The 143,321-nt window shown below is 49.9% G+C and overlaps 1 protein-coding gene across 1 annotated transcript; it reads left to right on the top strand.

Moving 5' to 3' along the window:
• Positions 1-72,427: 72,427 nt before the first annotated feature.
• COL6A1 (collagen type VI alpha 1 chain) lies at positions 72,428-141,813 on the top strand. The gene is made up of 35 exons (XM_074968228.1): positions 72,428-72,772; positions 73,832-73,961; positions 81,741-81,941; positions 87,172-87,331; positions 88,325-88,444; positions 88,585-88,605; positions 89,467-89,487; positions 89,589-89,633; positions 90,906-90,959; positions 93,295-93,339; positions 93,472-93,498; positions 94,473-94,499; positions 94,600-94,644; positions 95,541-95,594; positions 98,261-98,323; positions 100,468-100,530; positions 101,272-101,325; positions 101,410-101,445; positions 102,417-102,479; positions 109,506-109,568; positions 119,805-119,867; positions 120,629-120,691; positions 123,504-123,554; positions 123,641-123,676; positions 124,250-124,312; positions 126,967-127,032; positions 129,386-129,421; positions 130,227-130,263; positions 132,187-132,195; positions 133,097-133,230; positions 135,503-135,612; positions 136,397-136,583; positions 137,028-137,202; positions 138,930-138,959; positions 139,900-141,813. The coding sequence occupies exons 1-35, from the start codon at positions 72,664-72,666 to the stop codon at positions 140,508-140,510; spliced, it is 3,072 nt and encodes a 1,023-aa protein (XP_074824329.1). The 5' UTR covers positions 72,428-72,663; the 3' UTR covers positions 140,511-141,813.
• Positions 141,814-143,321: the final 1,508 nt, after the last annotated feature.

Raw genomic sequence — 143,321 nt, 5'->3', positions numbered from 1 at the left:
GAAGTGTTCTCCGACTGGTTTATGAATGTTATAATTTTTGACATCTGATTTGTGTCCATTTATTCTTTTACGTAGAGACTGTCCAGTTTGCCCAATATACATGGCAGAGGGGCATTGCTGGCACATGATGGCATATATCACATTGGTGGATGTGCAGGTGAACGAGCCTCTGATAGTGTGGCTGATGTTATTAGGCCCTGTGATGGTGTCCCCTGAATAGATATGTGGGCACAGTTGGCAACGGGCTTTGTTGCAAGGATAGGTTCCTGGGTTAGCGGTTCTGTTGTGTGGTATGTGGTTGTTGGTGAGTATTTGCTTCAGGTTGGGGGGCGCGAGAGCAGGAAGGAGAGAGGCGAATGAACGGGAAAAGTAGTCCCTAGCCTTGCAGCCGTCCTTGGCGTTTATTGGTGGGGACCTAAAATTGGAGGCAGATACCATAGGCTGCGGGAGGCTGTGCCTCCCCAAATAGCCAGGTGTGGCCCGCCCATGCTCCACCCCCAGGCTTCCCCCTTCCTGCCTGCACTGCCTGCAGCAGTGTGTGGCTCCAGTCAACCTGTGTGGTGGCCCCGGCTCAGGCTGGAGCCAAGCCACCTGCCCTCCCAGTGCCCTGGGGGTTGGACAGGCTGGGGCCGCTCTGAAGCTGCGTGGGGGGGCTACCCTGAGGCAGGGGCCGGTGGCTGTGGTGGGGAGGGGCTCGGGGCTCCAGCAGAGGGGTGGTGCATGGAAGGGGCAGGGCCCCGAGCAGAAGGGGTGGGGCTGGGGGCTTTGCTCACAGGCTAGCCGGGTACAGTTAAAGAAAAGGGACATAGTGACTCGTGATCCATCTGCAGGGTGGAGCTCAGTGTGTGCAAGGCATTGGCAGGGGCCGCCCTCCCAGAGCTGTACCTCTCATGGAGGCCTGCGGCCAGAGCACCTTTACCGAGCTGCTCCAGCTGGGAAGACCGGCGTGGGCCAGCATTTTCTGGGGCAAGTAATCCAGCTCGGCCATGAGGGGGGAAGGTGCCTGGACGGTCTCCGCACAATGCATGGGTCAGCGTCAGTCAGGATCGGCCAGGCACGGGGCCCGACTGGGGAGAAGGCCATGGTGCAGAAAGCAGTGGCTGGCACTGCACGAGGGGTAGCTAAGGCACCTGAGCCGACTCCCTGCAGCACCTCAGCACCCCCTGCTGGAGAGCACCCGACCACACTGTGACTCAGATCTGCCCACCCCCCTGGCAAACACTGAGGCAGGCAGTGGCAGTGACCCAAGGGGGCAGTAGGGTTGCCAGATGTCCAGTTTTGGACCAGAACACCCGGTTGAAAAGGGAACCTGGCAGCTCCGGTCAGCACTGCTGACTGGGCCATTAAAAATCTGGTGGGGCACAGCAGGGCTAAGGCAGGCTCCCTGGGTCTGCACGGCTCCCCGGGAGCAGCCAGCATGTCCCTGTGGCCCTTAGGCACAGGGGTGATCAGGGAAGCTTGGTGCGCTGCCCCCACCCCCAGCCCTGGCTCCACAGTTCCCATTGGCCAGGAACTGCAGCCAATGGGAGTTCTGGGGGCGGCATCTGTGGGCATCAGCAGCGTGCACCTCACAGAGCTACCTGCCTCTGCCTAGGGCCTGGACGTAGCGCCACTTCAGGGAGCAGCGCGGTGCCAGGGCAGGCAGGGAGCCTGCCTTAGCCCCGCTGCACCGCGGACCGGGAGCTGCCTGAGGTAAGTGCCGTCCAGCCAGAGCCTGCACTGCAACCCCCTTTCCCCAAGGTCGGAACCCCCTCCCACACCCAGTGCGGGAGGGTGTGTGGGCTCTGGCTGAGGGTGTGGGCTCTCAGGTGGGGCCGGGGATGAGGGGTTTGGGGTGAAGGAGGGGGATCCGGGCTGGGGCAGGGGGTTGGGGTGCAGGAGGGTGAGGGCTCCAGCTGAGGGTGTGGGCTCTGGGGTGGGGCCTGGGATGAGGGGTATGGGGTGCAGGAGGCGGCTTAGGGCTGAGGCAGGGCATTGGGGTGTTGGGGGGGTGTGGGGTGCGGGCTCTAGGAGGGAGTTTGGGAGTGGGAGGGGACTCTGGGCTGGGGCAGGGGGTTGGGGTGTGGAAGAGGGATCGAGATGCGGGGTTTGGGCAGTGCTTATCGTGGCTCGCAGGAAGTGGCCGCCAGGTCCCCACAGCGCAGCCCCTAGGCGCATGGGCAGCCAGGGAGGCTTGTGTGCTGCCCTCATGCCCACAGGAACCACTCCCGCAGCTCCCATCGGTCACAGTTTCAGGCCATTGGTCATGGGCCATTGGTCACAGTTCCGGGCCAATGGGAGCTGCAGAGCCGGCATTAGGAGCAGTGCGCAGAGCCTCCCTGGGTGCCCATATGCCTAGGGGCCGCAAGGACCTGGCAGCCGCTTCCAGGATCCACGCGGAGCTAGGGCAGGCAGGGAGCCTGCCTTAGCCCCGGGCCCCCGCTGCGCCGCCGACCTGCCTTTCAATGGCTTGGTTGGCGGTGCTGACCGGAGCCACCAGGGTCCCTTTTCGACCCGGCTTTCCAGTAGAAAACTGGACATCTGGCAACCCTACCCAGAGCCCGCACCCCCAGCCAGAGCCTGCATCCCCTCCCACACCTCAACCCCCTGCCCCAGCCCACACCCCTCTCCCACACCCTGAACTCCTCATTTCTGGACCTACCCCAGAGCCCACACCCCCAGCTGGACCCCCTTCCGCACCCCAAACCTCTGCCCAGACCAGTGAAAGTGAGCAAGCGTGGGGGAGAGCGAGCAATGGAGGGAGGGGGGATGGAGTGAGTGGAGTTGGGGCCTCAGAGAAGGGGTGGAGCTTCAAGGGAAGGGGCGGAGCAAGGGTATTCGGTTTTGTGCAATTAATAAGTTAGCAACCCTAGGGGACAGGCTGGGGAGTGGAGGGGTCAGTTACCGCAGCGTGGCTGAGTCCTGCCCCCAGTGCGCGTACCTGTGCTGTCTGCGTGTATCCATGCCCCTCCTGTGACAGCCATGCAGGAGGAGCAGCCTGTCCCTAACGAGCTCATCAGCACCATCCACAGCTTTGTTGCCTACCCCAGAGTCACCTGGAGATGCCCTGCTGGTCCCCCCGCACCCCACCATTGTAAAACCAGAGCCAGTCAGGGTTCTGCCCTGCTCTCTAGGTCCCCCCCTCCATGACTGCAGAGCTGACTGTGCTCCCCGGGCTGGCAGCAGGCCTCGGGACCCTCCCAGGGGCCTGAGGGTTTCCTAATGTACCCACCATTTCACACCAGCCCCCATCCAGGTGGGCCATTTCCAGCACTTTACAAGAACAGTAGGAGGGGAAATAAACATGGGGAAATAGTTTTACTTCGTGTAATGACCCATCCACTCCCAGTCTCTATTCAAGCCTAAGTTAATTGTATCCAGTTTGCAAATTAATTCCAATTCAGCAGTCTCTCCTTGGAGTCTGTGTTTGAAGTTTTTTTGTTGAAGAATTGCCACCTTTAGGTCTGTAATCGAGTGACCAGAGAGATGGAAGTGTTCTCCGACTGGTTTTTGAATGTTATAGTTCTTGACGTCTGATTTGTGTCCACTTATTCTTTTACGTCGAGACTGTCCAGTTGTGGCTTTGGCATTTCACTGGCACCACATCAGGGGTGCCAAAAGAGGGGGGGCAAGAGGGGCAACCCCCCCCCTTTTACTGGCTGAAAGGATGAGTGACGGGGGAGGGCGGGGGTCTTGGGCAGAAGGGGTGGTGTGGGGGCGGGACCTCGAGGGAAACGTACAGCACGGGGAGTGCGGCCACGGTTCGGGCACCGGTGAGTCCCCCCTCACTTTGCGGGACCTTCCGCTGCTCCTGCACCTCGTCACTCACTCTCCCAAAGCGCAGTACGGGAAAGCAGCGGCGAACGCACTCCCAGCTCGTGCAGTCTGCTGCCAGTCGCCAGCTGCAGCCGGGGATGCACAGCTGATCGGAGAGCAAAGGGGCTGGCCTGCAGGTCTGGAGAGGAGAATGGAGCGGCCAAGGCCACAGCCCGGATCCCAGAGGGGATTCACCCCCAGCCCAGCCTGCGGCAGGGCGAGGCACATTGCAAGCTGCTTTCCAAAGAAGTCAGCGCGTCATATGGCTGCTGCGTGGTCAGATTCTCCTCGGGCCAGCCGAGCAGGGGAGCCAAGAGGAAATGGTGAAACCAGCTGGCAAACAGCAGCCACGGCTGCATGTGTAAACTCCTCGGCAGTGGGGACTGAGAACGCAGTGTGCTGAGTCGATCAAAGGAGTCATTGCAAGACCCACTCTGTCACGTTGCCGGTTGGTAGCTCTTGTTCATATGCTGGCAATGCCCAGGGGCCACAGGCAGGGCGCCTGACCGCATTGTGCAGGGCACTGTACAAACCTGTCGCCCGGCACCAGTCAGCCCAGCCTAGGGTGAGATCATCACCTCTGCTCCGATCGCTGTCCCAGGTGAGGGGGCGAGAGTGACAGACGGGGGCCCTGCAAGCCCTCATCCAGCCGGGGGAGGATTCCCTGAGTGTCGGCACTGCAGAGACAGCCGTAAGCCTGCCCTCCAAGGACCCCCTGCAAGTCGCAGCCTCAGGGACATGCTGGGGCGGGGCTGCAGAGATTCCAGGGGGCAGCCAGGAGAGGCTGCTCAAACTAAGACACCCCTGGGGGCCAGCCTAAGTTACACTGGGGGCCCATCCACCCCCCGGAGCTTCCCAGGATTGGGAGCATGGAACTGTGGCTTAAAGTCACCATAGCTCCCTGCCCCTGGCCTGCGGCACCTCCTCCAGGCGCTGCATGGGATCTCAGCCCAGGCCTAGAAGGTACAACAGGGTGTGAAGCAGACCAAGGAGGTACCTGGAGGAAAAGGTAAAAGAAACACAAGCCTGTTTTGCATACTGGACTGGGAGATAAGACAAGGTGGCCTCTTCCTGGATCTCGGTGGCAGGTTGCCCATGACATTTCTTGGAGAGGCCCAGGATACAAATACCTTTGCTGTCATTGACAGGACAACAGACATTGTCCTCACAGTCTGTCTGCGTCTCCTGTTGCTCCTCTCTTTTTCATTCTTTGTTCCGGACTGTGATGACTGCAAGGACCCCATGGTTCTGGGATGGGACCCCATATATGCCCTATAAGGAGAGATCACAGCACTGTGGGGGGTCATCCAGGACAGACAGCAGATCTGTGCCAGCATCTATGATTGTGGGGGGGAGAAATTCACCATGCCAGAAGGAGGAGGAAGCCATGCTCACTGCAGTACCCAGCTGGGACAGCTGCTTAGTGGCTTAGTATCACACTGGCCACCAAGGGACAGGCATTTGGTGTCACCATATTGTGCTCCAGGAACTCTTTGCACCGGCAGTAAAAGGCTGTTATGAAATATATCCCAAGACTTCTTAGGGGTCCTGGAGCTACCCTGGTGTGCGGGGCTGCTTGGCTGCCATCACTTCTTACACAGCTGGGCTCTGACACACAAGCAGCTGCTGCCATGCCACCCCTGTTCCCTGGAACGCCGGTCTAAGAAACATCATAGAACGGCAGTAAGTTCCGAGGGGAGCGGGAGACGGGGCCTCATGTGCAAGGAGAAGCAGGAATATATTCTCCAGTGCTTTCCCCAGCCATATTGAGCGAGACTGGCCCATGGCCAGCGTAGGCAGAGAGGGGTTTATGGGAAGGCTTGGATCCTACATGGGGATTTGCAGCTCTTCTGCTGCGCCACCCTGGTTGGTCTGTCTAAATACTGCATTGCTGCAGGATCTGACTGCCTCCCAACTGTGTAATAATAACAGCTAGTCCCTCTCCTCCTTCCCAGCCATAGGAGCACGGTCACAGCCTCCCAGGGCGTTTGCTGTTGGGCACCTGTGGGAAAACTAAGCCCCAGCGCCAAGAGGTGTTTTCACATGTCCAGAGCGGGCCGAGGTTAATGCCCTGGGTGGGTGCTTGGGCTCTGGAGATGCAGAGTTTCTCCCATGAGTTGCTCTGAGGTTAGCTCAGATGTGTCCGGCACACCCACGCTAGTGCAGACAGGTCCTCTGGTAGTTTAGAGCTGGCACAGCCCTGCACAGCGCTGCCCCTGGCAGCTCTGTATCTATCCCCCGTGAGCATCCTGGCAACAAAGAGGCCCCTCCAGGAGGTCACAGCATCACCTCACAGCAGCGTGGGCCACCCTGAGGAAGGATTTCTGGCAAGTGCACCAGTAAACCACTTATATACCTAAGATACATCAACGATATTTTCGTCCTCAGGACAGGCGGCTTAAATCCCCTCAGATTTCCACCACCACCCATCCATCAAACTCTCTGGAAAACTCCCAGACCAGCATTAGCTTCCTGGACACCACGCTCAGCTTCAACAAGGGAACCCTACAAACCACCGTACACAAGAAACCCCCAGTATTCAGGGCCAGTGCCCTACATGCAATGGGTTCATGCAACGGATCGATTCCCTCCTCGTTTTCCTCACCCCTGGCGTGCAAGACTCACCACAGCTGGCACTCCAGAGCAGACGTGGCAATCAGCCGGTCTTGTTTAACACTCTGGGGGAGCAAGGGAAGGGGGGAGTTTTGAATCTTAACTTTCACTCTCTGCTGTGACTAGGCTGCCTGTGGTACCTCCGTGGATTTCATCTGTCGTTGTTGCCTTTGCAGCCTTGAGGGGTTCCCTCTCCCCACCCGCGGAACACCTGAGCCAGGTAAGGAAGAGGAAGAAGAGGACTTGGGATGACATGGGCAGCGAGATCCTACAAGCCAGCGCTGTGTCAGACCGTGAACAGAAGGCCTGGAGGGTGAATAGTTCAGACTGTAGGGAGAAGGAAAGAGCGGACAGGAGAAGGGTGCAGGAAAAGGAGACGGAGATCATAGAATCATAGAATATCACGGATGGAAGGGACCTCAGGAAGTCATCTAGTCCTACCCCCTGCTCAAAGCAGGACCGATCCCCAGTTAAATCATCCCAGCCAGGGCTTTGTCAAGCCTGACCTTAAAAACTTCTAAGGAAGGAGATTCCACCACCTCCCTAGGTAACGCATTCCAGTGTTTCACCACCCTCCTAGTGAAAAAGTTTTTCCTAATATCCAACCTAATTCTCCCCCACTGCAACTTGAGACCATTACTCCTTATTCTGTCATCTGCTACCACTGAGAACAGTCTAGAGCCATCCTCTTTGGAACCCACCTTCAGGTAGTTGAAAGCAGCTATCAAATCCCCCCTCATTCTTCTCTTCCGTAGACTAAACATCCCCAGTTCCCTCAGCCTCTCCTCATAAGTCATGTGTTCCAGTCCCCTAATCATTTTTGTTGCCCTCCGCTGGACTCTTTCCAATTTTTCCACATCCTTCTTGTTGTGTGGGGCCCAAAACTGGGCACAGTACTCCAGATGAGGCCTCACCAGTGTCGAATAGAGGGGAACGATCACATCCCACAATCTGCTGGCAATGCCCCTACTTATACATCCCAAAATGCCATTGGCCTTCTTGGCAACAAGGGCACACTGTCCTATCCAGCTTCTCGTCCACTGTCCACCCCTAGTCCTTTTCTGCAGAACTGCTGAGTGCCATTCGGTCCCTAGTCTGTAGCGGTGCATTGGATTCTTCCGTCCTAAGTGCAGGACTCTGCACTTGTCCTTGTTGAACCTCATCAGATTTCTTTTGGCCCAATCCTCCAATTTGTCTAGGTCCTTCTGTATCCTATCCCTACCCTCCAGCGTATCTACCTCTCCTCCCAGTTTAGTGTCATCTGCAAACTTGCTGAGGGTGCAATCCACACCATCTTCCAGATCATTTATGAAGATATTGAACAAAATCGGCCCCAGGACAGACCCTTGGGGCACTCCACTTGATACCGGCTGCCAACCAGACATGGAGCCATTGATCACTACCCGTTGAGCCCGACAATCTAGCCAGCTTTCTATCCACCTTATAGTCCATTCGTCCAGCCCATTGTTCTTTAACTTGCTGGCAAGAATACTGTGGGACACCGTGTCAAAAGCTTTGCTAAAGTCAAGGAACAACACGTCCACTGCTTTCCCTTCATCCACAGAACCAGTTATCTCATCCTAGAAGGCAATTAGATCAGTCAGGCATGACTTGCCCTTGGTGAATCCATGCTGACTGTTCCTGATCACTTTCGTCTCATCTAAGTGCTTCAGAATTGATTCCTTGAGGACCTGCTCCATGATTTTTCCAGGGACTGAGGTGAGGCTGACTGGCCTGTAGGTCCCAGGATCCTCCTTCTTCCCTTTTTTAAAGATGGGCACTACATTAGCCTTTTTCCAGTCGTCCGGGACTTCCCCCGTTCGCCATGAGTTTTCAAAGATAATGGCCAATGGCTCTGTAATCACATCCGCCTCCAGTGTAGCACCTCCCTACATGCCCCCTTGACATTCCAGACCACATCCCTACCCCTCTGACTCCACCCTGGGGATGTCATGGACGACCACAGCTTCATATACCCTGTGAGAGCCACGGTCGACTCATGTGTAGCTAAAATGGACATGACTATTCCATCCCCTTCATTAAGAGCTAGCCCAGTAATTTATTAAGGTTTTAATATATTTGCTTTTAATTTGCAGAGTATTTATTGTAAGTGTTTTTGTTACTCAATAAAACTCTATTGTCTGGATAATAATTCCACTTTATTACTCCCCAGCCTATGCTGCAGACTGGCTGGTGGTACGGAAAGCGCCCGCTTACGGTTGTTGTGCCCTGTGACACAACTCGCAGGGTCAGCGACAAACCGTGGAACACCCCCAAAGGTACTACAAGCAGCACAAAAGCCATGGGTGTGTTGTCAGTGTTGTAGTCAGACACGTGCAGCCGGCACCCCACGTTCCTGACCGGCCCCCAAACGGCAGCGCCGGGCACCTCAGCACGTTCCCGTGGCTCGCCTAGGCCTTAGCGCCTCCCTGAGCTTGTCTGACAGCCCTTGTGTCTGGCTGTTCCAACGCAGCGGACAGCCGCCCCACCTCCGTCCTCTACCCCGCGGCAAGTTCTCCCCCTTTGCTTCCCCGATATCACGCAGGGCACAACAGGAGCTAGAACCGTTGGGATATTTGTCACCCGGAGATCCAATCTGGCGAGTCAACAAGGCCAGCGCCCTTTCAATCTACCAAGAGCACATTCACCCGCCATGCTGCCCTGCTGCGCCTGCAGCTGAATCTCTCCGTGGGGCTGTCGAGGCGGCCAGCGTCTGGCTTCACGAGCCCGGGGAGGAACTTGCATTTCAGCATTGCCCATGGTAATCCACTGGTTGAGAAAGCAAGTCCCGGCTTGTAGCTTTCTGAACAGTCCTGTGTTCTTAAAGATGTGAACATCATGCAGGTTCCCCGACCAGCCCACACTGGTGTCGGTGAGGCAGCCCCGGTGATCTACCAGCACTTGCATAACCATGGAAAAGTAGCCCTTCCTGTTGGTGCACTCGGTGGCAAGGTGCTCTGGGGCCAAAATAGAGCTATGGGTGCTGTCTATAGCTCCACCACAATTGGGAGCCTCATAGCTGAAAGCCATCCCTTGTGTCCTGCACATTGCCGAGAGTCACAGTCCTGCGCTGCAGGAGGCAATTAACGGCCCTTCACACTTGCATGGCAACAGCCCCACAGTGGGGTTTTTTTTTTCAACTCCAAAATGATTTCCCCCGACCCATGGCAACCTGGTGTTGCAAGTTTCCACAGTGCGATCATCACTCGTTTCTCCACTGTCAGTGCAGCTCTCATTCTGATGTCCTGGAAGTGGGAGGGATGTTCAAAATAGGCGTGAAAATGATAGGCTCGAGATGGCATTGTAGGAATGGAGAAAGTTGCATGATGGGAACTTGACACCTTGCTCGCAGTTACCCCTGCGGGATTCATTTCTGCCCCGCCATGCCCTGCCAAAACTTCCCAAAAGACAGTGAGCGGGTCGGTGGTAGGTTTCACGCTGGGATACCTACCCATGGTGCACCACCCCGTGCATCGACTCAAGCACTCCTGGTGAGCACACACAGCGCCGACACAAGGCGCCAAGTGATGTACTAACTGTGGCGGCTGTATATTGACACAACCTGTGTGGGCAAGACTGTAGTGTAGACACAGGCTGACTCAACTTCTAGACTCCAGGTAGTCTGGCACTCTGTGGCAGACATGCCGTTCCAGTTGCTCCTCTATCCACATGCTCTAAGCACCCGTGATACCCCAGAAAAGTCCATCTGCAGGGCAGGAGAGCAATCTATCTGTGAGCCAGGCAACCACTCAAATTCCTCTGCCCCTCTAGTGACCCCCCTGACAGTGCCCCTTTTCTTACCTCCCCCCATTTCCAAATACCTGGGGAAAGATGAGCCTTGCACCAACCCCTGCAGGTTGCTAGTAATGTAAATAACTCAGGTGGGGGCTAAGGTCTGACTTTTTGCTACAAGAGGAGCTCTACAGGAAATGGGGAGCCTCCCTTTAAAGAGCCGGTGAGCCCTCCGGTGGCACTCACTGTGTTCTGTGGTTCAGAAGCCAGCCTGAGCAGCCCTGTGTGGAGCTAGGCGTTCTGTATTGGGCATAGTCAGCTAACACGGCTATTTAAACCCCGCTGCTCCCATGGGGCTCCTTCAGGTCTGATGGTTGTGTACACAGCAACCCTGCATGCGAGAACGCATTGGGTAAAACCAGGGCACTTGCAGCAGAACTGTGCCATTCCCCCTAGCCCATTCCCTGGTGAGATATCTCCAACCGGGATATATCTGGTGACAGCTCCTAAGAAATGTCCCTCTGGCCCGAGGATCCTGCCTGGCTCCTATAGAATAGCAGCGGGTTCCGACCAAAGTCCTGCAGGGGGCTGCGCTTTCCTGGGCTAGCCTAAGGCAGGCACTGATCCATCGCATCTGCCCAGCAGCCTCGCTAGTGCCGCGGGACACGCGCAGCTCAACAAGCCAAACCCGGTCGTCTCAGACGAGAAGAGCCCGGTTGGTCTGGCCATGGTGGAGTGTGGCTTTGTAAGGGTAACGGGCGTGAGCGAGTGCGGACAGGGCAGAATGCCCGAAACCCTGCACCAGCAGGCTTCCCTCCCCACTGTTTCCTGCCCTCTCCCCTGCAACCCACCCATGGAGCCAGATGATCCCTTCCTTTCTGTGTGACACATGGAAAGGGCCAAGAATTTCTCATCCCATGTTGCACAGTGCTTGGCATTGCCTCTGCCCCCTGCGGTCTAGCTATGTGGGAGCCAGGCTACCAGAGTCTGTCCCTGGCCAAGCCCCTTGTAAAAGACAGAACTGTTACCTTTCCCAGAGAATCTCCATAGAGCTCCCCGCTCCGGTCCCCAGCCTGCTAGGCTCCACCCCTCCCTCAGCACCAAGCCCAGGTACAGGGAATGCCCTGGGTGGGGTCTGACGGGAAGGGGAACAATCCTGCCCCCCCAGCCCTTTCATCCAGAAGCAGGGAGAAATCAGTGCATGGAAGGTCCCATCGGTGCCTGGATTGCAGGGGTCTGAGCCAGGAACTCATCTAACATCAGACAGTGACTCTTGTGTCTCGGGATCCCCTGCTGCTCGATGGGCATTTCGAGGACACTGACAGAAAGTAACGCTACTGCTGTCCTCAGCAGGATCCCAGCCCTCCTTGGCCAGCTCTGTGCTACTCCTCTTGCTTTGAATCGAGCCTCAGAAAGACACTGGTGGGAGCAGTCTGTGCTTAAACCAGGCCTAAAAATTCCCAGGGCCCTGCTGGAGAGAGTGGGTCAAGGGGGGGGGGGGCACAGTTTGGTGACAAATTCAGGGCAATTCTCGTTCTGAAAGGGCACAGATAAAACCAATCAGAACTGAGATTTCACCATTTGAAATTTCATTTTTTTTCGGTTCTCCTCTTTCGTCACAAAAAGCACTAGAATGAATGAGGCTTGGCGGTTGGCTTTGGTGTTTTCCACTTTTTCATTTGGGGATTTTTCCCAATTATCCCTTTGTCACTCTGTCCTTTTCCCAATGCTGAGACAGTTTGGAAAAGTTGCAGAGTAGCAAAGGAAACACTGAAAAAAAGGAAGAAGAATGAATAAATGAAAGAACCCCCTTCCTGCCCCAGACAACACTAATTCGATTGCACTGTGGCAGAAATTGACATTTTAACTAGTCTGGTTTGAAGTCCCAGGCTTTGTCCAAAACAAAACAAACAAACAGAAAAAAGAGGTTTGAACAAAAAACGTCTTCTGGCCGTAGTGCTCATCTGCAGAGGTGTGCAATATTGTCCTGCAGCGTGGCGCTACTTAGCTTTACGGACAAGAGCAGATTGCGATATTCATACAATGCGATCTGTGTGTGAGAGCTGGCTCTGTGGGACATATACAAATGAAATGCACCGTGCTTGGCTCTCAGAGAGATCACGGTCAGAGCTCTTCACTGCTTTGCATACAGGAAACAACACGAAGGCAATTTTTTTGTTGGGTTTAGTTGGGGTTCTAAGCTCTTCCCTTGAACAGCGTGGGCGTTTGGACACATGCCAACACACTGTTGATTTAGCGTCAGCAGGGATTTTAATATTCCGACCCACTCTTTCTGTGGTGCTGTAAATGTGATGCATTCACCCCCAAAAGAACAACACAAGGAGCTCAGGGAACACAGACACAGCCCCTGCCCCCAAACAGCTGCTAGTCCAACTAATCAAACGCAAGCTGCAGGGGTGGTTATTTATGACGGGAAGAGGGAAGGACGAAGGGCTTGAAGTGGTGGCTGTAAGAAAGGGCTTGAGGGCAGAGGCCTGTTGATGGCAGCTGGAGCCCTGCTTTATGAGGCTGTCTTATACAACTTGCAATGCCATAGGGCCACCACTAGGAGGAGCTCTTGTGCTAACACAAGAGAGGGTCACTCTGTGCCAATCCGGAGTTCTTGCCCCATTTCCGCTGTTATTTATAGCGCCCCCGAACTGCAAGAATGTGATCTTGTTGCTCACTTAGACAACGAGGCCATGGCCAGGGAGGCGAGCCAAGCTTCTAAACGGTTTCAAGAACAAACGATATCTCTCTGCATGGAGCCAGAGGTGCTGGAACGAGGGGTGCAGGGGGGAGGATTGCTGCATCCCCTAGCTAGAAGTGGTTTCCCCCATATCCAGGGTTTACAGTTTGGTTCAGTGTTTCTCAACCCCCACGTTGTACAAATTGTTCCAGCACCTCTGCATGGAGAGCCCTTGTGCTGGCAGGCGTCTGATGGACACTGGCCACAGAAACGAGCCTTCAGGTGAACGCGGCTGCCTACACACAGTTAAGCATCTCAGTAGCAGCCCACAGTGCTGGACGTGCTGCCGGCTTACCTCACGCTCCACTTGCTGCTGCTTTTTCCAAAAGCATACCAACTCCGGGGGCGACCGCTCTGCCGGCCACACTGCCGGGTTTTCCAGCAGCAGGGCAGTGGCATGGAAGAACTTACCCCCGCTGCTCTCTGGGGTCTGTCCCAGAGCCAAAGACAAGCATTGCTCAGAATGGGTTGGGAATGTCCTACTTCCAGAGAGGGGTGTTAACCCACTTACCACTCCTAGGAACACGCTAAAGAATGGAATGAATCACAGATCAGCTGCAAACAGTGTGTATTCCTGGGAACACGCACACACAGAGGCTAGTTACAGAAAGGCTGTGACACAAATAGAAAAGTGACAGAAAGGTAAATGTAAGGCATATAAAGTACAGGAAAACAGATTGTTATTTATTATTATTATTTGCATTACTGTAGCATCTAAGAGCCTAAGTCACGAACCAGGACCCCACTCCACTGGGCGGTATACAGACAGGTCCCCTATTCTTCATAGACCATGTGAAACCCACTGGTCAGCATGTTCCATGTCCCCCCTCCTGTGCTCAATCCACAGGGGATGTGAGTCTGGTGCAGAGCCTGGCTCCTTTAGCTCAAGCTGTACAGACTCATGCTTCTGGCTCAAGTGGGCCCTGCTGGTGGCCAAGATGGCGGCGGTCTCCCACACAACCCAGCTCCCTTGGACAAAGCTGGGGCAGGAGACACGGACTGTAAATGAAAGATCACTGCCAAACTGTTTTCAGCGGGTGCTCAAACTGGACAGCCAGCCAGCAGGAAAGCCTATGGACAAGGATTGGGATTTCTTATATGACTGGGCCAGCAGAAGGACAATGACATTCAATAGAGAAGAAAGTAAGCTATTCCAGAGGCCAGGTAGGGGCACATAATGGAAATATTATTGAACGCATCCACCCAGTGAGCAGCTGCACTAAAGCAGTTGGAATCAGGCCGTACTCATACAGAGACAGCACCTAGAACAACTGAGCCAATATTGTCACTTCAAAGGGAATTTTTCCTTTGCATCTATAACAGTGTGTGTGGACAGGCCATTGGCAGGGAGGCACGTATTGTCTAATACGGTACAGCAAGTCTCAGGCACCTACTTTGGGAAAGTGGTTCCCCTGGGCTCGTTCTCATGAGCAACATGGGGGCTGTGAGGTGACAAACGTTTTCGGAGTGATGAAAGAGGTTGACGGAGGAAAGTTGATAGAGGGTGAAAAATCTAGGGGTGTGACAGACTGGTTAGAAGAGCAGAGCTGACAGGGACATCAGGCTTCAGGACTGTAGGCGGGGTAAACGGTGCTTCCCCACTTCTCAGGTGGGGAACAGACAGGTGAGGTTAGTTCACCCACTTCTTTTTTAACTACTACACTGCAGAGCCTGAGCTGCTTTTCATACAGGATAAGTATGGATCCCCAGATAGACACACCTAACAGGTTTCAGAGTAGCAGCCAGGTTAGTCTGTATCTGCAAAAAGAAAAGGAGGACTTGTGGCACCTTAGAGACAAACAAATTTATTTGAGCATAAGCTTTCGTGAGCTACAGCTCACTTCATCGGATGCATTCAGTGGAAAATACAGTGGGGAGATTTTATATACAGAGACACCATGAAACAATGGGTGTTACCATAAACACTGTAACGAGAGTGATCAGGTAACGTGAGCTATTACCAGCAGGAGAGAAAAAAAATCCTTTTGTAGTGATAATCAAGGTGGGCCATTTCCAGCAGTTGACAAGAACGTGTGAGGAACAGTGGGGGGAGGGGGGGAATAAACATGGGGAAATAGTTTTACTTCGTGTAATGACACATCCACTCCCAGTCTTTATTCAAGCCTAATGTAATGGTGTCCAGTTTGTAAATTAATTCCAATTCAGCAGTCTCTCGTTGGAGTCTGTTTTTGAAGTTTTTTTGTTGAAGAATTGCCACTTTTAGGTCTGTAATCGAGTGACCAGAGAGGTTGAAGTGTTCTTCAACCCATTGTTTCATGTTCTCTGTGTATATAAAATCTCCTTACTGTATTTTCCACTGAATGCATCCGATGAAGTGAGCTGTAGCTCATGAAAGCTTATGGTCAAATAAATTTGTTCGTCTCTAAGGTGCCACAAGTACTCCACTCCTAACAGGGTGAGTGATACAATGAATTCCCAAGTCCCCATGGAACTAGAGTGAGTCACAAGTGGCTGCCACCCTCTCACCCTTCAGAGCACCTCCAGCCCTGGAGCTGACCTTGACCTTGCTGCCTGAGGGCACCAAAGGGCATCCGTCTGACTTACCAGGGCCCTTTCCAGGACCACCTGGGAGGTTTGTTTCACACATGTGTTGGGAGAGGCTGCCAGCAGCACCCACAGGCGGAGGGAATAAGCCAGATGGTTCCATGGTGGATGGACAGTTGGGAAACAGGGGCAGGAAAGCGTACGGAGTGTGGGGGGAGAGGGGAACAAATATGAACTCTCACCTCTCAGTCAGTGGCCACCAAACAGAGATTGGTCACCAGGGAACGAGAGTTGATGGAGCTGTTGGGGGCTGGCAGGGTTTATATGGATTGATAGTGGCAGGAGAATCTAGGTCCTGGCTGTATATATCTCAGCCTGGCTGGACTGTGTGGTCTCACCGTTACGGCCCTGGACTGAGACTCAAGAGATTAGTTCTGTTCTTAGTTCAATACCTGGACTCTACCACTGAATTTTCATGTGACTTTGGGCAAGTCACTGGTCTCTCTGTGCCACAGTTCCCTGCTACTCCACCACACGGGGCGAGGAGAGAGGATAAACTCTTTAATGTTTGTCAGTGTTCTGGTGCTGTGGACCATAGATGCAGCAGGAGACTAGAAACCTGGATTGGGGCAAATACACAGACTTCTACAAACAGCAGATCAAATAACTTTTTTTTAAATTGCAGCCCAACTGTGCAGGCTGAGCTGGTTTCCACAAACTGAAACCAACTGGGGGATCATGGCCCATCACACAAACCCAGGGGGACCTGCAGTGACTTCCTGAGAGCCAGCAGAATTATATGGGGTCAGCAGGCTGTCAGGACTAACAGAGATCTCTGCTGCTCTGCCCGATTGCAGATCTCTAGTACAATGAGAAACACTGTCCACTCAGAGTCACCACGGTGCTGCCCTTTCATTTGTAACCCCAAGTTCTCATTGTTCTTCCAAATTCCCACACCGATGGGTTTGTGTGTCCAAGATCCAACACAGGAGGAAATTGTCCTTTCTTGGAGCATCCGTTCACAGAACAGAGAGAATCTGGCACCTTTCCGAAGCCGGGCTCCAGCACTGAGAGCCACGCTGGCCCAGGAGGAGAGTTCTCGGGGCAGACAGCTGCGCTGATTTTCAGAGGAGCGCGGATGGAGGAGCTGTATTGTAAAGGGTGATATTGGGGATGGATGGCCTTTCCCTGCTCCTAGAATGTCTCATTATTCTCTCCCCGACCCTCCCGCCCAGGGAAGGCGTGCCTGCCTGCCGCAAGGGAGCACACACCACTGGATGGGAATCGCCCACGCTTCAACTCTTATTGTAGAGACCTGGGAAATTGTCTCTATCCAACTGCTCAAGGGTTTAAAGTTAATTTTTCCAAGCAGTTTTCATCCTGTGACTGCTGGAAAGCCCCCAAGAGAGGCCAGCCACATGGTAGAACGCCCAGGCTTACGGTGTGATTATGGCATCAAGGAAACTATTAGAAACTCCACCTCCCAGCAGTGATGGCTACAGCCCCAGAGCCTGCATTCCCCATGCATTCAATACACCAAGTTCTTTGGTTCTTGGGGTACAAAAAATGGACTCAGGGTTCCTACAGAGGGCAAGCAGCTGGCATCAGCGTTTGAAAATGAGCTGTCCACTTGTAGCCTTCGACAGCCTGCTGGACTGCCATGGTGCAGATTAGTTTTTCAGCCATGCAAAGCAGGTTTCACATCGTTACCCAACAAGGATACAGATCAAATGTAGAGAATGCTTTGATCCTGCTGGGAAACCAGGGTGGCTACAAACACGCTGAACGAGCAGGGGTCTGTCTGACTGTGAAACCTACTCTGAGAACCTCAGTGTGCTCCCATTTGAAATGACACCACCCCCGCATGCATCGTCCCTGCGATCATCGCCAGGGCCCTGCAGGAAATACAGCTCCTGAAAACGTGACTGCAGAGGGGCACAGCCACTGTGCTGAACAAATGCCCAAACTGTATCAAGCTCTGGGGGGACTTGGCAGGGGGGATGGGAGGATTCGCTAGCTTGGAGCTTGCTGCCATGTTAGGTTGTGAACCCCAGAGCGGGCAGCTCTCCACTTACCAAGTCAACGGTGGGGTCACCAGTGTTAGAGCTGCGGAGTGGTGCTCGCACTGCAGAGTTGTCAGTGTTGCCGTTCTCGGTGCTCCTGTGTTCTCCGCACTAGCAGGGAGTGCAGGTTGCTGATTCTGCAGACCTCAGCGCTCTTCGTAAAGAGAGGCCACAGGGTTGGTTTGGGGGCGAAGGCGCTCGGGCGGGGTTATTGTCGATGAAGACAGTACGAGCGCCTCTGTTCAATGGTAACAGGTACACTAACACACGTATGTTATGCCAGCGACAATGGCACCAGCTCAGCCAGCACAGCAGGATCCCGTCCCCACAACCAGCACAAAGGCACCCCGCCTAGGACTTTTCTTTGATATCTTGCCAAAAAGAAGTTAGCATTACACTCCAGATGCTGTTAGTTACCACGCTTTACCTTGTAGCTGCTAGTCCGAACAAAGCATCCTCCTCGGTTATCCTGTCATCCCATCCTGATCCTACGAGGGTCGGTGTGTTCCCGTACCGTGTCTTAGGAATGCGTTTCCGGGATTACTGGAGACAGCTGTGTGGTTTTGTGCCATCCTCTCTGGTCAGGAATGTGCTTAGGTGGTGAGCTGGCACCAGGTGTGTTACTATTCTGCCCAGGCCAGGCCTGCTCTGGTTCACCCTGTCAGCTATGCCTAGGGCTCCAGCCAGGCCTACAGTGGGATGCCATTACTCCTGGGAGTACCGTTGCCTGGGCTGGTGCTTTCCACAGAGACACCACTGGAGATGGTGCCCCAAGGGCAGGTGGGTTGTGTAGCTGTGGCCACAGGAAGCAGGAGCTGAGTTCTGCAGGAGCCCTTTCGAAAAGAGAAGATGAAAGGGCATGGTCTGAAGGAGAGGGTCCTTTCTGCCATGAAGGGCTTGACTGTCCCATCAGGCCCGGGGGGATCTCACTGCTTTGCTGGGAAAAATCGCGGCTGGTCATCGAAGCTGAAGACACCCTGGGTAAGTCTGAGGTTGAGAAACATGTTAGTTATTCACACAGGCCTTCCCCTAAAGGGCAGCTCAGCTTTTCCCCAGGTCCCACAATCCTGAGACATGCCCCACTGCTTCCGCCCCACCGAGGCCTCGGACTTGGTGCCATATTGAAGGAACAGCCTGACCCTATCTGTCCAGTTGTAACAGCAGCCAATGGAGTCAGTGGAGCGGACACCTGCCATGCGGTGGGGTGCAACACAGACCCAAGTCACGCAGATGCAAGTCATGTGGCTGGGGCCAGGAAACAAAGGCTAGTCCCTGGTCAGCTCTTCTGTGCCACTGAATACATGGAGTGAGAAGGTCACTCAGGCCTAGATTGTGGCTTTGGGCACAGCCCTGAGCCAGGGTATACACAGATGCTGCACTGCCCTGAGAACAACCCTGGGAGACACTGTCACTCCGACACCCCTCTGAGTCCCAGTCCCTCCCAGCTTCCTCCAGTGGGGGCTGTTGGCCTACACTACCGCTCTCCCTCCATGCTGGCCCAGACAAGAGAAGCCAAGACTCCACCCACTCCCCACCTACCCTCTCTGGGCAAGGAGTAAATGGGGGCACAGTGACCTCCTACACCAACCCACACCCAGGGGTATTTTGACTCTCCTTGCTCCCACGCATAGGCATTTAGTCCAAGTCACAATCCCACCCCAATTCTTTGGCAAAATTGTGTTCCTGTTTACTGGTAAGTGCAATCAAATGAATGACATCTGGGGCTCTCCCCTCCCCCACTCCCTTTTTTTACTTTTTCCACTAGTAACTTTTCAAATCTTCTCCAACTTTGGCAAAGTTACCAAGTTTTCTTCCTCCTTTTGCCACTCTGTAACTTTTCCAAAGTTGAGGACATTTGGAAAAGTGACCAAGTGGCAGAAAAGGAAAAATGGGGGGGCAGGAAAAAAGCACAATGCAAAGGAGGGACTGTGAAGGAGTCCCCTGAGGCTTTTCTCCCAGATGGTGGGAGAACCTGACCACACCAGTTGTTGTCAGCTCCTTACAACGTTGCAGACCTTCTTAAGTCTCTCTGGCTTACCCTGGAAGTCCACTGCACTCACCGTAGAGTCGAGATGAAGGTCTCCTGGCTGAGAGCTCCCGCTGGCTACAGGAATCACTCCAACCATCTCCTACTTAGGACATTCCCACCCAGCTGACTGCAGTTTCCTTCCTTATAAAGGCCTCCTCCCTATCATAAATGATTGACAGGGCCAGAGGGGCAGGGTCCTACCCCTGGGGCCTCTCTGGCTCCTTCCTCCTCAATGGGGAAGGTCGGGGGGGGGGGGTGCTGTACACCCTATCAGAGGGACAAAGAGGGGATATGGGGATATGGACATTTAAATTACAGAAATTGTATTTCATGAACAAATTTAAAAGAAAAGAATAATTATCTTAAACTTTAAAATTTGAAATTTTTCATGAAATAGTTTTTTCCACTTTCCAACCAGCTCTGCTTTAGAATATCTGAAATAAACATCTGGTTTAAGTTGTTGATAGAGATGGTAAACATTTTCCATCACTATTTTTACTAATGGAAGTTTTGGGTTTCAACTCAACTAACATTTTTGCAAAGTGTTTGGTTTCCTTGAATATCACAGATTTTTTTTTTCAGAAAACCAAAACCCTCAAGTCAAAAATTCTTTAGCCCCAAACCAAAAAACATTCAGTTGTTAAAAACAACAACACCATTTTTGCTCAGAAAAAAACCCCCAAAAAGTTTTCAGACAAAAATTGAAATTTTCTTTTTTTCATGTTTTCATTATTTTGATTAAAAGTCTGAATTTTCCACTGAAAATTGCAATGAAAATTAATTTTAAAATTGTTCCTCAAAAATGTTCAGTGGGAAAAAATCCCATTACCCAACCAGAAATCTATTGACAGATTATTTAAATTAGTTGGATCCTGACTTCTCAAATTATGTGCAGCTGAGAGAAACGTCTTGTCATCACCCCATAGACTGTCCAGGAAGGGGTAGCATGGACCCAGAACCCAGTGGGCCCAAGACAAGCCCTCTGTTACACATTCAGTTACTTTTGTTATTATTCTTTGATTATTTATTATTCTTTGTATTGCTGTTGCACTTAGGAGGCAGGACCCCACGCAGAGCAGAACACAGAACATGGATCTGGCTATTTAAACTTCAGTTCATTTTGAAAGAATTATAAAAAGTGGTATGACGAGTAGCAAGGGGTAGTCCTGCCTGGTCTACTGGGAAATGCTTACTTACCTGTAATGGAACTGCTATCTTCCTAGATTCATAGATCCCAAGGCCAGACGGGACCATTGTGATTGTCAAGTCTGACCTCCTGTATAGCCCAGGCCAGAGACCTGCCCCACAATCATTCCTAGAGCAGAGCTTCTAGAAGAACATCCAACCTTGATTTTGAAAATTGCCAGTGATGGAGAATCCACCCCTGGTAAATTGTTCCAGTGGATAGCTCAATGACTGATTGATTCCAGCTGGGTTGTGGAGCCACTTTTACCGAAAAGCAGCAAAGTGATGTGATGTGAGTGATGTGACCAGCTGCTGGTGATGTTCAGTGAAACCATTCTGAGGCTGGTGGGGGAATTCAAGCTGTTGTTAAGAAACCCAAAAGAAAAGAGACTTTATGGCGTGGCGTTTACGGCAGTGACACACAGGAACTCTACCTGCTGCTGGGCCGCAGCACAATGCATGCCGCGGATCTGACCACAGTACGACAACCACAATAGCCTCAACGGGAGTGAGGAGGGAGAACAGGCACCCTGGGCCCTGTCCAGCATTCTGACAGAATAGAAGGACGTATCCCAAGGAGATGGGCCCCTAGGAGCAAGCTGAAGTTGCAAACGCAGCCCATGAAACAATCAAAACGCAGAGTTCCATTAGCCCTGGTGGAGTTCCTGAAGAAGGAACAGGGAAGACTGCAAAGAAGCAGCATCGTTACACCCCCTGAAACCAGCAGAGAGTGCATCGGCAGCCTAAGAGTGGTGAGAAAATCTCTAGGTAAACTGAGGATCTGCACCAATCTGAAACCACTGAACCCCTACCGAGCTTACCGCGGGCAAAAGTGTTCACAGCCTGTGATGTCAAGAATGGGTTGGGCACCAGGTGGATTAAACCTTGTTGTTCTGGGTTGGGTGTAACTGTCGCCTTTCATTCAGGGTAAACATACAGAAGCGGCTGAAACAATAGTCCTCGCATCCAAAACACAGGCACATGGAAAAGCCAAGTAGAAACCGAAACACGCGGCCCAAGGAGTTTCAAATGCAGGGGCTAGGACTTGGGTTGGTGGAACTGTTTCTGTCCATGTGTGGGAGAGAGGAGGGGCTGAGAGACAGAAGCGGCCAGAAAGCCAAGCAAGCAGTAACAGAAGCACTGGTGATGGGGCCTTGAGGAAATGCTAAGAGAGATTTTGGGCAGCATGCTGGCTGAAAAGGCAGGTGTGAAACAGTGAGCAAAGGAAACGTCTCCTGCTGGTTGATTCCTACTGTGTTCGGGGAAACAGGACTTTATGTACTGTCTTCATAAATGAACAAGATTGCACCAGAGAAAATACCTGACTCTAGCATCAATTTCTTCTTCTAGTAGAAACAAACAGAAAATTTCTGTGTTTGTTTCTACTATCTTCTGCTATCTTCTCAGGTCAAAAGGGGAAACAACATAACGAGACAGCGTGGGAATGGTCAGAGACCCAAGAGCAGTCACTGGAAAGAGTAAAGGAAGTGATAAGCGAGGGACCAGTCCTAACTTTGTACACCCCTGCAGAGCAGCTAGAACTACAGGGGATGTCCCAGAAGAAGCCTAGGAGCAGCACTGATGCACAGCCAGCTGCCCAGAGCATTTGCTAACAGAGCCCTGACAGACACAGGCAGGGGGAGTGCTCAGAACAGGAGCTCCTGGCTCTGCTCCATGGGATGGATTGGTTCCATCCAGCCCCTTTGGGCACCAGGTGGACGTGCACTCTGGGCACAAGCCATTAGGAAGCAGCATGAAGAAGCCACTGCTGAGTGCACCCAAGCGACTGCAACAGGTCATTGAGACTCCACCACTAATGGGTGAGGAGAAGGTACTTCCCAGCAATGTCACTGCTGGTGGCAGATATGCTGAACAGCATGATGGGGCATCTGCCTCATACTGGTCAGTAAGGGGTTAATAGAGCCCTAGGGAGGCTGTGTGAAAAGCAGCCAATAAGAGGGGGTTGTGAGGAGCAGCCAACCAGGGCCCAGCAGGACCATATAAAAAGAGCCTGAGGGCAGAGCAATCAGTAGCTGCCTGGAGCTTGAGTGGGGAGTACTGTGTCTGGAGTAGGCTGCAACCCTGTAGCACCTTGGTCAGAGCAGTGCAGGCAGGAACCCGGGAAGAAGAGAATGAGCTCTGTCTGAGCAGCTGAGACTGAGCAGGGTGCTGTGGCTGAGGGGAATTGGCCCAGGGAAATGCAGCAATGGTAGAGGCAAAGGAATGCAGTAAGTGACAGTAGTTCGGAGGGTCTCTGGGCTGGGACCTGGAGTAGTGGGCAGGCCTGGGTCCCCCACACTTGCCACTGAGGAAATGGCAGGACAATTGTCTGCAGTTGCCAGTGGGGAAGTGGCCAGACTATTGAGGAGCTAAACCTGCCCCGGAAGGGAGAACACAGACAGTGTATGGCCGCAGGGCTGAGCCACAAAGAGAACGCTGCGGCTCCTGAGGCTGTGAGAGGGGCTGTGGGCAGACTGTGCAGACGGAGTGATGGATTGCAGACTGTGGATGGGGGTGTCAGCCTCGAGTGAATCCCCAGAGTGACCAGGAGGAGGAGCTATAGAATCATAGAAGAAGATTAGGGTTGGAAAAGACTCAGGAGGTCATCTAGTCCAACCCCCTGCTCATGGCAGGGCCAACCCCAACTAAATCATCCCAGCCAGGGCTTTGTCAACCTGCGCCTCAAAAACCTCTAAGGAAGGAGATTCCACCACCTCCCTAGGTAATGCATTCCAGTGCTTCACCACCCTCCTAGTGAAATAGTTTTTCCTAATATCCAACCTAGATCTCCCCCACTGCAACTTGAGACCATTGCTCCTTGTTCTGTCATCTGCCACCACTGAGAACAGCCGAGCTCCATCCTCTTTGGATCCCCCTTCAGGTAGTTGAAGGCTGCTATCAAATCCCCCCTCACTCTTCTCTTCTGCAGACTAAACAAGCCCAGTTCCCTCAGCCTCTCCTCATACGTCATGTGCCCCAGCTCCCTAATCATTTTTATTGCCCTCTGCTGGACTCTCTCCAATTTGTCCACATCCTTTCTGTAGTGGGGGTCCCAAAACTGGACGCAATACTCCAGGTGTGGCCTCACCGGTGCCGAATAGAGGGGAATAATCACTTCCCTCAATCTGCTGGCAATGCTCCTACTAATGCAGCCCAATATGCCATTAGCCGTCTTGGCAACAAGGGCACACAGCTGACTCATATCCAGCTTTTCGTCCACTGTAATCCACAGGTCCTTTTCTGCAGAACTGCTGATTAGCCAGTTGGTCCCCAGCCTGTAGCTCCTCGCCCCGCCCCTCCCGCCGGGTCTCGGGCTGGTGCAAGGAGCCCCTCTGCCCCGGCTTTCAGGGCGGCGGGAGGAGCCCCCAGACTCTGCGGGCACCTGGCTACTCTGTTTCGTTTCGGAAAATGGAATGGGAATGTTTTGATTTTTTCCTAAATGAAAAGTCCTGGGAATCTCCTTTCCTTGGAAATTCTGAAATTTCTCATTTTGATTCGGCATTGGAATGAAAACGCTTGCAAAATGTGGGCAGTTCCCATGGGATGGAAGTTGCAAGTTCCGTCCAGGCCGTGTGGGGAGCAGCACGCACCCTGCTCTGCTGCTGAAGGATTGTCAGCGGGAGGGGTTCAATCGGTAATCCAGCCTGGAGCTTCCTCCCAGCATGGGGCTGGCACATGTCTGCTCCACCAGGCCGTGCATGGGGTATGCGTGTGTGTGTGTGTGGGGGGAAGGTAGGGACATAGAGCCACACTCCCACTCCTCCCCCAAACACACACACAGATTTGCCCCTGCCAAGGGACTAGCGGCAATGACAGCCCTTGGCCTCCGCAGTGCTAGCCTCCCTAAGGGAGTGGGCCGAGACAAGGAGGGGCCAAGGCTTCTCCCAGCTAGGAGCTCAGGGAGACGGATTTGGGAGGCCCGGGACAGAGGGGTTGTGGGGATCACCCTACAAGGAGTAGGTAGGCGGGGGAAGACCAGGGTTGAGAGCTTTGTGCTGGTGGGCTGGCTGCCGGGCTCAGAGCTCTGGCAGCGCCGCTTTGAGGCGCCCAAGGTTACAAGGCAGGTGGGGAGAGAACCCCCTGCTGGTCTGGGTGACCCCCAAACTGTCACCTCTCCCTCTCCACATTGGCTAATGGAGGGTGCACCCTGGCACTCCCCGAGCTGGGCATAGGGCCTCTGGGCGCTCCCCTCAGATAGTGCCTCTCAGCTGCGCCATTACAGCCAGTCTAGTCCCTAGGGGAGCTCCCAGGACCCCCTGGATCCCTACGTCTCCTGGAGCTCTTAGTCCAGTTAGAACCAGGGCGGGTGCTTCTCCCCTGTATGGGCACGCAGCTCTTTGCCCTCTCCGAATACCCCCCCACAGCACACAGCGGCCTGAGCTGCAGGGGTTTCGTCTGTGTGAGGGGATGCCGGCCGGCTGATGGCAGAGAAGATTTGGAGTGTGGGTCTCTTCCCCTAGTTGAGCGTAACTGCCGAAGAGGGCCTGCAGCCCTGGCCATCCCCCCGCTGGAGATCTGCTGCCTAGAGCCAGGTTGGGGCTTCACCTCACTTCAGCTTCAGGGAGTGGATTTTAAACCTCTCCTGCTGTACTACACGTTGGTGGCTTCTGAGTGAAGATCAGGCGGATCTGCAACGAGCGGTGAGCCCCCCAGCTGCACTCCAACACGTGGCCTAACCTGGGATTTGAACCCAGGGCTCCCTGGAGGACACTTGCCCCCCCTTCCCCACACTAAAGGTTTTTCAAGTAGGTCTGAGTCTAAACGGGCTGAACCACGGTACAGCTGATGCACCACGTGTCTGTGCACAGGCCCCCTTAGTGTGGAGACAGAGCAGGGCCCCCTGGAGAGCTGCAGAGAAAGGAGCCTGCCTGAGTTTTGTGGTCCTTGCCCTTTAAGAACAAATCGAGAAGAAGGAATATCGAGATCATTACATCTGCGACCCTCCCGCTCCTCGCTACAACACTCCCTGGATTCGGAGCCTCCTGCCCTGCCTCTAACACGCCTTTTCAAATGAAATCTGTTCGTTTTTTTTTTTTAAAACTTAAGCCAAACTTTCCCACAGACTCAGACGGCTATTAAAGAAATATTAGTACCAGATGGTTTGTTTTTCCATAGAACCAGGGGCCAACATGAGGTAACTGGAAAAATATTAACCCGTCCAAAACCAATAGTGTGTCAGAGCTCACCCGCAGCCCACTGCTTAGTCAGATGGATGCGCTGGCTGCACGGCGTGTCCTGGCCTCCCTGCTGCATGGACGCTCTGTACCGAATGGGAAAGTGAGGGAGTGAAACAGTCATGTCTTCCTACCACTGCGCCCGCTGGGCCAGCGTGTCTGCAAACCAGGACTGCCTTGCAGCAGATGAGAGCCCCCTGCTGCAGCATGATTGACAGGCCACTCCCGATGACCCTGGTAGGAGGAAACAAGGATTGCTGGGATTTATCTAAAATTTTTGAGCCATCCAAACTCCCCCTGAGCCCTTGAACTTGCATTGCTCATGGAGGGCTGCTAATCTAATTTTCAAAAGCTCCCAAAGATGGCTGCTTATCGACACAGCTCTCTCTTCGCTGATACACTCCTTCCGAGTTATCTCTGTCTGCTTGGTTACACCCTTTTGGAACAGTCCCCTTCCTCCTACAGTCACGCGCTGGTGCCAAAGGCCCTGGGTATGGCTATTGCCTTGCAAAGAGGAAGGCCCCTCAGTTATTAGGAAAATACTGACACAAACTCTCCATCCTCTCCCTCCTGCATTCTGTTCAGCTGCAAACCACTTTCTCTGTTCTGCTACTCTTAGAACATGCTAGCAAGCAACCCACAAAAAACACGGCCATCTCCGCACCAGAGACCTCAGTACCTCCCCCCTGCTTTCCTCCTCTCTTGCGGAAAGCATAGCTCCCTTCGCCTTTTCCCCACACTAACAATGTTCATTTACCATTGTTATAAATAAAAGGGCACACAATGTCTGGATGGGAAGGATGTCAGCACTTGAGGTGGCCCATATGGCTGGGGAGTTCTGAGGGCTGAAGCACAAGGGAGGTGTTTACAGTAGCCTGTCAGATTTGGGTGATCTCTGCCTGGTTAGTTTTCCTCTTTATTTATGTCTCAGTAGCACCAAAATCACAGCCCGGTTATGGTAGGTGCCGTACAAAGACGGCACTTCATAGCAGTCTCATAGTCTGCTTCCTTTGACCTCAGCTCTATAAACCTTCTGTAAAAGCATACCTTCTTCTGCAGATGGGGCATGACCCCACCACTGCAGGTGTCTTATTCTCACCTGATGCAAGACTGCAAATTGCCAGGGTCATCCAAATATCTCCTTTTTTGTGATGAAATCAAATCAATGGAGATTAAAAATACACAGTGACTTTTGACGCTGAAAACTGTTTAGTTTCCTCTCTCAGCTCCTCGGCCATGTTTCTGCTTCATATCACAGAGTTGTAAGAGTTGCAGGCCAGAAGGTACCACCACATCTCTGCATATCACAGGCCACAAACACCACCCAGCACCCGCACACCAAATCCAACAATCGAAATTAAACCAAAGTATTACAGCCTCCAGGAGACTAGACTGTCACGTGCCACAGGCAGAGAATAGGTGGGACCGAGTGTGACAGATTTCCCCAGGGTGCAACCTGGAACTGGGGTACCGCTGAGCCCTCTGTCTCACCAGCCTGGGCTCCCTTACTCACTGTGATGTTGTGACAAGCTGCAGACCTCTTCTGGTTCTGCACTCACACAAACATTTACACAGGCAGAGACACACCCAGCTGCAGTTACCTGAATACTTCTTCTCAGCCATTCATTAACTAACAATAGAGAGGCTTCAGCCAGTCTCTTTGTCCTGCCCTGGTCAAAGCCTCACCAATGTAAGTATATTTCCCAGTCCTCCCCCTCTCCCTGGGAGAGAACAATGCACCAGCCTCTGTGCCTGAGTAGATTTCCCTTTGCACTTCAAACACCACACTGTTTTAGGTTAAAAAAAATATAAAACAGATTTATTAACTACAGAAAAATTGATCGGTACACTATTACTTATAATCACTTAAAATTAGGGCTGTCTAGCAATAAATACTATTTACTTTAAATATTTTTGGATGTTTACTACATTTTCAAATATATTAATTTCAATTACAGTACAGAATACAAAGTGTACAGTGCTCAGTTTGTATTTATTTTTTATTACAAATATTTGCACTGTAAAAAGCAAAAAAAATATTTTTCAATTTATCTGATACAAGTACTCTAGTGCAATCTCTTTATCATGAAAATTGAATTTACAAATGTAGAATTAGGTAAAAAACAACAACCCTGCATTCAAAAATAAAACAATGTAAAACTTTAGAGCCTACAAGTCCACTCAGTCCTACTTCTTGGTTAGCCAATGACTCAGACAAACAAGGTTGGTTACAATTTGCAGGAGATAATGCTGTCTGCTTCTTGTTTACAATGTCACCTGAAAATGAGAATAGGCATCCGCATGGCACTGTTGTAGCTGACGTTGCAAGATATTTACATGCCAGATGCGCTAAAGATTCATATGTCATGCTTCAACCACCATTCCAGAGGACTTGCTTCCATGCCGATGATGGGTTCTGCTTGATAATGATCCAAAGCAGCGCGGATCGACGCATGTTCATTTTCATCATCTGAGTCAGATGCCACCAGCGAAAGGTTGATTTTCTTTTTTGGTGGTTTGGGTTCTGTGGTTTCCGCATCAGATTGTTTCTCTTTTAAAACTTCTGAAAGCATGCTCCACACCTCGTCCCTCTCGGATTTTGGAAGGCACTTCAGATTCTTAAACCTGTAAGCTGTAGCTATTTTTAGAAATCTCACATGCATTTTGTCAAATCTGCTGTGAAAGTGTTCTTAAAATGAACATGTGCTGGGTCATCATCTGAAACTGCCATAACATGAAATATATGCAGAATGCAGGTAAAACAGAGCAGGAGTCATGCAATTCTCACCCCCAAGGAGTACAGTCACAAATTCAATTAATGCATTCTTTTTTTAATGAACATCATCAGCATGGAAGCATGTCCTCTGGAATGGTGGCCGAAGCATGAAGGGCATACAAATGTTTAGCATATCTGGCATGTAAATACCTTGCAACACCGGCTACAAAAGTGCCATGCAAATGCCTGTTCTCACTTTCAGGTGACATTGTAAATAAGAAGCAGGCCAGCAGTATCTCCCATCAATGTAAACAAACTTTTTTGTCTTAGCGATTGACAGAATAAGAAGTAGGACTGAGTGGACTTGTAGGCTCTACAGTTTTACACTATTTTGTTTTTGAGTGCAGCTATGTAAACAAAAAAAATCTGCATTTGTAAGTTACACTTTCACAATAAAGAGATTGCTCTTCAGTACTTGTATGAAGTGAATTGAAAAATACTATTTCTTTTATTTATCATTTTTACAGGGCATATATTTGTAATGAAAAATATAAAGTGAGCACTATGCACTTTGTATTCTGTGTTGTAATTGAAATCAATATTGAAAATGTAGAAAAACATCCAAAAATATTTAATAAATTTCATTTGCAATTCCATTCTTATAAGTGTGATCGCGATTAATTTTTTTAATCATGATTAATTTTGTTTAAGTTAATCGCGTGAGTTAACTGGGATTAATTGACAGCCCTACTTAAAATCTAAGTTGGTTACCTAAGAAATAAACAAAATCACAATCTAAATTCTATACACTAGACAGGATTTGAATCAAGCAGTGTCTCACCCTGATGGTACGAGCAGTTTGCAGATCTTTCATACACACGCTGGGATTCCTTCTTTCCTGCCTGGGATCACCTTCCTCAGTTCAGTCTTTTTTCTAAGGTGTTTCCAGGTGTTGTGTTGTAGGGAGAGTGAGGCCCATTGGTGATATCACTTCCCCCTTTTATAGTTTCTTCCATGTGGAGGGAACTTTTGTGTCAAGCAAAGCCCCCAGCACAGTTTGTGGAAAAGTACAGGCACAAGGTTGTTACCTCAAGGGGAATAAAGCAACGCTTTGGAAAGAAAACTTAGAAATGGTAGAGGGGAGATCAAAGGAAAGCCCCTTTTCTCAGAAGGACAGACTCGACTCCCTTCCGTATCTGTGGCCGGTGGATTTAGCTTACAATAAGGGTGTCCCTCCCTCCCTGTGTGATGTAATAAAAATGAAGAAAAGACAAGGTAATATGGTGCAAACAAAGGTAAGTGGGTAAAGGTACAGAAACTTACAGGGGGTTGGACTAGATGACCTCCTGAGGTCCCTTCCAACCCTGATATTCTATGATTCTGATATTCTATGAAACCTGGGGAAATGGGGAGGGGGAAGAAACACAAACTTAACCGTACAGTGATTCAGTGACTGGCTCTAGGAGCTTGAAGCTCAGACCCACAAAACCTCCCTTGGCCTTCAGAAAAACAATAAATGAAACCCCAGTACCGAAACCTTTCCTACGATTTAGGCGCAGGGGATGCTACGCACGGACGCGAGGCCCAGGACCTTCTCCTCTCCGGCTAATTGGAAGCCTTTGAGGAGGACCGCTGGGGGGGGTCTCGACGACTGCCGGATTTCGTCGCAGGCGGGGAGACCCCCTGGGATGATGGACACCAGGAAAGCAGGACCTTCCACAGGTAAAATGGATTCGGTTCGCTGAGGCGGGGATAGTGTGGACAGGCCTCTGCTTTCTCAACCTTGCTGCGGGCTAGATGGTACTCGTCTCTCGAGCTTTGGAGAGCTGGGCAGACCCGACCGTGCGCGCGCTGAGCAAGATCTTATATATTCTCTAAGGCGGGAAAAGTTTTGAGGGAATGGAATGTTGGGGGTTGGCTCTGGCGGGAAAAGCTGGTTCAGCCCGGTTCGAGCCAGAGGACTCCAGTGTCCAAGTTGTAAATATGTTTGCTTACAAAGATGGAGTCCAAGTTCACATACTCCAGATTAAATTCTATTGAAGCCAGTGGTTTAGTTAACATTATTTCAAGAATACGTTATTAAAATACCGAATTAAACATATTAAACAACACCCACATTTTGTTACTTTTTATACCTAACAAGCTGGAGTCTAGTATCACGTGATCTAGTCACATGCCCTTGCATGCTTTGATGAGTCATAGAAGCCATCACTTATATACTGGCTGAATCGGCCGCTGGAGAGCCCATCAGGTGAGGATGAGCTTTTCCCATGGCCCATTGTTTTCGTTGATGGGCCATAACCTTGAATAGTCCCTTCACAGTGTGCTGGCTAGACTGGATGTAAATTAACTTGTGCGAGTTACCCAGGAGCAAGCACATTTGAAATACAGATGCAAAGTCTATTAATAACTTCAGATACAAAAATGATACACACCTACAAATAGGATAATCATATTCAGCAAACCACAACATTTCTAATGCCATCTCACATGACATATTTTGTACAAATCATATCATCCTATCACTATGGTGAATATGGGATGCAGAGTGTTACCTTGGGGCACAGATTGTCACACTGAGGTGCACCAATTCCAGAAGCCCCTGCAATGGCAGGGAAATGATTAAGTGAGATAACCCTGAGAAGTGACCCGCACTCACACGCTGCAGAGGAAGGCATCTCCCTGTCCCCGAGGCCACTTGCCAATCTGATCTTGGGGAAAATTCCTTCCCAATCCCACCTATGCTCAAGGTCTCACTTATCAGAGGGGTAGCCATGTTAGTCTGTATCCACAAAAACAACAAGGAGTCTGGTGGCACCTTAAAGACTAACAGATTTATTTGGGCATAAGCTTTCTTGGGTAAAAAACACTCCATGCATCTGAAGAAGTGGGAAAATTAAAGATACAGGCATAAAAATATATTGGCACATGAAGAGAAGGAAGTTACCTTACAAGGGGAGAACCAGTGCTGAAAACCTATTCAGTCAGGGTGGATATGATCCACTCCCAATACTTGATGAGGAGGTGTCAATACCAAGAGAGGGAAAATTGCTTTTGTAGTGACCTAGCCACTCCCAGTCCCTATTCAAGCCCAAATTGATGATGTTAAGTTTGCAAATGAATTGTAGCTCTGAAGTTTCTCTTTGAAGTCTGTTTTTGAAGTTTTTTTGTTGAAGGATGCCTACTGTTAAATCTGTTATAGAATGTCCAGGGAGATTGAAGTGTTCTCCCACTGGCTTTTGTATGTTACCGTTCCTGATCTCTGATTTGTGTCCATTTATCCTTTTACGTAGAGACTGTGTTCACACCCTACACACTATTTTAATAATCTTTGTACATGGTATGGCTTGTGAGGTATCATTTGAAAATTCATAGCTTGCTGATCAGCAATATGGTAAAATGTGTGTAGTGGTGTTATGCATGAAGTTATAAATTCCCCCTGTACGGTGTTAAAAATACCATGTTCAGACTCATGTAGCACCAAACTGGTCAAACAGCCCTGTAGCATATGCTTTTCTTATTTGCATTTAAGCTACAGAGTCATCAAGCAGAAAGGGGGAAGGGAAAAACAAAGGAAGTTCACACCGGTGAAAGAACTCAGCAGGGATGATCCTTCCACACAGACTCTTTGTCTCCTGGTTCACAGCTGGAAATGCTTTTCAAGAAGGGGACTGAAACTATAAAAAGGAGAGGCAGACACCCCCCTCGCTCTCCCTGTCAGTCTCTGAGAGACAAAGGAAAACAGCCATTGGACTCTGGGGGAGGTCCTGACCTGAAGAGTTTGGTCAGTAATGCTGTTGGAAGCATGTGTTGAGAAACTGTGCTTTGAATCCAATATAGTTTGTTAAGATAGGCACTAGAAAGCATATTTCTCTTTATTTTCTTATAACCATTTCTGACTTTTATACCTCATTGCTTGTACTCACTTAATGGCTTTCTTTGTAGTTAATAAACTTGTTTTATTGTTTTATCTCCTCCAGTATGTTTAAGTTAGTGTCTGGGTAACTCTATTTGAGATCACAAGCCGGTGTATATCCTTCCCTTGAAGGAATAACGGACTTAATATATTTGGACTGTCTAGGAGAGGGTGGGCTGTGCAGGACATACATTTCTGCGGGGAAATACGGGACTGGGAATGTGTTGGGGTCACCCTGAAGTATAACCCAGGCTGGTGAGAGCTAGGGTGTGACTGGTAGGCTGCAGTTACATACAGACACATCTGGGAGTGACCTGAATGCTGGCAAGCTGTTTATGAGCGGCCCATGTTGGGCGTTAAAACAGTCAGGCATTGCAAGGCACCCCAGGTTACAGGCCAAGGGTGACACAGCCTCCCACTGGTCTAGACTGCACCCAGATATGTCAAGGTGAGGGTGGGTGGGAAATCCCTTCCTGACCCCTATTGGAGGCCAGCTGAAACCCTGAACCATGAAGTTTTAGGAACATAAGACAAAAACCAGACATGAGCCCCACGGCTGCTGAGCCCTGCCCCCAACCATCACAAACAATCTTGTCATACAATCACATTCTTAAATTTGTCCAGCTTGCTCTTAAAATTAACTAAGTTATTTGCCCTGACAAAGCCAATCAAGAGGCTGTTCTAGAACTTCACCTCACTGATGGTTATGTCTATTTGTTCTTGTGCCAACACTGTCCTTTAGCTTAAATAACTCACTTTTCTCCCTAAAGTATTTACAGAGAGCGATCATATCCTCTCAGACTTCTGTTTGCTAGGCTAAGCAAGCCAAGCTCCTCCAGTCTCATAAGATAGGCCCTTCAGTCCCCTGATCATCCTAGTAGCTCTTCTCTGCCGTCGCTACCGCACCATCACTGCCACATTGCACACGCGTTTCTTAATTGTCACACAAACGTCCCATCACGCAAACAGATGACTTTGAAAATGCTGAAATGTCAGACACACAAGATCCATCCAACATGTGATTTCACATACAGAATCATCTGCTGTCAACTGACTACACAGACTGATAAAACTATTCACCCATGCAATATCATTGCCATGGAAAAACAGCATCAGCAGGTCACTCATTTCTGTTTTATAAGAGGTGTGCATTGCTTTGGTTTTTTTAACAATTGATCTTAAGTCCTATAGAGTCTGCAAATATTCTATATTGGAGTCAGCTGTCTACTGTGGAAGAAGAGTGGACTTTATTTTAGGATTCTATAACAGAGTTTGCTGGAGGAAAAACTGGGATTTAAGAGAATAAAAAAACGGTGTTGGATTACAGATGATACCATCAAATTACAGGAGAGAAAGAAAGGCCTGGTGCAGAATGGATCCACTAGAAGGTCAGAGTTGAGTCCATGAAGAGAGGAGAAAACGTGCAACAGAGAAAAAGAAACGTCTTGAATGACCAGTAAAGAGGCCTGTTGGAATGATCATCATCAATGGTGGAATAGTATGGCACAGTGCTTTGAGGAAGCCTCAGAAAGACATGACCTGAAATGTAAATTTGAGATTTTTGAAGGATTTTGGACATCCTAACTGGATGTCCATTCTTACGGCTTCTGCCAGTGAAAGAGAAAAATCTAGAAAAGGTATAACAAGAGACAATGGCTGGAAGTTGAGGCTAGATAAATCCAGAGAGGAAATAAGGTGTAAATTTCAAAAGTGAGGGTAATTAACCATTGGCACAATTTATCAAAGGTCATGCTGGATTCTCCATCGCTGGCAAATTTTAAATCGAGATTAAGTGTTTTTTCTACAAACTCTGCTCTAGGAATGATTGTGGGACAGGTCTCTGGCCTGTGCTACGCAGGAGGTCAGACTGGATGATCACAATGGTCCCTGCTGGCCTTGGAGTTCGTGACTTATCCCCATGTAGAGATGGAGGTCTGAAATACAGGAAAGAGTGGTTTGCTCAATATCACATGGACTTGGGCTAATCAAAGCCTTGAACCCACATTTTAGGAAGCCAAGGATAATGTTTGATCCACCGATCCATCCTCCCTTCCTCCTAAACAGTACCCTGAGGTATGACTCACACCTTTCTCTCAGAAGCTGCTCTGTCTCAGAAGAGAGGAAATCCACTTGGAGATTATGACTGACTCTCTTTAAGGCATAGGAAATTACTAATGTAAACTGTGCTTAAAGAAACCTGTCACCACCCATTTTGCATCTAGTCCTATGGTTTTAGTTTTTATTGCACAGCCATGTGGATGCCCATTACAGTATGCCTAGGGTTTGCTTCTTTACCGGTGCCACTTGCTATTATTTTGGCTGGCTTTGAGAAACGTGTGTGTCTTTGTGCCAAGAAGATGCTCATTTGGGGCACGGGGTGAAGGGTCTTATTGAACAGCAAAAGCTAACACTCTCACATTGATCCAAAGCATACCCATGTGGCTTTCCAATGGTTAATTTGACATTAAGATGTTACTGGCCATATAGCACCCCCCCCGCCCCCGCCATTGTTTGCTTCTTTGCTAGATGGATTAATTTCTCCATCACATCCTTCTGTGGAGAGAACCATTGCTGAGATAATGTCAAGGGAAGTTTAACTATCATCTTTGCAGAGACCACAAAACCACACTGTTTTCGATGGGGCTTTTGGTTGGCATAGCTGAAACCATAAATAAATATTCAGTCAAAAGCCACAGCTGTTCCCACGCTGTAGATTGTAGGTCCTGGTGCGCAACTGTAGGATCAGTTCAGCTAGAGTCAGCCAACTGCACAGACAAGACAGTACAGTTACAGGAACATCTGGGAACACCCGAGGAATTCCACTGACTGGTGGAGAAAATGATGATTTGTGTCGTTCTGCAATTCCAGGGGTAATGTGTGTGCATTGAACAGGTGGATGCCAGAAAATAACACTGCTTCTTCCACCTACAAGTTAGTCACTCTGAACACTTCGTGAGCCTTGGCTGTGTATTTCACCAGGAAAAGAAGTGTGACTCAGATGGGTTAGGCTAACGGACACAGATTTCTGTTTTGTATAGTGGTGACCAAGGAAATTCAGGTACCTGCAAAACTCTGGTGTCTCCAAGGAAAGTACACACACGGCGGCCAGCGCTGGCTTCAGAAATGCAGCAGTGGAAATCTGTGCAGCTCCAGTGAAAGGAACAGGCCAGACTGAGTCACTCTGACTCACTCTTGCTTTCAGTGAGGCTCATCAGGAGTAAGATGGTCTTTTATGCGGTTTGGCTTGGGGAGTAAAGAAGTGACTCTTTTGGGAGCATATATCCAGAACTAGCTTGTGGCTTGGGCACAGCCCTGAACAAGCGGTGGTGCATTTGCTGCACTGGCCCAGAAGCAGCCCCAGGAGGCGCTGGCACTCAGGCACCCCATCACAGGATATACTCACTGCTGGGGCACCTGCTTGTGGCCACATCTGGGGATTAGCTCCACTTAGGTCTGACACCCCTTTCCTCACCCTGTGGTCTCTCTTTCTCTCTCTCTCTCTCTGGGACTCAGGGTACTCCTTCTTCGTGACTCAGCCCTCCAGCCAGGTCACTATCGTCCTGCCCTTCCGGGGTAGCAAAGTCCCACTGGACGACTTTCCTAGGCAGTCTTCTGCCCCACTGACTAGTCTGTGCCACTTCCCTCAGTGGCTGGTAGGGGAACCCAGGCCTACCCACCACTCTGGGGTCCAGCCGAGGGACCCTATGACCAGCAGCCAAGGTCTGCACAGTCCCAAACCTTGCTACTGTTTCCCTGGGCTGCTCCTACTTCACCTCCATCAGGCTCTTTGCTTCCACCAGGCTCTTTCTCCACCCTCATATAGGTACACCCTTCCCTCAGGGCTGGGTCTCTAGAGCTTCTGTTCTCCCCATGGTTTCCTCCTTTCCCTCACCAAGGCTGGAGAATGACTGCAGAGCTCCACACTGCATCCCCTGTCTGCTGCAACCTGCCTGGCTTTAGCATACCCCACCTGTTCCTTCTCAGCTGGACTGTATTCCCAGGCAGGGGTTGCTTATCCAGCCCAGTTCCCCTCAGGTGTAGCCTATCAAGTTAATTGGACCCCTTTTCAGCCTCATTAACCCTTTCAAGGCTGGTCAGGGTTGAACACCCCGCTACACACCCCTCTGAGTCACAATCCCTCCCTGCTTCCTCCTTAGGCTGCTGGGGGGTGGAACATGGCTACTGCCCTACACCAGAATCAATTGCACCTCTTGGGCACCAGACAATAGGATGGGCTGTCAGGAGTCACGACTCCGCCCACTGTACCCTGACTCCAAGGCCTGGCTATTCTATGCAGGGGTGGGGGTGTTCTTATCCTCCTGCCCCCCGGGCAGGGACACTATCTACGTCAGACTCTAGTCCCTGATTGGTCACGTCGGTCCGATGACCCCTGGATCCGATGCTCACTGGCTGGGACTGCAGGCTCGGTCCCGGGGGCTTTGCTACCTGCCACAGTGGAGGAGCTCGTGAGCACATCCCTGGGGATGGTCAGTGGCCCTCAGCCTGTCTAAAATACCAATATTTGCCAAACAGAAAAGGACAAAATGGGGGGAGAGGCACCGTGCGGGACTGGGGGTGTGTGAAAAGTGCCTGAACGAGAGCCAGCGTGTGCGGTGCTGGATGGCAAGGGGTAGTATGTGTGTGTCAACAGACATAGGGTTGGAGACAATTCCAGTAGGACACTACAGGCGCTGGGCCTCCATCCCATACTGAAGGGGCTTGGAACAACATAAGAATTCAGGGCTCAATTGTAAGCCACCCTGGGCCATGCACAAGGGATAAATGGGCATTGCTGCTACTCCTACGCCTGGGCAGGGAGTGGGCAGGGAGCCTGCAGTGCCTTGGCACCTCCCGCCCCCTGTGTCCTGGACGTTGCAGCGGAGCTGGCACAGCGAGGGAAGTGACCTCTGCTAGGTAGAGGGCTGGCACCACTCATTCCCAGGGAGCCAGGAACCAGGCTGTCCCACGGAGAGTCAAGCTCTAGTTCCAGTCTGCTCTGGGGGCAGCACTCAGACATGCTGCCCCGCACAACATGCTTGTGCCAAATCCACCAGTTAGCCCTGAGGCAGCAGCTCGCATGGTAACATCGTGCCAACCCTTCTCTGGCATGGGCACAGGGGCTGGTAGCTGTCCTAAGGTAGTGAGCCTGCACCCACTCCTCTCCGGGTCAGGCATTTGCCCCCTTTGCTTACGTGGATCCGGCAGCCCCTGAGCCAAAGACCCAGTTGCACGCAGAGAAGTTCTGCGACCGTCCATATGAAAGGATTTTAGGCCAGGGAATGGACCAACAGGCTGACGGGATGGGAACTGAAAGGAATTCAACAGCAACGGTGAAAAAACAATAGCACAATCCCTTCCCCCACCTCCAGCGGTGCTGAAAACCCTCCGCTCCCCACCCCTCTGGCCTTGAGGCCTCTAACCCATCCAGTGGTGCGTGCACAGCTGAGATGCACTAGCTAGGTGAGGTGGCTGCTCGGTCTGGACCTCCGGCCTGGTGGGGTGCTGCTCCTCGGCCTCCACCTTCCCTTGGGACTCGCTCAGAGTGCTCACCCCCAGCCCCAGCCGAGCCGTGCCAACCACAGCCCATCCCCCAGGCTCACGCACACCCGCACCCAGGCCAGCACAGTCCTCCCCTGCCCTCCACTGAGATCCAAGTGTCCAAATGGGGGTCAAATCCTTCGCTCACAGATCAGATCAAAGTCTCTTCCTCATTTTTTGTCTGAGAAGCTGTTGATGGCCTCTGGGCAACCCCTTCCCCTTTCCTCCCGCAAGACAATGCTTCCCAGAGAGGGATTCTCCAGTCCCTAGGGCTGAGGTTTTTCCATTCAGGCCCTCCCCTGAGTCAGGGCTCCTCCACTCCCAGCTATGAGGCTCCATCACCAGGCCGGATTCCAGGATTTCCTGGCTTCCCAAGGGTCCAAGTGCCACAGGCCTTGCTCAGCTGTCTCCCAACATAGCTCCTAGGTCTAGTCTCAGCCCCAGTAATTTGATGGTCTATGAGACAGTGATATCATCTCCTGGTGGCCTCATACTGCCAGTACTAAAACATCCTTGGGATTTCTAAATAGTATCGATGACAACTTCTTAATTCAAAAGTGTTGCATCCAACACAGGGCAATTCTATATTAGACCTCCCCTTAACAGATAAAGAGGAACTGATCACCGAAATAATAACTAATGGTAACTTAGATACAAGTGATTATGACTTGGTCGTACTTATAATGTGCAAAGAGAATAGAGTCCAGGTCAGTGGAACCATATACACTTGGTGGTTTAAAAGGACCAATTTCACAAAGCTGAAAACAATTATGAGCTAAACCAGCTGGGTGGAAGAATGTAATCAGAAAAAATGTGAATGATAATTGGAAATTGTTTAATAATGTTTTACTAGATGCCTAAAGAGCCACAATTGAGGAAGAAGGCCGTTGTGGTTAAAAAAAACTGACCTGCGTTAGAGGGGAAGTGAAAAAAAATATAAAATTGATAAAGGAAGCAAAGGGATGCAAGGAGAAATCTGTGGTCAACAGAGTTAAGGACAATAAGAAGGAGGTTTTTTGAATATTAGCAGCAAAAAGAATCTTAGCAATAGTACTGGTCAACCACTAGATGGAAATTGTAGAATTATTACTAATAATGCAGAAAAGGCAGACTTGTTCAATAAATATTTCTGATGTATATTTGGGGGGGAAAAGATAATGTAGTCATATCATATGACAGCACTTTTTCTATTCCACTAGTATCTCAGGCAGATGTTAAAAAGCATCTGCTAAAGTTAGAGATTTCTAAATCAGCAGGTCCAGATAACTTGCTTCCAAGAGCTTTAAAAGAGCTGGCTGAGGAGCAAGCTGAACCATTAATGTTGCATTTCAATAAGTCTTGGAGCACAGGGGTAGTTCCAGAAGACTGAAGAAACCTTATATTGTGCCAATATTTAAAAAAGGTAAATGGGATGATCCAGATAATTACAGGCCTGTCAGTCTGATATCAACCCCAGGCAAGATAATGGAGTGGCTGATACAACACTTGATTAATAAAGAATTAAAGGAGGTTAATATAATTCATGCCAATCAAGATGGGTTTATGGAAAATGGATCCTGTCAGACTAACTTGATATCTTTTTTGATGGGATTGCAAGTTTCTCTGATAAAAGTAATAGTGTTGATGTAATACTTAGACTTCTGTCAGGCATTTGACTTGAGACTGCGTGACGTTTTGATTAAAAACTAGAAAGATATAAAATTAACATGGACTTGTTAAATGGATTAAAAACTGGCTAACTGAAAAGTCTCAAAATGTAATTGTAAACTGGGAATCTTCATCAAACAGGTCTGTTTCTAGAGGGGTCCTGCTGGGATCGATTCATGGCCCTGCGCTATTTAACATTTTTATCAATGACGCAGAAGAAAACATAAAATCATCACTGATAAAGTTTGCAAATGACACAAGAATTGGGGGAGTGGTAAAAAATTAAAAGGACAGGTCAGTGATACAGAGCGGTCAGGGTCACTTGGTAAGCTGGGCTCAAGCAAACAACGTGCGTTTTACTATGGCTAAATGTATCCATCTAGGAATAGAGAATGCAGGCCGTACTTACAGGATGGGGGACTCTGTGCTGGGAAGCAGTGACTCTGAGGAAGATTTGGGGGTTGTGGTGGCTAATAAGTTGAACGTAAGCCAGGCGGCCTGGAAGGGTTGGGTGGGGGATGCTGACCCCCCAGCCCCGTCCCTTCCGCCCAAGGCACCACTCCTTCCGGGGGCCGGAACCACCCCGGCCCCGTACCGGTAAGTGTCCTGACTTACTTTCACCCCTGGCCACCGGCATCTGAATTGTGGCCCCACCCCTGTGCCGCCCCTTCCCCCGAGGCCCTGTCCCTGCACTGCCCCTTTCCCAATGCCCCCACCCCACGCTGCCCCTTCCCCCATAAAACCCTACCTCCACCCCGTTCCTTTCCCCGATGCCCTGCCCTTGCGCCAACTCTTCCTCCCAAGACCCCGCCCCTGCTCATTTCTCTCCACCTCCTTACCCCCATTTTTGCCCATATGGCATAGCCTTCCCACTTTTAAAAGTGATGGGGCCGTGGCCCCCTGGCCAAAAGGGCTAATGAAATCCTTGAATGTATAAACAGGGGAATCTTGAGTAGGAGTAGAGAGCTCACTTTACCTCTGTATTTGGCACTAGTGTGACCTCTGCTGGAATCCTGTGTCCAGTTCTGGTGCCCACAATTCAAGAAGGATGTTGATATTTTGGAGAGGATTTAGAGAAGAGCCATGGGAATTATTAAAGGATTAGAAAACATGATTTAAAGTGATAGACTCAAGGAGCTCCATCTTAACAAAGAGAAGGCTAATGGGTGACTTGGTTCCCGTCTATAAGCATCTACATGGGGAACAAATATACGAATATAAAAATATAAGAATGGCCATATTGAGTCCACCTAACCCAGTATCCTGTCTCCTGACAGTGGCCAATGGCAAGTGCTTCAGAGGGAGTGAACAGAACAAGGCAATCCTCGCCAACCCCAGTCATCCAGTCCCAGCTTTTGGCAGACAGAACTTTAGGGACACGTCCCTGCCCATCCTGGCTAATAGCCATTGATGGACCTGTCCTCCATGAACTTATCTAATTCTTTTCTGAGCCCTGTTATAGTTCTGGCCTTCACAACATCCCTTGGCAACAAATTCCACAGGTTGACTGCCTTGTGTGAAGAGGTATTTCCTTCTCTTAGTTTTAAACCTCCTGCCTATTAATTTCATCGGGTGACCCCTGGTTCTTGTGTTACGTGAAGGGGTAAATTATACTTCCGTATTCACCTTCTCCACACCATTTGTGATTTTATATCATATCTCTGGTTAGTCATCTCTTTTCTAAGATGACAGTCCAAGACTTTTTAATTTCTCCCCATATGGAATCTGTTCCACACCATCATATTTGTTGCCCCCTTCCCCCCTGTACTTTGTGAAATTCTGATGTATCTTCTCTGAGATGGGGCGACCACATCTGCACGCAGTGTTCAAGATGTGGGCATACCATGGATTTATATGGGGCAATATAATATTTTCTGTCTTATTATTTATCACTTTCCTAATGGTTCCTAACATTCTATTCATTTTTTTGTCTTCCACTGCACATGGAGTGGATGTTTTCAGAAAACTATCCAGAATGACTCCAGGATCTCTCTCATGAGTGGTAACAGCTAATTTAGAGCCCATCATTGTATATGTATAGTTGGGATTATGCTTTCCAATGTACATTACTTTGCATTTATCAACACTGAATTTCATCATTTTGTCACCCAGTTTTGTGAGATCCCTGTGTAATTCTTCACAGTCAGCTTTGGTCTTAACTATCTTGACTGTCACAACCCACAGGCCTTGCACCCAGGTCCGTGGGGTCATGGGAGCAGCCACACTCCAGCCCTCCACCTGGCAGCCAGTTTGGAATAGCTTAACTGGGACCCACGAAGCCCAGTCCCAGTGCGAGGCTCCACCCCTGAGGTCTGACTGTCAGAGCCCTGGATCCGCTGATTGGCCCATTGGCTGTACTTAAGCCAGCAGCAGGAACAGGGAGCTGTCTGAACAGCTGGGCTCCACCCTGCTCTGCACTGGGTGCCTTGTGCTTCCTGCTCCTGCTCCTTGATTTCCTGACATCCCGACCCAGCGGGACTCCTGGCATCTGACTGGTGATTCCTGACTTCCACTTTGTCTCATGCCTTTGACCTCCTGGTATCCTGACCCAGCTGACTCTTGATTCGTGTCTTGTGACTGTGGAGTCTGGCTCTGACTACTAGGTCTGGCTGCCCACGACTCGGCCATGACAGCTTGTTCGAACCACAGTAACCCTACAGGGCTGAGCCCAGCTCGAGAAGGATGGACCCAGCTGCACTACCACAGCCACCAGAAGCATCAGACTCACCCGAATGGGGCCTCATCTCCTGGTAGATTATCAAGCTCTGCAGGCCCAAGCTGTGACCAGGGACAGCCAGCAGCTGCAGGAGTGAGCGAGGCAGCTCAGCGCTGAGAATACCATGCTGCGAACACGGCCTGCAGCGTCTGGCCCTGAACGGGGGCCTGCGATACCCTTGCCCAAACGGTTCGAAGGGAACCAGGGCTTCATGAACCAATGCCGTCTTCCATTTCTGAGGTGTCCCAAAATTCATGCCTCTGATCTGGCCCAGGTGGCCTTGGTAATTAGCCTGCTGACAGGAGACGCATTACACTGGGCCTCCCCCGATGGAAGGCCAGAGCCCGGAGCTGTCGAACTGGGACACCTTTCTCCCATCAACGTCAACCATCACCAGTGACCCACACCAAGCTCAGACGGGCGAGGCCGCCCTGAGGAGACTCCATCAGGGGTCAGGCACAGCAGCCTCCCAGGTGGCACACTTCTGCCGCTGCCTCACAGCAGATACGGAGTGGAACAAAGCAGCAGAGCTGTACCTTTGCGGTGGGGCCTGCAGGAAGAAATTAAAGATGAACTGGCCTGCGAAGAGATGCCTATGGCCTAGATGCCCTTGTGGACCTTGCCATCGGCAGAGATGATCGGGGGCGAGAATGAAGAGAGTCCCTCTGTCTCCATACTGTGACCTCACCTCCTGTGTCGCCCCTGAACCAGTGCAAGCCAATCTGGCTCATCCACGGCTCGCTCCTGAAGAAACAGGAACAGCGCCATCAGCAGCACTTGAGCTTCTACTGCGGCCAACCTGGCCACGCCATCTCGGTCTGCCCAGCACGAACGCCGAGGAACTCAGAGAGACAAGTCAGTCCAGGCACAGTGGGGAGAACCGGCCTGGGCCTTGGGAGAAGAGAATTTCCACGCACTCTAGTCCTCACAGAGATGCACCCCAAGCCCCATCCAGGAGCTTCCCATTTGCAGGTGATTAATACCAGCTGTGCATTCCAGGGGATCCCTGACAGATTCCTCTCCAACAGCCCCATCAATGTGGGAGAGGTGGATAATTTTATGGATGCAGCTACGGCTAAGGCCCTACAGATTCCCCTGCTATGCAAGGCCACACTGGACAGGACTGAAACTATTGATGGCTCCCTGCTGTCTTCAGGTCCAGTTGTGGAGAAGACTGTCCCCTTGCAGGCCATTATTCGGGGCCATAGAGAAATAAAACAATTTGGCATGACTCATTCCCCGCATTTTCCCCTAGTCCTTGGCATCTCCTGGTTAACACTTCATAATCCCCTCAATTCACTGCCAAGAACAGAAGGTCACTTTCCTGACAGAATGCTGTGGCCAGCATGGCCAGGGACCAGAGAACAATTCACCCAGGCTCAAGAAGTCACCCGAATTGAAACACCTCTGAGAGAACTATGGCACTTCCCCCCAAAGTACACTGATGTCTCTGAGAAACAGAATGCAGAAAGCCTCCCCCCACATCAGGACTACGATTACCCCATAGAACTCCAGCCAGGGGTGAAGATATTGTGTGGGCAAATATACACAATGTCAGAGCCTGAACTAGTTGCATTGTGAGAATAATTCCAGGAGAACCTGACTCGGGGGAACATCCATAGGTCAACTTCACTGGCCAGTGCCCCAGTCCTTTTCATAAAAAAGAAGGATGGCAGCCGCCACTTCTTTGTCAGTTACTGAGCCCTAAATCAGATAATAATCCAGAACCATTACCCCTAATCCCTGAGTAGTTGGACTGAATGGGCCCCCCCTGCATATCCACTGAACTGGATCTCCAGGGAGCTTACAATCTCTTCTGTATCTGAGAGGGGGACGAATGGAGTCTTTTGGACCCGCTTTGGCCACTTTGAATATTTAGTCATGACTTTCAGACTGACTAATGACCCAGCAATGTTCCAGCATTTCATTAATGATATGATAGGAGATCTACTGGACCAGTTCGTCGTGATATACTTAGATGATATATTGATCTTCTCAGATGGTCTGGACCAACACACCTCTCACAGCTGCATAGTTCCGAAGAGACTAAAGTTGAGAAGCTAAACTTGAGAAGTGTGCATTCAATCAGACCTCAGCCAAGTCCCTGAGTTTCATCCTGTCCCCAGAAGGGATCAAGATGGATCCGTGGAAGGTCCAGGCTGTCCGTGACTGGGCAACCCCCTGTAATGTGTGTGACCTACAATGTTTTTTCTTTAGGCTTTGTGAACTTTTACCGGCCGTTCAGCTCGAATTTTTCAAAGCAAGCCAAAACACCGACTCCAGAAAAACACCCAGGTGCACTGGTTGCCCAAGAGTCAGCACATGTCCAAGCAGCTAAAGCTTGCCTTCATGGTTGCTCCAGTATTGACCCACCTAGACATGATCCAAGTTCTCATTGTGGAAGCTGACACCTCTAGCACAGTGATCAGGACAGTCTTCTCCCAGAGGCATGGACCGAAGCAAATACTGCACCCCATCACCTGTTACTCAAGGAAACTTACCCCTGCTGAACAAAACTATGAGATCTTGGACAAAGAGCTCTTGGCAGTTAAGACCCCCTTTGAAGAGTGGCAACACTACCTGGAAGGGGCCCATCATCCAGTCCACGTGTTTACGGATCACAAGAGCCTGGAGGATCTGCGCAGGGCCAAGGCCCTAAACCAACTACAGCACTGGTGGGCCCTATCCTTTTCCCATTTCAACTTTACCACAACATGCAACCCAAGAACTAGAAATGGCAAGGCTCATTCCTTGTCCCAAAGATATGGTTCTGACCCACAAGGGCCCAGTCCAGAACCAACCCACATACTCCAATCCCATAATTTCCTCAGTGTGACTCATCGCCAGGATGTGCTCATGCTCATCCGCTCTGCCTCTGTCTCTGGAATTCCACCCAACAAGATGGCCATTATCAATGGAGAACCATGTGACACTTGTAGTCCATCTTCATGTTCTCACGGATCATGTCACCTCTGACAACTATGACTACCTCCCCCGATTTCACCCACAACTATCCACATCCTCCACCAACCCATTGGTCTTGGACATAGTACAATACATCCATCACATCCAAGAGGCAGTGAAGGGACACCTTCAAATGAGAACTACGAAGAGCATGCAGACAAGCATAGACAACAAGGTTCCATCTACTCTGTAGGACAAAAGGTATGGCTTTCTATGGAACAACTTCACATGGACAGACCAGATTTGGAGATGGATCAACCAGGTCATCTTCAAACTCCAGCTCCCTCGATCCCATTGAGTCCACCCCATATTACACATCTCACTTTTAAGGCCCTACACTGAGAACACATTTCCCCATATAGCCCAGTCACTGCCCCCACCAGTACAAAGAAAGGGTCGGGGGAATATGTTGTACATGAAGTCCTTGACTCTAAGATCAAGCAGGGCAAATCAGGGCACCTGACTGATTGAGAAGGTTACAGCCCAGAGGAACATACTTGGGAGCCAGCTGAAGAAAGCTTTGTGCTCTCCTGCTGGTTCAGACTTTCCATATGAACCGGCCTGAGAAACCTAGACCCATGTTGACTGTAGAGTACCCCTAGGGGAGGGAGGCAATGTCTTAAGCCAGGGATCTTGAACCCACCTGAGGGCACTCTAACCCTATACCTGGCAGCCAGCTAGCAAGTGCTTACCTGGGATCCATGAAGCCCAGCCCCAGTGCGAGGCTCAGCCCTGAGACCCGATTGGTGGAGTCCCCGAGCAGCTGATTGGCCTAGTGACCCTACTTAAGCCAACAGGAGGCACAGGAAGCTGTCTGAGCAACTGGGGTCCCCCTGCCCTGGACGGTGTGCCTTGTGCTTCCTGCTCATTGATTTCCAGGCATCTGCCCTGTGGTTCTGATCTCCCGTTTGTCTCCTGCCTCTGACCCCTAGTATCCTGACCAAGCCAACTCCTGTCTTGTAACTGTGGGCTCTGGCTCTGATCACTAGGTGCAGCTGCCCACAACCCTGCTGTGACAGCAAGTAATTTTGTATCTTCTGCAAATTTGGCCACCTCACTATTTACCCCTTTTCCCAGATCAATTATGAATATGTTGAACAGCACCGGTCCCAGTACAGACCCCTGGGGGACACCACTACTTACCTCTTTCCATTCTAAAAACTGACCATTTATTCCTGCCCTGTGTTTCCTGTCTTTTTAAACAATTGCTGATCCAGAAGAGGACCTTCCCTCTTATCCCATGACAGCTTACTTTACTTAAGAGCCATTGGGATGGGACCTTGTCAAAGGCTTTCTGAAAGTCCAAGTACACTCTATCCACTGGCTCACCCTTATGTACATGTTTGTTTGACCGCCTCAAAGAATTCTAATAGATTGGTTGAAACTAAGAACAGAATTATCAGACACATAGATTACCACAATTTGTTGGGGAAGAGTCAACATGGCTTTTATAAAGGGAAATCATGCCTTACCAATTTGCCTAGTACTGAAGTTAGCCTTACTGGCCTGTAATTCCCAGGATCACCTCTGAAGACTTTCTGAAAAATTTGGGTCACATTAGCTATCCTCCAGTCATCTGGTACAGAAGCTGATTTAAGCGAAAGGTTACATACCAGTTAGTAGTTCTGCAATTCCATATCTGAGTTCCTTCAGAACTCTTGGGTGAATCCCATCTGGTTCTGGTGGCTTATTACTGTTTAATTTACCAGTTAGTTCCAAAACCTCCTCTACTGACACCTCAATCTGGGACAGTCCCTCAGATTTGTCACCTAAAAAGAATGGCTTAGGTGTGGGAATCTCCCTCACATACTCTGCAGTGAAGTCTAATGCGAAGAATTAATTTAACTTCTCTGCAATGGCCTTGTCTTCCTTGAGTACTCCTTTCGCACCTCCACCTGCCAGTGGCCTCCTGATTGTTTGGCAGGCTTCCTGCTTCTGATGTACTTAAAAAATGGTTACTTTTGCTAGTTGCTTTTAAAATTCTTTTTTGGCCTGCCTAATTATACCTTTACATTTGAATTGCCAGAGTGTATGCTCCTTTCTATTTTCTTCAGTAGGAAATGTTTTCCAATTTTTAAAAGATGCCTTTTTGCCTCTAATCACCTCTTTAGTTTGAGCCTCTGTTATGGTGTTTTTAAATAGTTTCCATGCAGCTTACAAGCATTGGCGGATGTGATTGCAGAGCCATTGGCCATTATCTTTGAAAACTCGTGGCGAATGGGGGAAGTCCCAGATGACTGGAAAAAGGCTAATGTAGTGCCAATCTTTAAAAAAGGGAAGAAGGAGGATCCTGGGAACTACAGACCAGTCAGCCTCACCTCAGTCCCCGGAAAAATCATGGAGCAGGTCCTCAAGGAATCAATCCTGAAGCACTTACACGAGAGGAAAGTGATCAGGAACAGTCAGCATGGATTCACCAAGGGAAGGTCATGCCTGACTAATCTAATCGCCTTCTATGATGAGATTACTGATTCTGTGGATGAAGGGAAAGCAGTGGATGTATTGTTTCTTGACTTTAGCAAAGCTTTTGACACGGTCTCCCACAGTATTCTTGTCAGCAAGTTAAAGAAGTATGGGCTGGATGAATGCACTATAAGGTGGGTAGAAAGTTGGCTAGATTGTCGGGCTCAACGGGTAGTGATCAATGGCTCCATGTCTAGTTGGCAGCCGGTGTCAAGTGGAGTGCCCCAGGGGTCGGTCCTGGGGCCGGTTTTGTTCAATATCTTCATAAATGATCTGGAGGATGGTGTGGATTGCACCCTCAGCAAATTTGCGGATGATACTAAACTGGGAGGAGTGGTAGATACGCTGGAGGGGAGGGATAGGATACAGAAGGACCTAGACAAATTGGAGGATTGGGCCAAAAGAAACCTGATGAGGTTCAATAAGGATAAGTGCAGGGTTCTGCACTTAGGATGGAAGAACCCAATGCAAAGCTACAGACTAGGGACCGAATGGCTAGGCAGCAGTTCTGCGGAAAAGGACCTAGGGGTTACAGTGGACGAGAAGCTGGATATGAGTCAGCAGTGTGCCCTTGTTGCCAAGAAGGCCAATGGCATTTTGGGATGTATAAGTAGGGGCATAGCGAGCAGATCGAGGGACGTGATCATTCCCCTTTATTCGACATTGGTGAGGCCTCATCTGGAGTACTGTGTCCAGTTTTGGGTCCCACACTACAAGAAGGATGTGGATAAATTGGAGAGAGTCCAGCGAAGGGCAACAAAAATGATTAGGGGTCTGGAACACATGACTTATGAGGAGAGGCTGAGGGAACTGGGATTGTTTAGTCTGCAGAAGAGAAGAATGAGGGGGGATTTGATAGCTGCTTTCAACTACCTGAGAGGTGGTTCCAGAGAGGATGGTTCTAGACTATTCTCAGTGGTAGAAGAGGACAGGACAAGGAGTAATGGTCTCAAGTTGCAGTGGGGGAGGTTTAGGTTGGATATTAGGAAAAACTTTTTCACTAGGAGGGTGGTGAAACACTGGAATGCGTTACCTAGGGAGGTGGTAGAATCTCCTTCCTTGGAAGTTTTTAAGGTCAGGCTTGACAAAGCCTTGGCTGGGATGATTTGATTGGGGATTGGTCCTGCTTTGAGCAGGGGGTTGGACTAGATGACCTCCTGAGGTCCCTTCCAACCCTGATATTCTATGATTCTATGATTCTATGATTTCACTCTTGGGACTATTCCTTTGAATTTCCATTTAACTAGCTTCCTCACTTTTGTGTAGTTCCCCTTTTTGAAGTTAAATGTAATGTAGTGGGTTTCTTTGGTATTTCGCCTCCTGTTAGGAATTAATTACATTATGGTCGCTATTATTGAGTGGTCCAGCTATATTAACCTCTTGGACCAGATCCTGTGCTCCACTTAGGACTAGATCAAAAATTGCCTCTCCCCTTGTGGGTTCCAGGACTAGCTGCTCCAAGCAGCCATCATTAATGGTGTCTGGAAGTTTTATCTCTGCATCCCCGTCCTGAGGTGACATGTTCCCAGTCAATACGGGGGTAGTTTAAATCCCCCATTATTATTGGTTTTTCTGGGTTTTTTATAGCCTCTAATCTCCCTATGCATTTCACAATCACCTGCACCGTCCTGGTCAGGTGTCGGTAATATATTCCTGCTGCTCTTCTCTTCTTATTCAAGCATGGAATTTCTAGCTAGAGAGATTCTATGGTATAGATTGATTCATTTTAGATTTTTATTATATTTGACTCTGCTTTCTTTCTGACATAGTGCCACCGCTCTGCCCCTCGGTGTGATCTACTCTGTCACTTCTATGTATTTTGTACCCAGGTATTAACTGTGTGTGACATTATTGACATGAACTGTGACCATATAGATCATTGTTGCAACCACAGTTATATATTTGCAGCAAATATTGTACAAAGGTTGTTGAGTGAGGTGTCTATGAAAAGATTATGATCTACTGGTTATGATTATGCTATCTGTATGCATGTATCAATTTTGTAGTTGAAATTATGAATATTGGCTATGTACTTATATCTCGATGTGTTTGATTCTAAGTAGCATCAGTGAAGCATTTGGTCATCTTCTTGAGAAAGGAATTTGAAGATTAAGGCCCAGTCAAGAAACACTTAACTGACAATTGACCTTGGGAGACTCCAATCCACATGAGAAGTCTTCCTGAGAACGTTCAAGGTAGCATGTGAGCAATGGCTGCTCTCCCTGTAAAGAACTGAGTCATGCATGGACATGTAACTTGCCCATGTGACTCCAAACTCCATCTTGCTGCTGTGATTTTCCACAGTAAGAACAAAGGGGTCCTTCCACATGGCAGAGGATATAAAAGGCCCTGGAAACCCCTCCATTTGGTCTTCAGTCCTGCTTCTTACGTCTGGAGGAACTTTGCTACACTGAACAAAGCTTGAATGACCCATCCCAGCTGTGGATGTACTCCAGAGACTTGATTGAAGCCTGCAGTTAATTCCATCACTGCTACAAGCCTGAACCAAGAACTTTGCCGTTACTGTATGTAATGGATTCCTTTAACCAATTTTAGCTCTCATCTATATTTCCTTCTTTTTATGAATAAACCTTTAGATTTTAGATTCTGAAGGATTGGCACCAGCGTGATTTGTGGGTAAGATCTGATTTGCATATTGACCTGGGTCTGGGGCTTGGTCTTTTGGGATGGGGAGAACCTTTCTTTACTGGGGTATTGGTTTTCACAACCATTCATCCCCATAAGGAGCGGTGCTGGTGGTGATATAAGGGTACTGGAGTATCTGAGGGAATTGCTTGTATGACTTCTGGTTAGCCAGTGGGGTAAAACCAAAGTCCTCTCTGTTTGGCTGGTTTGGCATGCCTTAATAGTAAAGGAACTCCAGCTTTGGGCTGGAACTGCCCTGCTCTAAGCAGTATGTCCTGAATTGATACTCTCAGTTGTGTCCCACTAGAGGCCGCATCGTTACACTGTGTCCCAATGATTATCATTGTTCAACCAAGTTTCTGTGATGCCTATTATATCAATATCCTCATTTAATACCAGGCACTGAACTTCACTCATCTTAGCCTTTATACTTCTAGCATTTGTATACAAGCACTTATAAAATATGTCAATATTTACTTGTTGCCTTCATGTGAGATAACTGAATGGGACTCTTTTCTGTTTGAGTGTTTCTCTTCTGCTCCTACCTGTACTTTATCAATCTCTATCCTCTCCTCTTTACTAGGATATAGAGATTCCCCATTAATAGACCCTCCCCTTCGTATGTGTCTGTCTGACCCGTGTGCTCCTCCGCACCTGTTGGCTTTCCCCTAGCCCTTAGTATACAAACTCTTCTATGACCTTTTTAATTTTACATGCCAGCAGTCTGGCTCTGGTTTGGTTTAGGTGGAACCCATGCTTCCTGTATAGGCTCCTCTTTCCCAAAAGGTTCCCCAGTTCCTAATAAATCTAAGCCCCTCCTCCCTACACCATCGTCTCAGCCATGCATTGAGACCCTGCAGTTCTGCCTGTCTACCTGGAGCTGCACATGGAACTGAATGTGTTTCAGAGAATGCGCCTATGGAGATCCTAGAGTTTAATCTCTTCTTAGCAACCTAAATTTGGCCTCCAGGACCTCTTTCTTACCTTCCCCGATGTCACTGGTGCCTGTATATACCACAATCACCAGCTCCTCCCTAGAACTGCACATAAGTCTATCTAGATGTCTCAAGAGGGCTGCAACCTTTGCACCCAGCTGGCAATTCACCATGCAGTTCTCCCAATCATTACAAACCCAGCTATCTATATTTCCAACAATCAAATTCTGCATTACTACTACCTGTCTCTTCCTATTAACTGGACTTTCCTCCCTAGGAGAGGTATCCTCCATGCAAGAGGACACCATGACATCATCTGGAAGGAGCATCCCAACTATGCTCCAGTTAGATGTTCTCCTTCCCCGAGACCTTCGTCCTCCTCAACAGCACAGAGGCTGTCAGACAGTCGGTGGGACTGGTTTACTGTGCCCCTGCGAGTCTCATCTGTGTACATGTCTGTCTCCCTTAGCTCCTCCAGTTCAGCCATTTCTAGCTCAAGAGCCCAGACTGTGTCTCTGCGGGGCATGGGTTCCTTGCCCTGAATGCACACACATGCCTCCTGCCCCCAAGGTAGGTAACTGTACATGCTGCATTCAGTGCAATAAACTGGCTAGCCCCAGCTCTGCGGCTGGACTGCTTCCTGCAGTATTTTTATTCTTGCAGGGGTTCTTGGTTTCGTTCTTTGTTTCTGGTTTTGGGGCGGGGTGTTATTGGCCTAAGTTTAGAATATGTATGTTGGGGTATCTGGCTCTCATGTTCCCTCTCGAAACTCCCGCGAAACTCCCCTGTTTGCGGCTCCTGTTCACTAGCTCCTCTGGTTGCTTAGCCAATATTTAATAATGGGCTCCTCAGTCTAGCAGAGAAAGATCTAACATGATCCAATGGCTGGAAGTTGAAGCCAGACAAATTCAGACTGGAAAGAAGGGGTCAGTTTTTAACAGTGAGAGTACGTTACCACTGGAACAACTTACCAAGACTGGCTGTTTTTCTAACAGGTCTGCTGTAGGGATGACTTGGGGGAAGGTCTCCAGCCTGTGCTATGCAGGAAGTTGGAGGAGATGATCATAGTGGTCCCTTCTGGCCTCGGGATCTATGAACCTATGGATAAATCGCTGAGTTAACCTCCATGAGCAAAGCTGGCCATCACACTGGGTCTGTGTCCCTGGGGACAGCATGACAGGGCTGGGTAGAGTTCTCTGCCAGGCCGACCTCAGCCGAGTGATGCTCCCACCAGTTTCCCTTCCTTCTCCAAATAGCAGCCTGCTTTCCCTCATCTCCATAGTCACAGGACCACTTGTTCCCAACGCAGACGCAGTAAAAGGTCACCTCTTGGACCTCGAGGGCATACAGTACATTAACACCCACTCTTGACTCATAGCATGAAAAATCACAGCTTTGGTGAACTCCCACGGCTCCTGTGAGCCTCTGTTTGGATTCAGGTTTCAGAGGAGCAGCCGTGTTAGTCTGTATCCGCAAAAAGAACAGGAGTACTTGTGGCATCTTAGAGACTAACAAATTTATTTGAGCATAAGCTTCCGTGAGCTACAGCTCACTTCATCGGATGCATAAAGTGGAAAGTACAGTGAGGAGATTTATGTACACAGAGACGATGAAAAAATACACATTGTAAGGAGAGTGATCACTTAAGATAAGCTATTACCAGCAGGAGAGTGGGGTGGGGGGAGAGAAAACCTTTTGAAGTGGTAATCAAGGTGGGCCATTTCCAGAACATTTCCAGGAGTTAACAAGAACGTCTGAGGAGGCGGGGGAGGAATAAACAAGGGGAAATAGTTTTACTTAGTATAATGACTCAACCACTCCCAGTCTCTATTCAAGCCTAAGTTAATTGTATCCAATTTGCACATTAATTCCAGTTCAGCAGTCTCTCATTGGAGTCTGTTTTCAAAGTTTTTTTGTTGAAGGATGGTCACTTTTAGATCAGAAATCGAGTGATCAGAGAGATTGAAGCGTTCTCCGACTGGTTTATGAATGTTATAATTCTTGACATCTGATTTGTGTCCATTTATTCTTTTACGTAGAGACTGTCCAGTTTGGCCAATGTACATGGCAGAGGGGCATTGCTGGCACATGATGGCATATATCACATTGGTAGATGTGCAGGTGAACGAGCCTCTGATCGTGTGGCTGATGTGATTAGGCCCTATGATGGTGTCCCCTGAATAGATATGTGGGCACAGTTGGCAACGGGCTTTGTTGCAAGGATAGGTTCCTGGGTTAGTGGTTCTGTTGTGGTATGTGGTTGCTGGTGAGTATTTGCTTCAGGTTGGGGGGCTGTCGTGTTTAGAATGTGATTGTGTCCGGCTATTTACTTTTCAGTGGCTCCTCTCTAGCATTTTTGTGGTGCCACTTCTACCTTCTCCAAACTAAAACAGGCAATAAAGCAATGTCTCCTGATTTGATTATGAATCTCGTAATAACCAGTGTCTTTCTCAGAGCTCCTGCTCCCAGGCTCATGGCATGGCAGGAGAATCTCAGCTGTTGTTACCAAAAAAAGGAAGTTTCTAGCCCACACGGTTGTGAGAAACTGGGAAATGTAATTCAGGGGCCAGAAGGCAAATAGAGGAACCCCCCTCCCCATTTATTGGCTTTTAAAAAGCTCTTGATTTTTAAGTTAATCTCATGATTTTGGGGGGCCGACCTGTGACTTGAACACTGGGGGTTGTGAGGACTGAGGAAGTCACCCCCTGTGCTTGGTGAAGAGGGAGCTCTGCAGTGCAGGCCAGCGGATCTGACAGCACACCCCCGGTGCCTGGGCCTCGCAAGGACAGCAGGTAGGATGCTGGTACATGGCACTGCCATTTCTTAGTGTGGTGCATGGGCACTGGGTGTGAGGGGTACCCTGGGATCCCTGCCTGTCACCTACCCACCCCCTGCTGCGTTCTGGCACATTTTGGGGGGGGCTGCAGCAGGCTCACCGGTGCTGGTGCGGTGCTGGGCTCAGGTGGCCTGTCTGACCCACCCGTCGTGTGCCAGGCAGCGTGGAACCCCAGGGCAGTGGCTGGCAGGGTGGGAAGGGGAAGGGAGTGAAGCAAGAAGACCAGCCAGGCAGCCTCAGCTTTGGCACCCCTGACCCCCTACAACTCCCACAACTGGCTCTCATGGCCTCCCCTCAGCAACTCCCTTCTCAGGCTTAGACGGGAAGAAGTAGCAGTGGGAAATAGCTTTGGCTATTGAAACTCATTCACAGCTGCACGCTTATTTTTCATAAGATTCTGACCCTTGGAGGAAGAATATGAAAATCAGGGGGCTCTTTTTAGACCTTTGGGAAGCTTAATTTGATTTCAAGACAGCCCCTTGCAGCACGCTGGTATGCAGCGGGATTGCGACATGGCCGGTCAGCCAGCCAGCCATCAGATGGTTGTCATTATTTGCTGGCCAGCTGTGCCGCAGACCAGTCAGCTGAAATTCTGTAAAACTCTCTTGGCGTTCTCTGGCACTTTCATCTGTGTTCCCGTGGGATGATTATTTAATGCTGCTGGGATTTTGTGTAATTAAAGATGTTAAGAAACTCAGAGCCTTGGCTAAGTAACTTATTATTTTAAAATAAATAAATCACATGGCCAGATGAGAGAACACTGCCCTGAATTTTTAACAGAGGCTATTGGCCCTCCTAGGTTAACAGCTACAATAGTTTAATATCTGACAGATGCTGCATTAGGGCTCTCTGTCGTACCACACATATGACCAGGATTGCAATATCCACCAGGCGGGGACTCTGCTTTTCCGGGTTCTCTGAAGCGTGCACAGGGCTATGTAAAGAGTCATTAACGCTGTGGATTAACGGCAGGCAGGAACAGACTCAGTGATTTGCGTGCTTTGATCATACCTGATTTCTCCTTCCTAACGTGCAGGCTGCACCATCCATGGGGCTGCTGTCCTTGGGGCACACCCTGCCCTCTGCACAGGAACTGCCATTCCCCTTGATTCACAAGGGAGCATCCCCCCAGCTCACTGTCCCAGGACTCCCTAGGAACAGTGAGCTGCCCCCCCACTTTCCCGCCCTCCCCACCCACTAGTGGGGAAGAGGGCTTGTGCCTCTGGTGTTAGCAGGCAGCAGTCTCTGTCTCCAGGACAGCCCTAGGCCTGCGAGTGCAGATGGCTCCCGTGAGATGGCTCTGGCGAGCTCGCGCAGGAGCCAGGCCCCGTCTGCAGTTGGAGCACACACCTGCAGGCCAGGGCTCTCGTTGCCCCGGTTCTAGTCGCACGTGCCTCAGTGAAGGGGAAACGCATGGACTCTGTCCCGGGCAATAGCAAAACCCAGGAGAGGAGAGATTCAAGGGCACACGGCTCCAGTTTTACAGGGCGAGCGGCACTTCCAAGCGGAGCGGGGCCCGGTGAGCTTGTGAGCTGCGTGAGCCGGCTGCAGCTCTCTGCTCCACGGCCCTGGTGGCGCTGTGACCCTTTGCCTGGTTTTCAGAGCCCAGCAGGGCTCCTTGGGCTCCAGTCAGACAAACGTGCGTCTGCGATCACTTACAGATGTGCAGCCGTGACCATATACGGGCAGAGATGTACTGAACAAGCCATACCATTACCGTTATGTACTGCCTCCCCTCCCAGCGGGAAGCTACAAAGCAGCCAAGGGCCAGCTGAAGACGGATACGGTTTCCCTCAGGCAGCTTGTACTGTAAATAAATAAAATACCCGTGGGCCAGCTCTCCACCGTTCCTTTGCTATGAGCCAATAGTGTGTGGAAGAGAAACTAATTCTCCTTCTCTAACTGGCTCTGCAAAGAGCATAAATCCCACGTGCTCGTCAGGAAAGCACCCCTCCCTTGAGTCGTTATGGTTTCCCCTTTTGCCTGCTACCCTGAGCCTCCAGACTTAGGGAAAACCCTCTGTCCCGTGCGCAGCCTGAGAAGCCGTGCTGGACTCCGGAGCAGAGACAGGAATCCTCTGTCTCAAACTACGATGCCCTTACATGACTCACTCCTCCCCAGCACTCTCATGCCTCGACTCCACCTAGGCCCTGTTTGCTGCCACACAGAGCCCCCTTGCAGCTAAGCTCCATGATGCCTGTGGGGGGGTGCACCTTCCTCCATGGCTCCACACAAGGTTTGCCCCCCTTATCCGGTGGAATGACCCCAGTTTGGCTGCCAAGGGAGCCTTTCCAGCCACGGAGACAGGGCAGGGCTGCATCACCGATTGCTGGTAGCCACACCCTCAGCAGGGTGAAGCTCGCTTCCCAGTACAAGCCCCACTGTCAGCCTTCTCCCCAGAGAAATGGATCTTTCCGCAAGCCACACGCAGCATCTCATCCCAAGAGGGGGGTGGTTTTCTGGGAAGCTGGTGCCAATCAAAAGGTGGGGGGAGTGAAATGATAGGGCTTGGAACCTTTACCTTTTTTTCCCACTTAATCTTTGCTTTTTGACTCCTAATGTCTTCAGCGTAGCTTGGCCTAGAACCCCCAGTCTGCCCTGGTTAATTGGCCTTACTGAGCAGCGTCTTTTGTTAGCTCTGGTGGACATGTGCTAGCCCACTCCGAGACAGGCATGGAAAGGGTTAGCTGGAGGCTTTATTAAGGGCCTGAGTCAGCCAGGTATTTATGCATGTGTGCAAGCTGAAGGGCCATCCTGAGGCTTTCCCCATTTCTTTGTGCTTCCCACACCAAACCTAATTAGTTCACTCTGCTCTTTGGAAATGATGGCGCCTCGAGCACTCGCAATCACCTTCTCAGTCTCTCTACGTGATTGCGGAAGCCTGACACATCCTGGGGAGCTGAATGAAAATGTTTTTGTTTATCGGAATTAATATTGGTCTTGTGAAGGAAACTGTCAATAACATTAATGTCTCTGGGTCCATCACACTCCCTGCTTTCTTTAACTGGCCCACTCTTTCAAGCTCACTTTTCCCCATGATTTGAAAATGGGATCTGTGTCTCCTCAAGGGAAGTTAGTGTTCATAGAATCATAGAAGATGAGGGTTGGAAGAGACCTCAGGAGGTCATCTAGTCCAACCCCCTGCTCAAAGCAGGACCAACCCCAACTAAATCATCCCATCCAGGGCTTTGTCAACCAGGGCCTTAAAAACATCTAAGGATGGAGATTCCACCACCTCCCTAGGTAACCCATTCCAGTGCTTCACCACCCTCCTAGTGAAATAGTGTTTCCTAATATCCAACCTAGGACCTCCCCCACTGCAACTTGAGACCATTACTCCTCATTCTGTCATCTGCTACCACTGAGAACAGCCGAGCTCCATCCTCTTTGGAACCCCCCCTTCAGGTAGTTGAAAGCAGCTATCAAATCCCCCCTCATTCTTCTCTTCTGCAGATTAAACAATCCCAGTTCCCTCAGCCTCTTCTCATAAGTCATGTGCCCAGCCCCCTAATCATTTTCGTTGCCCTCCTCTGGACTCTTTCCAATTTGTCCACATCCTTTCTATAGCAGGGGGCCCAAAACTGGAAGCAGTACTCCAGGTGTGACCTCACCAGTGCCGAATAGAGGGGAATAATCACTTCCCTCGATCTGCTGGCAATGCTCCTACTAATGCAGCCCAATATGCCATTAGCCTTCTTGGCAACAAGGGGGGGATATGTTGATTTGTATCCAGCTTCCCGTCCACTGTAATCCCCAGGCCCTTTTCTGCAGAACTGCCGCTTAGCCTGTCAGTCCCCAGTGTGTAGCAGTGCCTGGGATTTTTCCATCCTAAATGCAGGACTCTGCACTTGTCCTTGTTGAATCTCATCAGATTTCTTTTGGCCCAATCCTCCAATTTGTCTAGGTCACTCTGAACCCAATCCCTACCCTCCAGCGCATCTACCTCTCCTGCCAGCTTAGTGTCATCTGTGAACTTGCTGAGGGTGCAATCCATCCCATCCTCCAGATCATTAATGCAGATGTTGAACAAAAGCAGCCCCAGGACCAACCCCTGGGGCACTCCACTTGATACTGACTGCCAGCTAGACATCGAGTCGTTGATCACTACCCGTTGAGCCCGACGATCTAGCCAGCTTTCAATCCACCCTATAGCTGTAGTATTATAGTGTTGTATCTGATTGTTAGAGGGTTGGCTCTCACTTTATTCCCCCCTCCTCCCCCCACATATTTTCAAAGTTAGGGAAAGTGCATTTGAATAGCACTCAGCTGTTTGATGAAATAAATTATTGACCCAGATGGGGTAGTGTCAGTGTCCTGTTACAGCTTTATCTGGTGTTTATTGTTATCCTCATTCCACAGGGCTATCAAGATGGGTATTTGTGTACGCAGATATTATTCCTGAGGTGCGGAGCCATTTGGCTTCCTTCCAAAAACTGAGGTAGGTACATTTTTAAAATTAGACCCAGCTATAATATTGCCCCAAATCAAACATCGGATGGAGGATTGCAACTGTTCTAATACAATGGCTGCACCTCTAAAATTTCTTCCATGTTGAGAGAGATAATGGGTTCCAGTGGGATCTCCCATCTTAGACACGGGGAGTTCAAGCCAAGTCAGTCTTTTGAAATGGCAAACACTCTCTGCACGAGACCACTTCTTCTTGGTTGGGATTTCTACCGGGGGTGTGTGAGGTAAGGGCTATCAGGTGACATTCCCTCACCTGTGATATGAAAAGGTCTTTTCTGACCTTAAACTCTAACTGTGAAGAATGTAACCCTGGGGAGAATGGTCACTTCTACAGTTAAGCTTCTACCGCTCCATGGTATTATCAGATTGGCCTATTTTATTAAATTTTATAAAGGTTTTTCAACAGAGACACATAATCTGAATCATATAATTTTTCTAGATGGGAGTTAGCCGAGTACTTGGGGTACCTAAGTGTTTTATCCAGTGGAATCTATAGTTTTCGTCTATCGATTTCCCCAGCCACGCCAAGATGCCTCATCGGACCCCAGAAACTTGTCCAATGCACTGAATCAAAGGCCTGGAGGAAGTTTATAAAAAGTGCCATGCACAGCTCATTACATTCAGCCCTCTTCTCAAAAAGCTGTCTCAAGGTGACGATCTGGTCAACAGAGGAACGTAGAGCCGTTATGAGTATCCTGGTCTTTGCCACAAAGTGCATTGATGATTTGAGACATGAACACAGAAGCGAAGACTTCTCCTGGGAGCAGTCATGGCTTGATACCTCTGAAGTTGCTACATTCGACCTTATCACCCTTTTCAAACAGAGGCAGAATAATTCCCTTCCCCAGTCATTGGAGATGGTATTAGTGTGCCTGGTGGTCTGGAGGAGACTATGCAGCCACAGTACAGCAATACTCTGACAAACCACTAATGCCTTCCCAGACTTCAGCTTGTGGGCTGTGATATGGATCTCTTCTTGGATAAAGGAAGGTACCTCTACTGGAATTTCCTGCCCCTCTTCACACGGAAGAGGGACTGCAGGCAACAAACAATTCAGAAGTGTCTTGAAATGATCTTCTCATTGGTGCAACTGATCCTGCAAGCTCTGGTGGATGCTGCCATCCCATGTCTTTATGGGAAGCTGCAAACACTGCAAAGCTGAATAGAGGGTGTGGAGACCATGCTAGCTGGCAGGCTGTTCTAGACTGGCTGCTTGAGTCAACCACCAGAATTCCTCACCATTCTTACACAATGACTTGACGACGTTCGGAAGTCAAATGCATTCAGCTTTTGCTTTTGCTCTCAACAAGTGTGTCTTTGAAGATTCCAATTGTAGCCTTGGTTTTTCCTCAGCTCCATCTGCTGTGAGTGACTCCTCACTAATCCGTGGATGACGTTTAAAGGGCTGAGGCTCCAATGCTGAGCTGGCAGTGATCAGCACTGATGACTTGGAACAATGTCATTCCTCATCAGAGGACAGAGGGAGTGAGACTTCAGTCTCTGATGCTTCAGTGACCCTAAGCCACTCAGAAAGGGAAGACGCCTGGCAGCTTGGTTGTAATACGAGTTTTTGGTTGAACTCGACTAATGTTGGGCAATTAACTGGCTGCTTTTGAAGTCGGAGGTGCACTTTTGTCCACAGGAGCTGATGCTCATTGTCAAGTTCAGCACCTCTGCAGACTCGTACGTCTGTGGCCATTGACGGCCAATGACTGTTAACAAGGACATGGACAATAACTGTCCTAGCACAACCATCTGGGCTGTCCCAGCTCTGCTTGTGAATCCTTGGATGATGGAAGAGCAAGTCAGTGAACACCAGGTCATTTGCAGCCACAAATGCCTGCAGTCACTGCCAATTCCTGTTCTGCCCGATACCAAACTTCTGAAGTACACTTGCCCAGGTGTCGTAATCCTTCGCTCCCTAGACATTACACTCGCCCAGGTTCACAATGACATCTCTCCTCAGAGTTTCATTACGATTGCCTGCAGTTGCTGGTAAAAATGATTTGCAGTCCCATGATGGCATGGATGTTGGTGGGCCCATACGCTGCAAGGATGGTAAGATGACCACAGCCGTGCAGAACTGGACACTGATAAGTTTCTCATTAATCACCTGCCAACCCTGCAATGCCTGTTGGGCACTGGATGGAAGTACAGTGGCCACCCTTGCTGAAGCCACCGGCCAGGGCAGCTTGAGAATGAAGATGTGAATTCTGCAACTCTCCTTCCACCGACTGCTGGCCAGTGCCCTTCTGGGGAAGCACAGATGTCAATGTTCAGGCTTTACAACTGCTTGGCAAGGGGGATGGCATTAGCTATTTTGGCTAATGTTTGAAAGTTCCAGGCATGGATTTTACATTTGCTACCAACACACAGGAGACCAGAATGGCACTTTTGCAAGCTTTCATTGGTCATTTTTGCCTCGGTGGCAGAGAAACTCTTGGCCATTTCAGCTACAGGGGCAATTGACCAGATTGTCACCAGTGGCATAAACCTAAACACCCTCAAACATGAACGTACCAGCCCCGGATGGCCATCTAAGTCAGTGGAGGTAGGGTGTTAGGGGGCTTATTCCTTCACCCACTCACTTCCCTGGTCCTTCTCGCATGAACAGAGAGCAACAATACCCGAAGTCCAAAGGTGCAAACAATTCGATGTTTATTGGGGTGAACTTCCAGCAAGCATGATTCCAGTTTCCTTCCTTAGTATCCTCCTTCCCAGCTCTGACACCACAGAGCCTTACACCTGTGTCCCTGTTCCCATTTCTCCCTTTAACCAAACAGGATTCCAGTTTCCTTACTCCCATTCCCTGTTCCCATTTCCCCCTTTAGCAAAACATGGTTCCAATTTCCTTACCCTCATTCCCTGTTCCCATTTCCCCCTTTAGCAAAACATGGTTCCAATTTCTCCACCCCCATACCCTGTTCCCATCTCTCCCTCACACACACCCACCGCCTCCCACCAAGGCCCACCCACTTCCTCATTGACTACAGATTATATAGTAAAACTTGAGTTTGGCTTAGCTATACCTTAACCAATCATTTTCCTGAAATTTAACTAACCAATCCTAACATATTGTAACATGATTATGTAACCAGTTATATCCCACCACCTTAATTAGTTTACACCCAGCAAAATTAATTATACAGCAGACAGGAACAATCACAGAACCAGACAGAGATTATACAAACAATAGAAAAGTGGGAACTATAATGACAAAACAATACAGAAGTGAGGATTTCACATCCCAGTATTGATAAGTGAGTTCTTGCCAGACAGGATGCTGTTTCCTTTTACATTTTCTAGGCACTTCCCTTTCTCTGGAGGTGATGGGCATTATCAGGACAGGATTGTATTCCTAACAGCCCAATAGCACCTTCTTTCAATGTGACTAGTTTGGAATGTGAGGATGTGACCTGTCGCTTCCTAGCTTATGGCTGCCTCTGCTGCTTAGCCAAAGGCCTTAGCCTAAGCACAGGGCCTCAGACTGTCACAGTAAGAGAAGGCCCTTACACCGGCAGACAGTGATTTTGATTCTTTCTTTTATACTTCTAGAACTAGCCAAGTGATAAGAATACCCCTAAATTCTTAAAGTACAGGCCTTTACAGACAGGCCTGAATATCTATATCCTAACATAGGGTAACGTATAATTAGCTGCAAATGTGGACTTCAGACTTCTCTGAGACCTCTAGATATCCCCATCCGTGACATCTTAAAGTAATGGTTGTAGAACTTACAGATAAAGGTGTTTGGTGTTCATTTCTTCGGTTGATCAGTTTGCCTTTCACACATTTAAGAAGGGATTTATTAATCATTTACTGCGGTTCTACAGTGAATATCAGGGTTTGGATTGTTTTGGAAAAGAGAAAAGTACTGGAGGCATCTGGGACAATTCCTAGAACTATTTGTTGGTACTAGACAAGGATGGCACAATTTGGGAATCAAGGATCTGTGGATTAAGAGCTTGGTGGCTGTGTTTTGCATGACGAGATGATAAAACCTTTCCTGCCCCACAAAGGAGCAATAAACCCTTTCCTGGGGGGTTGGCAGTGGGGAGGGCGGGTTTCTAAATGGAGTAGCTGTAACAGAAGAAGCAATGACGATAACTTTAAGTTTGACACGTAGGGGTTGAACAGAAGATGACGGAGATTGGTAAAGAACCCGGCATTTCAGTGACTTCCCTTCAGTGTCAGAGGCTTGAATCATCCAAATAAGAAAAGAGCAGCTAGGCTGGAATTTAAGAAAGTTAAGAACTCACTTTTTACAAGAACTTCATTTAAATGTGATGGAAAGAAATACGCCAGCGCATGGCTAGTTCCGACAGGAATCATGTGCCACCAGGAACATCGCAAAACGGGAAAAGGCTAAACTGCTGGTCAACACCCACTCCTGCAAATGCTTGCACATCTGAGTAGTCCCAGAGGGTAGCCGGGGTGGCTGGGACTCCCATGTCCATCTTGTCACAGGGGGATGGGGGACCTTGTTTCCTGTCTTCTCCCACTCTACAGCCGGGTAGGGAAGGGCTGGTGGTGGGAGAGTCAACGGGGTCTCCTGGTACCCTGGCCTGTTCCGAGGTCCTTGGGAGTGGTTGCTCTGGGGCCAGGGTGAAAGGAGCAGCAAAGACAGAGGTGAGAGAGTCAGGTGTTCCCAGAGCCACAAAATACGGGGCCTCCCCTGAGCAAGGCAGACGGTAGGGGAGGCTGCGGCACTCCGAAGCCCTGCTCTCCAGCTGAAGGGAGGGAGGAGGGAAAGCAGCGGGAGGAGCTTGCTTCTCTGCAGGCTCTGAAGGGGATCTGGTTTCTCTTTGCCATAGTTTGTCCACAGTATCTTTTAGGAGCCTAAGGGTATCAATTTTAAAAGGGCCCCAGTGCCTCTGACTTTCAATGGACTGTGGCTCTCCAGTGCCTAAGTCAGGCTGCTCAGTCTTTAGGCCCTTTTAGAAAATCTCACGATGGCTAATGAAACCCTGGCCAGGTCCAGGCCCTCTGCCTCTTGCTGCCTTCCTTCCCCAAGGCAAAAGCGGGCAGAGCTGCAGGGAAGGGAGCAGAGAAGGTAGTGGGGCTAGAGTGCCATGGGTGGGGGATGGACCTGGAGCTGGGAACCAGTCCTAGAGAGATGGAGGAGCAGGCAGGTTCCTTCCAAAGATGGAGATTCTTCTCCCTCCCCTGGGTCTGCATCTGCCACCCGGACAGGGGCCAGTTTTGCTTTCTTCCAGGGCAGGCAGTGGGGGTGGGAGTCGACCAGCCAGTCATGGAGACACAGGGCTCTCAGCCCATTCCCTTGCAAGGTTGGTTTTGCTCCTCTGGTTTTATTGCAAAGCGGGTGCTAAATGAGGGTTTTATGAGTGTGCCGGCTTCCTCCACTTCCTGGAGCACAGCCAAGAGCAGGAGAACTCAGCAGGGATGAGGAGATCCAGGCCACTGTTTCCTGACAATGGAAACAAGTCACCCCGGCAGGCTGTTTGTTTGTCTATCTGGCTGTTGCTCTTCTTAGACCCCGCCCCCCACCTCTCAGTACCCCTTTATTTTTCCTGCTTCCAAGACAGGGTCTCTGAGGAGGCTGATCAGCTGGAGCCCTCCTGTCTCTTCTCCTTTCATCTCTGCTTTGATCACAGAGTGTTAGGGGAGGATGAGGGAGGGATGTGGTGGGGGCTGCAGGGGCTGAGGGAGGGGACACTGGGATGCGGGGGGTGGGTGGCTAGTGGTGTATGTGCCTGGAAACAGTTTGTGTGGCAATTGGGGATCTGCTCTCTGGATAGGCTGGTTTTGTTCTCTGTTTCTCTTAGAGGAAGGTTTATAGTCCTTATAAACACACAATTTTTCCATGCCTACCATAACTCTGCAAATTTTAGTTTTCCATCGAAATGCCTAATCCCTGTTTGAATCCTCGTCAGCTCTTGGCTTCTGTGATATCTTGTGGCAGTGAGTTTCATAGGGTACAATACACTGTGTGTAAAAGAATATCCTTGTTTCACTGTCAAATTTTCTGCCTTTCCGTTTCATTGAATGTCTTGCTCTTGTGTTATGACACAGGGTAAGTAGGAGTTTGCCTTCTCTAGATCTTCCACACATACATCCCTTAGCATGTCCCCGCTTCATCTTCTCCCGAAATGAAACAGTCCCTATCTTGTCAATCTCTCCTCCTACAAGAGTCTTTGTCTTGAATCAGTTTTGCTCTCTGGCTATGTCTACAGGATGAGGTCAGGGGGCAATTCCCAGTTCACTTACACATCCTCAAACTGGTGGTGGTGACATGGGCTAACTGTGCCAAGCAAGTACCCAAGGGATTCAGCAGGTTTATACTTCATGTGGCTAAGCTGTGATGCTTCTGCCCATGCTATTGCAGCTACCCTGGTATTTATACCCACATTAGTGCTCTGCAGAGACCCCATCTCCTTTTCCTGAGGGGTCGCAGGTAATTTAGATCCCAGCAAAGGATGTGGGTAAGAACATAAGAACGGCCATAGTGGGTCAGACCAAAGGTCCATCTAGCCCATTATTCTGTCTTCCGACAGTGGCCAGTGCCAGGTACCCCAGAGGGAATGAACAGCCCGGGAAACCATCAAGTGATCCATCCCCAGTCGCCCATTCACAGCTTATGGTAGACAAAGGCTAAGGACCCCATCCCTGCCCATCCTGGCTAATAGCCATTGATGGACCAATCCTCCATGAACGTATCTAGCTCTTTTTTGAACCGTGTTATAGTCTTGGCCTTCACAATATTAATTTCATTTGGTGGCCCCTAGTTCTTGTATTATGTATTATAACACTTCCTTGTTTACTTTCTCCACACCGGTCATGATTTTATAGACCTCTATCATATCCCCCCTTAGTGATCTGTTTTCCAAGCTGAAAAGTCTCAATCTTATTACTCTCTCCTCATATGGAAACTGTTCCATACGCCAATCATTTTTGTTGCCCTTTTCTGAACCTTTTCCAAGTCCAATATATCATTTTTGAGATCGGGCGACCACATCTGCACGCAGTATTCAAGATGTGGATGTATCATGGATTTATATAGAGGCAACATGATATTTTCTGTCTTATTATCTATCCCTTTCTTAATGATTCCCAACATTCTGTTCGCTTTTTTGACTGCCGCTGCACATTGAGAGGATGTTTTCAGGGAACTATCCACAATGACTCCAAGATCTCTCTCGAGTGGTAACAGCTAATATAGACCCCATCATTTTATATGTATAGTTGGGATTACGTTTTCCAATGTGCGTTACTTTGCATTTATTAACATTGAATTTCATCTGCTATTTTGTTGCCCAGTCTCCCAGTTTTGTGAGATCCCTTTGTAGCTCTTTGCGGTCTTCTTTGGACTTAGCTATCTTGAGTAGTTGTGTATCATCTGCAGATTTTGCCACCTCACTGTTTACCCCTTTTTCCAGATCATTTATGAATATGTTGAATAGTGCTTGTCCCAGTACAGACTCCCGGGGGACGCCACTATTTACCTCTCTCCGTTCTGAAAACTGACCATTTATTCTTACCCTTTGTTTCCTATCTTTTTAACCAATTACTGATCCATGAGGGGATCTTCCGTCTTATCCCATGACTGCTTACTTTGCTTAAGAGCCTTTGGTGAGGGACCTTGTCACAGGCTTTCTGAAAATCTAAGGACACTATATCCACTGGATTCCCCTTTGTCCACATGCTTGCTGACCCCCTCAAAGAATTCTAGTATATTAGTGAGGCATGATTTCACCTCTGGAGACCTTTTTAAAAATTGGCGTCACATTAGCTATCCTTCAGTCATTTGGTACAGAAGCTGATTTAGAAGATAGGTTACAGACTACGGTTAGTAGTTCTGCAATTTCACATTTGAGTTCCTTCAGAACTCTTGGGTGAATCCCACCTGACCCTGGTGACTTATTACTATTAAATTTATCAATTTGTTCCAAAACCTACTTTAATGACTGTCAGTGACACATCTTTATTCTTTGTTCTCCTCCCCACCCCACCCCACCCACCTTCCGGGGAGGGAGGTGAAACCAAAAGAACGCACCCCTAAATTCTGGGACTTCGCTGACCTTGGCCAACCAACTGTGAGTGGCATGCAGGGGAGGAGAGTGTTAAAGGGACATTCATCTGTCAGACTTTCACACTGCCAAGTGCGAAACTGAGGCAAAAGACGCTGTCCAAGATACTGTGGGGCAGGTGTTTGTTTATGGTTTGCATACTTTTGTGTCATTGTTGTGATGTTTTCCCAAATTAATGCTGTGCTCCTTCTCCCTAGTAATAAAAACTTTCTTTTGTTGTACACAGACCCAGGGCTTGTGAGCAGGGAAATATTGCCTCTTAGAGATGCCCCAGGGTGGTGCTTAGTTTTCCCAGTTTTCCAGATGGGGCCTTGAGCCAGTTCTGTTTTGTAATGTTAAGAAACCCCCCTAGATATTCAACCCAGCTCTTATTGCTGCCGACACCACCTGGAAGAAGAGTTACAAATATATTAAGCTACACGTGTCCTGTCATGGAACTTTGTGGCACCTTTGCCATGATGAAACCTGGCCTTTTATTCCTGTTTTTTTGTTTCTTAGCTAGTTTGTCAGCCATGACCGTGACCCTACAAACATTTACTTTCTTAACAACCTCATGTGAGGTTTCAGTGTAACAGCCGTGTTAGTCTGTATTCGCAAAAAGAACAGGAGTACTTGTGGCACCTTAGAGACTAACCAATTTATTTGAGCATAAGCTTTCGTGAGCTACAGCTCACTTCATCGGATGCTTATGCTCAAATAAATTGGTTAGTCTCTAAGGTGCCACAAGTACTCCTTTTCTTCATGTGAGGTTGTGACACTCTCCTCAGGGCATCCAGAACTGTAAGCCACCGTTACCTCTCTGCCTCAGCAAGAGAGCTTTGCTGGAGATTAGACTGTGAGACATCTCCCTGCCACACCCATCCATCCGCCTCACCAGAAAACTCCATGAGACTCTGCCAGTCTGAACCTTGCCTTGTAGGGAACATTCAGTGAACCCCAGTTCTCGAGTTCCTCTGAGACGTCTCCCTGCAGCGTCCAGTCCCTCTCACTGGACACTCACAGAAGTTATTAAGTTCACTGCCTCCAGAGAGGCACACAGCAGCCTGTTAGGTTGGCTGAGGACTCACCCTCCCCTGCTAATACACAGCACTGAGATGGGTTTGTAACAAAACAAGAATAAGTTTTTTTTAATAAAGAACAGAAATTTAAGTGATACCAAGCAAGAATAAAAGAGATTGAAAAGGGTTACAAACAAAGCAAAACTAACATCATTTTGGGGCCCAAAGCTTAACTCTAGCAAGCTATGTCTTTGCCTAATACAGTTTCTCACTTACATCAAGCTACCACCATCTCCAGCATTCACAGAATCAGAGGATGCTGTCCCCTTTGGCTCCTAAGTGATGGCTAACTAGGTCTTTTTGCTCCCCTTATATTTACCAAAGTCCCTATCTTTGCCTCAAGAGACGGGAAGACCTCCCAGAGGTTCAGACTCCCGTGTATCCCACAGTGTGCTCGCCAAGCTATCGCTCGTTACCTTGATGGTTGGTTTACCTTATATATAAATGTACTTTCATTGCCTGTGGCTTACACAGCTTGACCTAGACAGGTAAATCCACATTCCTTTGTGTAAGGTGGGCTTCCCTCCAAAACATATTTTAAGAACATATTTCCAACACACACACGCACGCGCACACACACACACGCACACACACACACATCCCTCTTTACATACAATCCCTACATACATAACTCAATCATATTCGTGGCCAGCATGTCACTAGTTTTTATATGATATCTTACAGGACACTGTCTGGCTAAATATTCTGACACCAGCAAGTTGACTATGCCCTTTGCCAATTGGCATAAAGGCTCTTGGGGTCACAGAGGTACTTTGTCAAAGGCTTTTTGAAAATCCACATAAATTATAAATAAATCTGTTAGTCTTTAAGGTGCCACCAGACTCCTTGTTGTTTTTGTGGACACAGACTAACACGGCTACCCCCTGATACTTGACACACAAATTATATCTCCTGAAATTATATCTACCAATTTTCCCTTATCTACTTAGACTGCGAGCTCTTTGAGGCACAGACTGTCTTTTTGTTCAGTGTTTGTACAGCACCTGGAACAATGGAACCCTCATCCATGCCTGCGGCTTCCAGGGGCTTCTGCCAGACAAATAATGATCATATCTTGATGATGTGCTCCAATAATCCTTGTTGATGGGATAAGCACAATTTTCCTTGTAAGAGCTATGCTGCTGTACATTTATCAACTTATTTTCTGCTAGGTGTTTTATAATTCTGTATTGTTCTGATCCGTTTATGTTGTACTGATATAAGGACAGCATGTGCTACAATCCAAACATCTGGCTGATTTGAATGAGAGTGCATATATTTACTATCAGCACAGACACTGCATTCTTCAGTGCCTTCCATACTCTGGAGTGTGTATCAGATCGTTCACGTGAGTTGCTGCTATTTAATTTATCATTTGGTCTCTTTTTTAGCTGAAGACAATTGGTCTGGGGTGGGCATCTATGCAATATTCTCTATGGTGAACACTAATGCAAAAAAGTAGAACCATAGCAATGTAGGTCTGGAAGGGACCTTAAGAGGTCATCAGGTCCAGCCCCCTGCACTGAAACAGGGCCAGATAAATCTAGACCATCCCTGACAGCTGTCTGTCCAATCTGTTCTTAAACCTCCAATGATCAGGATTCCCCAACCTCCTTTGGAAGCCTGTTCCAGAGCTTAGCAATCCTTATAGTTAGAACGTTTTTCTTAATATCTAATTTAAATCTCCCTTGTTGCAGATTAAGTCCATTATGGTTTGTCTTACCTTCAGTGGACATGAAGTAATTCAGGTTTTCTGCACTGTTCTTATCCTCTTTAACCCATCAGGTCTCTTGCAGGCTTTTTGCTTCTGATATACTGAAAGAATATATTTTTTATGATTCTCTCTGTTTGTTTGCCTTCAAATTGCCTTCAAATTGCCTCTGAGCCTTCAAATATCCATCTTACCTCTTCCTGCCATAGTTGAGGTACATTTCTATGGGTGTCACTTCGGGCTGGATTTCCAGGTTTCAAAGAATATCTGTTTGGTTCAAATATCCGACTGAATTTCCATGTAGTTACAGGTTTCAGAGTAACAGCCGTGTTAGTCTGTATTCGCAAAAAGAAAAGCAGTACTTGTGGCACCTTAGAGACTAACCAATTTATTTGAGCATGAGCTTTCGTGAGCTACAGCTCACTTCATCGGATGCATGATGAATGGATGAAGTGATGCATCCGATGAAGTGAGCTGTAGCTCACGAAAGCTCATGCTCAAATAAATTGGTTAGTCTCTAAGGTGCCACATGTAGTTACACTTTATTTTCTTGCCTCCCGGTCCTTTGTTGTTGAGGGGAATGTATGCCCTCTGGGAAAATGCTGTGGTTGGTTAGGTAGCTTCCATGAATCTAAGGGATTTTAATTTAAAGGACCTCAGGGTCTTTTAAACTAGTTTCCTCCTTGTTTAAAATCCCCTTTTCTAAAGTTTAATGTCACCATGCTAGTTTTTATTATGAGCCCTACCCTGTGGTTTTTTCTTGAATCAGCTTTTATGGTGTTACTTCGGACTAAATCCAGAACAGTCTCTCCTCGAGAGTTCTGTGCTCTAGTACTAGCTGTTCCACGAGGCAATGGTTGAAGTCGGGGTAGTCAATTATTTTTTGTCAAAGTCCAAATTTCTTGGTCAAGGTTTAGTCAAGGTCTAGACTCCAGAGGAAATAAAATTTTTAAAACCTCAATAATGATGATAATAATAAATAAATAAAATATGTTGGAGTCCATTCTAGTCTGGTGGTCCAGATTTGGCACCTATTGGCTACCCCTGGTTCAAGTTGTGAAGGAATTGCTTCTTTAAGCTACTCTGAAACCCTTCTTTAAACTTTGTCATGTTGCAATGTTTGACCACTTTATATGCAGGAAGTTTCAGTCATTATTATTGTTACCTGCCTGTTTGATCTCCCTTAGCATTGCACACTCAAGATCGTTTTCCACAAGTGGAAACCAGTAATGTAACCAGGATAGTTATATTCCCATGAGTAGGATTTGGACTCACCTGTGTGGTCCTCTCCACTCAGAAATCATGTCCATTAAATGCTCTGGAATCTTTTAGGTTTAGTGTTTAGGATGCTGTTCAGTCTTTTGGGTTTAGGTCTTCAGCCTCTGCAACTTAATCTGTTCCTTCTGTATAGTTCAAGGCAGGTATTGCATTGTCACCTTGATTTTGGTCATTTCACCATGTTTCAGAGATCCTGGCTATACAAATGGTTTCTTCCACTGACAGGTATTCAGGTCACCTCTTTTTGGTTTTAAGCTTCTCACTCTAGTACATGGACATTTATATTTTGTGGCCAAAATCATCAAACTTGGATGTCTGCCATTGAGCTCCTAACTCCCTTTGTGACCACCCGTATTAAATGTGGCCGGAGACTGCAAAGAGCTGAGAACTCCAAATGCCACTGAAGTCCAGGTGAGGTGCAGTGCTAAGCACTTTCGGAAATAGACCATTTTGGTCTAGGTGTCTACATATGGATTTAGGGGCCTATCTTTAGGCTCCCAAGTTTGAAAGCTCCAGAATATATTTTAACCATGTGACTATTACGATTCAACTCTTTTGCTGACTCCTCAGTGTCCCCAACTAGTCCTTCCTCTATTCCAGCTGCAATTTCTGTCCCATCTCCTTCCCACCACAGAGGAGGTGGATTAAGGACCATGTGAGGAATCTCCCTCCTCTCCTCTGATAGGAAGGGGCAGGGGATTTTCTGGATTTGGGGGGGGGCACTTGTGCCTCTGTTTTATGGGTGCACTTCTCTGGTCTGGTTTGTATACCTCTGCCTTGTTGTGTTTATGGCTGTGTTGGCCATGTAGGAATCAGCAAAAGAAGTCAGCCCTGGCTTTGAGGGACTGCCTTTGGAAGCGAGAAGCTAGAGGACCCAGTTTGTCACTGCTCTACATCTGGCAGTCGTTTACATCTCTGCAAGCCAGAATAGCAATGTTTGCTCAGCTCCTGTTGTGCTCAGGCGTGTGACTCCCCAGAGTGCAGGCCAGGGCAGAATGAGGCCCCATGTCTCTATTCTGGAAGGACACGAAGGCCCTGGTCCTGTGAGAGTTCTCATCACAGGGAGTGGGAATGCTGGGCACTGGGTGGTCACCATGGGTGGAAGGGGAAGGAGCAGGGCGCTTGCAGGATTCAGTCTGCACTTTGATAAACTCCCAAAGATACATTTACAAAACAACTAGGAAATTGGGATGAACATTTCTTGGCCTGGAAGGCCAAAGAGCATCCAATAATAAAACATACTGACGGCCCAGTCATACAGTCCTTATGTTGACAAAACTCCCACAGACTTCAGTGGAGCTTTGAGTAACGATGCTAGGACAGGCCCAACGTGGGGTTATAAATATGAGCACAAAAATGATACAGAGAGTTTTTTTAATGGTGTGGATTATATCCTTAGGCTTGCGACATTCCCGTTCTTCTTTTTAGAACAGCAGCACTGTGGCTATGCCGTAACCCATTAGCCAACATAGATACAAGATATACGGGGGGAAGCGGGTGGCAAAATATTTTTAAATAGAACTAAATTATGTTTTGATGCAGATCAGGATGGTTTTGCAGGCACAACCATAGCTGAAAAGAAGAAATGGCCCCAAGACAATGTGTTTCAGCAACTCACTGGTTATGCTAAGGATCAACTGAAATTGACATTCTGAGATCCCTCCCCCTCTGGAGTTGGGCAGCTCCTGCTACTTTCCTCCTCATCTTAACTCCCTCTCCCGTGCCTCCTTCCACAGAAACTCAGGGACAGAGTAGAAAATTAGAAAAAATTCCCAACTAAGATAAAAATTCCTTGCTGCCATTCCTGGCCTCTGTCTCCTTCCGTTTCTCCCTCCCTTCCTTTCTGCAAGTAATAAATGGTAAATCTGAAATTAGCAAGATGAAGTTAGCAAACTTTTTGTTCACTTTCTTGCTTCAAGTCTGTTTCCTGTGGAGCGGGGCGCTGGCTCAACAGACAGAAATAGTCAACAGAATTGAAACCTTTCAAGGTAAGAATGTCACTCTGGGGTGTACTTTCTTTTCCTTTCCTGTGCGGATAGTTTTCTAGACTGTTAAAGGCGAGATCTGCCTTCAGATCTGTATGCCATGTACTGCTAAACAGACGTCTCAGGTTGTTTATGCTGTTGTAACTTTAGGTTTGCCTGAACTTTTAAAAAAAGGTATATTTCAAATGTCTGTTGATTAGTTATTTCTTCCATATTTATTGAATATCTACCTGCTCCCATCACCCACCTACCCAGTTTATCCTGAAGCCATTTTTTCCAGTTATCTTCAGCTCTGTCCCATCTCATATGCGATCATTTTTGGTTGGTATTTAGCAAAGAAGGGGACTAAAAACAACTAACGTAGAGGATAATATTCCGGAGTACTTCACAAATATTTGATGAGAATTTTATCAAAATCTGTAAACATATTTTGGGTTTTTTTTCCTTTATTTGTAATAATCTCTTGTGTTCCTGTTGCAAAGAAAATTCCTTTGTATAGGGACTTTTAAAAATGATTATTCTTTATATGGAAAATGTATACAAGCGAAAATGTAACCCTACATCTGGACATTATTTTAAATAGTATCTGTCTGATATTTCATTGCAATGAATTAATTCATCTCTAAATAAATATAGCGCTTAGAAGCCTGGGAAAACAATCTTTCATTTTTAAAATCACAGTAAATGTAAAGAAAAATACCAAGTTTTTTCAGAAAAAGACAGTGTGTCCTCATTGGCTTTAATCTATTGAATATATGTTCATTTTCAATCCAACCTAGCACAAATGCCATGTAAGTGTGAGTGTGTGCATATGTTTGTAATTCTGACACACTGAGTTATTATTTGCAAGCTGTAAACTTTAACTTAGTATAAAAATGTAACAATGTAATAGAGATACAGACTGCACATGTACTGTAGAAAATGCATTGGCTATGTCTCTTGAATACACATGCTTCACCATGATGCACGGGAGACCCAATCCACCATGACATATCTTGTAGCATAACTGGAAGATGCAGTAACACAGTGCTTAAAACCTGCTGTCTCTCTGTTTTTGAACAGATTGCCCCGTTGATCTGTTTTTTGTTCTGGATACATCAGAAAGTGTTGCTTTAAGGGTAAAGCCATTTGGAGACTTAGTTACACAGGTGAAAACATTTACCAACCGGTTCATTGACAAGCTAACAGACAGGTAACTGTATTGAAAGCTTTTACTTTTTCTGCACTGCTTATTTTATTTTACTTTTCCATGGGTGTTCACCAGAATAGATTCGCCAGAAGAGAAAAAGTGACACCAGTAAGATTTGGGACTCTGCTTGGGAATTTGTATTTGTCTTGCATTAAGGCTGTCAGCTGGTGATCACTGTGTGCACACGGGAAACGTTATGTGTATGGCTATGTAACAAATGGAAAGAAACTGCCTGCAGCAACGAAGGGTTTAATGCGCTCATTCTGGGACCATTGGCTGGAGTTGCTAGATTGAGTGTTCTCCTGTCTGCAACGGGAGTTTTCTGCACTTCTCCATCCCCATCTGCAGGTGGCAGTATTCCTTCAGCAATGCTTGGTGTAGCCAGGTTTGCTGCCCCACGTGGTTTGCTTTGCGTTTTCCCGGAGGTGGAGGCCTGTGGTGGGGACGGTCGTGTGGCTGTCGTGTTTCACGGCAGAATGATCATCTGGGATCATTTTTTAAAAAACCAGGGCTTAATCAGAGTAGTTGAAATAATTGAGGCCTGTGCTTAAAATCAAAGCTGGGCCCTGGCCTATCCTCCGCCTTCGGTTTCACGCGCAGTCGCTTGCACCCCGCAGCCCTTCTGCTGGGCATGTGCAGCGCCCTGTGATCGCACACCCTGCGAGGGGAGCGTGGGTGCATGCTGGGCCCTCTCCGCAGGACGGGAGCCGCAGGGCCTCGGCACAGCATCGTGCGCACGTCCAGCATGGTGTGCCGCCCAGCTCTGCTGCCGGGAAAGCTGGAGTGGGCTGGGGGTGAGCCCAGGCAGGGCTGGTGAGGTCCCCCTCCCGGACACCATGTTGCTGGGTGGGGCTGGCAGGAGCACCTTGGTAACAGAAGGAGAAACTTTATTAAACAGAGGCTTTTCCTTGCACGTTTCCTTGCAAAGCCTTTCCTAGAATCCCACAAACCAGCACAGCCCCTCGCTCTCGTGGAGAGGGACACTGCACCAAGTGGGTAGCTCCCAGGCTGCAGATGGGCTTGCCTCAGCTGCGGCAGCTGCTGCAAGTATAACTCCCCTTCTCCATCCACCACCAGTGCATGGAGGGCATGGCACAGCGGCCTCGCCCTGCCGCACCCTGGCAGCCTCTCCAGCACTTCTCGAGGGGGAGGAGCACTGGACGGAGGGCCCAGCTGCTGCAAGCCATGTCTCTTCTCACTGGGGTGTGTCTGCCAAGCCCAAGCCTAAAGTTTGAGGCACTGGAACTGGGTGGGGGTCTGTCCTCCCACTTGGCCCCTTACTCCAGCCAGCGAGGACCTGCCTTCCTCACCCAACCCACCACACCAACTCGAGGAGACCTGCTGCAGTCAGGGGAAACCCCGTCATCCCAGAACCCCAAACCCTGTCACCCCAGAACCAAAGGATCCACTTCTCCCCGTCCCAATAGCCCTACACAGGAAAGAACCTGCTGCCCCCTTGCTCAAAAGCCCACCGGCCCAGGTTGCAGGCTTGGCTGCCCTGCTGGGGACACGTCTGTGCCAGGAAATGTTAGAAATGTTAGCTCCCATCCTGTTAAATACACGTGACACCTGGCGTGGGCGGGCAATGCTCACGAATAACATGGGCACTCCCTGGGGAGAATGGGACCAGCACGTCCTGACACAGCGCTTGGCAGTGTCCCCATGAGGGGTCTACTGGGACCTAGGACCAGGGAGCCTCCATGAAGTGCTGGGGGTGAGGAAGCCGGGTGGGGCCCGGTGGAGGGACTGACGGACTGGAGTGGGGAAGAATATGGACTGGATGGAATTGTGTGGGGTGGGGAGGAGGTTTTGGGGACAGAAATGTCACAGATGTTAGTGACTCCTGGAAAATATTCAAGGGAGCCCTGTCTCAAAGCTGGCTCCCCAAAGGGGGGCCTGAGGGCTGCCACGTAGTTCATTCCTTCCTGCCTCATCCGCAGAGGTCCCCAGCACTGGGGAGAGTGGTTTCCCCTGTATTTTCCCAGCCATCGTTCTCTGAACGTCTGAGAGCCCCAGTTTCCATCCCCATCTCCTTGGTGAGCTCCGTACATAGAGCCATGAGCAAGCTGGTTCTCCCACACCAGCCCACATGCTCAGTGTTCCTCGTGTTCCCCTGGGCGGCAGGAGGCTGGTGCCCAGATGTGCAGCGTGGAGGGAGGAGGGGCAGGAGAGGCAGTTTGGGCACAGACTTTGCAAATGGCTGGGGTTGGATACAGGGCTGTCCCTTCAGCCTCCTTATCCAGCTCTTTCTGGTGTAATGACTCTGCCTGATCAAAGGCTTCTGCTATTCTGGAGATGGGAGACTCTCTCCTCTTGGTCCTGGAAAGGGAGCCCCAAGCTAAGGGTCCCCACTAAAACATAGGGCTGAAGCTCCCCACTAGATTAACCCCTCGAGGCTCTTGTCCTGGGCGTATGGCAGTCCCAGTTTCCTTTCCCACAGTCCGTTCCAGGGAGCATGAAGGTGTTCAGCCAGTGCTGGGAATGACAATGCCCTGGTTGGAGAGAGTCCAGCGGAGGGCAACGAAAATGATCAGGGGGCTGGAGCACATGACATATGAGGAGAGGCTGAGGGAACTGGGCTTGTTTAGTCTGCAGAAGAGAAGAGTGAGGGGGGATTTGGTAGCAGCCTTCAACTACCTTAAGGGGGATCCAAAGAGGATGGAGCTCAGCTGTTCTCAGTGGTGGCAGATGACAGAACAAGGAGCAATGGTCTCAAGTTGCACTGGGGGAGGTCTGGGTTGGATATTAGGAAACACTGTTTCACTGGGAGGGTGGTGAAGCACTGGAATGCGTTACCTAGGGAGGTGGTGGAATCTCCTTCCTTGGAGGTTTTTAAGGCCCAGCTTGACAAAGCCCTGGCTGGGATGATTTAGTTGGGGATTGGTGCTGCTTTGAGCAGGGGGTTGGACTAGATGACCTCCTGAGGTCTCTTCCAACCCTAATCTTCTATGGTATCTATTCAGACTCCCCACTGACTGCTTCTCCCCACACCTGATTGCTCATTGCACCTCCACTGATCTCACACTGTCTATGGGAATAAAGTATTGTCTCTTTGCTAACCACCTCGCCCCCTTTCTTATCTGGTTCCTTCACTGATTCCTGTAACCATTTGGCTTAACTTACTGCTCGCTGGGTCATCCATTGGCTGATTTGCTGCACATCTGTTCAGTAATGATGACCAGGCACCCAGGGCTCTGGTCACACCCCTCTGCCGTGTCCCGGTGTCTGCTCCTCCCTCCGCTCCTTTATCTCTCCATGCCCTCCCTCTTCTGGGTCACCACATCTGCCCCCCACGCTTGTCCCTCCCTCTGAAACCTCACAGCCATTCCCTCCTGCTGCCTCGCCCGCTCTGGCTCCAACAGACCGCAGCTGTCCACAGCTCCTTCGTCTCCTGGCTCTGCCCTGGGCCTAGACTGCCCGATGCTGCCCAGCAGCTGCTCGCCTCCTCCCACGTGCCACACTCAGAGCATCATGGCAGGGGTGTCATGTCTTCTCCTGTGTTGCTCTTCCCACTCCGATCTCTGCCCCACCACTCCTCCCCACTTCCCCTTCCGCTCCGGACTGCACCCTCCAACTCTTCTCTCCTTTCGCCCACCCAGCTCCCCAGCCCCCTTCCGCTCTGATTTTGCCTTCTGGATCTCACTCTGCCGCTCCTCACAATCTCCCAGGCTCCTCCCGGGCAGGCTCAGCCTCCCTGTGGGACCCCTGCGGGGATTCCCCGTTAGGTTTTGGCTCTGCTGGGCCCTATTCTTGATATGCCTCCAGGTGTGCCTTTGAGGTGTAGGAGGCCCGCCTGTGACCTGGGCAGCCATTTACTCCCATGCACAGTGTGGGTGGGGGGCTGTAGCCTGCAAGCAGTGTGGGTGGGGAGCATTTCGCACTCGCTGCGCACTGGTAGGAGTGGCCACGCTGCCGGGCTGTGGAGGGGCAGGCCGCCGGTCCGTCGTACAAATCCATCGGGGAAGGGGAGCAGAGTGAGCCGCTGCTGCTGGGCCAGGCTGGAGAGAAGCCCCCCCAGGCTGCACGGCCGGAGCCCGGCATGCCGTCGTGACAGCCCTGCAGGCGGGTGGGTGCAGCCAGACACTGGGGTGGAGGGAGAGAATGGGGGGAGCTCATTTTTGTGCTGAGGTGGCTCCATTAAAGCCCTTCGGGGCTTGTCTGTGGGAAAGTGTGTGACGGCCACTGCTGGGGAGCGGCTTTCAGGCCAGGCCGAGACGCCTCAATGCGATGCAGTGGCAGGGGGCGAGCGAAGGGAGGGGGCTGATGGCTCAGGCTGATGGCCTTAGCAGCCGGGGTGCAGGAAGAGGGCTGGGATCGAAGCATAGCTGTGTGAACAGAAAGGAACGGTTGGCGTCTAGGAACGTTGTGGGGGGCAGAAGAGGCATGACGGGGACCTGGCCTGGATGTGTGGGACCAGTGGAGGAGAAGCCAGCGCTGAGCCCCTGATTGACAGGAGGGCAGTGTTCATGCCAGCGGTGGGGAGGATAGGGGAGGTATGTGGTGGAGAACAAGGAGTTCACTTTTAATTAATATTCGTGGCAAATCTTCCTGGAGGGGACCCTGCTGCAGAGGCCGAGATAAGGGAGCAGGCAGGGGAGATGGGTGGGGGCGGGGGAGAAGGGAGACGGTGCGGAAGGAGAGTGGAGAGGTGGGGACAGATCCTGCCACTCTGCTCTTTGGCGCGGTCAGTGTGGCCTTGTCCAGAGGGGATGGAGGGAGGCAAAGGGCTCCGATGGGTCTCTAGGCGCCAGCCCATGGAGGAGAGAGGGCGGGTGGAGGGTAGCGCTCTCTGGGGAGGACCACGGCAGTGCTGAAGCAGGAGAGACCCGGTCTGTAGGGGAGGATGTCTGCCTGGGTGCGAGGCTGGGCAGAGGTGCTCAGAGACAGAAGAAAGGTGGCGCATGTGGATGCTGTGGGTGCACCATTCATGGGGGTCTAGGATGGGCTTTGTGGCGGGGCAGAGGAGGGGGTGGGAAGCTGGCTGGCTGATGCAGGAGGGCAGGGGAGCTGTCCAGAAGGTGATGGAGCTTGGCCTAGGGATTAGGAGGATCTGGCATTTAGAAGCATCAGGGAAGGTGGCTGAGAAGTTTGTCGCTGTGGCGATGGGGGTTGATGTTCCTCTCTTCTCCTCCGAGACTCCCTTCCCCAGCCTTTCACCAGCGTGCTGGTTTTGCCCATGGCAGCTGACCCATGGCAGCACACCCTGGACAGCAGAACTTCGTAGCAAGACCCTATAGCCCTCCCTGCCTAACAACAACGACACTCCAATTTCCAGGGGCCCGGCCTTTTGCTGGTTCCTCAACAGATCTCAGTAACAATGGAGTCTGTGTCAATGGGTCAGGATCCCCGTCCCACGTGCTCTGACATGGGCTCTCCTTGGCCAGTCCATGTCAGGAGAGCTCTCACTGGGTATGGAAAACCGCCTAGCCCCGCGTGTACTGCTTGACATGACAGTTGGGATGGGACTCTCCCAGGAACTGCGGCCAGGATGCTGGAGACCTGGGGGTTACTTCAGGAGCCAACTCGGCTTCCAGGGTGCCAGAGGGTGAGGGCTCCTGCATCCTGCCATGCATAGAGCCAGCCAATGGTGCGCACTGCCAGCCAATGCACCAAATGGCATGGTGGGCCAGGCACCGACACTCCCTGGCAGAGAGGCGGGGATTGACCTCATGGGAGGGAAGGCAAGATGGCCCATGAATGAGGGGTTAGCAATAATCAGTGCCCAGATAGGGTTTTTCGGGGGAGTGGGGTGGAGAGAGGGTGCTAGAGTTACAAAGAGGAAAAATGGAACAGGATGGGGAAACGGGAGAGCGATCAAACGTGACAGGCCACGTCAGCTTCCCGTCTGTGCAAACCCTTCTCCTGAGACACGCTCCTTGTCAGGCGGGATGGCACCTGTTGCCATAACAAGAGTCAGACGCCTTATGGTCTCAGCATTCCCCCCCCACATATATTCACACACAAACCCCTATCTTCACACCCATGCATCTACTCTACCCTCTATTCATATACATTTCATAGAATCATAGAATCATAGACTAACAGAGTTGGAAGGGACCTCTGGAGGCCATCTAGTCCAACCCCCTTCCCAGAGCAGGACCAATCCCAACTAAATCATCCCAGCCAGGGCTTTGTCAAGCCTGACCTTAAAAACTTCTAAGGAAGGGGATTCCACCACCTCCCTAGGTAACGCATTCCAGTGCTTCACCACCCTCCTACTGAAAAAGTTTTTCCTAATATCCAACCTAAAGCTCCCCCACTGCAACTTGAGACCATTACTCCTTGTCCTGTCATCTGCTATCACTGAGAACAGTCTAGATCCATCCTCTTTGGATCTACCTTTCAGGTAGTTGAAAGCAGCTATCAAATCCCCCCTCATTCTTCTCTTCCGTAGACTAAACAATCCCAGTTCCCTCAGCCTCTCCTCATAACTCATGTGTTCCCCAGTCCCCTAATCATTTTTGTTGCCCTTCACTGGACTCTCTCCAATTTCTCCACATCCTTCTTGTAGTGTGGGGCCCAAAACTGGACACAGTACTCCGGATGAGGCCTCACCAATGTCGAATAGAGGGGAACGATCACATCCTTCGATCTGCTGGCAATGCCCCTACTTATACAGCCCAAAATGCCATTGGCCTTCTTGGCAACAAGGGCACACTGTTGACTCATATCCAGCTTCTCGTCCACTGTCACCCCTAGGTCCTTCTCTGCAGAACTGCTGCCTAGCCATTCGGTCCCTAGTCTGTAATGGTGCATTGGATTCTTCTGTCCTAAGTGCAGGACTCTGCACTTGTCCTTGTTGAACCTCATCAGATTTCTTTTGGCCCAATCCTCCAATTTGTCTAGGTCCCTCTGTATCCTATCCCTACCCTCCAGCATATCTACCACTCCTCCCAGTTTAGTGTCAGTCATGCACCGATCTTCACACCCATGCATTTACACCCCTCTATGCACACCCATTTACACCGAGAATTTTCTTCTCATTTTGAATTGATACATGAGACACATTCAGCCTTAAAAACGTGCATAAGGAACTGATTCTACGCCCAGGTTTATTCACAGATTATGAAGTCAAAGGGTACCACTGTGATCATCTAGACGTAGGACTTCCCTGAATTAGTTCCTGTTTGAACAACAGCAAATCTCTTAGAAAAATCTCCAACCTTGATTTTAAAATCTCCAGTGAATCTCCAGCATGTCTCTAGGTAAATTGCTGCAATGGTTAATTATCCTCACTGTTAAAAATTTACACCATGAAAGCCTCTAGCGTCAACTTCTAGCCACTGGATCTTGTTGTACTTTTGTCTACTAGATTGAAGAGACTTCTCTTTTCAAACTTCTATCCGCCATCTTGATACTTATGGACTGTGATGAAGTCACCCTTAATCTACTCTTTACGCTAATCAGATTTGTTAAAATAAACAGACTGAGCTCCTGGAGTGTCACCATAATGCATGTTTTCCAGTCCTTTAATCCTTCATCCCCTGCATCGCACGAGAGACAGACCTGAAAGAAAGACCTAGAGAGGAAGGCCTCTGACCGAGGCAGAGGCTGCACCATTACCGAGGATGTTGTTTGTAAGTCAGTAAGATGCTGAAGTCAGGGCAATATTTAGGTAGAGCTGAGAGAGCAGAAGGTCTGTACAGGGCCACTCCGCCGCCAGAGAGACAAAGCCAGAGATGTGTGGGGCCTAGGAGGGGGCCATGGCGGTGATGAGGGGAGGGGACTGCAGGGGTGAGGGAAGCAGACACTGAGGGTGGGTGTCCCTTTTTGTCTCTCCAGGTATTACCGGTGTGACCGGAACTTGGTGTGGAATGCCGGAGCTCTGCATTACAGCGATGAGGTCGTGCTGATCAAAGGGCTTGAACGAATGCCCGCTGGACAAAATGACTTAAAGAGCAGAGTGTCTGCTGTGAACTACATCGGGAAAGGCACCTATACGGACTGCGCCATCAAGAGAGGGATTGAGGAGCTGCTCATCCGGTGAGTGAGAACAGTGCCTCCCACGCAGTGCCCAAGGAGCACAGAGGAGAGAGAAGGAGGTGGGCTGGGAGACGCCTTGTCCTTGTTCTGGGACACAGTCCTTCTCTGCTGCCGGTTGAAACGTTCTGGAGAGGCACTATGGTCTGACTCCACCAGGGCGCTTCCCCCTTCGCTTCTCTGGGCTCTTTGTTTCTGTTTACCTCCAAAACACTCCAGGAGACCGCTGGTGAGCCTCAGCTGGGAGAAATCTCAACAGAACTCTGACAATGGACACCGGCTAAGGATCTGCCCCCCGTTACATTTAGCTGCACCTCAGCCAGGCTCAAGTGCTCTGAGCATAATTTAGTGACTGTGTCCACGATGGACACAATCGGGTGGCTGTAGTTCTAAATGGGTGTAATTACAGGCGCAATTAATTGTGCCTGCAGTTAATTATGTGGAAAAATTGTACCTCTAATATTGACTAGAGCCTCTTTTTGCAAATGTACATAAGAACATAAGAACGGCCAGGCTGAGTCAGACCAATGGTCCAGCTAGCCCAGTATCCTGTCTTCTGACAGTGGCCAATGCCAGGTGCCCCAGAGGGAATGAACAGAACAAGGAATCATCAAGTGATCCATCCCTTGTCGCCCATTTCTAGCTTCTGGCAATTGGAGGTTTAGGGATACCCTGAGAATGCAGTTGTGTCCCTGACCATCTTGACTAATAGCCTGTCCTCCATCAACTTATCTAATTCTTTTTTTGGACCCAGTAGTATGGCTACCCAAATGTAGCCATAAAGGTGTGGCAGAGCTCATCACACAAGGCTCACCTCTCTGAATACTGACTGGGGAGCGAATGGGCCACTTCACCCTGAATGGTGCCTGAAATATGTGTTCACTACTTATGCTAAACAATCTGTTTCACTTTGTCTGTAGCTGTGACACTCTGAGTACCTTTCCCAGACCCACAGGAGAGTTCTGTGTCAGCTTGAAAGCTTGTCTGTCTCACCAAGAGGAGGTAGTCCAGTAACAGATATTACCTCCCCGACCTTGTTTCTCTAAGGAGCTCTCAGCATTTCACACAAGGGATTCCATCTCTATGTGGAACATGCCTCCTTTTGAAATCCTTCATTAGTTAAAAATTGTATTAAGATGTTAAAATAAAAAGAAAACGGCACAGAGTTTAAGCACAGAAGTTCCTGTTTATCAGGGAATAATGTACAGATTATCAAGGGGTGCAAAGTTCGGTTTAGGATTGGATGGCGAAAGGAATACATAATCTGCAATATCCCCAATTGGGGGTAAAAGGTTAACGGGTCAAAGTACAGACATTGAGGTATGAGGTATGTTGTTCATATAATGGCTATGTTCAGGTGTGGAGTATAATGAGTGGATACAATGATGAGGATGGATTTACCCTCATTAGTTGTATTACAGTAGCTCCCAGGGCCCCAGTTGGGATTCATTGCGCTAGGTACCCTACAGAAAGACAAAGGGTCTTCCCCAGACAGTTTGCAATCCAAGGCTCAGGTCATAGAAGGGGATCTGCACAAGGTGCAGAGTTCAATTTGTACTGACTCACTTGTATGTTTGGGGCCTAGATCAAGAAAAGACCCAAGTGAGGGTAAGAAACTGTAGGAGGGGAGGGAGGTCTGCTCTAGTAAGAATATGCAGTTCTATAGTCCAGTAGAGCGCACAACCTGAGTCTACAAAATCGATCTAAACCAATTGAATTTACATTTACCTTGCAAATGTCTATTTTTAGACATTTTAAAACTTCTCCATTTCTCTATTTAATTATTTTTATTGAACCCCCCCGCCTAAATTTGAAGTGAATTGAAAAGTTGAATTAAATTTCCCCAGTTCCTTCCCTCCACTTTTTGAGCTTTTTTGCAGTCCCAAGAGACACTGTTGGGACAGCGACAGGCAGGGACAGGGGTCACAGAACAATTACAGAGCAAGTCAGTGAGTAAAACATCCAGATTTCGGTAAGCCTCACAAGGAGAGCTGGGCAAATCACCGATTTCCCAGTTTGTGGGCAATCCCCAAAGAAGAATTTGCTTCAAGCTGAACCTGAAGTGAATTGAAAAGTTGGAAAAAATGTTAAGGTCAAACAAAATGTGTTCTTTCTACATTTTAGAAGATTTTTGATGGTTTTTAATAAAGCTAATGGTAATTTGGAAAAGAAAAGTTATTTTAAACTGAAAACTCAAAATGTTTTGAGGGTTTTTTTATTAATTTGAGTTGGAGGGGAGTTCAACCAAAATAATTTGGTGAAATCGACATGAATTCACTAAACCTTTTGATGTCACTGAATCTGCATTTGTGGCCAGAAATATTCCTCCCAGCGCTAATCCCAGGTCTGCGCTGCTGTGTTTCTTGTTGCTGCGAAAGCAGCACAGTTCAGTGCTAAAGTTTGCGGCATAGTTGCTCTGTTGTGGAGGTAAACTGAGAAGAGTATCTGCCAGCTTTCTCCATTAACATACTGGATTCTTGAGCTAATGGGAGAGGATCCTTCCCTCATGTGGCTCAGGGAGGAGCCAACCCCTTTAACCAGCTCACATGGGTCGTGATTTGGGTCTCATTCTCTAAGGAGACTGAATCTGCACCAGTCTTAAGAGCACCTCTTAGGACATGATCTTCAATTTGTATGTAGCTTTATATAATGGGAGCAGGCCAGCAGTTCAGAAAACTGTATCTCAGAATGAGAGTGACAGAATTGCCCCAGCCACCCGGGCCAGCTGCCCTGGAGTGGTGCCCCACTTTGCCCAGGGCACAATCAGGACAGGTGAGGTTGAATGAGAGTCAGTGTTTGAGGCCTAGAGCTTCCTCACCCTCAGAAGAGAATTAGAAATGGGACCTTCCCACACTATCAGCAGGTGGGCTGAGTCTATTTGGGGAAGACATCACTGATTGCCTGGGTAAAGACCTAGGACACTGCAAGTCTGGCAGTGTAAACCCGACGATGACAAAAGTACATTTTGTAGCGACACTGCTGTTGAGGAAGCCAGTTCTCTGAACCAAACCAAAGAGAGAGATGGCAGAGAGAATGTTGTCCTTGGCTCTCAGATGAAGTGATTCACCGCCATCCACTTTCCTGTAATTGGCAGCCTTTCCACAGAGGACTTGACTTGAATCCGTTTTTTTACAAAAAAGCAAGTTTCTAGCCCTCCTGATGGCAGGGAAGGGCTTGAAAACATGGGCCCGAAAGGCTCAAAACCTAGAAGGGTGAATAAACAGAGTGCAAGGAGGATTGTTTTTTAGACTCTCATGGTTTGTAAGCCAGTCTCACCATTCGGGGGCCTGACTCCTGGTTTCTGCACACTGGGGTCTGGCAGTGCTGCTGGCCCTTTGAAAGGAGTCTGCTGTTTTCTAAGAGTTATCGGAGTTTGACTGAAAGTCACCAATGAATGTAGAGCAAACCACAAAGGCTATGTCAATTTGGGCCTGCTTAGCCCTTCCCAAAGTCAGTCGGCACCCTGCCTTGGACTCCAATGGGAGCTGGATGGAGCTGCTTGCCAGCAGCAGGTACAGCATATTCCCAACAGAAACGGAAAGAGTCCTCAGACTAGTTAGCGTTACAGCTACCTGAGAGACTTGCCCCTCGGCGGTTCTCTCTCCCGCCTCATGGCAAACCAAGCCCAGGCATTTGCAAGCCCCATTCAGTGCGGGAAGCAGAGGAGCCATTTTCCAGCAACACCCGCCAGCCAGGTCTCAGGCTTCCAGTGGCAGAGTCGGTGTGTCTCCTGGGAACTGTTGTTTCAGGGTAAGCCAAAGTGGAGCAGGAAGCTAGTGACACCCCCCGGTTACCAGTGAATCAGGTTTAGATTAGGACGTGCTGTTTGTAATAGGTGAAGTCAGAGACTCTGTGTGTCCGTCCCAGTTCTGTATGCTTCTTAGCATGCCGGTTAACCCGTCTTGTCACTCAGGCCTGAAATTTTCATTCCCATAGATGGCAACCAGAAGCAACACCTCTTGTGCTGTGACGAGAAAAGCTCGGCATTATGTCACAGAACCTAACGGATGCCCTTACTTCATGTGTGAGTGCACACAGCTTAATGCCCATGCGCTTAGCTTCAGCTGGAGCGTTGCCTTTCTCCACCAGGCTGACAAAAGCCATCCTGGTCCTTTTGACACTTGACTTGAAACTGCAAGTGTGGGTTACTGCACTCCCCAGTAAAAGGCTTTCTGTTCTCTGCAGTGATGAGGAATTGTCATGTGCTCTCCCTGACCCACCTTCCCTTCCAGATTGCGTCAAAAGTTAGCGGATCAGCTTGGCCTGGGGTTGCAAGTACTGCACTCACCTTTCTCCTCTGTGTCCCTTCATTGGAAGTGTTTCCTGTTGGAAGTTAAGCTGCTGTCTACACAGATGTTACTTGTGGATCTGAGTTTAGCGATATCGTACTGTGTAGTTAGATAGTCTGGGGATTAAATTATGAGCATTGTGTTTCTTTTTGAAATGCAGCGTATACGCTCTGTGTAAATAGTCATTAATAATGTTTATCTGGCTGCTTCTGCTTCCTGCTGCCGAGTGACACGAAAAGGGAAAGATCTGGCTCAGTGTGTTGTTGGTTTAATAATTCAAGTTCTCTGTATAGAAATATCCTTAGACGTAGTATTAAACCATCGCCCAAGGAAATCTAATTCCATTCCAAATATCCTTTTATTACATTCATGTTGCAGGATAAGTAAGGTTCAGGTTAAAGCCATAAAACAACCCTACAAATTGAGACAACATTGTAAAAATAGTTTTTTACAAACTCTTGGTCCAACCCCCATCTCACACTTACGATTTGTACAGTACTGGAGGTTGTTGGAAGTGTGAGGGGGTGATCCCTGTGTTACTGGGAGTTCATCACTTGGAATGCAGGACTTCCCAGGCGTCCAATCTATGATATAATTGAAATACATCCGTGTTAAATGCTGATCAATTATTATTGTCCTAAAAATGAGGCAAAAATTTTCTCAAGAAAAGAGAACCTCAGAAAAACACTGTGAATTCCCCACCCCCCTCCCTGAGTGTCACCATCAGCACAATCAGCCTGAGATGCCAAGCGTTTGAACTCTGCCCTCTTCCAGTGCTGTATACCTGCAGATCATTAATCCTTCCGTCACGAGTGCATCAATGTACCCCAAACAGGCATTGCCATAATGCTGTGAAACACAGCGAGTGTAGGTCATGTCAGAATAGAAGCGGGGGCACTCATCAAAGCTAGACATTCCCAGCTAACCATTTTGAATTGTTACAGCGGCTCCCATCAGAAGGAGAACAAATACCTGATTGTGGTGACAGATGGACACCCCTTGGAAGGGTACAAAGAGCCATGTGGAGGACTGGAAGATGCTGCCAATGAAGCAAAGCATCTGGGAATCAAAGTGTTCTCCATTGCCATTTCTCCTGACCATCTGGTATGAATTGCTCAAATGTGGCCCTTGTTATCGCCTAGGTATTTCATAATTGGAGTGGAAAGGAATATAATTAGAAACAGGATATTACTGAGAGGAGTCAATTAATCCTCTCTTTGATGCAGAGGGTCCCATGACTGACAGCAATTCCAGGAAGGGCAGCCAGTGAGTATAAAGTTTGAAGCTGGGGGGAAAAAATGACGATTAGAAATAAAGTACCAGTGGAGCTATGCCAGTTGACACCAGCTGAGAATCTGGTCCAATGCCTGTAATTAACACAGAGGGTCCCAAAACAAACTCCTGGATCTGACACCCACACCTTAACTCTGGGGAAACTTGGATTCCGCTCCATAGTCGAATGTTATGATTGATCCTACCTCTACATTCGGCTGAGCAAAAGCATCAGATCCCAGCAGGCCCAGACACTGAGATGAAATTGAGGTATGACACTTTCTGAACCATGCTATGCAAGATGGCAGCGTATGCCAGCTGGGCAAGAGAGACGCAGACACAAGGCCCAACCCCAGTGACTTTTAGCATGCTATGCTTGAGCCAGCTAGTGCGAGTCTGTCTCCCCACACTGGGAGACTCGTTCCTAGCTGAAGTGTAGATGTACCCAAAATGATTTAAAGATGATCAAGCATGTTTGGCTGATGGGTCCTCCTAGAAACAGGAGGAGGTTCACGGCCCAGGGAAAAGTTCAGCTGGCTTCCTGAATGCCAAGAACGTGGCACGGCCTCTCTAATTTCTCAGCCGCTTCCCCAAGCCTGGATAATACTGTCCTATTCCCAGGACAGATGATGCAGTTCCTGAGACACTGAATTCTTTGCATGTGCAGGGCATTTCTAGACTGTAGCTTGCAAGGCTAGCCCATTTAGGAATGCCATCAAGTCGTGTTACTTGAGTTAATCATGGATGGAAGGGCACTTAGGAGGCATCACAGCTCCTGATCTCCTTTGAGTCCAACCTTGCTGCTTTGTTGCTGTTTTACCCCAGGAACCAAGGCTGAATGTTATAGCCACGGACAACAGCTATCGGCGCAACTTCACAGCAACCAGCCTTGTACAGTTTCCGGTAGATACTGACAGTACAATAGAAACCATCATAGATATGATTGTGAGTACTCCCTTGCTCTTCCCCTCCAGTGCTCCTGGCCCCCCTTCTCTCCTGTCTACCCCAGCCCACTGCCGCGGGGTATTTGGCCACACTGTTCTAAAGGGGCTCATCAAATGTTTGTATTGTTTTTGCTATTTCAGAAAAAGAATGTGGAACAAATGGTGAGTCTTGCGTTCTCCGGGCTTTTCACTTGTGCAGCAGGGGCCCACTGCCCTCTCCAGCTGAACGTGTTCCCTTTCTAGCCCCCTCTCCTTTGCTGTCTGAGCCAAGCTGGCTCTCCTGTGAGCCGCGATGAAAGGCAGAGCTTGTTCTCACTCCATCCTACACAACAGTGAGCCCAGAGCCAGGGCCATTGGCCTATCTTCATCTATAGCCCAGAGGCAGTAAAGGGACGCAGCGTGACTCCTCCCTTCCAGGCAGTAGGGAACAAACTATGCCAGGCCTGTAGAGCTACCCCTGAGCCTTTCCTGCTCTCCAGGCCCCGCGGGGGTAGGCAGAGCTTTCGCGGACATGCCTTGAAGTGTCCTGCCTATGCCCAGTTCAGCTCTCGGGGGGAGGGTGTGTGTGTAGCTCTTCTTACTCCTGCTGGCAAAAAGTACAGTGTGCCCTCTCTTAGCATTTGTTGCTAGCTGCTAGCAAGTACCCAGTGGGATGGAGCCTGGCCACGCACCCAAACGTACAGTGCCGTGCCCCCAGGGTCTGGTGCGTGCAGCTGAGCATACTGGGGGGAGAGACTTTCGGGTATCTTATTATCACATCAGAATAACCCGGACTCCCTGTATAGGGAGAGTGGCTAGCCTGCAGACTGTGGCATGTCAAGGCTCTTCTTGACCTTATAACAGCGTAAGTTGCCGTCGGGCACTGCCTGCCTGGACACCTACAGTCTGGTCCAGCTCGCCCCTTCCTGGGTTTAGGGTGGTGGGAAGGTGATAATTCAGTGTTTCAATTTCTGCCCAGGTTAACTGAGGTAGCCCAGCCCCTCCATGTCTCTAACATTGTGCTTTCTTCTTCTCTCTGGGCAGTGCTGCTCCTTTGAGTGCCAGGTGAGTGGGGCGCGACTAGCCCTCCATTAGCTTGCATTGAATACATCTTTCTCCATGTCTGTGCACGTTTCCCTGCTCTAATCATTACACGTTTTTTGCAGCCTGCTAGAGGGCCTCTGGGACCACCTGGGGATCCAGGATACGAGGTCAGTAAATAAACGCACCCAGCAACTTCCCTGCCATGGGAGTGAGGCTGAGATGGGGTACACCAGAGCAGAGATCCAGGGACATGGGGAGGCCACTGGATAGGGATACTCATGGCATAATCGTCATCTGATTTGTGCTCTGCCCTGCGGCCTTCCAGAGCAAGGCTGCCTCGGCCAAGAAAATATAGATTAAGGATCTAAGCAGAGAACAGTATCTGTGGCTTTAACTCCATGCCCCTTTGTTAGACCACCCTCCCCCCAGAGTCACTGCTGTCTGAGAGCTTACAAGCCAGCCCTCCCTTAGCCCCACAACACAGCTGCATCCTCCATGCAAGAAGAGCTGGGATCCTACCCAGATGCTATTCACACTCCCAAATGCCAGTGGTGGGCCATGCCAGGCCACTCCTCTCCTTGGAGCTGGCACTGGAGTCCTGTGACAGCCCTGTCACTCCCCAGGGTCAGCAGGCAGCACTGACGCTGGTCCACCACCCCAGCAAGGCTCCCAGCAGTGGGAAGTAGAAGAGGGGGACAGTGTGAATGGAACCAAGGGGGGCATGTGTTAGGATCACAGCTGTGCTTTCCTGAGCTTAGGAGAGCTAGGATGGTGGTGACCCTCAACTGAACACCAATCAATCCATTGTGGCAAGCCCTGTGACTCCTGCAGCCACGCCCGCTCACAAGGGTTCCCCTTCCACACGGTCTCTTAGCCGTACATCACTGGTTTCTACTTCAAAGGAGCAGAAGTCAGACTTACCGACCAGTCATTGCCAGGATCACGTTCCATTTCCTGCGGGAAAGTCAGCGCCATGTTTGCTTTTCTCCAGTCTCCCTCTAGGCTGGGGTGGGAGATGACACATGAGATTGGGAAATAAGGAACCAGTCATGGGGAGAACAGGAGCAAAATCCTTTGAGCCCATTGGCTACAGTTTCCAGTTTCTCAGTGGACCACACTGCTCTCTCTCAGAAGCTCTAGAGATGTAGTGAGCTGGCCTGCCCGGAGGTATCGCTGTTTATGAATCAGGAAGCTCCTCGTTGGTGAGCAGCCTGTCACAGACCCAAAGCAAATGAAGTCATTTGGTCGTAGACAATAAGATTAGACACACATCCAGCTGATCAGAAACATTAAGCTAATGACAAGGAGCATGCCCGGGGCCACTGTCCTTGCAGGAGAGTCACACCAGGGAGTTATGCTGGGGATGAAATTGGATCACTTGATAAAACTACATATAAATAAAGATTGTGTCCTACATTGATGAATGTTTTGTGTTTCAGGGGGAAAGAGGAAAGCCAGGTCTTCCCGGTGAGAAAGGAGATGCTGGAGAGCCGGTAAGTAGGGAAGGACACACAGCGCTTTGACGGGGGAGATTGAACCAGAGGCTACGCTTTGACCCTTAATGGCTCGTGTGAAACACTCGAGAGCCCCTGGGACAGCACTCCTTTGTGGGATGGGTCTGTATGCTCACCTTCTTCTGGGCTAACTACATGTGGGATGGCGCTAGACAGTCACCTTGTTCTGGGCTAGCTTGTTGCATTCCAAGAAGACATTTGCAGGTGTAACGTTCTGTTTCACGTTCTGTGTCAGGTACGGTGAGGTTCGCACTAGCGTGCTGTGGCACAGGCCTCGTTCGCCTGGGGCACGGGGAGGTACTTTGCTGGTTTTCCAGTCAACTGTAGTTCTGACCAATAAGTCTGTCAGTCTGTCATGTAGCTCTGCCCAACAATGGGTGAGCTAACAGGTTTACAGTGTTCAGAGGGGTAGCCATGTTAGTCTGGATCAGCAAAAACAACGAGGAGTCCTTGTGGCACCTTAGAGACTAACCAATTTATTTGGGAAAGCTTATGCCCAAATAAATTGGTTAGTCTCTAAGGTGCCACAAGAACTCCTCGTTATGTTGACAGTGCTAGCTGTCGATGGTCCATCACGGCAGGAAATATGATGCCCTGGACTCCAAATAATAAATAGGATGTACCTTGTTACATGAGAATGTCCAGTCTGCTAGATCATACTTTCCCTTATTGTGACCCATCTGGAATTTTTGTCCTCCTTCCCCCACCTCCTACTTCTCTTGGGGACCAAGACTAAGGGGTCTTAGGAAATAAAATCTCTGCAGCAGCTGTCCACTAGGCCATTCATAGCTGTGGCTTTCTGGTTATCTTCTCTGCACAGACCCAGCCTGCTGGGACGTCCTGGCCACAGTCTCCAGCGTTGTTAGGGAGTAAGGACAGCCCTGTGCTGGCCAACTGGGAAGCAAACCAAAGTAGCCAAATAAATATAAGAGACGGATTGGTAATGACAGGCCTTCCCACGGCCAGTGGGTCAATCAAGAAAACCCAAGGCGGTGCGGAGTCTGAATCCCTGACCGGCCGGAGTCTGAGCTCCAATGATGATGCACTGTTTCGTAGTAGCTGGCCTAGAGACTGCCTTCACTTCAGCTTCTCTTCAGGGTCGGAGGGGTTTCATAGGGACCCCTATGTTTGGGTCCCACGCTAGTCACACAGGAAGAGTTCAGAGGGAAAAGGTAGCGACATCTGATTGGTTACAACAGAATAGTAGACCGGCCAACGAGCGCTCTCTCCCCTCCCCCATTCCCAGTCAGGGCCAAAGTGTTTCTGTGGGACACCATGGTAATGGTGCCGAGAGTGATGACAATGGTCTGATGACTCAGATGAGGAGCCCTTCATCGCCTCACTGCAAACTTGTAGCCAACAGGCCTCTGAGTGCCAAACCCAAAATAACCAGTTTTCCTACAGGGTATTTCTCTGACTCACCCATCACTCATGGATGCCCGCCTCACTTTGGCTCTGATGCGCCTTTCCCACTATAGACAGGGCAGTGTTACAGGGAGGTGTTTAATCTGCTAACAGGAGGAGGAAAACATCATTTTTCCTCCTCCCCTTTTTATTAGGTACATTTATTTTTGTAGGTGTATTTCTCCCACACCCATCAGTGCACAGTCAGCTTGTGTGTTTTCAGCTTGGAAAACATGTGACTATATATTTTCTTCTTTGTAGATTTTTTCCGAGACTTAACTTTCATCCCAAATGACACCTCTTGTAGTTCTCAGTTTCCCCAGCCCTGGAAAGGACCTGATTTTCAGATATTCACATGGAGAGCTTTAAGGGGATGAATGCTTCCTTACCTTCCCAAGGAAGCAATTAAGTTTCCTTTAACTTTCTGAGATGTTTAGATGCTTGCAACATAAATGTTAATGAGTACTCCCTGTGTATTGGTATGTGAAGAGGAATTACTCTGTATGACCCACTGGTAAAGTTTGGATTTGAAACCCAGCAGCAAAATTTGCACTGAAATACCCAGCGTAGATGTGGCAGAAATGAATCAATTTGTCTTCACTTTCCTTTGTATTTGCTGATAAGATTGTAGCCCAGATGTAGAGAAGTGGGTGTTATGCAGACGATGAAAAGTGCAGCTCAGTTGAATGAAGTTCTGAAGTGGACAGAGATATTTCAGGAACATGATTTTTGGTGTGTGGGTTTTTGCTGAATTTGTTTTAAAACCTAGAAATAGAAAAACATCATAAATAGAGAGAACTTGAATACCATCTTCCCCTTATATGTGCATAGTATGCTGCTGAACAGGAGGGGTTGTGGCTAGCTATTTCCTGCTATAAAGGTTCTAATGTGTTTGGGTTTTGTACCCTAGGGCAAGCAAGGTGACCTGGGACCCATTGGCTACCAGGGGATGAAGGTATGTACAATTTTCTTTGCAGTCTATTGGAGGGTGATTAGGAGTAGTAACATCATCATGGCATCTTAGAGCTGTGTTTTGATGCACACTTCATTGTCTCAGTTTAATTGTTGTCTTTCCTTTGTTGTTTAGGGAGAAAAAGGCACTCGAGGAGAAAAGGTGAGTATGGCATGCAGTGTGCAGTCAGTGGCCTTCGTCAGCCCCGCAGGTTTTGCTAATTTCCCCACACAGTCTCCTGTGACACCTTCCCCCTTTGGCAGCATGACTAGGCTTTCTCCTGGAGACTGAAACGTGGCCACTGCCAACACCATGTCCCGCGGGGCGGGGGGATCCATCAGTTACGTTTATCTGCCTCTGTGCTCCTTTGTCAGCTTAGTGAGTCTATGGTTGCTTCTCTCTCTCTCTCACACACACACACACACACACACTGCTGTGGGTCACTGGTTTCCCCTCCTGACACTCACACCAGAAGGGCTTACCTCAGGGGAGTAAAGAGAAGCAGGTTTTTCCTAGGCTCGGCAGGACTCAGACCCTGGCTGATTCAGCCCCAGTGGGGTCTGCATCTCCAAACATTGGCAAGTTGAGTGCGAGCGGTCCAGCACCACAACCCAGCTGTGCATGTTGTCCTCACAGTCCAGCAAGGCAAGGCCAGAGGGACAGGCGCTCTAGGACTCCCCACTGTGGAGTCAGGAGGGACTGGGGCTCAGAGAGCTGTAGTCCAGACTGATGATCCTTTCCATGAACTTTCAAGCCTAGCATGCTGGGCGTTCGCCCACCCGCCATGTCTTCCCTCTTCTCCAGCGCCCGGCTAGGAGCAGCATGTTACCCGGGCAGTTGAGACAGAGACAAAGTGCTATGGACAGGCGCTGGAATATGCACCAGGGTGAAGTGTTACTTTGAAACACCAGTTACTAGCCGGTGTGAATTTGTCCTTCCTCCCATTAACGAGGGGAGGGGGAAAGCCCTGCCTCCTTTACTAGGGAAGAGGCGGGCCAACTTCAAAGGGGAGCTTGCATCCTGTGTCTCCTGTCCTTCCCGGTCAGCTGGGCCAAGCCAACGCATAGCCCACACGTGGCCGGGAGGTGAACATGACCTGTCTGCTGTCACTAACCTCTCCTCTCCTTTCCGGACAGGGCTCGCGAGGATCCAAAGGATATAAGGTCAGCTGCTGGGATTTTCCTATGACTTGGTGGGCTCTGGCGGGGTGGGCAGTGTGCCGGAAATGGTTTCTACACTGTTCTCTTGTTTCTCTCCTCCCAGGGGGAGAAGGGCAGGCGTGGCATTGACGGCATAGATGGCATGAAGGTGAGTCTCGCGCTCAGGGGCACAGCGTGCTGGGAGTGCTGTCTCTGTACGCTGGTTACCATAGAGACACCTGTGGGCCGGGAGGCTCTGTTTGACTCCAGGGCGTTTTGGGCTCCCCATGCCCTCAGGGGTGGGGCTGGGGTCCTGGCACAGAGTGATCGGGGGCTGGGTGCAGGAACAGGCATTGATCTTGGGACCTGCAGTAAAGCCATACAGCTACTGGGATGGGAACAGCCAAGGAAGGGAGAAAGGTGAGGCAACTGCCCAGGCCTGACCTCCCCCTGACAGCACAGGTCCCATGGGAAGAAATCTGGCCTGAATCCAGCTGGGGATCCAACTGCTCCGTGTGCTGAGGGCTCCTTTCTGGATTCCCAGTGAGGGGCCCGTCACTAGGACAGGGCCTGGGCTGGGTGTCTCAGCTGTTCCCCGCCCCTCTCAGGAACAGAGTGCTCCCGGCTGCAGTCAGTTACTGTGCAGCCCATCACAGCTGTGTCTGGGCACATTGCATGATGTAAAGCAATTCATCAGCTCAGTGGCCTGTGCCCCCTGGCTGGCCATCAGTCCCAAACTCCCACCCCTGGCTTGGGGATGGAGGAGTTCCCCCAGGACTCCCTCCAGCACCGCTACCAGTAACACCCAGTTTTATCAGCAGCCGTCACCTCTTCCTCTCCAGTGGGGAGAGGGGCTAGCAGCTGGGACTCGGGCATGGGACTCCTGCCCAGTCCTCCAGCCAGCCAGTGCCCCTCTGTGTGGCCCCTAATCTGTCAGGGCTCGTCAGGGGAGGCTGCTGATCTGTGGAGGTGGGGTCCGCAGCTCCTACTGCCTTCACGTCCCATGGGCGTTGCCTACTCACGTAGCATGAAACTCATTGGTGGCCTTTTCCTTTCCTTTGCCAGGGGGAGAGTGGATTTTCTGGATTGCCAGGCTGCAAGGGATCACCAGGATTTGATGTACGTATTGGCTGGTTTGCTTTTCGTTTCAATAACAAATACAGCTCGATGGGGAGAGTGGTGGAGCCTAGGCCTGGGAGCTGGGCAGACTGGCAACCAGTCAAAGAGAATCTCAAAGTGGGGAGCCTCTGGGTGCTGTCCCAGCGGGGGGCAGCGTGAGGCATGATGGCCTTCCTCATCTACTGCATAGGACCTGTGTGTGCTGTCTGGGGCCTTGAGAGAGCAGAAAAAGGGCTTTGTTGCCCCTTTCCCCGTTGAGTTGTGACTCTGATTGGCTAAGACTTCCCCCCTGCAGGGTATGGGGTGTGGTTGTTAGCCATATTTGGGTCTAGCTCTGTACGTCGCATTTGGGGTAGTGGTCAAATTGGGCTCATTTAAGATGATATTCGCTCGAGCAATCTGAGATTTGTGACCAACGTGAAAGCCCAGAAATCACCCCGGGCAGACTACAAAACCTAGCTGCCTGGGAGAAAACCTCCTCTACAGAGAACAAGGAAGTCTAGCACGGCCTAGTCTTCAGTTAGCAGTGCACGAGCGAGGAATGACAGGGCAATGCCTAATGGGTTTATTGGCACTGCAGTGCCAGTCTCTGGCTTTCTCCAGAGCATAAGTCAGGTATCTGAAATTCGGGCAATCGTTTGCAAGACAGCAGGAAATACTGGGTCACCCAAGCTGCTGGACGGTACAGGAGGTCTCTTCCGCTGAAGGGGCAGAACCCCTGCCAAGTTTTGTAATGCAGGAAAGGTTTAATGGTCTCAGCTGCACTGACCAATGGCCATCCTTACAGCTGTTAGAGGTTTGAATGTGCAGGTAATTCACATGACTAATTCCCTCCTATCTGCGTTTTTTTGGACAGTACAGTAGTAGTTGTATAGGAAATTCCAGGAGTAACAGGGTTTTCTGGGGTGATTTGGCAGCTTTTCACCCATAGGTCCTTGTTGTGTGGCTTTTCGGTTTTGAAACCATTATATATAGGCAAATCTGCAAGCTGCTTTGGGTGAAATCCTGGCTCCATTGAAGTTGGTGGCAAAACTCCCATTGATTCAGCGGGGCCGTATTTCATACTTTGTATCTTTGTGAAAATGTGGTTTGCTCATGGTGAGAACCTTGTTATCACAGTGTGGCTTGAAAGAAGTAATGTGGAGTGTAAGTTTGTCTGGGACTTTCTATGTCATTCATCACCACGGCGTCCAAGTGGTTGGTCAACATTTTCAAATGTAAGCCTCAATCAAGATGGGCTGATATTCACAGCTGCAGAGCATCTGCATCTCCCTTTGATTTTAGCTAGAGTAGTGGATGCTCGGTGCTTTTGATAACTAGGACACTTTACTGAGATGGCCAAAGGCCTGATTCTGCGAATATCTATGCTTGTGGGTAAAGTTAGTCCCATGTGTGAGCATTCGCAAGACTGGACACTGAATACTGATGGATTAAGGTCTCTAACTTTAGGGACTTAACTGAAAATTTTGACCTTAGAGTTTAATGTACTAAAATCAACAGAGAACCCTGACTGCTAAACAGAAATAGTCCAGCTAATCCTTTGATTATAGTGGAACCTCCAAAGGAGACGATTCAGTCTAGATATACTGTGTATGTGTGTTTCCTTCCTAGCTGAACACCTTGTTTTGTAATAAATACATGCATCTTATAGCACCTCAGATAGTTTGAAATTTTCCAAGAAGAGTAATTTTATTAAAACAAAACTTTCAAAACCTAAGGCCTGAATAGTCCGATGTGCAAATCCTCTGCCTTGACTTTTCAGGTTATATCATTCATCACTCAGGGGGTTGTTATTCCACACCCACTGGTCTGCTTTTCTAGGAAGGGTGTTTCAGTGTGTAATACATTTTCGTTTGCTATACTTTAAATGTGAGTATTCACCCAGGAGGTGTAGTCCAAAATAGGATCAAAACAGAAATTTTTATACATACTCCACTTGGTTGTACTTTATACAAACTGTGGCTTGTGCAGTTTCATTGGTGTACAGGCAGATTAAGTAATTAAAGGAAATCGTAAAATCTCCTCTGACGAATGCTTGGGAAATGTTCAAGACAGAAACAGTGTAACTAGGGCAGATCTTGATTCATTCTTGTGTTTTGGATATGGGTCACCTAAAAATTGATCACAAAGGGGTGGGGAATGTATCCGTTCCATTTGATGGATTTAAGGGGGTCAGGACCCCATTTTTTCTAAAAATTGTAAAATAACCACATTATTATAGCCTTTGCCTGTTCATTTCTGTGTGCCAAGTTATGTCAGTCTCTTAATTGTTCCATTTGCCAGGGGTTAGGTGACCAGCTATTTCCCATCTTTTCATGGCACAGCACATTCTGCTTTATTGGCATTAATACAACATTCAAATTTAAACATTTTCACTAGAATCCACCAATGAGGCTCAAAAGTGGCTCTGCTTTAATTTATTTTTAATTTCAAAAGCAAGTCAAGGGTTACAGCATTTTATAAGAAGACGCAGTGTCGGAATGTGACTCTCACAGCCCCAGAGATACCTAGCTCAAGCATACTTTAAACTTCCTCAATCCATCTGTTTCTGACTAGTTTACTTATCCACCTCTTCATTTCGAGTCCCCAGAATGCGATAGGCTGTTTAGTGATGCTTGTGATGTTTGATTTTCTGCATATGTTGACAATTGCCTGGTTTTTAATAGGGATTACAAGGCCCTCCTGGACCTAAGGGAGATCCCGGTTCTTACGGCCGCAAAGGAGCAAAGGTGAGCCATGAGTCACACCCAGTATTAAATCAGCCATGATACATCTCTGTCAATGCTGTGGGGGCTGCAGGACATTCTAAGCTCGGCCCCTGCTAAAGGTTAATGCCGGGAGGATGAAGTGAGAAGCCAGGAGGATACATGTACAATCCAGCACAAGGGAGTTGGAAATCATGCTCCTATTAACAGTAGATGGGCGGTACTCGCCTTGTTCTCTGCCTGCCGTGTGGACGGGGATTTACTTGTTTAACAGAGTGCGAGGTGTCACCAATTGTTGTGAAAGTTTCCTTGGCAAGCAAATCCGTGTCCCAAAGTGAATAGAAATGCTGCAGCTCCTACTTCGTTAAATTCAATTTGCAGGGCTGCCTTGGGGCAAACCTCTGGTTGAAGCCAGTGGAGCTGTAGGTGCCCAGAGCAGACCTGTGATACCCAGAGCTTTTCTCTCTTCAGGGCTAGGAAAGTCAAATGGTCTCCATTTTGCGATTGCCCTTTTTTCTTCCATCGATCCATAAACTTCATTATCACTAACGGATAAACATAAATACCCTGCCACAGCCCAATGGTATGTCTACTCAGTGGTGCTGCCTTTGTGGAGTTCTGGAGACCAGTGAATCCAGCAGCTGAATGTTACGCCACCTGGTACGACAATGAGCCCCAGCATAAGAGGCTAAGTAGTGTTAAAAAACACACCAGTCCTGGCAGCACCCAGCTAGCAAACAAGGACATTCCTTGGTTGAGCAGCCTTGGATATGGGGCGTAGGAGCTGCTCAGTTGTTCATCCATCACCAGTGTCCTCATGCTGAAATGCACAGGTCACTGGCCACCGATAATAGACGTCTGTCTAGATCAGTCGTTCAGACTGGTGACGAACACAGTAAAACAGGTGTTGGAGAGCTGTGAAATGGAAAATGTTATCATGGCATTAGGCCTTGTAAGTCTAGGTAATAAAAAAGAATGCTACTGGCTGACACTGGGTGAGTTCTAAAAGGGCTTAAAACGTCAGCCCTTAAACACAGACTCCGGGTTCAGACTGTACTGTTTGTAACTCACTTTGGAAAGGCCCAGACTGGCATGGACTACTGGGGCCACCAAAAGGTTCTTAGAAGTTTACAGGGTATCATGTTTCCTGTCAGAGGCTTAACTGGGCCGCTTTCAGCTCTGTGGCTCATGGCCCTGTGATTTAAAGAACAGAAATGTTTCCCAGCGGATGAATGTGCAGCTGCAAATGTAAGGGGGATGCAATTTTGAAGCCCTGATATCATACTTGTCCCAAGGCTCTCCGGGTTCCTAGCAAGTTTTCACCAGCACGTGCTGAGCTGTTTGCTGTGCAGCTCTGAGGGGAGTCTCCGAGCTCCCTTTAATGGAATGCCTGCAGGGCGCAAAAAGTGCTCATCTGGCGTGTGGCAGTGTAATGCTGCCGTGCTTTTCATGAAGGTTAGTCTCCAGACCTTTGTTTCTGGAAGGTTCACACCATGGGGGCCAAGCCAAAAGAGAGACTGAAGAGTTGTGTGAATGTGGCTTCAACTCCCAACAAGAGACAAGGCATTCTTGGAAGACTGAGATTAATAGTTTTGGGCACAGCAGTCAGAATACATAGGCCACTGCGATGCATCATTTCCTCTGTTAGTGTTATCCGCTCCTTCACAGCTTTCCAAGCGGCCTGAGATAGTAGCAGAGAGCACAGAATAGTTCAGAATACACACAAGCAATCCCAGAACGCCTAGGGGCAGAGCAAAATGGATGCAGGGATGCAGAAGCCTCGCGGTTTCATAAAACCATCTCCTCATCTCTAAGATACCTTCCTCCTCTGAGAGGTATAAACCCGGCCACTTCACAGCCTTGACTGCAGACGGCTCAAAGTGGCAAATTCACTTTGAGGTCAGCAAGCATGTGGGTAAATCTGCCAGGCTTAAATCCCTGTCATTGGTGCGGAGAGGACCCTAATGATCTATTACCCAGGGCTGAGCTCTCTGTGGCCAATGACAAAAATTGATCTGACACTTGAAGGAAAAATGGCTTTTGGTAAGAGCCGGGAGCTGGGTCTGGTTGCTTGAAGTTTGATACAACTAAACTCCAGGGTTCAAGACGGACCAGTGTGAGCTGGGAGTGGTGCTTCGTATTTATAACACCCTTTATCTTTTATCAAGGGAGAACCTGGGGTGGATGGGAAACCTGGCAGACCTGGGAATGCTGGAAACTTTGGAGACAAGGTAAACCACCTTAGCAACCAGACTGTCCTCAGTCCCTGTGCTCTATCCCTGTGCTCTGCCCCTGTTACTGGTGGCCAGAGCTGCCATGTAACTTCCAAGCACCCATGCAGGGCAAGGGCAGTTCTCGGCCTTTGCTCTCTGGTTTCTTCTAAAAATTCAAACCGAAAGAAAAAATTAATTGTTTTTTTTTTCACAAACCCCGGGGGCAAATGTAACAGGATGTGCTGGCAGTGTGACCAGTGGGGAAATGTTTGGTTCTTTACGCAGCTCCTCTTTGGGTCCAGTGGTTAGCTGGGGGGAGTCTTATCGGTGGGGCTATATGGCCTGGCCTTCATCCCCAGAATCCTTATGCTAGTGTGTTGCTGTCCTCACCCGAGGAGCTCCATTACAAGTGAGTGAGGGTAAGCCCGTGCAGAAGTATTTACAACAGCAGGGCCGTAACCAGGAGGGCTGGAACAATTTGTATAGTGGGGGTGCTGAGAGCCATTGGACCAAACTGTAAACCTGGGATATGGTGGAAACCACTTCAAGCCGGGGGGTACGACAGGACTCCTAGGTCCAGCACCTATGGCGTTAACCCTTTTGATCAGAAAGAGAAACCCTTTCAACCGGCCGTATTGCTTTCTCTGGCGAATAGATCGACTGTGCAGTCTGCAGCTGTGTTACTAGTGCACAGCTAGTTTGTTACTCCAAACCCCCGTGGTTGATCTTGTTTTTCTTCGGTCTGATTTGCCTGTTTAGGGACAAGCTGGAGGTCCTGGTGGCCCTGGAGAGAAAGGGGAGTTGGGGGATGAGGTGAGTCACATGTGCGCCTGGATTTGGCTGATTTGATTTGCTGGCACTTTCAACTGTATTAACGCTGCTTTTATGTCTGTGTAGGGAACTCCAGGCCCAGACGGCCCACCTGGAGAAAGGGTAAGAGTGCCCTGCTGTACTGTACTTCCGGGTCACAAGCCATGGCGGGAGGGGGTCCCGGGCATGTCTGGGCTTGGCTACCCATCAGAGGGGCTGAGGTAACTGAGGCGTGAGCAGACACAGGCTGGGACCGGCTGAAAACGGTCGGGGAGCCCTCCACGTGCCTCCTTTCCAGCAGCTCCCTGCACTTAGCCTGCTCGGAGCCCTGGGAGTTCTGCGGCTAAGTCATGCCGTTCTTTGGAGGGTTCAGGGGCGACCTGGGAGTGTTTGTTTAAAACCCTGCGTTCGAATCTGTCCCCAAGTAACACTGATGGAACAGGCCGGAATCTGGCCATACATTCCTCCCATCGCCTCATTTAGAAACCGACTCAAACCGAGGTTAACTCTCCCCCTCTCCCCACTGGCTGAGCAAAGGGCTGTTTCTAGTTTATGTATTGCTGTGTTCATGCGTTGGAATGCAGTTATAACCCTGTGCCCCATGATCCGCAAAGCCGAGGGAGCCAGTCTGAAGTGCGGGGTACGGGGTAGTCGCTCAGAGATGATAGTCTAGGAACCATGGAAATCTCTGCACAATGAGCTGGATTATTCCTCCGGTGGGAGGAGGCTCGGGGGGAGGAAATCTGTGGAGACTCCCCCGCCCCTTTGTTGTTCCATCAGAGGACAGGGATTTGGACCCATCTCCAAACCTGGTAGATATCCACGTATGGGCGGCCTTGCCATCCTCCCTGGGGCCCTGTGCTCTGCCCTAGCTGTGTCCCCCCCTTGGCAGTCCCTCCAGCTCCTGCTGGTCGTAGTGGCCACTGTGAGGTGAGGAGAGGAGGGGGTGTTAGTCACATGCGGTAGAGGGACGATCCGCCCCCGGGGCTGGGGTGTCATGGGCCCCCGTGATCACGCTGAGCGATGCAACGTGTCCAGCGCTGGCCCTCGTGCAGAGCAGATTCTGAACTGGCGCTCTGGTTCTTTCTAAACAGGGAGGCAACGGAGAACGAGGGCCACTGGGCACCCCCGGCATTCGTGGGCCCAGAGGAGACAAGGTAACTACTCGCGTGCACACAGCTGTACCTCGCTCCTGGCTGGCTGGGCTCGGCACACCTGCTTCGGCACAAAGGCACTAACCTGGACAGGCAGGGAGCTGAAATGTCCTCCCAGCCTCCAGCCCCCACCGGACGGCTGGCCAGTCCTGCAGTGCTGTGCCATGCCAAGCTCCCACTGACTCCACTGGGCGTTCCAAGAGCCACAAGGCTGCATACCCGGGGCCCTGCTGCCTGTCACCTACCCGGCTATTCCTGCCGTGACTCTCAGTGCCAGCATGCACTGCCATGGCCATCGCTTCAGACGGCTGCAGCGTTAGACTCCCAGGGGACAGAACCAGGGTGTGGGGCAGGGGCTGTGCAAAGCTGGCTTCATGTCCCTTCATTGCTCGGGCGTTCTAGGCTCCCAGCCCTGCCCAGCACAGCTCCGCAGTTCCCAGGGGAATGGGGGCTGGGGCAGGCAGAAGAGGAAGGTAGTGATGTGGTAAAATCCCTCCATCTGCAGCATTGGCTCCTCCATGGCTCCTTGTACGAAGTGAGCTACCTACTTCCAGGAGGGCACGGCTAGCTGGGAGGGAAGGAGGCATCACGTTCCCCTTCCGGGGGGGCATGCCTTACCCGCTAAAACCCAGGGCTGGTGACAGCTGCTCAGAGGCCCAGCTACCCCCATGCACCTGTGGGGCACTGCTGAGGTGTCTGGGTATGTCATGGGCGGGACACTCCCCCCGGCAGCCCCGCAGAGCGCAGAGCCATGCTGGCTGCTCCAGAAGGCGGGATTCCTGGTGCAGGTGATAGGAAACGCTGGCCATGCGCTCTGCTCCTGCCCGCCCCGTCTCCGGGAGAGGAGAGCACTGTGGGAAGCGACTGTCGCAAAGACCCGAGCCATGTGCAAAGCATCCCCCACCTTTCCCACACTGGGATGGCTCACATTTGTCATGGTTTGGGGTAGGTAAAGCCCGAACCTGTCTCAGGCCCAGCCAACCTGAACCTGACCTGAGAGTGCTCAGTCCTTTTCAGACCTGACCCAACACCCCCCTGAATCTGTATCAACGCTGTGCGTCATCCTCGGGGCTCAGCCTGGTGCCGGCTGCCCACTCCCCAAGCCCAATGCCCACGACCTGTCTCCTGCCCTGGTGCCCCGCTCCTGCCAGCCACCGCCCCCAGCTGCGCTGTGTGTGCTGAGCAGCAACTCATCGTCACACTCGCTCCACTGCACCCGGCCGCTCCCACGCCAACCTCACAGGCCAGGGAGGGGATCGGAGATGGCCTGAGCCGAGCCCAGCACAGCTGGGTTGCTTCCCAACATGAGCCAAGCCCGACAGGTGTAGTTGGGCCCCTTTGGGCCCAGGCTGGGTTTCAAGGCTCTGAATTGAAATCCCTCTCAGCTTGGTAATGGTAGCCTTGGAGGAGGCCGCTGAGAAGCTGCTCTGGTGGGAGGAACTTGTGGCTAAGTGTAGAAAAGTCTCCGTTCTACGTTGCAGTGAGGAGCCAGCCTGGGGCAGGAATGTTACTGCAACCCCCAGCTCGGAGCCAATAAGTAAACAATGACCATGTGGGAAAGAGCTTCCCGAAAGCAAGGGAAAGGGCGAGAGAGATGAACCACAGCCTTGGTCTGACTCTCCATGCCCTTCCCAGGGGGCTGCGGAGCCAGCTGACCGGCTGCATGCATGGCAGAGGTGCTAGGAAATAAACGGCTTAACGTTTTCTCACTGTACTAGCAACAATCCGGCATTCTAGCTTCATGAGTTCGCTGCTTCAGAGCTATTTTGAGGGCGAGTCTCTCCCAGCAGTGCCGGTGTGCAGGCTCCGGGGATGGGAGACTCAGCAGGGAGGGGTGGACGGTGCTGATCTGGCAGTGAGGAGCGGGAAAACGTGTGTGCAGGAGAGGCTCCCCTTTCATAAGGGCTTGAGCGCCGTGCATGGGCTGGGAGCCAATAGGACAGTATCCGTGCGTCTGCCTCAGGGTGGCTCATCCAGCAGGCTCTGCGCAGCCCTGGGCACTCTGTTGTCCAACACCAACAGGCTGCGAACCCTGGGTGGGGGCACAGGTCATGCCAGGCGGGGGGTACAGTTGCCTCGAGAGGCGGCGGTGGTGAGGAATCAGAACAGCACCAGCAGGACGTACTGTGGTCGCTTACCACGGACGGATTCCCATCTGTGCAGCCCTGTTGCCCACAAGATGGCTATGGGGCTGCCACAGCTGAGTTTACGAGGCAGCCAGATCACCAGCTGGGCCGTGCTCCCCGCACACGCTGTAAGAAAGGCCCCATGAAACCCCCTGTGAAGCGCCGACCCACACGGTGCGCAGAGTCAGACCTGCCTTCGGTGGAACTAGCACCCACTCACTTTGCCCACGTGGCTGAGCCCCTTTAAAACCCAGTGCAAAGTAACCTGCTGAAGCTTCCCATCTCCACGTGCGCACGGGGGAGCAGGGTCTGCACCAGCAAACTGACCGCCTGCTGTGTGCGGTGGATTGCTAGTGTGGTGTTAGTTAGGTGGGGAGGAGGGGGGGTCTTTCAATCAATCTCCTTTGTTTTGCCCTTATTCCTGATACCCCGGCTCCTTCTGCTGCCCCAAACCTAGGCTCTAAACAACAATCCACTTTCAACAGCTGAAGTCACCAAGTGAGTCACTTCCCAAAGGCCCCGTCCATCACCCATGGCTCTCTGTGCTTCTCCTGGTCTGGGTCTTCTGTCGACCCCTTCCTCTCCCATGTCATCGGCCAGCGCTGCTGCGCACCCCTTGGCCCTCTGCTTTGCAGCAGTAGGAAGTACTCAGCAAGCGTAGGATCAGCCCCACAAAGCCACAGGGAGAGCCAAGAATTCCAATGTTAAGCTGCTGCATCTGATCAGTATGGTGCCGTTTGCTAAACTGGGCATGGGGATTGTCTATCCATGCAGCAAAGAGCTGAGCAACTCCCGATGGGCTGGGCAGCCATTGCGCGTGGTTCTGACTGGCAGAGCATCACAGCCAGGAGGATCTCCCAAAACCTGAGCGGATTTGCCAGCATCTTAGGCCCATCTCTTTCCCTCTGCCATACGGCAGGGAGGACAGCACGTGTGTCCTGAGGATGTGACAGTGGGGCTGGATGGACAGTGGATGGAGGAGTGGGGCAAAGGCTGCTAAAGGCCATGTGTGCCCCAATGTGGAATCTCTCCAAGCCCCTCTGGGAGACTCCATGTGATTCTGAATGTGCCCCATTTGGGAAGGTGGCCCAGCTAGAGGGGGAATAGAGGAGTTATGGGGTAGCTGCCATAAGCAGCAGGCTCCTTAGGCCAGTGTCACTCATTTCTGCATCAACTCTGCACTCAGAGGTGGAAGCCACCTGATGAGAGAGCCAAAGGTATCCCAACAAGCCAGTCCTGCTACCACATGGAGAGGGGGCCTTGCCTGTGGGGGGCGACGGCTGGTGCATGAGCGGTCTGTGTCCATGGGGTCAGGGCTGGGATTTCCTGCTTATCCTTAGGGCCTGGGCACTTGCCATAGAATCGTAGCAAGGCAGGGCTGGAAGAAACCTTGAGAGAACAGGACCAAGGCAACCTAGACCATTTTTGAGAGCTGTTTCTGCAGCCTGTTCTTCAGTGATGGGCATCCCACATCAGCCTCCCGTGATGGGCATGCCACCGCCTCCCTGGGAAGCCTGGCCCAGAGCTTAGCTGCCCCGGCACTTAGAAAGTGTCTCCTAGTGTCTAACCTAAACCGCCCTTGCTGCAGGACAAGCACATTACTTCCTGTCCTGCCTTAAATGGACACTGAGAACCATTGTTCACCATCCTCTTTATAACAGCCCTTAACACACCGGAAGATTAAAAACTTGCCTAAAGCATGGCACACAGATCTGGACACATCACTCCAGCTGAGGCCTCACCAGCACAGAGAGTGGGACAGTCACCTCCCGTGTCCTCATACCACTCTCCTGTTACTCTACCCCAGAGCTTAGCCTTTTTCATAACGGCATGGCATTAACTCATGTTCATCTACCCCCTAGATACCGTTCAGCGGTACGAACACCTGGCCGGTTAGTCCCCCTTTTGTAGTTGTGCATTTGATTTTTCCCTACTAAGTGAAGTGCTTTGCACTTGTCTTTATTGAATGTCATCTTGTTGATGTCAGACCAATTCTCCAATTTGTCAGGGTCGTCTTGAATTCTGCTCCTGTCCTCCAAAGTGCTTGCAACCCCTCCCAGGGTGGTGTCACCTGCACATTTGATAAGCATACTCTCATCTCCATTATCAAAATAATTAATAACAAATGATGAACAGTACTGGACCCAGGACTGACCCCTGTGGGACCCCACTCGAAACAACCTCCCACTTTGACAGCAAACCATCAATAACTGCTCTCAAGCAGTCGTGCACCCACCGTGCAGTAAATGTATCTGGTGACATTTCCCTAGTTTGCTGATGAGAATGTCACGTGGAACTGTGCCAGGCTGCTGTGCCTGGCCAGATGCCATGATGCCTTCCATGAATAGGTCGAGTGCTGGGCTTTCCCAAGAGACTTAAAGATCCAGTTCTTCCTGCCCTCTGGGGTGAGCTAGGAAAGATTTACACAGCTCTTATCATCTCCACCAGTTAGACATGGTAACTTATTTCTCATATCACACCTCTGTTATCTAGTTACGGAGGCTGGCTGACAGCAAGAGAATGCAAACTGGTATGCACCCTGCTGCAATGAGTATTGGCACCAGAAGCCGTGAGCGTGGCAGAGATCTACCTGGCGTTATAGACATGCAGGGTGGGGCGTGTACAGAACAGCACAAAGGAAACTCCGTGGGGTTCTCTAGTCCGGCTTGTTGTTGGAAAATGCCAGAACTGTAATTTCCTGTTTACATATTGTGTCCTGGGAACAGCAGCCCCACTCTCTGTTGTTTGCAAGGCAGATGTTCATTAGAATGAAGCCACAATAGTGCTTTGGAATGAAACTGTCCAGAAAGAGGCAGAGGCGAATTTCCAAGGCTCCGTTCTGGCTCGAGGGATGAGCGCATTGCCAGAAACGTCTCCATCAGTATTCAGGACCTTCATACTGTTACAGTTTATATTTACTGCTTTACGCCCTATGGAAGTGTCTAGCTAGCAAACAACGGCTTTGTTGCTCTTCATTTTATAGGCCCCCCCGACCCTTAGCCATTAGGAAAGGTTGTAAGTAAAGTATAAAAGTGATGGAAGATTTATCCGCTAGTTTTTACCATGTGCCAATGCTTAGTGCGGCACTGCCAGGCTGAGGGAATGCAGGGCTCAAAGCAGGCTATGGAAGCATGGAAGGAGAAGTGGAAGAGTCGAGATTCCCATCAAGTGGGCCTGATGGTGGGGCCGGCAGATCTCAGGGCGGAGGCGAGTATGCACAGTGGCTGTTGCTGCCGGGCTCATAAGCACACAGCTAAGGGACAATGTGCTGTGCGTGGGAGAGGAGCTAGCTTAGCATTGCAGAGAACTGGCTATTCGCCTACGTGGCTCTGAATTCACAGTGAAACCTGGGGAATGAGGCATTTCCTGACTGTTCAGAGCTACATGTTGCAACTCCTGCCAGTCTCCTTTCTTGGTGTGGCATATATCCTGAGATTCAGGGACGGCCAGTCAGCGCACAGGGATGGCCCAGTTTCTGGGCTTTCTCCATAGTGTTCTCCTTTATGCAATGCCCTGCACTGTGGTTAGTCATGGTGGGGTCTGACTTGCAGAGCCACAGTGTAAGGTTTCCTCACTAACTGGGCAGTCTGGGACTCCCTGACACTGGCCCCTACCACAGAGTGCTTTGAAAGAAGCAATCCTGGGCTCAAGGTTTCAATGCTAAACGCACATCTGCCCATGAGTTTCCATTTGCAGCTACGCTGAGCGGGGCTCTCCAAAGCAGGACAGAGAGACATCCAGCTCCAGCACATCATCCGTTTCAGCTGTAGGAAAAGCTCTGAAAGTTTAACAGTACCAAGTTCCCAGGAGAATCCCTGCTTCCTGTGTCCAGTCACCACCTCTCAGCCCCATCTCTCTTCCCGGCTCTCAGCGAGCCCTGGCAGTCTGTACAGCCAATAGGTGTGAGGAAGGGGATGTTAAGGGAGAAATGTGGAGATCCTGACCCTTTAAAAGCAGGAGGTGACGAGCCATTTCATGGCCATCCCCTTGGCATTGCAGGCACCCCCCCATCCCAGCATCCTCCACAGGGATTGTTCCTGGCCTTTGCTCCCTGGAATTCCTTTTCACCAAGCCAGGCCAGTTAGCAGATACATTTCCAGGTTCTCTGCTCCCACTCGCTGCTCAATATTTCAACAGGGCCAATTCCTGCCCCCCCCTTTTCTGAGCACAAAGTCCCTAAGCACCTGGCAATAGCCCAGAATGGGCGGGGCTGGGAAGCCCTGTGCACTGTGGGAGATACGCAGGTCAATGGCACACCTCTTTCCAAAGCAGAGCTGAGGTTAGGGCCCAGTTGGGAAACAAGGACCCCAGCTCCGCTCTCTGTGTACGTGCAGTGATAAAAGTATCTTGTCCGTGCGCAATGCAGGGAACCCACCAAACAGTGGGGAGAGAGGTTGGGCAGATATCTTGGCTTGACTATAAGATCATTGAGGAAGGGACTTATGCAACCCCTAGCTCAGGGGGGCCTGATCCTGACTGGGGACAAGGGGTGCCGTTGCCATACTCATTGACAATGATAAATGAAACTTCATGGGAGGCGTTAAGGCAGAGATGGGCCCAAATCAAAACCCTAGATACAAACATCCCTGTACTGGGCGAGCTTGGCTCTCAATCCATTCTGATCGTCCCAGATGAACCCCATTTGCTGATGCTCAACCCTGCATGCAAACTCCCTGGAGCACTAGCTAATTTCCCACCTGATCTTTGTGACTTGGACCCATCTCGCTAGAGGGCTAACGATCCAAGGTGCTTTGTGTGTGGATAAAGGTCTACTTTCTGAAATACTCCATTTTCTGCCCACCCATGCCGCTTTGCTCTCTCTGTCTCTGTGCTGCCCAGTACCTGCAGGACTTTTGGCTTCCAAAGTGACTCCTTGAGTTATATATTTTTTCTGCCTTTTCAGGGTGAGCCTGGCCCACAGGGTGACCAAGGACGGGAAGGACCGCTCGGAGTGCCTGGAGACCCAGTAAGAACATGGCTGATCCTTCCGCCTGGGGCAGGGGGGAAATGGGGAGCGTGTTAAAATCAGACAAGGATGTGGCTAGAGATGGGGTGCACCCAGCCTTTCCTTCCCAGCCTGGACACATGCCCCCAAGAAGAGAGGCAGTGGGAGGAGTGCATGCCAGAGTCCAGGACCTGGGCAAGCCTAGAAAATGGAGATTTGGCTGGCTGTTTGGGACTGAGAAAATTCCACGTCGTTTCCTCCTTCTAGTGGAAACAGGTGCCAGAAAGTCAGTCCGGCAGATTTGGAAACCTACAGATCTGAACAGCAGCAGTGAAGGAATGCTAAGCCTTAGGGCGAGACCTAGGTCTTCTTAGTCACCTGAGTCAGTGGGCTACTGCGGGGAGTTGGGGCATGATTTGGCCCCTGCATTGTCATCTAGAGCCCCTCATCTTGATATGGTCTGTTCTAAAGCATGCACGGATGGAGGTCTCCTTTCTGGGGCAGCCCTGGCTTTCCAGAGTGCTCTTCCAGTAATTCTGCTCCTCCCATCACCAAAGCTGTGTGCGCCAGGGTCGTGAGAGAAGGGGAGGCTGCAGGGCCCAGAGCAGCTTGCTATAGGAACGGGGACATTTCCACGGAGACTCCTCCTCCCCCAGCAGGGAGCAGCCCTGGCCGTCTCCACGGCAGGTGGGTGGGCGCTGAATATGAGTGAGGTGCTGTGCTGCTAGCCGAATGCTGCTTCCCCTCCCCTTCGGAGCTCTTATCGCTCTGTGCTAGCTGGCTCCCAGGGGCCCAAACATCCCCCAAATCGTCGGCAAGGAGGGCACCCCCATGCTGATCTCCCCACCCTGCGTTTCATGTCCCCCCAGGGCATCAGCCTCCATCCTGCACTTGCTGCCTCATAGCTGAGGGGTGGGGGGGACAGGCAAGGAGGAGGCCCCGGGGCAGGGCTTGTGGAAACGCACCTAGGCCCCACTGCACTTGCCCTGCCATGTTCAGCCCTAGTTCGCAAACTCCAACGGGAGGATTAAGGCAGCTGTTTATCTTTGTCACCACGCACACTGATCCCTGCCCTTCGTGAGTCCTGAGCCTCTCTGCTTCAATCCACTGAACACTGAAAGAGCCCTTTGCCCCCACCCGTTGCTGCTTTCCCGCGGGAAGACTTGTGCTGTGTGCTGCCCCAGCCGTGCCCCGGGAGCCCCGCTCACAGCGGAGTGCCCCGAGCCCGGCGGGAAGCGCTGCTCCCCTGCTTCGCTGCTCCAGAGTGGGGAGCGCTTAGCAGGGACCTACCTCCAGCTCCTTGTCCAAGCTCTTCTCCCCAAGCTTTAATCGCCCCGAGCCCGTAACACCGAGCTGAGCTGCCGATACACGCGGGCCCCCGGGCCAAATGGCAAACAGCCACTAGAACAATAGCTCACCAGGGCTTCAGCTCTGAGCGATGGGGCCAGAGGACATGCCCTCCTCTGCCCAAGTTAGGGGGGAGGCTAACTGTCAGCTGGACCCAAGACACAGCTAGGCGATGTTACAGAAATTCCCAAGTGGCTGGAATACGAGTCCTACATACAGTTGATTCACCGCCACGGCAGGGACAGAGATAAGGCAGCACCCGAATCCAGGGCTGCTAAGGGCCAGGTAACTGGTGCAGGCCAGGTCTGCCCTAAATTGTGCCCTGGTTGCCATGGCCCCAGTGGCCTATTGCATCAACCCAGTCCCCGGTGGGTAAGAACCTCTGGGGCACTCCCCAGGGAGCTTGGTGGCTCTGTTGTGCCAGCATCATTCGGGCAAAGGGGCCCCAGGGAATCCGGCTTTGTGGGGCTAACCCTGCCCCTGCGTTCTGGTGTGGGGCGTGTCTTCAGGAGGTAGGTCTGTGCGGACAGGGAGCACGGCTGCTTCCACACTAGCCTCCTCGCCTCCCCCAGAGCCTATGCACGGAGCTCTGAGATCCCCCCCGAGGCACTGCAGAGTGCCCCCGCAGCACAGAGTTTAATTGATGTGCCCCATCTCTTCCCCCTCCCCCCCAGCACAGAGTTTAATTAAAGGCAGCTGCATGGAAAGACGAAGCGCAGCTGCTGGCATCAGAGCTGGTCTGTAACTTGGTGCCAGCCACAGCTTGAGTCAGCCCAGGGAGGGGGACATTTTGTGCTGACACTGGGCACTGAATCCAGTTAGTAGTGGGATGCCGCTGGGCCAGATCCTGACATCCTTAACTGAGCCAAGCTCCTGCTGCAGCCAAAGCATTTAACTCTCCGAAGGCAGCAGAGTCTGGCCCGCTGACGGCTCTACATTATACAGCTCTGCGCTGTCGCTCGTCTGGAAAGGGTTTGGGTCTGGGAGGGAGTTTGGTTGTAGAAAAGCAATTCATTTTTATGAGTATTTATGGCATTTCCCCTGTGCTGGCTGAGACTCTTTGCAAAGGCTTTTGCCAAGAGCAGCCATTTCAAAGGGCTCCGAAGTGCTTGCCCGTACCTCCCCCATCTCCAGCCACTCTGCAGCAGGAGACCTGGCCCAGCTGGGCTTTGCCCCTTCCCCTGCCCTCATTTTACCTTTTTGAAATAAAGCAGGAAGAATTGGCCCAGTTTCCCCAAATCTGCAACATGAGCCAGCCCTCGCTCGGCCATGTCTGAGCAGCCAGCTCCTGCGAGCAAAGCTGCAAAATGGGGCCTGGGACCGCAGATATGGGCAGGGGAAGCCAGCAGCCTGCAGTGGCTGTTCTTTAGCATCTGGGGGAAGGAGAGAAGCGGCAGCAGGGATCTGAGAGCCAGTGCACCGCACGGGCCTGTTCTCCCGGTCAGAAGGGGAGGGCTGGCTCTCCGCTGGACATGAGAGGGATGGTAACCATTGGGAAGGAGAGACGCACGTTGTAGGTTTTGACTTGTGACTTAGAAGCACTTCAGGCCCTCGTACCATTTTGTTCTTTTAAAATATATATTCAGAATGGTGGGGAGGAGACAGACTGTGTATGTGCTGGATACCTGTCAAGAAAGGGCCAGAGACGACAGACACATGCTTATTCCGAACATGCCAGACTGTCACTGTCTTGGAATGTGGACAAGCTATATCCATTGGCCACTAAGATGCTTCATTTGTGGTTGAGGCCTGTTCCAGATTTGAACTACGAACACAGGCATTTGTCTGAGCCTCAATGCAAACCTTGAGACCAAGATTTTAGGGTAGGTTCATTGCTGGGAATCTGTTCAGGACGAGTATATTCTGCCCCCAGTAAATCCATCCGCCACTGTTTAGTAAGAATCCCAGGCAGTGGGCCTGTCTCTGTGCTGCAATATGTGGAAGACACAGTCTCCCTCCTTCCGTGGAAGATATGGTGGTCCAATCAGTCGCCTGTCGGAAGAGCAGGATATGTTCTAACCTCGGATCTGAGTTCTTCCCAGACAGGAGACTTGCTGAGTATCTTGGTCAGGTCTAGCTAAAATAGATACAGGGTTCCAGTAAGATTTCAAAAGCGGTTGCGCTCTGAGATGTTTTTTCCATAAGCTAGGGGGAAATGCTTTTGCTCAGCCAAATAGAAAATAAATATATAATTGGCATTGGGAAGGGAAGGAGCTTGGCAAACAGTATTTTTCAAGGCTTGTTATCTGCGAGTTCTGGCTCTTTGAATGTGTTTCTCTTGGCTAAATGTAGGGCTCCTGCTAACCCTTGAGTCCCTTTCACTTTCTTTATGTCTGCGAGAGAATCTAGAGGTCAGTGTATTCTTTCTTTTATCTCTTTGGAAGCCCTGGTGTTACCTTCTGTGCGTGTGCATGTGTGTGTGTCACCCCCATGTTACAGTGTACACACACACACACACACACACACACAGAGTAGGTGGATGGGAATTGCTGAGATCTGCTGCATACAGAACCCTAAATGCACTCCAGGCACGGTACCAAGTCTGTAGAAATGGCATGGACAGCACAAGCCAAGAGTATATTTGTCAGGATTCCAGGCACCATAAAACAGGGCAGTTTTCTGTCTGCACTATCGCCATCTTCCCAGCTTTCCTTGTTTTCAGGTTTATTGTAGTAGATAGGAATAAGGTAGCATCCCTTTAAATAGTCAGTGAGCCTTCTAGTGGTACTCACTGTGTTCTATGTTTTACAAGTCATCGGAACCCAGCCAGAGCAGCCACGTGTACATAGCTAGGCCTTGCGTGTTTGGGTCTATTCAGTAAATACGGTTATTTGGGACCCAGCTGTACCCCTGTGGTTTCTTCATGTTATTTTTTTCATGCAAAGAGCAAAAGACCCAACAATCAGAGATGAAGATGGGATACCAGATGACAGCATGGAGCCTACCTCTACAGCTGTTAAATTGAGAAGACAACAAATGAAATGTTATTTGGATTCCCCTTCAAGTGGGAGGAGTAAAACGTACCATGGAGCTAGCTACAGTGTCTGCTCTTTCTAATTTCACAGCAGGAGTATCAGAGACCACTTAATAGGGCGAAGTTGCAGAAAACCTCAGTGCTACTAAAATCACACAGGGGAAATCCCTGGGCATTATTACAGTGAAGGGAACACATGACTGGAAACAACGCCTTGCAGACCTCTATGTTGGGAAACAAGGAAGTCTTGCGCTACATGGTAAAGAATGGCTGGGAGAGATTCAGGTGGACTGGCAAAACCTAACATGTCTGGAGGTTTAAAACAAAACAAAACTCCAGGCCCAGACTAAAATGAGCAGAGCTTTCGGACAAGCAGCTGATGTCTTTCAGGATGGTATCAAAACCTCAAAACATATGAAAGCAAAAACTGAGCATTAGGAGGAGGTAGTTTCTGCATTTTGCAAAGCTCGACCAGTGCCTTTTGCGATATGGCCAGAGGCAGAGACTGAACTGCAGGACTTACAGGATACTGGAATTATATCCAAGGTGACCTGAAGGAGAGGAGCGCCGCCGTCATGGCAGTGATGGAAAGACTGGCGCTGCCCATATCTGTGGTGATTTCAAGGTTCCTCGTGAGGCTGGCTGAACGAGGACTTAGAGCAAACAAGGAGAAATGTGAATTCAAGTGTGTTTTGAGGCCAAGCCATTGAGAAAGAGATCACATTAGAAAGCTGAAGCCTCTGAATGTGTCACAATGACGTTCCTTTCTAGGAATGGTCTGTCATTTCCACAGGTTCTTGTCTGACAAATGACAGAGTTACAGCCTCCAAACCGCCTGTCACACAAGGGACAGAGATGAAGATTGTCCATACAGCATTGCCCAGGCTTCGGATGCCCTTACCAGCTAACGTGTAGCTTTGCTTGTGATCCTTCCCCATGTGGCATAGGAGCAGTAATGTCCTGTGGTGGAAGATCACATTGAAAGACCAATTGCCTTTGTTTACCTCAGCAGAACGTACCTATGGTCAAATTGATGGAGAAGCTCTGAGCTTAGTCTGAGGAGTTAAAGTTTCACCACTCTCCATCTGGAAACAATTACTCTAGTTACAGATCTTCACCTTTTAACCCAAAGAGCAGTCCCAGCAATGGGATGATATTCTTGGGTGCTTGCTGTTACAGTATTGAGTTCAAAAGTGCCAATGATTTAGTTGGGGATTGGTCCTGCTTTGAGCAGGGGGCTGGACTAGATGACCTCCTGAGGTCCCTTCCAACCCTGATATTCTATGATTCTATGAACCACCATGGGAATGCAGAGTGCTTGTCATGGTGGCCCATGGAAGAGGCAGGTAAGGATACTGAATGGAACCAGAGACAGTCAATATGTTCTATAGGGCACAAATTGAACAAATGACACAGTACAATGCGAATTACTCCAGGCCATCTATGGGACAGATGTACATGATTGCAGTAGATGTTCCTTCTAAATGGATTGAAGCATTCTGTATGAATTCAACTAGTTCAGCGCAGATGCCGAGAGCATGCAGATTCGCGTTTCTCGGAAGGGAGTTCCGGAACAGATTGTAACTGACAATGGGACCCAATTCACATCTGAAGAGACCCAACTATTTGTCAAAAGAAAGGCTATCAAACATGTCATATCAGCTGTGTTCCATCCTTCCACAAGTGAACTAGCAGAAAGATTTATTCAGATATATCGGAACTGATTTTATAGGCAAAGCTGCATTATTGTGGGTAAGGGCCATTTCAGGGAATATGAACTTCTTGTCCTTATTCAAAGAGTTGGTGCCCTGTATGGACCAACACTATTCCTATCCATTGTGTGACAGTTTGATTAGAGGATTTAACTTTGCTACTATGTTAGGAATGCAGTCCATACTACCACAAATCAGACACCAGCCATGTTGCTCAGGAGACATCCTTTAAGGTCTCGTCAGGACGTGCTAAAGCCCGATATCAGTAGGGACATTTGTAAGGAACTTTGTGATCAAGTGGCCACAAATAGTCATACGCAACTGCGTTATTTTCATGTGGAAGAGAAGGTCTTAGTAAGACATGCCTCAGATAATTGGTGGTATCCAGGAGTGATTGCATCACAGACTGGTCCCTCGGGGGGTTTTCAACTAACCCCATTTCAACTCAGGACAGGATGCAGAGATAAAATTTCTATACACTATTAATGACAACTTCTTGGAGCAGCAAGTCCTGGAAGCCACAAGGGGAGAGGCAATTCTTGATCTAGTCCTAAGTGGAGCACAGGATCTGGTCCAAGAGGTGAATATAGCTGAATCACTCAGTAACAGCGACCATAATGTAAGTAAATTTAACATCCTTGAGCGGATGGGAGGCTACCAAAGAAACCCACCACAGTGGCATTTAACTTCAAAAAGGGGAACTACACAGAAATGAGGAAGCTCGTGAAATGAAAAGGACCAGTCACAAGAGTGAAATGCCTGCAAGCTGCATGGAAACTTTTTAAAAACACCATAATAAAAGCTCAAATTAAATGTGCACCCCAAATTTAAAAAAAGGTAAGAGGACCAAAAAAAATGCCACCATGACTAAACAACAGAGTAGAAGAGGTGGTTAGAGGCAAAAAGGCATCCTTTAAAAATTGGAATTCAAATTGTTCTGAGGAAAATAGAAAGGAGCATAAACTTTGGCAAGTCAACTGTAAAAGTACGGGTTTCAGAGTAGCAGCCGTGTTAGTCTGTATCAGCAAAAAGAACAGGAGGACTTGTGGCACCTTAGAGACTAACAAATTCATTTGAGCATAAGCTTTCATGGGCTACAGCCCACTTCATCAGATGCATAGAATGGAACATATAGTAAGAAGATATTTATACATACAGAGAACATGAAAAGGTGGAAGAACCCATACCAACTGTAAGAGGCTAATTAATTAAGAGGAGCTATTATCAGCAGGGGAAAAAAAACCTTTTGAAGTGATAATCAAGATGGCCCATTTCAGACAGTTGACACGAAGGTGTGAGGATACTTAACACGGGGAAATAGATTCAATATGTGTAATGACCCAGCCACTCCCAGTCTCTGTTCAAACCCAAGTTAATGGTATCTAGTTTGCATATTAATTCAAGTTCAGCAGCTTCTCGTTGGAGTCTGTTTTGAAGCTTCTCTGTTGCAAAATTGCCACCTTTAAGTCTGTCACTGAGTGATCAGAGAATGAAGTGGGCTGTAGTTCACAAAAGCTTATGCTCAAATAAATTTGTTAGTCTCTAAGGTGCCACAAGTCCTCCTTTTCTTTTTGTAAAAGTACAATTAGGCAGGCCAACAAAGAAGTTGAAGAGCAACTAGCAAAAGACTCAAAAATCAAAAAATTTTTTGAAAAACTGTAAGTACATGAGAAGCAGGAAGCCGGCCAAACAATCAGTGGTGCTGCTGGACGATAGAGGTGCTCAAGCAGCACTCCAGGAAGATAAGGCCGTTGCGAAGAAACTAAATGAATTCTTGGTGTATCCCAAGTCCAGCATGCTGCAGCAGCAGCAGTGGGAGCAGCAAGTTGCAGACGACAAACTGTGGCACGTTGGGAGAACGTCCTGGCTCCTGCCAAGATGCACCCTCTGCCCTCCCAGTAGGACTTTTCAGCTGGGAGCCCGAGTCAGGCAAGCTGGCAGGAGGCTGCTGGACTGGAATCCTGTTCGGTTTCCTTACAGAATAACGCCTTGTTGCTGATGGTTTGTCTGAGCGGGTCTGGTCTGAGGTGACACACACTGACACACAACGCAGGGCACACGGAGGAGCCTCAGGCCCAATATCCCAGTGTTGTGTAATAAGCCCCAGCGCAGACTTATCCCAGCTTGAACAACCTCAGAGCGGGCCAGGGAACAGGATACGGGGTGGGTTACATTTGTATCAGTCTTCAGTGCAGGGGATGTGAGGGAGATTCCCACACCTGAGCTATTCTCTTTAGGTGGCAAATCTGAGGAACTGTCCCAGATTGAGGTGTCATTAGCGGAGGTTTTAGAACAAATTGATAAACCAAACAGTAATAAGTCACCAGGGCCAGATGGTATCTAGAGCCTGGGCTGCTGACAAGCCACAAGCCAATGGCTGCAGGCCTTCCAGGTTCCTGTCACCTAACCTGACAGGCTGGTGGGGTTCTGGGTGCATGGAAAGCCCTGAGCCGTGGAACTCCTGGGCTCCCCATCAGGCCACCTGGCTATGGAGAATATAAAGTGGAACAGTTCCAGTAGGGGAGACTGACAAGCCCACCTCACAGAATAGCTTATAGCTTGATGGTTAAAGGATTCACGTGGGATGCTGCATTCATCACGCTCCCTAGAATGGGACATAACGGTGAGATCAATTGGCAATGTAGGCCTTTGAAAGGCGACTCTCCTAGCAGTGAGATGGGAACAAAGCTGTGATCACAACATATTATCTACAGATCTAGAAACGAAAGACTCAATTCCTCATCCCGGCTTTTACCTTACTGCGTCCTTGGGGCAGCACTGGTCTGCTGCAACAAAGCTCTTGGCTGCGGCAGTGCCCGGTGATGCAAGCTGCTGCAGGTTGCTGGGCAAGGATGTGGCTGCCCATCTGCAGAGAGGAAAGGACAGGCTTGTGCAGCCGGGCAAAAGCAAATGGCTATAAACTGGCCATCAACAATTTAGGCTTGAAATTAGGTGAAGGTTTCTAATCATCAGAGGAGTGAAGCTGTGAAACAGCCTCCAAAGGGGAGAAGTGGGGGCAAAAAACCTGACAGTGGGGGCAAAAAAAAGACTGGACTTGATAAGCAGACATAGGGGACGGTATGATGAGACTGTCTACAGTGGCATGTAGCTGATCTGCGACTGCTAGTAGCAAATATCTCCAGTGGTCGGTGATGGGACACTCTGAGTTACTACAGAGAATTCGTTCCCAAGTGTCTGGCTGGTGGGTCTTGCCCACATGCTCAGGGTCTAATTGATGGCCATATTTGGGGTTGGGAAGGAATTTCCCCCCAGGTCAGATTGACAGAGACCCGGTAGGGTGTGGGGTTCACCTTCCCCTGCAGCATGGGGTCACTTGTAGGTTTAAACAAGTATAAATGGTGAATTCTCTGCAACTTAAAGACCTTAAGTCATGATTTGAGGACTTCAGTAACTCCGCCAGAGGTTCGGGGTCTGGGTTACAGGAGTGGGTGAGTGAGGTTCTTTGGCCTGTGATGTGCCGGAGGTCAAACTAGATGATTGTAATGGTCCCTTCTGACCTTAAGATCTGTGAGTCTAAGAGACACAACACATAATAATGTGTATTATGTACATTACCAAAGCCTGCATGGAAGAATGGCTTTTGCTGCCAGCAGAAAGGAATTAGAGACCACAGTGTATATTAAGGTTCCATGTATAAATAGTGATATAAGCTTGTTCCTGACAGGAGTAGTATGTGTTATAGATTGCTAGATTCAGAGCTCCCAAGACCTGAAGGGACCATTGTGGTCATCCAGTCTGACCGCCTGTATTTATAAATGGAAACCTCACTGTAAACTGTGACTCAGCTGGGCATGACCCATCAATGTGTAATGGGTTCATCAGGCACCAGCCCTCACCCTGTGGGTCATGAAATGAAGAAATATTTCCCCACCCTGGTGAGCTAAATTTGGACGTGAATTGAAGCACCGTGAGGCCTGCAAGGGTGAAGTTTGGGAATGAGTCACCTGGCAGAATCTGGGCTGCCAGCCACCGCATCTGTGACTGTGCAGTACTCAGCATTGCTGTCTTGCTGGATGCTCAGAATCCAAGGTGAGGTTTGTGATGTGGTGACCAGGGTCCAGCCCCGTAGCAGGATGGGGGAATCACATTTCTGCACAAGCCAGGCACACAATGCGTGGGAGACGGCTATGCGTTCCTCCAGAGGAGCGTAACCAGCGAGACAGGGAAGAAATTAAACCTTCAGTTCTCTTTTTACTTTCACAGGGGGAGGTTGGTCCGATTGGACCCAAAGGGTACAGAGGAGACGAAGGACCCTTGGGACCTGAGGTTAGTGTTCTTTATCATTGTCTTGAAGGAAGGCATGGCTGTGTGATAGATAAACCAGAGAGCGGTGATCAAAAAAGGCTCTCTCTTCTGCCTCCCAATGGACAGGGTGCCTAGCCTTATGGATCTTGGAAAACCACGTGGAGCCCTTATAAACAGGAACAGAGAAGCTGGTTTTCCAAGACACACAGTAATTCACGTCCATGATGGGATGGTAGCATTTTAAATGCTTCTTCTTCAGTGTGGACCCACAGATCTCTAGGGTCAGTTTTCTGAGCAGAGCTGGTAGACAGTATAGCTACTCAGTAGGTGATTCTTATGAACAGCAGCCTGTCTACAATCTTTGATTTCTGCAATAAGAACATTACAGAATGTAGAGGAGGGGCCCTCTTAGAACACTAGTCTAACCTGACAAGCCCGGGTTGGATCGTTTCTACAGTGCACCTTGTGGGCTTTGTCTGGTCCTACTCCGGAATGGATCATCTGACAGGCCTGCGCCACTGCCCTGAGGAAAAGGGGGAACTGAAACAATGGCAAAGGTGCACAGTTTACGCCATGTGCTGTCCACAAATAAACAACTCCACTTGGAATATTGCAATGTTCCCGTTTGTATCCTTCAGCGCATCAGGGTTCTTCTAAGGTAGGAAGTGAGGGATCAAAATGTCACAGGAAAATGAAAGCAGCTGGTTTGCCTTTGAAAGGATCATTTGCTGTGCATTCATGTCCTTTACAATACGCTTGACCATTTCGCCCTCTCCCTTCAGGGCCTCAAAGGACCCCCTGGACCCACCGGATTGCCTGGAGACCCTGGCGTGATGGGTGAAAGGGTGAGTGGTATTTCGCAGTGGAATATGACATATGAAAAGTGGCTTACAACTGGTCTTGCTCAGCAAGAGGAACCGCCCCCCCCCGCCCCCTCCTTGGCTTCCCCAGCGGGACTGCTGAGTGCTGTGCAGGAGTCCCCACTGGATACTCCCCTGTGGTTCCACGCACGATGCACATAAACAGGGCTGATCTTCAGCTGGTGAAAATCAGCATCGTTCCATTGACTTAGCTGGAGATATGCTGAGTTACACCCGCTGGGGATCTGGCCTATTCATGCCAATGGTGCTACGTCTGAGTTACACCCGCTGGGGATCTGGCCCATGGAGTAGAGCTGCAGAATGGTAGACTCAGCCGGCAGGTGAAGCCCATTCTTGAGTCTGGCCTCCAGCTGTGCTGCATGGTATGTCAGGATGCTGGGGGAGAGGGATCCAAGCATAACATCTGCCAGCGGGGTGGGCAGAGAGACTCTAGCAGGCCAGTGTACACACTTGGGTTTACTTTGTTCTTCAAATACATTCAGGCCCCGACAGAGACCAGCCTGGAACCCATTACTCTCAAGTCACACTCTGCAACTTGTGTCCCTTGGTACCAAACGCACTTAGCATACTGGACAGGCTCCCCAGCTGGTGTGCTCCATCCATGTCAGTGTGTTACACTGATTCCCGCCAGCTGAGGATCTCCACATGGGTCTCCCATTCTTGCCTGATTTGTGTTTTCATCCCCCGCCCCCGCTGCTTCATATTCATTTTGTATTGTGAATTCATTCTTTGTCCTGCGAATGGTTGGAGCGGAATCCGTTGCTCTCCACAGAGAAGTTCAGAATATTGTGTCAGTGGAATGCTATAAACCCGTGTTATCGTTTGGGTTTGCTTCTGTGGGTTTAGTTTCTATAGAGAAGAAATGAGCCATTACAAGCTCAGCCTCTGGTCCCAGAGACAGGCAGCTTTTCCTGTCAGTAGCTCAGCCACAAAACTCTCCTTGCTTCTCTGATCGCTTCTCTTCTGAACTTTTCCCGTCCCACTTCTCTGGTGTACATAGAACTGAAACCAGCATGCCTGTTACTTATTGTGTGGGCAACAGCACATTACTAGCTTCCAGCCTTCAGCTGGAGTTCCCTAAAGGATTTCTATCGCACAAGTCACTGCACTGCAATGGAGGTTCATTGCGGTAACAAGACTCATCCAATCCAGAGGAGAAAAAACAGCCCGTCTGGCCTACACATTTTCCGGTGGAAGTGGGATTAATTGTATCATACATGTATCTATCATACTGTCACTCGCCAGCCCTTTGAAAAGAGTCCTTTAACTACATCCTCCAGCTCTGCAGGCTGGAAGAGTTGTGCCTTCAATACACACTTCAGTAGAGGACCCAGAGGTCTAAAATATCAGTCTTCTGTTAAAGCTGCTGGTTCATCTATTGGGGTGTGTATATATAACTCATGTGTATTAGTGTCTTGGCTGCACCCTCTTTCCAATGGCCAGATCCCTTATGCCTGATCTCTGAAATGTCCCCATCACAGTGAAACTCCAGTGGAGGAAAAGGAGATCTTTGTGCCTTTCCCACCTGCCGGCCCCCGCTGCCGCTCTCCCTTTTACTTCAGGAATAAAGAGCAGGCACTCATGCGGCTTGAGATACTGAAGAGACAGATGACGATTGGAGGTGGAGAGGGAGTTAGAGCAGTAACCCCGCCCCGTGCCCCCGCCCCGCCTCTCTGCTATGCTCAGAAGCTTTAAAAAGGACCAGCTCCCTCCGCGTTTGCGGATGGGGCTATAGCACTGAGTATGTGTGTGAATGTGGGGGCAGGTTTCTGCCCCAGGAGAGATGAGGCAGGAAAAATTATATTTAACTTGACTGAATATGAATTGTGGTGGCTCCTAAACAATGGCCCTATAAAAATAGCATTGGGGGCATCCGTGCCTATTCTCTGTGGCTCCAGATCACACACACTCAATGTATAGGTGGAAAGGTGTTTTCTTTTCTTCCGTCAGCACTGTGAAATCAGGCTGGAGTTTGACAGTTGCAGTCCCACCAACAAGAGAGGGAGACGTAGCTAACAATTCCATTACAGATGCTGCACCCCAGGAGAATCCAGCACGGCTTCTCACAGCTCTGCATTGCAAATAGGAACCAACTGGAGTCCAAACTCACCGCAGATAGGAAAATGAGCAGATCTTTTCAGCGAGGAGATGCCATCATGTCACAGTCACTTTTCTGATCTTAATGACACATTAAGCATTTTTGGGTGGCTATCTCAAGAAGATAAAGAGCATCTTTAATGATATGCAACCTGGAAAAACTCTTTCTATCTCTATATTGATCCTGTCTCTTGCCGTATATCATCTTTATATTTCATTACCACTTTGAGGGTCTAGTAAAGCTCTGATTTCCATGTCATGCCCTTTTACAAAGCACAAGCTGTGCACATGGTGATTGTAATGGGTTCATTGTAGTTGTGGACAAGCTTTAAGAGCTTCCACTTAGAAGTGGCTACTAAAGCTTGTGATTCATATGCCTAATGACAATTGGTACAGGGGAGAAACCAGCAGGACGTATTGATAGTTGGCCCATCATTGAGGACTTTCACTTTATTCATCAAGACTGTGCCTCTAGGGAAGGCCCAGAGGAATGTGGTAGGGTTCCGACCTGCGAGTGTCCCATCCCAGTGAGAAGTTATGGGCTCTGTTGAATAGCAGGAGAATGTGTGAACACCATGCTGTGGGGGAATGGCTGCCTGCTAGGGAAAGTGGGACATGCGGATAAGTGAACTAATTGGTTTGGCTTTGACACCTCACTTATTTTTGCTCTTCCCACTAGGGAGCGGACGGCATTCCAGGAAATGGCACAGATGGTTTCCCGGGCTTCCCAGTAAGTTACACAGAAAATTTTTACGCAATAATTTAACAGTATTTCTATTCCTCTGATTTAACGCGCTGTCTTCCCTTCCCCCTCAGGGCTATCCAGGCAACAGAGGAAACCCTGGTGCGAATGTAAGTCTGCCTCCGTCTCTCCTACAGGGCTACATAATACAAAACTGCCTGAGCAGTACATCCTGGTGATGGCCCCTCACATTGTTCACCACTGGCCACTTTGCTCCAGAGCCCGTTGGCTGACCGTGCTCTGAAATGGCCTTCCCAGCGCTGGCTGGCCAGCCCTGCTCATCCCGAAGGCCTTGTTTCCAAAAGGTTGGGATGTCCCCTGCTACCCCCGTACCTGTGCTGTGTGGGCATCTTTAGCTATAGACAGGCTTTGTATGGGTTTCCCTTTCTGGGGCAACTCGTAATAACTTGGGGAGGGGGGTTGCAAAAGCTGATGGAATCGCTGGCATGTGTTACGAGGTTACCTCCGTATGGGCTGTATGGTAACTTATGCCAAGAAAGAAGGTCTCTGTCTCGATGACACACTTTTATTGTAACTCAGCATCAAGAAATAAAGACCAGCTGTGACTCCTCAGGGATGTCTGCTCTGGTAGCTTGTTTTCACGCTTGCTATAGGCGAGGGAGGACGCTTGTTACTCTAATGCCTGGCTTTTAATTCGCAGTGTTATTGGTGTCGTTTTTCAGGGCACTAGAGGCTATCCTGGTCCCAAGGGCGATGAAGGAGAAGCAGGAGACCCTGGGGATGATGTGAGTGCAGAAGGAGGCTGGTATCACTTTCTTTTTAAAGCTGAATCGTTCCCCCCGGCGGGGGAATGCAGAGGCCTTGCTCCTGTTCTAAATTATTGGTGCAGCCTGCTGCAGTGCTGTAAAGCTCCCCAGTCTGTGGAGTGCAGTTTGCCCAGGTGGTAACTACCCTGTTAAAGGGTTATGGGGGAGGATGGCAGGGAGGTCATAGCTCCAGATCTGTTCGATTTGTTTTCCATAAGAGCAACACGGTGAATGCAGCCTGGTGTCCGGCGCTCCTCTTTAGTTCGCTGCCCCAGAGCAAAGGACAGATAACAAGGGGCTCTGGAGCTGATGCCAATGGCGAAGTCCCTGACCATAAGTCTGAATGGAGGACAGGCTCGGCTAGCATACCCCGAGGGCCCTGTGGCCCGGGAGAAGCAGGTAGCTGACAGACTTTGGGACTCCTGCTCTCTCTGCTGGGCAGCGGCTGGGAACATCGCCGTGCGGTCTAAGTCCTCAGGTACCCCAGTGCAAGTGGAACTTTTCCAAGCACTTGTGAGTGAAGAACCATGAAGCAGTGCGAACACCTCGTAAGCTGCAGCCACTGCCTGCCCAGCCATTCATAGCAAAGCCATTACCCATGTCCTAGCTAGAACATCCACAGGAAAGTTCATCAGGTGGAGATAAGCTTCTTGCGTGTCCCATTGTGTTTGTTGATGCGCCATCAACATGAATACGCCAGTGGTTCCCAAGCAGGAGTACATGTACCCCAGGGGATACACAGAGGTCTTCCGGGGGTACATCAGCTCATCTAGAGATTTGCCTAGTCTTACAACAGGCTACATGAAAAGCACTAGCGAAGTCGGCACAAACTCAGATTTTATGCAATGACTTGTTTATACTGCTCTACATACTCTATACACTGAAATGTAAGTACAGTATTTATATTCCAACGATTTATTTTATAATTATATGGTAAAAATGAGAAAGTCGGCAATTGTTCAGTAATAGCGCGCTGTGACACTTTCGTATTTTTATGTCTGATTTTGTAAGCTGGTAGTTTTTAAGTGACATGAAACCAGGTGGTACACAGGACAAATCAGACTCCTGAAAGGGGTACAGTCATCTGGAAAGGTTGAGAGCCAGGGGTCAATGTGAGGAGCTGAAGGTAGCTATCCCTTGGGCTGCTAGACTAACTATCAGCAGCCCCAGCAGAGACTGAAATTCAGCCCATCAGGAGCAAGCTGGACACGGCAAGGGTGTTTATGGGTTCAGAGGCCAGTGAGAAAGTTGGTTTGTGACAAGGTCCACACGCCCAGTCAGCACAATCAGGGGCGCTTTCCCCGAGCCAGAGATGAGAAAGCACTGGAGGCGAAAGCACTAACCCCGGCTGGTGCTGGCAGGGTGCTCAGCCCAGGAGCTCAGCAACAGCCAGGCAGCCCCTCTCCCAAGGGTCCCTTCGCTCCCCGCCATGGGCAGGACAGAGAAAGCAGATCATGCTTCAGATTCATTTGCTTTTCCCCCATGGGGCCTGTTTTCCATCTCTAAGGACAAGCTTCAGAAAGCAGCCTGGCCAGAAAGAAAATGCCCAGGCTGACAGAGCAGAGCCTTCGCCCTGGCTGTGGCCACTATTTCTATGCAGGTGTTTAAGAGGCACCCCTCCAAGGCCCAGAGGACATGTGCAAATCATTTCAAAATACACACAAACTTCCATCTGGCCTGCTGGCCACATCGGACATGCCAGATTTACTAGGAGACATTGTACAGTCAGGACTGGTGTCTCCCATGGATCTGCCCTCTCATGACTTGTTTTTCACTGTGGAAGTTATCAAGTAGCTTTAATCCTACTGCCATGGGCCTTCGGTGCTACAGTTTAGTTTGGTTATCAACCTCATCTCTCATGCATCAATTTCAAATTGCACTGGGCTAAACGTTGGTGAGGATTGGGGCAGCTGCTGTCAGTCAGACTGATCTGGGGGAATGTGCTTTTGCAAATCTGACTTCAGCAGTTTGGTTGATCTAGTGTAGTCAGAGGTTATGCGGGGAAAGCTGAGGAGCCAATCCTGCACCCCTTCCTCATTCAAGTTACCTCACTGTCTTCATTGGGGCTACTCACACAAGGATTACTTGTGGCACCAGGAGATATAGACACTGGCCCTAATTAGTTCATGCTCCTGTTGGTATAACTTGAACTTTGCTGTGTTGGTGTTAGTCTATTCCACAGTTTATAGCAGCACAATAATAACTGACAGGGGACAACTTGTGTCGCCCACGTGCTATAAACCTACTCGTGTGAGTGCTCGCCAGTGCCAGTAGAGAGGGCGTCCTGTAGGTAATATGCTGGCCTTCTTTGGAAATGGGCTCCACCGGCCATGGTTTGGCCATTGGCTTTAAAAACACAATCCAGACTTGGGGCTTTTGCAGTGGTCTTTCAAAAGTCCTTGTTTTGGTGTGTTCTTAGTTGGCAACAGAAATCACATATCATTTAATCGAGATAATAATGCTGCGTGTCTGAAAGTGGAAAGTACTCTATAAAACGCTACCAGGGTGGGTGATGTGTGGGGCCAAAGTCAGTCATAGCTCCCGAAGTCCCACGAACGATCCCGGTAACCCAGCAGAGCTGACAATGCCACTGCAGTCTCGTCCCTCAGTAATGGCACGTTCTTTTCTTCCAGAATCCCAACCCTGGTCCCAAAGGCGTTAAAGGGGCCAAGGGTCACCGAGGCCCAGAAGGCCCCCCGGTAAGTAACCCAGCTCTGTGAAAGGTTTCAGAGTAACAGCCGTGTTAGTCTGTATTCGTAAAAAGAAAAGGAGTACTTGTGGCACCTTAGAGACTAACCAGTTTATTTGAGCTCTGTGAAAGAGTTTGTATTGAAAAGCACAGCAGACTGGAGGGGGCAGAGCACCAAGGAGCTAGGGCCACGGGGAGCTTTCTGATCTGCTCTTCTGACCCGCTTGTGGTGAACTGCAGGCCAGTTTGACAGAGATTGTTGTGTCCAGTTTTGAACCCGGTTGTGAGCGCCTGAAGCCCTGAGCAGTGACAGAGCTCTATGAACTCTATAACAGACATTGGAAGCGGCGCTTAGCGAAATTTTGAATGTCGGTCCCACAGGAAATTCCAGTATTTCCACAATTGTTTGCGTCCCAAATTGTGACGAAATATTGAAATATCAAAAATTTTCACAAAACACACTATTCTGAAAAATTTTGATTCAGAACTGTCTAAAGATTTCTTTCCAGCATTGTCGATCAAAACGAATCATTGAGACATTCCCAGAATAGAAATATTTTATTTCAGTTTGCAAACTGACTAGAAACACTTCGGTGCAACATTAAACCACGTTTCACCATTTTTGCGCGTTGCCTCATAGGAGTTGTCATTTGGGAGCCTGATGCCTCCATTATCCCCTATGGGCCATTCCCCTGGTTGTACTGCAGCTCCCGGGATGCACCCACAGTCTTGCAACTCCAGTGATACACCACACAGTTTAGTCAGTGGAGAGTCTGCATTGTCTCATAAGAGATGTCCGCCTGCGAGCCCCACCCACAGGAGAGAATAGGGGGCTTGAAATACAACTCCCAGGAGGCATACACCACAGTAAGGAATGTAGTTTAATGTTGAACGGACTCAAAATGGAATGCTTTGGGTCAGGTCAGCAAAATGAGTTTGTGTTGAAAACTTGGGGTTTTGGGTTGAACCTGTCAGAAGCCAAATAGTTTGTTACGTTACTTGCAACAGAAAAACAGTGGGTTTTGGCAAAGTTGAAATTTTCTCATAGAACATTTCAGTGAAGCAGAAACTACATTTTGAGTAGTTTCCCTCAGAGAAAACCATCCCAGTGGAAAACTCCCTCAGAGAAAACCGTCCCAGTGGAAAATTCCACCCAGAGCTAACTGTACATTGTGCATGAATTCTACCATGTTGCTGGACCGACGGATCACAGCGGGGCCACTGTTATACCACACATGCCCAAACACATCCAGTTCAGTTTTCCATGTGCCTATGGCAACCTCACACTGACTCTGATGGGTAAAATAAATGTCTCCTTTTCCCCTGGGCAAGCAGATTCTCTACTGAAGAGGAGAATTCAGACGGAGGCCAGTGAAGATGGGATATAGACCCTTGCCTGAATTAGCCAATGCTATAATGCAGAACATGCCTCCACTAGGGCATCTGAGCCCAGCTGATAAATACAGCCTGTGGGAGGGTGATGAGCGCCAAGGGCCCAACTCCTTACTTGCCCTGCCCTCCTGGGAAAATGAGCAAAACTCTCCCAAAGCTGAATGCTGGTGTTTGCAGCCCCTGCGCCCACGGTGCCCCGGCATTCATGGGGCCCAGAGGTGGCCCCAAATGTCTTCTCACGTCAAGGTCCTGAGCAGAGCCCAGGCTCTTGCAGTGCGGCCCGCGAGGTGGCTAGGGGAGGTCAGCACTGTACCCCCGCCTGGGGCCGGTCTCCAGGAGTTTTGCACAGCCTTGTCTCTACTGTGTTTGTACAGCTGGAGAGCTAATTCACATTGGGGATCCCAAAGGAGCCCAATCCTTGGGCAGGGAAGGCTAGCCAGTGACCTGCCCCGGGGCTGCGGGAGGGGCTGCTGCTGCTCAGTGGTCAAGCTCCAGCCACTGGCAGAGTGGTATCACGAGACTCGGAAGCATGCCCAGCCCTAGCTGGCCACTGGCTCTGATGTCAGGGGGAGAGGGAGGAGGGTGCCATGGCTCTGACAGAGATGGAGGGGACGTTCCCTCCCACCGCAGAAACGCCACTCTTTTTAGCAGTGCATTTCTGGCCTCGTCTGGCAAACGTGGATAAGGCTGGTGCACAGAAGCTGGGAGCTGCCACAGCAAATGGCTCCTCATTACACAGCTGGAGTGGTTTGGGAAAGTGCTTCTGATGATTTACCTTGTGGCTTGGCTCCATGGGCCTGCTCAGACAGGCAGATGGACCTGCTCAGAGCTCAGCTCCAGCAGCTGAGTCCTGGGAGCGACGCTACTTTTCCAGACTCTGCTCTGTGTGGTTTAACAGCAGATAGTCTGGAGAGAACTGCAGATAGCTCTGGCTCCTCTCTTACCCGTCTTTTCAATGCTTGGTTTGACAGGGACCTCCCGGACCCCCGGGGCCTACAGGACCAGATGTGAGTGACACCGATTGTGTGCACTGCTTGCTTTCCTTCTCTGTCTTTCAGCTGCCCTGTGCTATGGCTTGAGGGGAACCATGTTCCTTTAGAAGGTTCTTAGACAGCAGCATGTGCAGGGCAAGTCCCCAGTAGGGCTGTGTAAACTCCAGGGCTTATCCAGAAGGAGGCCAAACCCAGTTGTGTCTTCCTCCCAGCATGCCCTCCCAGTAATTCCAATCGGTCTTTTCCACCAGTCTGAAGCCCTGTGTTTTGTTGGGACCCAGCAGCTGTAAGGGCCTGGGTTTCCTCCCACTGAAGAGGGTACAACAACCATATACCTCACCCCTTAGCATCAATGTGGGTTCCATGAAACCTGCCCACTGTAATAGAACTGGCAGCCTTTGACTGTGATTTCACAGAGATTAATGACTTCTTGGTACACTAATGAGCTTGTCGCATATGCTGCGATTGGGACACTACTTCTGCTCCACTCGCTGCCAGAGAGGGGAGGGAGCGGCCAGACGTGTCCAGGGTGTAAGATCCATTGCTGCAGTGATAAAGCAAGATGGAAACGGCCACATAGTCTCTGCCATTGGCCTGTGCAACAGATCTTATAGCTTTTTTCCAGAGCGGTGACGATCACCTGCTGTGGACTCAGAAATGCCCCCTGCAGCTCATTCCCCTTTCGGCTGTCTAGCAAATGCCCAGGCTGCAGGTGCAGCCGTCTGTGACGCTCACACAGGGCAGCGGTCGCTCCTGGCAGGGCAGGGTCGGGAGTCAGTCTGCACCTGGCCCTTCAGCATTTCTTTTCCTTTCTTTTCAGGAATGTGAAATTTTAGACATCATCATGAGAATGTGCTGTGAGTATCCCGCTCCTGGTCGGTCTGGGAAGGCAGGCAGCCTGCCAAGCCAGCTAGCCACCTGCAAGGCCTTGATCTGGGACTGGCCCCTGGGTAGTGACCTGCCAGACAAGCCCACATGACGGCCAGTGTTGCTGCAGGGAAACCCCCGTGGAAAGAGAGAAACGTCTTAAACAGATTCTTGCCTGAGGTGAAAACCTGAGCAAAGCCCAGGGAAGCGTGGCGCGTGCCCTGCTCCTGAGCTGCGGCAGCCGTGCTGCATCGTGAGCCCATGCTGGCCACCCCAGTGCACGGCAGAGCACAGCTCTGTCCCCCTGGAGTTGAAGGGAGCCTGGGGCCAGTGCGCCTGCCTCTGGGTGGACCCCGCAGTGCCCACGTGCTGCCAGAGTAGAGCCCAAAGCCCATTATTTGGCGCATTTCCGCTCAGACCCGCTCCTGTGCCCAAAGCAGACGGAGAATGACCCCAGGGTGGCAGGTTAGCCATCCTGGTGTGCCAGCCAGTCCCCTGACAGCATTGGGGCGTGAGGGCCCTGCTTTCAGACCCTCGTCCTCCACTTAGCTGGGTGGAGTGAAATGGCACGGGTGGAAAATCTAGGCATCGCTACTTTGTCAAGGAGTCACCCATGGTGATACCAGCTTCTGCCACTTGTCACCCACAATGAACCATGGGACTAGTCACTGCAGAAGGGTCAGAGATGGGGAAGCAGGCACCATTCCTGTCCAACATGCCAGAGGGTCTGGCAACTCAGCCATGGTCTAACACTATCTGCAGCTGGGAGAGCATCTGAAAATGCAGACACTCACACTTGTATACTGCCCTCCGTAAGGCAACCCCTGTGCCACCCAGACTGTCAGGGCTTGATTTTTAATGCCTTGTGTGCAAAGGCATGTGTAATTTACACATACCATTTTTGCAACTGCATGTGCAAATCAGGTACTTGGTGGCGGCCAGTGAGACACATGCAAATACCTGAATTGCACATGCAAACACTGGATTTGTGCGTGCTCCTGGTAACTGCACATACAAATTATGTGCACATCTTTGCATGTATTTTTGAATGCCTCTGACTTTGAAAATCAAGCCCTTAATATTTTTCGTTAAAAAAGGGATTTAATGTCTCTTACTGTGACTACCAGAGAGTATGATGCTGTTTGCCTTTCATGTAGTGCTCAGTTACCCTGGCCAGCAAGGGATTCACAGTGTTTGGGGAGCTGAGTTTGCAGTCTGCACCCTGACTGACAATTGCTTCATCTTTCTGGGTTTATATTTATTTATATTTTTAAAAGTAATAAATCACTGTACCTAGGAAAGGAACTTGGCCAAGTAAATTGTTTCAAACCTTCTAATACCTAATGCATCCAAACCTGCAGAATGTGATAAGAGACGCTATCTACAGTGTTTGGGAAAGTTTTCAGTGCATGGTGACAGCATGGGTTTGGTTTTTTTAAATTTGAACTAACATTTCCCAGCCCGTATTCAGCACAAGTAAGCAGAATTCCTTGTACACAGTCTATTCTAAAACGTCCTGTTCTGTTTAGAAAATGATTGGCCATTCCACTGAATTGCAGACATGTGTTTGGGTACTCCCTGAAAGATTCTGTTTTGGTATCATCTGGTAGTAATTTATTCTCCACACACATTCCCTGAGGCTCGTCAATCTTTTCATTAAAACCCCTCTTGTCTAGCTGGTGCTTAGGCCTGTTGCAGAACGTACACGTTCTGAACCTAGGAGATATTTTGAAATGCACCAGATGTGAGGGAAGCATTGAATGGAGACACTGTAATTTTGCTATGTCCTTGTGTCCATCACTCATGCTGTAATATTTCATGGCAGCTCTTGCAGTTGTACTGCCTGAGTTATTGTGGGGAAGAACATTCAGTACACTCTGCTTTAACTTTCTCTCTCTCTCCCTTTCTTCCAGCTTGCTGCGGTGAGTGTCACTTTACAAACTCTTTGGGAATGTTTCCTGGTTCTTTTGCTCCTTTCCATCCCACCTCCTTCCTGCTCCAGTACTTGAAGCCACAGTAACTAGCCAGGCAATTCAGTCTGGTCGTGCCGAAAGAGCTCAGAGAACACAGCCTCAGAACCAGGCAGGAATTGTAGCAGGGAAAGCTTGAGGGCCTCTGGCACTCGTGATAAGGAGGCCAGCATGCATCTGTGCTGTATCTCTAGAAGATAACTGTCCAGATGACCCATGGCCAGCAATGCTCTGGGAGACCTTTTCCCACCATTTCTCTACTGAAAGAGACAGCAGTTCTGCACATGTAAATCCAGATCTGCCACATCCTCCCCTCCCCTCCCCTCCCCTCCCTGGGATGAGGGAGTTGCCATTTCGCTTCCCTTTACAGTGTCTTGATGGAGTGGTTTAGGAACCCAAAGGCGGGAGGGGGAAGCAGGGTGTGGCTGAGGAAAATTGTTTTCCAGTGGTGGAGCTTCCCCACCAAACCCAGATGGCCCAGTCAATCTGTAGCTGAGACCGGGGCCTAAAGGAGAGCTAGCTGGAAGAAATGAGAATTGTAAGGGACCTGGTTAGTGCAGTTTGGGCTCTTTGAAATGTTGCCTGTGTGTTTAATAAGCCGGGTAGAACATTTAAAGGTCAGGAGAGGCCATGGGGAAATCAAAAGGAATAACTAGCTAACTAAATCTCCAATCCTACGTGTGGTGATTTTGCTGCGTGCTTTTGGGCTACATCTTCTCTGTTGGCAAAGCAAGCACGTCACTATGGACTGACACTGGCTGTCACTCCACGGGCTCGTGCAAGCTGCGCTATGCTGTGTCAAAGCAGCCGGGCCTTCTAACACACATCCCTCTGGGTCTGTGCTTTGCTGCAGAGTGTAAATGCGGCCCCATCGATGTGCTTTTCGTGTTGGACAGCTCGGAGAGTATCGGCCTGCAGAACTTCCAGATTGCCAAGGACTTCATCATTAAAGTCATTGACAGGCTGAGCAAAGATGAGCGTGTGAAGGTGAGTTTTCAAGGGGACGTGTACTGTGTGCACGTACAAATCTCCCTCCCATGCAGAATGGAGGGACTGAGCCACCTCACACAGTGCAGACTCACACACCAGGCAAACACTCCTCACTTGTGTGCTGACAACATAAGGCTCAGCTGGTAAATCACATGTAACTACAGGGGGCTCCTTCCTAGCTGAGCAGAGCAGCGGCAGCCCAAACTCCTAATACAACATACCAATCCTGCACTCTCCAGAACTCTTTGCCATGGGCTTGTCTCCCTTGCCTCAGAATAGCCAATTCTTAGGGGACTTGTTCTGAGGAACGCTCTCTGGGTGGCTGGATTGGATGAATGGGGAGATCCGTTCCAGCTCCCTTTGAGTCTACAAACCTCCCTAGCTAATGCACTTGTGGCCGAGATGTTCAAACATGGGTTCCTGCCGTTAAGCTCCTAAGCCGCATGTAGATGTCCTGGGAAGTGAGGGGGCAGTGCCTGGGAGAGGAGTGTGGGAAGGGGGCTGCTGTGCTGAGGCCACTCTCAGCCGCCACCATGGCCTCTAGGAGTTTGTGGCAGCTGAGTGGACGCAAAAACACCGTCCAACGCTGCTCTAAGTTATGCCGGGGCCGGGCTAAGATTCAGGGAAGCACAAAGGTGCTTTAACGCCCTTCCTGGCCACCTCCATCTGTTCCTACACCACGTCCTGCTGGAACAAAACGAAGAAGGAGAGGAGGGGAGATCCCATTGCTGAGTATAGACCTGGACTTGTAACGGTGAGCCCTCTCCTCCCCAGCAGCAGGGGATGGGCCTGGAAGTGGGGCCCTCCCTCCACTCATTCTGGGTCAGTGATGTGGTGTAGGGGCTTCTTGAGCAGGCCAGAGCCACAGCATCCCTAGGCACCGCAGGCACAAAATGGGTTCCCAGCTGGGTCTTTCTGAGCTGTCTCTGGGCCCCATGATGCATTACCCTCTCGCTAACATGTGGTTGACGATGTTTGTCACAGATCCACCGGGTCTGGTCCGTGCACCAGCCTGTAACCTGTCCCTTGGTAGTGACCTGTTTAGTGTGCCAGGCCCTAAGGACCCACACAGTTCCATGGAGCAGGCCCTGGCCTCCACAGCTCTGAAACTGGGCCTTCGGGTGCCAGCAATCCCTGTCGCTCTCCATGGCTCCTTGCAGTGAGTCCAGCCATGCCAGAGTCCTGCCAGAGGCTTGTTTCCCGCCTCCTTTGGGTACAGAGCTCCCTGCGTATATTTGCAGTGACACTCAGCAGCCGTCTCAAAACCAGGTCACCATCTATTGGGCACCTGGCTTACAGAACCCTTCGCTTAGCAGAGAGAAGCAAAGGTTAGACATCATCTGTACTGACTAACGCCAGCGCTCCCTTGACCCATGCTGCTGTAGGAACCATCTTGGTTTCCTTTCTCTGTCTTGTTGTCTGTCAGTTCCAGGTGAGGCCAGTGTCTCTCGGACACCCACAGCTGGCCTCTGCCAACCAACTCAGGCTTGTGGGGCTTGGGCTGCAGGGCTGTGTCACTGCGGGGTAGACTTCCGGGCTCGGCTGGAGCCCAGGCTCTAGGACCCTGCAAGGTGGGAGGGTCCCAGAGCTCAGGCTCCAGCCCAATCCAGGAAGTCTACATAGCAGTGAAACCCGCAGCCTAAGCCCCTCAGGCCCAAATCAGCTGGCACAGGCCAGCCGCGAGTTTTTCTTTGCTATGTACCCTGAGAGCTCAGCACTACACCTCTTTGTTCTCTGGACCCAGCTGGGCTGTGTTCCCATGTTCAGCTGCATCTGCAGCGAGGAGTTAATCGTCAGTCCTTGGGAGTCCTACTGTCTCTGTGTCTCAAGTCCCTAGGCTGATCTCCCGTGGCCTACGGAGAACACGAATTCTTTCCCCCACAATGGATGCCAAGGTAGGGGGGCCACTCACATGTCCCTGGAAAACCGGACATTCGGGGCCTTCCGGGAACAGCGTGGGCCTGCCCCCGTCCAACGGTGTGTCAGTGTGTGTATGCTCACCCTGCAGGGACCGGGGGGGATTTTTAAGAGCCAGAAGGGGTGAAGCGGTGCCCCCGTCCAATACCGGACAGAACCATGTCCTATTTTGTCCCAGTACTGGATGGGGGACACACCCAACGAGAAGAGGACTGTCCAGTTTAATATCGGACAAGCGGCTTCCCTGGTCCCAGGTGATAGGTACAGAATCATGCAGATAACTCTTAAATATATGACAGAAAATTCCTACCTTGGTCACAACTTCCATTCATGTCTCACCATTGCTCAACAGTTTGAACCAGGGGATTCCCGAGTGGGTGTCGTGCAGTACAGCCATAACGACACCCAGGAGCTGGTGGCTATGGGCGATGCCAACATCAACAACATCGGAACCTTGAAGGAGTAAGTCGATAGGCCTGAGAGCTGGGCTTCGGTCAGCCGCTCAGAGACCAGCGCCAGGGCCAGACCGAGCAGTTACGGTCCTGCACGTAGCACCGCCCGGGTCCTGCATCGCTGAGTCCTGCTGCTGGAAAAAGCAGCACCACACTAATTGCATCTTACCTGTGGGTGTGTCACAGCCCTCCCCGCCACTGTGGAGACACACCCAGAGTCAGCAGCGGGGCGTTGGAGGGCCTGTCCCCATGTGCTGAGACGAAAGGCAGGGGGTGGTGGTCAGAGGTGGGTGGCATGCTATTTCCACAGTCCCTAGCGACTGTATTTCTCCTTAGCTCGGCCTGACAACCCACCCAATCAACCCCATCCTGCAGTGACAGCTCTGAGCCGTGTCCATCTCCACAAGTGCTCGGCTCTTCGTCATATCATGAGCCATTTACAAGAGATTATACCCGTGGCTGGCATGTACGGACTACATAGGGCTATAAAGCCCTCTCCGTGGTGTGGATGCAAGAAGTTGTGCCAGTGAAGGCCAAACCCCCTACTTGCTCTCCCAGATTAAGACTGACAGTCCTTTCCACCTGGGAGCAGAAGTCTTTGCTTTCGCTGGTGATTTAGCCATGAAATATAAAGCAGCCCAGCAAACCCCTCTTGTCTTGTAATGCCAGCACATCAGCCCCAAAAGCAGCTCATTCCCAGCTGTGAACTCATCTGACTTCTGAAGTCTAGGGGGAGAGGATCGTCTAGGACCAGGGCCTGTTAGCTCTGACCTCCCTTTGCCGCTTGTTTGCAGGGCCGTGAAGAATCTGAACTGGATAGCGGGTGGCACTTACACAGGGGAGGCCCTTCAGTTCACCAAGGAGAAACTGCTGTCGCGGTTTGCCTCCGACAAGAGGGTGGCCATCGTCATCACAGACGGGCGGTCTGACACGCTGCGGGACCCCACCCCGCTCTCCTCACTCTGTGAAATCAACACCCAGGTAGGCAAGCCTGGGCCTGAGGCTAGCTGGTGCTTCCCGAGAAGGGAGGGTCCCTAGAGGAAGAGGGCAGCCTTGCTCTGAGCAGTAGTGACCGTCTAGGCAGACGCGGGTGCAGCTGACGCCCACGCTCCTGGTGCCAGTGCGCGCTAGCTCAAACCACCAAGACAGCGAGAGTTCGTGTCAGTGCAACTGATGAGCACTTATCGATTAATTACGTCTACTAGTGTGTATGTGATGTGTGTGCTGGGATCACACCCCTCTTCCCCTGCCTGTCTGCTGGTCATCTTCATTAGAAAACTCTTCATGTTCATACAGTTCATGCCACACCTGGCCCAGTGGGAGCCGGAGCCTGACTGAAGGCACCTGGGCACCACCGTAATACAGAGAGACAGAGTGACAACCAACCCGTTAAACACCAGTAACGAATCTGTGCTTGCCCCGTAGGTTGTTTCCCTGGGCATAGGTGACATCTTCCAAGCATCCCCTAACTCGGAGCAGCTCGGTGTCATTGCGTGTGAAGGCACATCCAACCACTCAGGATTCTCTCTTCCAGTGGACAACTACGCTGAGCTGCTGGATGACACGTTCCTCCAGAACGTCACCTCACGTATCTGCCAAGGTGGGTGACCGTCCTCCGCTGGCGTTACTGTGACCCAGCCGAGCCTTGCTGTGGGATGGTGTCCACATGCTGCTTACCCGTCTGTAGTGTTCCTGGAGAGCCAGAAGTGATGCTGGGGGGCAATACACAATGGGAGCCGAGGGGCTAATGGGGGAGGGGTGGTCACGGCCTGATCAGGTCCCAGCTGATCATGTTCTCAGCTGTTATTCCGAAAGGGAGCAGCCTGTGTTCTGAAGTCAGGGGAACGGAGGTGATTCAGGAGTCTGATAAATGAGGGGTTCTACCATTTTGAAATGTCTCGGACTTTGGGTAAATCAATCACAACAATCTTTAGATGTTTCCAAATTGCCAGCCTCTCTCCAGCCAAGGGATTTTTTAGCAGACAGTGGCCCTCTTACAATACACTGCACTGGCAGGACGTAGCACTGCAGTTAGACCCTGTGATTCAAAAGCACTTTTCAATTGTGTACCTGCCTCTTTGTGCCGTAGGGTGACTGTCTAATAGATTCACGCAGCATCTAGCACAGGGAGGCCTCAAGCTAGTCAAGGCTCTAAGCGCTACCACAGTACAAATAAGAAATCACAGCAATGTGATTTCACCACTAAATCCAGCAATTACCTGCCCAAGTGCTGTCAAATGTGCCCACAGTTAATTGCAGGTTTAAAAACACAGGCACAAAACTGGAGGCTGTGGTAAAGTCTTCCTGGAAATCATGGTCGAAATCATAGAATCAGAGAAGATCAGGGTGGGAAGGGACCTCAGGAGGTCACAGAGTCCAACCCCCTGCTCAAAGCAGGACCAATCCCTGACTAAAAGTACCAGGGCCTTCCGGTCCTTCCATGTCCATTTGCTGGGGGGGGGGGGGTGGTATTGGCCTACTCTAGACATTGGCACTGCAATCCAGGTACCCTAGCACAACTGTGGGCTTGGGGTAACTCTATAATCTCCCTGCCGCCCTGCACACCCACGCTGAGCCTTGGGACAGCCCAGCCCTTCCTGAGACCCATTTCTAGGTCCAGTGGAGAGCTCCCTTCTCAAGGCGAGGCCCTGCCCGCCACTCCCCGACCTGCTCTGGCAATGCCCACGCTCGAGTGCTAAGCTCCGGTGGGGTTGTTTCATTAACACTGCCACCTGGCACGTACCCAGCTAGACACACGCTCTGCCTCCTCTTGGAACAGAGGGAGCCTCAGCTCGCAGCCCGGCCCCTCCCTGAGTCCTTCCCGGGCTCCTGGCCTGTCCCTGAGGATCAGTCACTGCCGCCTAGCCACAGGGACCACCAAGCTGCACCACAGTTGTGGGGCTCACTCTCCGCCACTCGGGGAGCAGAAGAACTGGCGCTCCTGGCAGTGGTGCTGGGCGTCGCGTCCGGCCTGCCCGTGAAATCCAGCATGGCACCGTGCAATCAAACGAGGGGCGACTGCCCTGGTGACGCCACTGCCATCAGGGAGAGCCATCCTGGGCATCGGGCAATAGCACTGTGTTGCGCCACGGTGACTTAACGGGCGGCGGGTGTGCAGCAGGGAGCCCCAGCCCGCTCCTGCGGATCTGGCTATAAACGCCGAGTACTGTGTGGAGTACTGTCTGGGGGATGGGGCCCTGCATCGACTGAATGTTCTAATCGCGGGGTGCCAGGAGGACACCATCGGCCTGGGGGCTAGACAAGAAATACCCTTCCTGAGGGAGGGGAATGATTTAAGGTGGTTTGTTTTGCTTGTTTCTCTTGCAGAGAAGAAATGTCCAGACTACAACTGCACAAGTGAGTATTTCCGACTCGTGAGAGGCAGCCCAGGAAGGAGGGCAGGTGGGGGCACAGAGGTGGGGGCGGAGCACTGTGCCAAGGAGGTGCCAGGGAATCTGAGATACAGTTTCTGAGTGGAGAGGACCACACAGCAGGATCTGTCTCTGAGTCCAAAAGATGACTGTAGGCTTGCCGGGCTGTACTGCTGGCTCCGATAGAGAGCACACTGTGGTGAGGAAGAGGCAGCTAGGTCAACAGTGATAATGGAGGAATTTGCCTACCCGCAGACTCGCTGGACAAATGACACAGTGGAGTGAGGGCTAGAGAAGACTGAATAGTTGCCTTCAGAGCAGCTGGAGCTGTGGCTATTCTCTGGCCATTCTTGGTTTAGTCCTAAGTGACACCCAGAAGTTGCTTCAGAAAGCAGCCACAGGTGAACCATGGCATAATAATGACCACGGCGGAATTAGGGTCAGAATTCTTGGGGAGGGACAGGTACAGAAATTAGCAAACTTTAGAAAAGGGTATTTTTTTAATGTGGAGTTTAATCCAGAACACCCTAAAGCTAAAAGTAAGTAAAAAAATCCTTAGACTCAAAATGGAGGCTGCTGGATCAAACAAATCAGAGCCCCAGAAGGCATTCACGCTCCTAGACAAAAAAGGAAGCAGGAGGGCAAGGAAAACAGCCTAGTGTGTTTAAATGACTATAGGTTTTTCAAGCTACATACAGACCTGAGAATCCACCCGAGAGAAGCCAATAGAAAAGAGCAAGATAAAGTGTGAGATGAAACCCAGGGAAGCATAGATGGAAGAGCATAGAGGCAAAGACTCAAAATTCTTTGAGTCTTCAGTAGCAGGAAGCCTGAGACAACCAATGTGTCCACTGGACTCTGATGGGGAAGGGGAGCAATTAGGGAGGATAAGCCATGCAAATAACAAAGAACCTTTCTCGATGCAGTCACCTTCAAAGAGTCAGCTGACATCACTCTCTTGGTGGACAGCTCCACCAGTGTGGGGAGTCGGAACTTTGAGCTCACCAAGAAGTTTGTGAAGCGGCAGGCGGAGCGGTTCCTGACAGCGCACATGCCTTCGAAGGTCTCTGTGCGCGTCTCCGTCGTCCAGTACAGCGGCAAGACCCAGCAGAAACTAGAGGCACAGTTTCTGCAGAACTACACGGTGATCGCCGACGTGATTGATGGCATGGAGTTTATGAATGATGCCACAGATGTCAGTGCCGCCCTCCGGTATGTCACCAACCTGTACCGGCAGTCCTCCCGGGCCGGCGCCAAGAAAAGGGTACTGATCTTCTCAGATGGCAACTCTCAAGGGATCACGAGAAGTGACATAGAGAGGGCAGTGCAGGAGGCTCAGCGGGAGGACATTGAGATATACGTGCTGGCGGTAGGCAGCCAAGCCCACGAGTCCAACCTCCAGGTCCTTGTTACTGGGAAGACCACAGAGTACGATGTGGCCTATGGGGAGCGCCACCTCTTCCGAGTGCCTGACTACAACTCCCTGCTACGAGGCGTCTTCTACCAAACAGTCTCCAGGAAGATGGCTGTTGACTGAGCGGCAGGGAGGACCTCCCCCAGCCCAGAGGACAGGCTGTGTATGCTTTGCGTCTCTTAAAAATGAAAAAGTTAGCAATATTCTTGATGAACTTGTTTTTCTATATAAAGCCATAGTGCCAGAGTCTGTCTGTGCACAACCCCCTGCCCCTGCTTGGAGCTCCCTTTTCTTCCCCTTGGGTCTGAATTGCCTTCCCCAGCCTCTGAGTCCCCACAGCAGACAAACACAGGGGCAGCCTAGCTACTAGCCTTCAGAACACATACAGATCCCTGGGGTGAATTATGATGAGACGAAGACCACTAAGAACTTGCCCGGTTTTACAAGATTGATCACACACTTTACATACAAATTTTTGGTTTTCTTTATTCAAATTAAAGCTCTTTGCTTGCCCCATTCTCCAGGGACCGCACCAGTGCCATGTTTAAGGTTAAACTTTAAAGTGCCAACATCTCTCTGGCCAGTAGAGAGGTAGGATCATGGTCATGGCTGGCAGGTTTGTTTCACATCTCCTGCTTCAGTGGGGGACGAATGGGCTTTAAAACCATCCTCAGCATCTCGGTGCCGGAGATGGGTCCAAAGTGCAAACGGCTCTCAGTGCCATGGGTTAGACTCTGTTCAGCACATCCATTTCTCCCAGGGCAGTAGTGGAGGTGATGAAGCACAGCTGGCCCCCACGCACTCCCATCCATATCAATGGGATTCGACGGGGCATAAATCCAACCCCACTGGACCTTTTTACTTAAAAAGAGTTGGAGAATAACCAGAGGGGGAAACAGTGGAGGAACAAGGTAACAGTGCTCCTGTGCTAGCTAATCTCATTCCCACGTAACAAAGCTGGAAATCCCACCTGTGATCTTATGATCTGTTGTGTTCCAAAATATCCTCTGGAAAATCTGTCAAGGCACATTGTATTATATACTGATGCAGACTCCAGTGATGTCAATGGAAAGATTGCCATTAGCTTCATTGGGTTTGGGATCAGATATGGTAACAAACAAAGGTGCTACCCTCACCTGGGTGATATCTGCCCTATATGTTTACACAGTAATTGCCAAGACCACGCTGAAGACGTGGATTGGCTTGGAGAAGTTTCATTCAGTGTTCCCAGTGGTGCTCTTGCTATGAAGTCGTGCTTCGAAAAGGAAGGCCATTGATGATGCCAATGTTGCAGTCTGTTTTACTCTGTAACCAAGATTCATTTTACCAGTTAGTTTTATTTTATGCCTGTTTTACTGAAATGTCTCCACGTCAAGAGTTTGTCCAAATAAATGGTTTCCCACAGTCCTGTTTGCAGGCTGTCTGTGTGTAAATGGAACCCAGGGAGATGGACTTAGCTTGACAATTTCATACCTTGTGGAAGGAGCCACTGCATGGAAAGTGTGGCTAACTCCCAGTTCATCACACAAGAGCCTGTGGTGATCTGTGAGTCTCTACAGAGCTGCATGGGAACGCTGCATATGAATACAAGGGAAGGGAACCAGTGTTTATAGCTCACAAAAATGGTCTCTGTTGGATTTCCTGATTTCAGAAATGTGCCCAGTTCCATGTCCAAGGGATCTATTGGTCAATGTATTTCTTGCACATACAAATATTACATTAAAAGAACATTAAGGTTGCAGAGTTGAGCACTGAGGAAATGCTGGAATTAAGGTCCATCCATGCAACTTAAATTCGGCCCCCTTTCATGTATGCATTCTGATACAGTCCTTGATTCCAGTCACACAGTACTTTTCCACGGGCTCCCTGCCTCATTCAGGGCACAGGAGGGACAGTGCTCATTGTGTGAGCAGCTGTTCAATAGTTCGTTTTCTCACTGTTTAATGGGTGCCCCCAGATTTTGTTTCCTGCTGCCTAGTCAAACCCTGCTCCAGCGACAGAATTGATAATTACCGCCTGGGTTCATCACTACAGTGTCTGAGTGCTTCGCAAAGAGTAATGAGTTTAGCTCACCTGGGAATTGAGTGGGTATTAGCCCCATTTTAAGGAGGGGGAACTGAAGCACAGAGAGATTAAGGTCATAAGAGTCCACTGATTTGCGGTGCCCAACTTGCGGTGACCTGGGCCTTGCGGAAACAGTGGGAAAGATTTGAGAGACGAGGCTACAACACAAAGGCTTCCAAAGAGGCCTGAAGATCTGGACTCAGACTTTTTTCCTGTTTTAAAAGCCACCAATTCCCCCACTCCTGCAGAAGCAAATAAAATGACCCACTTCTTCCCATGCCCTCATCATGAATCAGTCAGCTGTAAACAGTTACCTTCTTTCCCTGGTTAGCCCTCCCCCTTCAACCTGCACCACACTTGCATAAGCATTTTGGAGCAAATTCCAAGCAATGCCCCACAGCAATACAGTGATATTTTGAGGCCTGCGATGCTTCCCCTACCACAGCTACAGCTGCTCCTCCATAGATTCACAGACTCTAAGGTCAGAAGGGACCATTGTGACCATCTAGTCCGACCTCCTGTACAGCACAGGCCAGAGACCTGCCCCAAACTAATTCCTAGAGCAGAGCTGGTAGAAAATAAAAAATCCAACCTTGATTTTAAAATTGTTAGTGCTGGAGAATCCACCACAACACTTGGTAAATTGTTCCAATAGCTAATTACTCTCCCTATTAAAAACTTACACCTTATTTCCAGTCTGAATTTGTCTAGCTTCAACTTCCAGACATGGGATCGTTTTATACTTTTCTCTACTAGACTGAAGAGCGCACTTATTTATTCACGTTCAGCTGATTATCCACCACAGCACACCTCACCCCAAACCTTTTTCAGAGTCACTACTTCCCAGGGTACTGTCCCTCATCCTGTAAG

This window comes from Natator depressus, chromosome 11, assembly GCF_965152275.1.
Source record: "Natator depressus isolate rNatDep1 chromosome 11, rNatDep2.hap1, whole genome shotgun sequence".
Taxonomy (NCBI): Eukaryota; Metazoa; Chordata; order Testudines; family Cheloniidae; genus Natator; species Natator depressus.
The sequence above is the reverse complement of the archived record's forward strand: the minus strand, read 5'-3'. Positions and strand labels throughout refer to the sequence as shown.

Coding starts and splice junctions, on each gene's coding strand:
- COL6A1 (XM_074968228.1), top strand. CDS start 72,664: ATGAAGTTAGCAAACTTTTTGTTCACTTTCTTGCTTCAAGTCTGTTTC. Junction 95,595..98,260: donor AGGGATCACCAGGATTTGAT/GTACGTATTGGC, acceptor GGTTTTTAATAG/GGATTACAAGGCCCTCCTGG. Junction 129,422..130,226: donor CGGGGCCTACAGGACCAGAT/GTGAGTGACACC, acceptor CTTTCTTTTCAG/GAATGTGAAATTTTAGACAT.